The sequence below is a fragment of the Alligator mississippiensis genome, chromosome 4 (genome assembly GCF_030867095.1).
Source record: "Alligator mississippiensis isolate rAllMis1 chromosome 4, rAllMis1, whole genome shotgun sequence".
Taxonomy (NCBI): Eukaryota; Metazoa; Chordata; order Crocodylia; family Alligatoridae; genus Alligator; species Alligator mississippiensis.
In genome coordinates, this window is record NC_081827.1 from 147,813,579 (window position 1) to 147,956,491 (window position 142,913).

At 48.0% G+C, this 142,913-nt stretch overlaps 4 protein-coding genes and 2 long non-coding RNA genes across 7 annotated transcripts; 5 read left to right on the forward strand and 1 right to left on the reverse strand.

The window, feature by feature from the left end:
• Positions 1–659: 659 nt before the first annotated feature.
• Positions 660–8,802, forward strand: AICDA (activation induced cytidine deaminase). 2 transcript variants are annotated; one of them, XM_019482314.1, is made up of 5 exons: positions 660–753; positions 5,287–5,434; positions 6,011–6,281; positions 6,458–6,573; positions 6,877–8,802. In XM_019482314.1, the coding sequence occupies exons 1-5, from the start codon at positions 746–748 to the stop codon at positions 6,928–6,930; spliced, it is 597 nt and encodes a 198-aa protein (XP_019337859.1). In that variant the 5' UTR covers positions 660–745; the 3' UTR covers positions 6,931–8,802. The 2 variants fall into 2 exon arrangements, with proteins under 2 accessions (XP_019337859.1, XP_059582758.1); XM_059726775.1 differs by lacking the exon at positions 660–753 and adding an exon at positions 2,436–2,575.
• A 22,063-nt stretch (positions 8,803–30,865) lies between these two features.
• Positions 30,866–52,899, reverse strand: LOC102571342 (uncharacterized). The gene is given in 6 exon segments (XM_019482316.2): positions 30,866–32,090; positions 32,093–33,093; positions 33,095–36,877; positions 39,374–39,477; positions 46,708–47,090; positions 52,653–52,899. Coding segments are annotated over 3 exon segments (1,860 nt in total). The 5' UTR covers positions 33,655–36,877; positions 39,374–39,477; positions 46,708–47,090; positions 52,653–52,899; the 3' UTR covers positions 30,866–31,791.
• A 9,273-nt stretch (positions 52,900–62,172) lies between these two features.
• LOC102571574 (C->U-editing enzyme APOBEC-1) lies at positions 62,173–71,269 on the forward strand. Its single transcript, XM_019482317.2, has 4 exons — positions 62,173–62,393; positions 66,203–66,600; positions 67,758–67,876; positions 69,346–71,269. The coding sequence occupies exons 1-4, from the start codon at positions 62,365–62,367 to the stop codon at positions 69,376–69,378; spliced, it is 579 nt and encodes a 192-aa protein (XP_019337862.1). The 5' UTR covers positions 62,173–62,364; the 3' UTR covers positions 69,379–71,269.
• Positions 71,270–89,371: 18,102 nt separating this feature from the next.
• On the forward strand, positions 89,372–105,399 carry LOC109281912 (uncharacterized). The gene is made up of 2 exons (XR_009461908.1): positions 89,372–89,716; positions 91,079–105,399. It is a non-coding gene; the product is annotated as an uncharacterized LOC109281912 (long non-coding RNA).
• Positions 105,400–114,108: 8,709 nt separating this feature from the next.
• Positions 114,109–118,075, forward strand: LOC132250249 (uncharacterized). The gene is made up of 2 exons (XR_009461909.1): positions 114,109–114,392; positions 116,174–118,075. It is a non-coding gene; the product is annotated as an uncharacterized LOC132250249 (long non-coding RNA).
• An 18,669-nt stretch (positions 118,076–136,744) lies between these two features.
• On the forward strand, positions 136,745–142,247 carry LOC102571803 (homeobox protein NANOG). Its single transcript, XM_006267591.4, has 4 exons — positions 136,745–137,013; positions 137,910–138,178; positions 138,860–138,949; positions 139,741–142,247. Exons 1-4 carry the CDS (start codon positions 136,863–136,865, stop codon positions 140,161–140,163), a joined length of 933 nt encoding a protein of 310 aa, XP_006267653.1. The 5' UTR covers positions 136,745–136,862; the 3' UTR covers positions 140,164–142,247.
• Positions 142,248–142,913: the final 666 nt, after the last annotated feature.

A 142,913-nucleotide genomic window follows, 5' to 3' on the forward strand; every position in this document is an offset into this window, starting at 1 on the left:
CGCTGTGTGTTGTGACCCAGTGGCTATGTCCCACCCCAGAGGCAACTGCTTCTCAGCATCTGGAAAGCAAAGTCTACTTTTGGTCTGAAAAGCCCTGCATTCTCCTTTTTGGAAGCAGGGGAAACACAGAGGAGAACAATGCAGATCAGGAACTAGTTGGGAACCAGTTCCCTCTCTTCTTTCCATGAAAGCTTTTCAGATGCTAGTAAATGACACTCTATGATGCATCCCCCACCATCCCCACAAGGTGGGTAAATGTCATTGCACAGATGGGGAAACTGAGGCACAGAGAGTTTACATGGTTTTGTTCAAAGTTACACAGTGAGTCTATGGCTGACTGCCTCCTGGTCCTTTCTAACCACTAGACAATGCTTTCTGACTTTTTATAGTATTAATATCAACTTATTATGGTCGATCAGAGGTGGCAGGGGACCAATGATCAGCACACTGTGGGGAAGCAGCCAATCAGGGTTCAGCATCTTTTAGAACTGATGCCCCTTTAAATTTTAACTCTTTCCTCACCCACTCGTGAGGTCTTGAAGACTGCTAACTCCTCCCCTACCCAAACCAGGCTGAACCTGGGGGGAGATGCTGTGTGGGGGTGGCAAATGAGGGAGGGACACCCAGGGCAGCTCTCACTTCTGTGCGCCAAGCCACAGAGCTGTTCAGACGGAACAAGTGAGCAGGGTCACTCCACCATCCTCCCGGGGTCCCCCCGCCACACTGAGAGAGACCCCCGGCAGCCATGGACAGGTAAAAAACAGTGCTCCAACCTCTTGCTCATAGCAAAGCTCAGGACTTCTCCCTCTGCACTAAAATCTGCCTTGTGCAGCTGCCTGCCAGCTCTCCCTCTCTTCATCTGACTCAGGCCCCTGCTCCCCCCATCCTCTCTCTGTCTTGCCCTCATCCCTCCGTCTCTGGGTCTCTGTCATTCTTTCTCTCTCTGACTGTCCCTCATGACATGTTTATCTCTCTCTCTTTCTATCATTTCTCCCTACTCTCTGTCTGCCCTGTTCTGTTACTTTCTCATATTCTCGTACGAAACGCAGACAGACAGAGAGAAAGAAACAGAAGGTGGCAAAGATTCAGGGAAGGATCTTAGGCACCTGCTGTCTATCACTCAAGCATCTCAGCCCCTGTCCCTCCAGTCCCCCTCTCTCTCTCTCCATTTGCTCTGTTTCCTGTTCTTGAGTTCAGTCCATATGCTGGTACCCAGGCACATGCCACCCCAGATTCCCATAGCCCTCTATGTCCTACCCATTTTCAACTAAAAATATTCCTTTCTACCTTGGAGCTCACATAAGCTCTTTCTGGATTCTCTCTCTTGCCTTGATTTCCCAGGGGATTCTGCTAGAGGAAGGGGTTTAAAATATGCATGGAGATGACCCAGGCAACCCTGGCAGAAACTAAGAGGTTAAAGCCAGGGAGCAAGCTCCCACTAGATGTGGGCACCTCCTAGAGTTACTGTCAACTGAGCAGGGTTCAGCAAGGGCAAGGGAGTTCTCCTTGGTCATTAAAGAGCACTCATGCACCAAAGGTTTGAATTAAACTGCCTGCACCTGTGTGGAGGAATGACATGCTAGGGCACCAAAATAAGTAGCTGCTCTATTTGGGGGCAGAATTGTTAAAAGGAGAAATAAGATGAAACAGGGGAGGAAAAAAGAAAGGGGGAAACAAAAAGGAAACAATTTGAAAGAGAAAATTTTTACAGAAAGATTCACACACACAAATCAAGTGAAAAAAGACACTCCTTCCTTCTCAAAACCTGCAGAACTGAAAATTTTCAGGTTCTTTATACAGGGCTTTTTTCATAAATTGTTCGTGTTTTTCATGATTTTTCACATTTGTTTACAATTTCCTTTTTTTTTTCATAAAATGTTCCCATTGCCCATGGTTTTTCACAATATTGTTCACAAAGATTTTCTGTAATCCCCTCAGCTCCTGTGTTCTGCCCCTTGTAGTGCAGCATTGTAATGAGGGGTGGGCAAATGGGGTACCAGCCCTGGGTGCACATTTAGAGGGGTATAAGAACAGCAGCTGCTGCCACAGCCACAACCGGCCCAGCCCCTACCACCCTGGTAGTTATGCCCCTGTTATGACTGACCTCAGCTAAGACCTTAGTACTATGTCTTGAGTGTTATACCTGCCCCTTCATAGGTAACAGCAAAGGTTATACTCCCTGGGCACCTGAGCATCAGTCACACAGGAGGCAGGGTAGAAGGGGCATCCCCTCCCTGCCTCCTTCTCGTATTAAGGGGAATAATTCCACGCACACGCACGTATACACCCCCCTGCGGTAACCCGCAGCTGAAACTGAAAAATCCTGAAATGAGCCATGGGTCATTTAATTAGTACTTTGTAATCTAGAGCTAGAACATCTGTGTGTGCGTGTGTGAGTGCATGTGCGCATTCCAGGGAGAGCTGGAGGAGGAATGTGAGCAACCCGAGTGAAAGCGAAACAAGTAGGAAAGAAAGCAAGAGTGATAAGAAAGGGGAGATGAGGGAAGAGAGAACGGGACAGGCGAACAAGTCGGAATCAAAGAGTAGGGGACAGCAGAGACAGAGAAGGGGTCATGTAAGTGTTGATGGACCTTGTTAATTAAGCAGTGTTGGCCTGGGGCAGTGCCTACCTAGGGAACCCCCAAGAACCTCCCTGCTGGTGCTGGGATTGATGTCATGTGTTCAGTAGCTTACGTCTTTCCTTTGGCCAAGTGCTGGCTGCAATGGCCCAGGGTGGTGCTAGTGGGTGCTGTGCTGCAGGGGGTGGGTGGTTTAGGAGGGGCTTCTTGCTAGGAGGTGCTGCGCTAAAGGGAGTGGGGTGGGTAATATGGTAGAATGTGATATCGCTTATTACACCGAGTATCTAATAAAAGATATCTCGTCTACTCAAAGAAACTTGCCTGCTTATGTCCTTAGAGTGATACAGCTACAACCACAAACCCAGTAATATGATAGAAGGCACTCTCCCAAGTCAGTGCTGACTGCAGCGCCTCAGGCTGGTGCTACAGGGGAGGATGGCATTGGCAGAGTGGCTCAGTTGCTCTCTGAGTAGAAACAGATGTCTCCTGACATCTTATTTGTGTCACCATAAAAATTGTTATGGATGCACAAATGCTGAGCAAATGGATGCTGATACCTTTTGACACACTGCATGGAAGGAAAATTAGTGGCACCACAAAAGCTAGTAATAGACTCTGCTGCTTTATTTGCAGTGGGTGCCTGTTAACTTTGTGGAGGAAGTGCACAAGAAGCCTAAGCTGCTCTCACTCTCCTGCCACCCTGGGCACATGCTCTAGGGGCTTGAGGGAATCTCAGTGTGCCTCTCCATAAGCAGGGAAGCCAGGGTTACCTGCTTAGCCAGACCCACTCCCCCACGATCATGGGACAGCGGGTCCAATTGGGCAGGGAAAAGCCCCTCTTTTCACACTCAGTCACACCTGTCCCCAGTGATCCTGGGGGACAAGTCTTGCTGAACAGGGAAATTGGGGAGATCACATCTCCTCTTATCCTGCACTATCAAGGGTGGGGCAGAGGAGATATGTGTTTGGCCCCATGAAGCGGATCAGCCCATCAGCTGTGCCATGATACATTGTGACAGCACTGATCCACTTAATTTGGAGACGTCTATTTCTAGCCTCTGGGCCCAAACTAATATCCTGGAAGAGGAAGAAACAACTCCCCTTGCAGCTAGCAATAGTTGGGTCTTATCTATATCTAAACTGAATAACATAATGCATTCAGTGCTTTACACATGGCTATGAGTTTAAGGGTATAAAGCAGAAACTGGGATACATGAGTATGTGTGCATGTTCCACCTGTAATGTATGGTATTATCTTGCATGTCAGATTGAGAATTGGATGGGAAGAAAAAAGGTTGTGTGTGAGGGAGAGTTGCATGCATCTGTGAGACAGGGTGTGCCCAGGGAGGGAGGGATTTTTGTGTCAGTATGCACAGGGGAGGCGCTGCTGTGTCAGGCAGGAAGCATGGCAGGGGTGAAGGCAGGTACACTGCATGCAAAAGAAGGGGATGTGCATGTACATGCACTGACGTGCAATGGAGGGGTGAGGACTGTGAGAAGGTGTGATGATGTGCAAACGAGTATATGTTTGTACAGCATGGCTGTTCTCTGTGTGTGTGATGGGCAGGAATGCATGGATGTGCTGGCAGAAAGGGTTTGTCATTTTGATTTCAAATGTAGATGAGATGCTCAGAGATTTGGGTTCAGTGGGCAAAAAAAGTGCATGCGTATGTGTGTGTATGTCTATCTGTGTCTGTGTAATGGTGGGATCTGTAGTTGTTGCAGAGACTCAAACTGGTTTCAGGCAGAGAGCCCCCACTCCAACACAGTGAACAATAGACACCGGAGCTGAACCCCTCTCTCCTAGATTTTGTCCCCACCCACTGCCCTCTTAGTGTCCCAAGCCCAGAAGCAGATAAAACTGCATGGGCCCCTTTTAGAGGAAGGAGGTGACAGGCCAGGATTATTTTTAACCCATTCACTTCTGTTTTGCATTGCTGTGGGAAAGGCACACATTTCACCACAGCAAGCACAGCTGTGTAGAGCTGCTGCTTCTGCTGCTGCTGCTGCACCCCCACATGGGGGCTTTGACTTCCTCCTCTTCCTGCGGTGTCCCCACAATGGGGCCCACCCAGGGCAGGGGAACCCTGCAGGTAGAGGTATCTTCAGGCATTAGGTCCCAAACCAGTCTCCCCACCCCTCAGTGGGTTATCACAGGGGATCTAATGGGAGGGCTTTAGCCTGAGTGCTAATACTCCCATTCTGCCTCCCCTGGATGCCTCATGCCACAATATCTGTTTTTCCACTGGGTGCATCAGGGTGTGGCCAGCATTAGCTGTGTCCAGGTCTAGTTTGGATGGATGGAGTCACACAGTTCGGAAACATCTCTGCAGTCATGGACCCAGATTTCCCAGGCTCTGAGATACATCCCCATTTATTCCCCGCTTTGCAGGTCCCTCCTGTCCTGCCCACGCCCTCTGGACACATGCAGGCTATTTCAGATCCCTGCCCTCCCCCTCTTAGTTTCTGTTTGACTGAATTCTACACTATGAATTATTTCCATTCCCCCTCAAAATGACACCCCTCCCTACCCCTCACTTCTATCTCTGGACCAAGTGCAGGTCAGGACAGCATTGGGGCACAGCAGGGCCTCAGAACAAAGGTGCAGGGAGCAGAAGCACAGTCCTGCCAGGGCACTGGACAGGGGTACAGTGCTCTCCTGCTCCAGGACATGCTGGTATGGTTCCTCTTCCTTCCACCCCCACAGCCTCCTGATGAAGCAGAAGAAATTTCTTTATAACTTCAAGAACCTGCGCTGGGCCAAGGGCCGGCACGAGACCTATATGTGCTATGTGGTGAAGCGCCGGGACAGTGCCACCTCCTGTTCTCTGGACTTTGGATACCTGCGCAACAAGGTGGGCACTAGTCTGTCCAGATTACCCACCCCACTTGTCTGCCATCCACAGTCCTCTCTTGGCCCACTGCCACCCCCTGCCCCAACACACCAGCTCACCTTTGTACCTCTCTGTCTCCGCACACCACCAAGCATGCCTCCCCTGCTGCCCTTCTTGCTGCCCTCCCACCCAGTATCCCTCGGTGCACTCCTCCAAGCTGGGATTGATGAGAGAGTGGTGAAGCCATTTCACTCCCTCCCACCCAGAGGTATGAGCTTGAACCCCATGCTGCCCTCATACCAAAGGTTGTCCTTACTCCACCCAGCATGGGGAGTCAGAAGCAGCTGGAGAGGATGGTGGCAACATCAACCCTGTGTATGCTTGTGGATCTAGAAATGTGCCCATTAACCATGCTAGGCTGAGGATCTGCGAGGCTTAGGAGGACCTGTGACCTGTGTGACTTCTGTGTGACACTGGTCTGTGCCACTGGCAGCTGGCAGCTCCTATCTGTGCTCTTTCATGCCCACTAGGCCCTTTTCCCCTCTGGTTTCTGCCCACCCTGCCACACTGTGCCTCACTCTCTGCTCTCTGCCCCAGTCGGGCTGCCATGTGGAGGTGCTCTTCCTGCGCTATATCTCTGCCTGGGACCTGGATCCAGGGCGTTGCTACCGGGTCACTTGGTTTACCTCATGGAGCCCCTGCTATGACTGCGCCAGGCATGTGGCTGACTTCCTGCGGGCCTACCCCAACCTGACACTGCGCATCTTCGTTGCACGCCTGTACTTCTGCGAGGGACGTAACGCTGAGCCAGAGGGGCTGCGGCGTCTGCACCGTGCCGGGGCCCACATTGCCATCATGACCTTCAAAGGTGGGATGGGCAGGTGGGGAGAAGGGAGCTGAGAAGGGGGGAGAAGCATGGGGTGAGATGGGAGAGGATCTGGAGGGGGAGGATATGTGGGCAAGGGCCTGTAGGGATCCCTGGGGAAGCCAGGTCCTACCCAAGGTGGCCCTGACCCTGGTACTTGTGCTTTCTGCCCTGGGCAGATTACTTCTACTGCTGGAATACCTTTGTGGAGAACCGGGAAAGGACTTTCAAGGCCTGGGAGGGGCTGCACGAGAACTCTGTCCATCTCACCAGGAAGCTAAGACGGATCCTCTTGGTAAGGATCATTCCTCTGCCTGCTGCCCTTCCCCGCCACCAGCTTTCATGCTCTCCCCTCTCCCTCACCATTTCTTCTTTGCTGCTGCACCCTTGTTCTCCATTTTTCCCCTTTGTCTCTCCTATACATGCTCTCCCCACCCCCTCACTTCTTCACTCCTTTTTCACTTCCTTTGCCCTGAACACACACCTCTCTCCTCCTAGACTCATCAGTGCCCTTCCCTCCCCCTTCTCATGCCCATCTGTCCCTGTGAAATCTCTGTCCCCACAAAGCTGACCTGTCTCTCCTCCCCTCTCTGTGCAGCCCCTATACGAAGTAGATGACTTACGAGACGCCTTCAGGACCCTGGGACTCTGAAGTGGGTAGGAGCAGAGATCACAAACAAGCTGAAGACTCTGAAAATCCTGGTCCTACAGTTGCTCTCTCTTTCTGTCCCACTCACTTTTTCTCCTCTTCTCTTCTTCAGCCTTGAGTCCTTGTGTCCTGAGATAAGGCCAACCCTCTAATGGCAGATGGCCCCTATCCATCCCCTGGTCAGCACATCCACCTGCTGATCCCTGGGAAAGATCAGGGTTGGTAGGAAATCCCCACCACAACCTTCCCTTCCTCAATCCTTCCAGGCTGTGGCTTCACTGCAAAGTTACCCAGGGCCTGGCAGCCAGATCTGAGCACCCTGGCTGGGCACACAGGGGGATAAGCAGCCACTGTGCAAAGTGCCCCCCAATTGATGGAGTTCTCACAGCTGCTGTGCCCGCTGCCTGTGGCACTATGCACTCTGCAAGTGTGTCTCATGGCTTTTAGCACTGCACTAAACTGACACACCCTGTGACACCTTCCCTGGGAATTGTGAATGAACTGATTTATCCTTGAGTGCATTTTTACAACCCTCTCAGCAGCCAGATATTGGCCACCATTGTCCCCCTGCCTTACCTGTGGCAGGTTAGGGTGTTATACCTTGTGCTTGTGTCAGGATTGAGTTTTTAATTTTACTAGTCGGTTGGACACTGGATTTGTATAGGGTGGTTTGGTTAGGGATGATTCTGCCTTTGGCAGGTCTTGGATTTGATGATCTCTGAAGGTCCCTTCCAGCCCTACTTCTTTGTGATTCTGTGATCCTTCTGCAACTAGGTGGGGGATTGTGGGCAGACATGGGAGGACTCTCAGCATTTGGGTGGTTTATCTGTGTCCTCACAGAAAAGTGGACAGCAATCTTTTACCAGAGCAAAGTTGTGAGCACCACTGAGCTTGACTCCAAGAGCTCTGTGGGTAGGCAGGCAGGGAGCAGGGGTAAGGAAAGAGCAAGAGCTCAGTGTAACTCCGCAGGGAAGACAGATACTCATCCTGTGTCCCTACAGCACCACCTGCTGGCAGACACCATCACTGCACTATGTGGGATGTGGCCAGGAAGCCGGCTGCCCCGCACTGCTTCCTATTCTACCTCTTGTGCTGAAAGGTTGGGGCTACAGTAGCTGTGAGCTTCCCACTGCTGTCCCAGTCTCCTTGTATGAGGGAAGTCAAGATCTGAGGAGAAAATTCTTGAAATGAAAGAGGAAGAAGCTTTCCAAGTATGAACACTCATTTTGGGTGCCCAACTAGAGAAAACAGACAAAGGTGCTGAGCATGCAACACTCCTCTTGACTCCACCTGGAGCTGCATGTGCTCAGCAGCAAATCTGACCAGGGCCTGGTCTTCTTGACCTGGGTAGTGAAAAACAGTGACACTGCATTAGCACAGCCTTTTTGAAAAGATTGGCCTACAGTGTTCCCATCTCCTCTGCGGTCCCTGAGCTGGGGCAGGGCATTTCCCCACAGTCTGAACCTCTTCACAAGTTGTCCAGTCTGAAAGGTAACACCCTGCACATTGGTCCTTTCACTCCCTTGCTTTCCCAAAGCTGGGGGCCCTGCAGGAAGTGCTACTGCAGGGTCTGAGACTGGATGCAGCTAGAAGCCTGCAGCCCTCCCAGTTGCACCTCCTGATGGGAGAAGCCAGACCCGGAGAGCTCCCCTCCCACCCAGGTTCCAGCACCCAGCAGAGGCTAGGTGTGGATCAGTCTCAACCTATCCATACCCAGCACACCTGAATGTTCCTGATGGTATCACCTCCTGGGTGACATTGGGACAGGAAGAGCTGGGACAGTTCTCTGCAAAGCATTAACTGGACTGCACAGTGCTGTATATTGGCTTGATATGATGGATGTTATTTATAGATCAATAAAGATCCTGTGTCTTAGTCTTAGCTCTTGTGACTGATTTCTGAGGTGGGCCACATGTGGGCTGGTAGAACAGAGGGGAAGCTGGCCAGTGGGAAGCTAATTACAAGGGTATCATAAGGATTCAAGTCCGCTTTTGAACAGGGGTGCACCCTCCACTACACACTGCCATTTAAATCCATTTCAGCTTGAGTATCAGACTAGTGCAGCAATTACACTTGATCTTAGCTCACAGGAGGCCAAGAAGTGATAGGAACCTACCTTAAGAATAGATTAAGCATTGAGGAGAGATCCCACAGCTGTCCCTGGGCTGACGCATAGCCAGGGCCTAACCCAGTAGGCAACACTGGGGTGGGGCATACATGATACACTATCTACCAAATGTTACACGCAGCACTCTCTGGAAGAACTAGAGAATGGGATTCTAGTAACATGCTGCTGTATTCAAACTAACATTCACTAGCAATGCCTGGAGATGAACAAGACTCAGAACTGAAAAATAAAGGCAAAGAACTACCTGGGGACCATCAGGTCCCTGAGGGCTAAGCCACAGCAGGGATAGTTTCTTTGCCACCCTCCAGAGCTTTAAGGCAGCCTTGATGGTTTATCTGGCCAGGTTGATGAGGCTACAGCAATGAAGACTGTGGCCAGGGAGGGTGTGGAATCCCCTTCATGGGAGGTTCCCAGAAGAGGCTGAGCAGGCAACTACCAGGCTAGTTTGGGAACAGCACATCCTGCACCTGCTCAGAGGCCTGGTCTCAAGGATCTAGGAGGTGCCTGACAGTCCTTGAAGCCTATAACCTTCACCTTGCTGTTTGAGTTTAGATAGCATTAATGGGGGCAGCAAAGACTCCTCTGTTAAGGTTATTGATGGGAAAAGCCTGGACTTCAGTAAATTTGCTTTATAAAGTCATCCAAGCAGAAATATATAATGCCCCCCTCCCACCAAGATGGAAGCAGAAGTGAATATTAGGAACTACTTCTTTTCTTTATCTCACTGGATCCCCAATGGCTTTATAGACTGTCCATGAAGGGGGCCATATCACCAGTTGTGTTCCATATGGAAAGGCTGTGAAGTTCACTTTTGTGCCAAAATGGCACATCTCTTTGTAACAGAGCTGTTGGACCTCGAAGTGGCCATGAGCAGCATGACCCATGGGCTGCACCACAGGGCTGTACATGTCATGGGCTGTATCAGTGTGAACCATCCCACTGCATCCCATGTGTAGAAGGACCCTTTCCATCCAGTATGTGTGTACAGTGTTCCAGACTCACCCTCAGCTCTCCAGCCATGGGCTTCCATGCTGCACTATGCTATGCCATAGGGTCACCCTGGGTCATGAGCTCCCCCTACATTGCAAGCTGCACCAGACAATGTCATGCCTCACCATACCATACAGCACTGCTTCTGCCACAGGGGCAAGATGTGGAAGCCAAAGAAAGGAGGAGGAGCTTGGAAACCCTGGCTGTTGCTACAGCTGGGGCAATGGAAGGCATGGTGGGTGGGTGGGAGCCTGGAGGCTGCAGATAAACCCAAATGGTAGATAGCCCTACTTTAGAACAAAACACATGTGTAAGCAGCCAGACAGATCTTCTCCTTTGTGCAATTATCCAGCCTATCAGCACAAGGATGGCTGTAACTCAGGGATGACTGCCACTGCTTGTACCTGTAGCATAGATTCATAGATTCATAGATGTTAGGGTCGGAAGGGACCTCAATAGATCATCGAGTCCGACCCCTGGCATAAGCAGGAAAGAGTGCTGGGTCTAGATGATCCCAGCTAGATACTCATCTAACCTCCTCTTGAAGACCCCCAGGGTAGGGGAGAGCACCACCTCCCTTGGGAGCCCATTCCAGACCTTGGCCACTCGAACTGTGAAGAAGTTCTTCCTTATGTCCAGTCTAAATCTGCTCTCTGCTAGCTTGTGGCCATTGTTTCTTGTGACCCCCGGGGGCGCCTTGGTGAATAAATACTCAACAGTTCCCTTCTGTGCCCCCGTGATGAACTTATAGGCAGCCACAAGGTCTCCTCTCAACCTTCTCTTGCGGAGGCTGAAAAGGTCCAGTTTCTCTAGTCTCTCCTCGTAGGGCTTGGACTGCAGGCCCTTGACCATACGAGTTGCCCTTCGCTGTACCCTCTCCAGGTTTTCCGCATCCTTCTTGAAGTGTGGCGCCCAGAATTGCACGCAGTACTCCAACTGCGGTCTGACCAGCGCCCTATAGAGGGGAAGTATCACCTCCCTGGACCTATTCGTCATGCATCTGCTGATGCACGATAAAGTGCCATTGGCTTTTCTGATGGCTTCATCACACTGCCAGCTCATGTTCATCTTGGAGTCCACTAGGACTCCAAGATCCCTTTCCACCTCTGTGCCACCCAGCAGGTCATTCCCTAGGCTGTAGGTGTGCTGGACATTTTTCCTCCCTAGGTGCAGCACTTTGCATTTCTCCTTGTTGAACTGCATCCTGTTGTTTTCTGCCCACTTGTCCAACCTATCCAGGTCTGCCTGCAGCTGTTCCCTGCCCTCTGGCGTGTCCACATCTCCCCATAGCTTTGTGTCATCTGCAAACTTGGACACAGTACATTTGACTCCCTCGTCCAAGTCACTGATGAAGACATTAAAGAGTATCGGTCCAAGGACCGAACCCTGCGGGACCCCACTGCCCACACCCTTCCAGGTCGAGACCGACCCATCCACCACGACTCTTTGGGTGCGACCCTCTAGCCAATTCACCACCCACCAGACTGTGTAGTCATCCACATCACAGCCTCTTAACTTGTTCACCAGTATGGGGTGGGACACCATATCGAAGGCCTTCCTGAAGTCTAAGTATACGACATCCACCCCTCCTCCTGTGTCCAGGCGTTTCGTAACCTGGTCATAAAAAGAGACTAGATTGGTCAGGCACGATCTGCCTGCCACAAACCCGTGCTGGTTTCCCCTCAGCATAATTTGCCCTGCCGGGCTCTCACAAATGTGAGCCTTGATAATTTTTTCAAAGACTTTACCAAGGATGGAGGTGAGACTGACTGGCCTATAGTTGCCCGGGTCCTCCTTCCTCCCCTTCTTGAAAATGGGGACCACGTTAGGCCTTTTCCAATCCTCTGGGACTTGGCCTGTGCGCCACGAGCGTTCGAATATTCCCGCCAGTGGCTCTGCAATGATGTCGGCCAGTGCCTTCAGCACCCTCGGATGGAGCTCATCCTGGCCTGCCGACTTAAAGGCATCCAGTTCTTCCAAGTGACTCTGCACCATCTCAGGGTCTACATATGGAAGTCTGGCACCTTGCTGCTGCCTCTCTACAACCCCAGTGAGAGACTTGTTGTGCCCCTCACTTAGGAACACTGAGGCAAAGAACTCGTTGAGGAGTTCAGCCTTGTCCCCCCTGTCTGTCACCAATGGTTTCTGCCCATTTAGCAGAGGTCCTATTCCTCCCTGGGCCTTCCTTTTACTCCCAATATATCTAAAAAACAATTTCTTGTTGTCTTTTACTTGGGATGCCATCCTCAGCTCCATGGTAGCTTTGGCCCGCCTAACTGCCTCCCTACAAGCACGAGCAGAGGAGGTATATTCATCTTTAGTGATCTCACCCTGTTTCCGCTTTTTATGTGCTCCCCTTTTGGCCCTTAGGCTGCCCTGGATTTCTCTGGTCAGCCCTTTCCCTTTTTTGCCTCGCTCGGGGATTGTCTTGCTTTGTGCCCGAAGGATCGTTTCCTTAAGGCACAGCCACCCTTCTTGGGCTCCCATCCCTTCAAAACTCCTACTCTGCAGTGCGTCCTTGACTAATCGCCTGAGTGCATTGAGATCAGCTTTCCTAAAGTCTAGCACTTTCACCCTACTAGTTACCTTACCCACTCGACGTCTTATGTTGAATTCTATTATTAGGTGATCACTGTCTCCCAAATGGCTACCGATCTGGAGGTCCCCTATCATGTCATCCCCTGTTGCCAATACCAGATCCAGTATGGCATTCCCCCTAGTGGGACCATGCACCTCCTGTGTCAGGTGGAGGTCCTGTACACAGGTTAGAAACCTGCGTGAGCGATGGGACCTTGCTGTCTGCGTCTCCCAGCAGATGTCCGGGTAGTTTAGGTCCCCCATGACTACCGCCTCTTTAGCTTTTATGGTCTCCGAGAGTTGCCTCAGAAGCCCCGCATCTATTTCTTCCCCTTGGTGTGGGGGTCTGTAGCAGACCCCTACCACCAAATCCCTTTCTCCTTGCCCCCCATGTAGCCTAACCCACAATCCTTCTACTTCCTCAACCTCGGATTCTGTCCTGAGTGCATGCAGTGGTGTGTTTCACCTTTGCAGCACACCAGGCTCATTTTACAATGGAGAAACAAAGGTGAAGCCCTCCAAAAAATAGCCAAATGTGAGGTAACATTTGGGATGACTGTGTGTTAATTAGAAAAGCCTTTATAAGAATGCTGTGGAAGTGGTAGAAGTGCCAGTGTTGCCATGTGTGTGCAGGTATTTAACGGATAGCGAGCCACCTATTGGGACAAGTAAGTATCTAACATGCGCTCCCATACATTTGCATTTCACAGATCGACATTTTGCATATTGGTTTGTAGTCCACCATGGAGAGAACACAATACCAGCAGACTCTTCCCATGCCTGAAAAAGGGTGTTTGTGCCCCAAATCTTATAAAGAACAATTTTTCCAACTATTTAGTTGGTCTAATAAAATATATCACATTTACTCAAAGAGTCTTCTCTGCCTATCTAACAGAACTGATAAATTTGTGTGGTGGTTACTGCTCTTGGCACCAAATGGCTTCCTGGGGTTGGCTCTTAAAACCGCCCACTCCTCACCTTTGCAGCTGCTGTACTCAATCTTTTTCCTGAGTATAGTAGTTTTCTCAGGAGACATTTGTTAGCAAGTCGGTAATGATGACCAAAGAGTTTCTGCAGCTTGAATTCATACCTGTCACTATACCCAGAGCCAATGGGTTGTTTGCCCAGGGAAGAGGCAGGGAGATACAGCAAGAGGGGCAGACCTAGGAAAAGCTGGAGAGGTTGTGAAGCCCTTAGTAATATAGGAAGGAAAGGAGTTAAAATTAGCAGACCTTGGGGGTGAGGGCTAGGGACTTTACCCCACACATTCACCAAGGAGAAATGCTCTTAGCCCAGCCCCCTTACCCTCTCACTTACTCAGGAGAAGCTCACCCTTCAGTGATATTTGCTTCCAGCTGGACCTCATTCCTTCCCCATACCCTTCCTGCACTGCATGCCTGGCCCCAGCTTCCCAAACCTTCCCATATGCCCTCTCTTTCTTTCCCTTTCTGCCCCCTCCCACTGCCATGGGGAGCAAGTAATATACCCAGGCTCCTTGTATAAAATCTCATCATCACTTGCATCACCAGTGGGCTATGATCATAAGATGGTTTGGATAGGGATGATCCTGCCTCGGGCAGGATATTGGACTAGATGACCTCTGGAGGTTGCTTCCAGCCCTACTTCTCTATGATCCTGTAATGACAGATACCCTTCCATTGCTGTTGTGCTTTTCAAAGGTATCCTGTGTCCAGAGACATTTGAACACTGTCTGTTCTGCAGACACTGGCATGTGATGTAGCAAGTCTTCCAACACAGTCTTCCTGCGTAACTATTCCATGTCATGTGTCCCTTCTTTGTTCCCTGACCTTTGTGGGACTATGCATCAGGCCAGGTACAGGTGTTCACAACCTCTTACAAATTTAATCAGCTTTTCTCTAGATTTTCTATACTTTTGAGACAGTGTCTCACCAGAGTCCAGGTAGGAATTTCTGCACAGTCTGGGAAAGAGGGACAGGGTATCATCTGGCCCTGGGGCATGGGTGGATCTGAGATTTTGAAAGGGGTATGCAGATGGTGTAGTACCTCATCACATACGCTGTCAGAATTTTATTGAAGACTGCTGTCAAAACTGCACTTTGAAACTGTCAGTAAAATATGTAATACAAACAGTGCTTCCTTAAATTAGACAATTTATTCAAATGTTATGTTCATAAAGATCACAACAATAAAATCTCAAAATATACAAGGAAAAAAAATTCTAATAAAAAGCCCTGGAGCATAAATCCTGTCTAAGATTCTTTGAAAGCAAAGTGCACCACTCATTATTGCCTTATAATACCCTTCATGCCAAGAAAATCATAAATTATTATGTTCAATTACATTCACCCAATGAAACTGTAGAGACCGAGCCTCCACAACAGAGGAGGAATGCCCTACATATATGTCTATAGGAAACTTCTATTTTTTTTGTTTGCATTTCAAATTCTATACAGGACATTGGAGACAATGATGTTAATCTGGATGTATGACCCCATAACCATGGTTGGGATCTGGCAACATACACTGTTTTACCTTTTCTGCACATCTCACCTGAGGTGTACTGCTAGCATAAATGTATTCCAGTAGTGTGGGGGTGAAGGTGGCAAATAGCCCAGGTGGATACAGCTAACTCTGGAGAGGGACACGGCTGCTGTGTTGTCTAAACAACACTACCCAAAAGTGCCCTGGATAGAGCAGGTGCAGGGCAGGAAGTCTGGATCTGAATCTGTACTTCCCCATAGGAGCAGAAGCCTGGAAGGGGCCTTCTGGGCCAACAGGTGTGTTTGAATTTTCAATGTCCAGGTCCAGCAGAGAATAGAAATGAGCATGAACCTCACAGTTCAGATCTGAACTCCCCCAAAGCTGGAGGAGGTGACCAGATCATAGGTTTGATTCCCAGCCTGTCTTATAAGATGATGGAAGGATTTGCAATCTCAGCTCTGAAGCTCCATGGGCATTGTCAGAGGGTCAAATGCTGCACTCCGCTACACGGTGCAGCTCCCATGGACCCAGTGTCATCCCCCACTTGCCTCTTAACCAGGGCAACACAGCTTTCTCCTTGCAGGATTGTTATGGGCCCATTTTGGATGAGACACGTTCAGTGTTTGTCGTAGCACTCACCCCACTCTCAGCAGCTGAGCTCCTTCTACTGCCCTGCTGGGGACTGAAGTCAGGACAGGCTGAGGGCAGCAAGAAGTCTCCTATGTCATTCCTGAAGCTGTGCTGGGTTTTCTGCAGAGGGCTCCCATCTCATCATTCATGCACCCAGGGTGTCTTTGGGATCTCACAAGATCCCTTGACATAGGCTGCCAGCTGGAGCAATGGAAAAGGAGTGGCCAAGAGTATACTAAGGAAATGAATGAACATTATTCTTTAACAAAGACATTTGTACAGACATACACGTCCATTATCCTGCTTCAAGTCCCTCTGCAGTATTCTGGGTTAAATGCAGTAATGCTTTCTCCCAGGACCTCTTGTACATCTGTACAGTTACTGTGGTTCATTAATCTGAAGACAAGCCTGTCAAGCTGTGCGCTCTCACTGGTCACCTACTGGTGGTGGAGCAGCAGTGCAGCTTCCAAGGGTGACATGTACAGGACTGTGCTGCACCAGTTTGAATCCAGGTCAAATCCAGTAAGAGTCTTTTTGTAGCCTAAGAAACAGCGCAGGCCACAGACAGAAGTGCTTGGGGCAGCAATGCTATTCTACGCCATGCTGTGGGCTCATGTCACAGCCATGGGCAGGCCTAGCTGATGAAAGCTGCAGACCCTACACCATCTGGCACACATCCTCTTCTCAGCTTTCCTACCTCTCTGCTAAGGGCAGCTCTCACTAAACCAGCCTCCACAGACTTGACTCACTTCTCCCCTAGGATAATCACTAAATCCTTGAGGGGAAGTTTCATAGATTTCATAGACATTAGGGCTGGAAGGGACCTCGGAAGATCATCGAGTCCAGCCCCCTGACCAAAGGGCAGGAAGTCAGCTGGGGTCATAGGATCCCAGCAAGATAAGCATCCAGTTTGCTCTTGAAGGTGTTCAATGTAGGCGCTTGAACCACCTCCGGTGGCAGGCTGTTCCAGACCTTGGGGGCTCAGACAGTAAATAAATTCTTCCTTATGTACAGCCTGAAACGGTCTTGTAGTAGTTTATGACCATTCAACCTAGTCATCATCCCTTGGGGCGCTCTGGTGAACAAACATTCCCCCAGATACTGGTGGTCACCCCTGATAAACTTATAGGTGGCCATCAGATCACCCCTGAGCCTGAGCTTTTCCAGGCTAAAGAGCCCCAGGGCTCTCAGCCTGTCATCGTAGGGTCTGCTTCCTTGACCTCTGATCATGCGTGTGGCTCTTCTCTGGACTCTCTCAAGCTTCTCCACATCCTTTTTGAATTGTGGAGCCCAAAACTGGACGCAGTACTCCAGCTGCGGCCTCACTAAGGCCAAGTACAAAGGGAGAATGATGTCCCAGGATTTGCTTGAGAAGCATCTATGGATGCAAGCCAGCATTTTGGTCGCTTTACTAGCCGCAGCATCGCATTGCAGGCTCATGTTCATCTTGTGGTCAATGATGACCCCCAAGTCTCTTTCTTCCATAGTGCTAGCCAACATAGCACTGCCGAGCCTATAAGGATGCTGCGGGTTTTTCTTCCCAAGGTGGAGAACCTTGCATTTATCGGCGTTGAACACCATCAGATTCTCGTCCGCCCACTTGCTGAGCCTGTCCAGGTCAGCCTGGATCACCCGCCTGTCTTCTGGTGTGGATGCTTTGCCCCAAAGTTTGGTGTCATCGGCAAACTTGGCCAGTCCGCTTCTGACTCCAGTGTCCACATCATTAATGAAGATGTTGAACAGTATGGGTCCAAGGACAGAGCCTTGGGGGACCCCGCTGGTCACAGGACACCACGATGAGTGACTTCCATCAATTACTACCCTCTGGGTCCGACCCCGGAGCCAATTTTCCAGCCAGTGGATCGTGGAGGACCCAAGGCGACAATTAGCCAGTTTCTCCAAGAGGCGATCATGGGAAACCAGATCGAAGGCTTTTTTGAAGTCAAGATATATGACATCAATCTCTTTTCCCTTGTCCAGGTGATAGGTCACCTGGTCGTAGAAGGAAATGAGATTGGTCAAGCAAGACCTACCCGCAACAAACCCGCGCTGGCTATCCCTTAAGATGTTGGCGTCGGCCAGTCCATTAAGGATGGCCTCTTTAATAAACTTTTCTAAGATCTTCCCCGGGATAGAAGTCAGGCTAATGAGCCTATAGTTAGCCGGATCCACTTTCCTCCCTTTCTTGAAGATAGGCACCACATTGGCCTTCTTCCAGTCTTCGGGCACTACACCAGAGCGCCAAGAGTTTTCAAAGATCCATGCTAGAGGCTGGGCTATGATGCTCACCAGATCCTTGAGTACCCTGGGGTGAAGATTGTCAGGGCCGGCTGACTTGAAGGTATCCAGCTTCTCAAGATGTTCCTTCATGAAGTCAGCATTAATGGAGGGGAAGTTGAATGCCCTTTACACTTTTGCAGGGGTTTAGTTTGTAGCTGTGTTGGTCTAAGGACATAGGCAGACAAGGTTCCTTGGGTGAATTTGATATATTTTATTGGACCAACCCAAATAGTTGGAGAATAGTTATTAAACAAGCTTTCAGGTTCAAAAACCCTTCGTCAGGCTTTACATTTTTGTGCACATTTAGGAATCTCTTTCCTGGTACATTAGACACAGAGGCTACACTTTCCAGCTTCCCCCAGCACAAGGTTCACCAGTGCATCTCTGCCCTGAGTGACCACCTCTGGCAGTAAAAATGGCACTTCCCCTCATGGTTCATTCAGCCCTCAGCCTCCCTCCAGGAACATGGGGATGAACAGATAGATGTCAGTAGGCCTGGAGATTTTGGGATGCACATGCCTGGACCTCAGCTAGCACCTCATTTCCCAGAGGCCATGGGGTGCCCTTCAATAACAGGAACCAGGAGAGAATGGAAAGAGAAGACCTCCCCACCAAGAGAAATACTCCATACCCCAGTGCAACCCCTGCACACAAGATGGTGGCAAGGCTGGTAGCACTGACCTGGACAGGAAAGGCTTCACAGTGCTTTCCACAGCCCCAACTGAACCAGTCAGGGGCCCAACTGGAACCAGTACCCTACCAACAAAGTCTTCCATGGCCCAGACCTCTCAGAGCCATCCAGCCCCCCTAGCCCATTCAGCCAATACCTAGGATGTCCATCACTTGGATGGTGACTCTGCTCTCCTCCAGGTTTCTGAGACCCTGACAATTAGCCTCTACAGCAGGGGTGGACAAAATACTGCCCACGGGTCAGATCCAGCATGTCAACTGACTGGATCCAGCCCATGGCTGCCCCCACAGCACTCTGCATAGGGCTGAACCCCACCTCCTCTTGCCAAGACAGCCCGCACCATGCCCACTGGCCCAGGCCTCAACCAGTGTGTGCTGCTTCCAGTGGGGCTGTTCCCAGTGCTGCTCTGATCCCCTCACCTCCAGTGGGAGCTGCCCAGCTGAAGCTTCCCTGCCCTGCCCTGCCCACTTGCCCACCTGCAGTGGTGCAGCAGGGGCAGGAGTGGGAGGAGGAGCCTCCGCTGGAGGTGAAGGAAGCAGAGCAGCACCTGGCCAGCTGCAACCACGCTGGAAACAGCCCTGCCAAGGGCTGCATGTGGTGGCCAGGATCTGGGTTGGACGGGCTGTTCTGCTCCCCTTGTCTCCAATAGCTGTGCCTCCTCTGCTCCTGCCCCTGCTGTGCTGCTCCAGGTAGGCGAGTGGGCAAGGGGGAAGCTTCAGCTGGGCTCCTCCCACTTCAAGTGAGAAGAGTAGAGCAGCACCTAGCCAGCTTCAGCCACACTGGGAACAGCCCTGTCAAAAGCTGCGCAGTGGCCAGGGCTGGGCTGGTGGGTGCAGGCGGGAGTGCAGTGTGGGCTGCCCCAGGCGGGATTAGCCCCATGTGGAGTGCCCCGAGCTCTGCTGCATGTGCCCCTTGCCTCTCCCTCCCTCTCCTCACCCTTATCTGGCTCCTAGGACCTAGTACCCAGGCAGCCCCCAACCACACACACACAGACACAACCCCCCCACACCCCATGCTCACACCCATACACCCTCCCCAAACCCCCCACAGGACAGGGCATATAAGAAGCAGATTGCAGCTTGACCCAACCTGGCCCTGGCCCTCAGCTTTCACCACCCCATGACCCCAGCCTCACCTGCCTGTCCTGCTCCCGAACTCTGCTCCCCACCCACCCACAGCCCTACATAGAGAGTTTTGGTGAGTTGCTACATGGGACAGTAGGGGGGAGGTGCTGAACCAGCCCCTGACAGCTCATTAAAACTCCCTATGCGGCCCTTGTGCCCAAATAATTGCCCATCCCTTCCCTACAGTATGGTACTAGAGACATACTACATAAATGGTTAATCTCACATTAGGGTGGATTTCTATGGCACACTGTCTCCAGAGGGGCTTCAGGAAAAGTACCTAGTGATGGAGTAGGTTTCTTGCTCCCCAGAGATGTTCTTCAGGAAACAGACTTCAACATGTTGATCACCAGAGTATTGGTAGCAGTATTTCATGGACCCATGTCCTTAGCCCACTGTATTTCATAGAGCAGGTGTTTCTCCCTTGCAAAGACATTTGAGTCAAAATTATTTTTAAACTCCTCATTATGTTCTCCCTGGACCTGGAGAGAGATTGCAAGGAGTCACTGGCTGCAGCTTCATGTTGAGCAGCTCTCCAGTGCCAGCCAGGAAGTAGAGAGAGGGATGGGGAAACAGCAATGGAGAGATGGATACACAGAAAGACAGAGGGAGCCACAGACAAAGTGGGGGTGGGGGGCAAAGGGAGCAGGAGAGAAGATTGAAAACTACATCTTATGTCGCAGCAATGAAAGTGGAGCATGAGCTGAACTGCCCCAGCATGAGCTGAACTTGCCCCTGTCAGCAAGCCCAGATGGAGTAGGTAGAGCTAGAGCTTTCATTCTCACCTTTGTATTTCTATTGAAAAGAAATCACAGTCACCCAATGCAGAGATGGTGGACCCAAGTGTCCACCAAAAACACCAATATCCCCCAACACATCCACCTAGAACACTGTGATGTGTGAGTGTTCTCAATGGGGAATCCAGCTTAACACTCCTGAGGAAGGGAACTCTTTTCTACTGTCCATGTTGACGTGCACTGTGCCCAGGATTTGGCAATGGGGAGGAACTACCCAGACCACAATATAGCCATTCATTTACTTGGTGATGGGCATGTGGGAATGCCTCATGTTTTCTATGGAGAAGTGAAGTGAAAACAGCACCTAGGACCTGATCCAAAGCTTGTCAAAGTCAATGAGATGCTAGCCCTTCTTTCACATGCATGTCTATAAAGTCCCACTGACATTCCAAGATCCTGCTTTTCTTATGAATTTAAATTTTGCTTTATTTTAAATGCAGAGTCTGCTATTATGGTACTTGGAAATAAGGTTATCCACTGTTGTTCATTTATGAAAGTGACAGTTTCTCAGCCGATATATGCAGGTTTATCTGCTTTGGCACTGAGCATCTCACTAGAGGAAACCAGATAGACAATCCCAAGAACCACTGTGGAAGAGATTTCCTCCTGCACACTGGGAGGAAATTTCCAGCACAACCCTGGGGCTTTGACATTCCTTTCTTGGCACTTTCTCCACCTGCCATTACAACTGACAACTCAATGGCAATGACACCATTGCTTCTCATTGCCTCAGCCATTGCTGACTCAAGGCTGAAAGCTGACACAAGAACATGCAGGGGATTTCAAAGCATGCTCTTTGCAAGGGCTTTGTACCAATGGAGCCATAGTGTTACAGTGACACTAGTTCCATATTGCAATGTAGGCAATGCCATGGTGATACGCACACACATGTACAACACAGAAGCATATGTGCAGAGATGCACCAAACATCTGAACTGTTTGAGGGAAGATGGATTCAATGGGATGCCCTAAAAAAGACATTGCCCTTCATGCAAATCACACAATTATCCCAAATTAACCCTCAGTTTTCATGGATTAGATAATATACTTTGCAAGTGGACTTCAAGATGAGTCAGGACAAAAAGAGAGGGTATGTGGACAAATTTCTATTTTGGATTTAATTTTCTGTTGCAGCAGCCCCCCCCCCCCCCCCCCCCCCCCCCCCCCGCTATCCCACATTGTATCGCTTCACAACAAGACTCACATTTCTATATACCTCTGTGTTCCCTACTGCTCTGGGGTCAGATGAACAGATGTTACATTATTGTTTTAAAATGTTGTTCCCCCTATGCAGTCATACCTTCCTGGACTCAAATGTTCTCCTCAGTGTGACCGCAAATGTTCTTGCCAGGATGGTAGCAACCACAACTTTTGCATCCATCTTCCACTGTGCAGAGGTCATGGGTTTCCTTGTAACTGGGGGAGAACAGAAAATCCATTCCACCCTTAATAGAAACCACTATAATGAAGAAGCATACTGGCATATGCCCAAGTCTATGACAAAGCAGGTTCACGTCTGTGCTGCAGCAGAATTATAAGCAATTGCGATTAGAAACTGGCACTCCTGCAAAGCCCCAGGGGGCTGTGCCTATGCTTAATGGCATAATTCTGATATTTTGTGAACAGTGCCAAAGGCATCCAGGTGACCACAGACCCCAGCCCTAGCCTGGACTCTGATGTAAAGGAGATTTCTCAGAACATCCAAGATCTCCACCCTGTGCAGTAACCCAAGGCAGATCCAGGACATGGGACAGCTCCCAGGTAATCCTTCATGGAATAGTTACTGAGGCAACGAAAGCGGCAGTGCTCTTTTGGCCTCCTGTGTGTGCATAAGGAAGGCATCAGAGCAAGGCTGGTCTTAGAAGATCATTTTAGATTAAATAATAACAAGGTAATTTGTTCTAATTGAAGTGGAGGACTGTGCCAGGCATTTTTGGTTTCCATGGTTGTTTTGATTAATTGAGGATCCTGTTTAGTGAAGCTCACAGGACTAAGAAGCTTAGGGTCCTGAATGTGTAGGAGATCTGCAATTTCTTCAAGTCAAAGGTACTAAATAACTTGGAGTTTGTATATGAACCATAAGGAAAAACTAGTGTGGAAAGGCTGCAAGCCTAGCGGGATGAGTAACCATTTTGCAAAAGGCATTAGGGGAAGCGAGGCAGCCTGGAGAGGGAGAGCACAGGGCACCCACCATTGAGCAGCTGGGGACAGATTCTATTCCATCTTCACTGGACAGTCTATTCCAGCTGGACTTAGGCACCTAAGTGTGATTGTATTGCCCCCTGCTCATGTCGACTAATGCAAAAGGTAGGTAAGTCCTCCTCCTCACTGCTTTTTTGTGACTCAGTCATAAGGGTCAGATGCCAGGTTGTTACAAAAGCAGACATATTCATGGATTTTCAGGGAATCTAGCAGGGTGAATTAGAAACATACTTAGGCACCAAAGTCCACTGAGATGCTGTAACAGGGAGTCTTGGGCTCCTGTTACATTAATGAGAAAAAAGGCAGCAGAGGGCTAGTCACAAGAAGGAAGGCAGCAAAGAAACATTGCTGCCAGGAAGAGAACTGACCATCAGAGGGAAGGGGCACACATTTGGCCAGTTAGGAGAACTCTGCCTGGGGGGAGTTGGCTGTAAGGGAATAGGTAGCTAAGGAAATGGGCCAGTAAGCTGGTGCAGTAGGGAGACTGCTAGAACAGCAGTCATAAGCTGCCATGGCCACCAGCCTTCAGGCCCTTACCAAGAAACCCCTGCTCCGCTGGAGTGTCACCTGACCGGAAGGGGCAGGGCTTAAGCTGCATATAAGTGTAGGGCCTGAGCCAGATCAGGCAGGCTGGCCCAGCAAGCTACAGTGTGAAGCTCCTAGTGGTGGACTGCAGGAAAGGACTCTGCTGATCCCTGGAACCCCTTAATGATTCAAGTAAGGTGTGGTAAGAATAGCCACACATGTTGCCAGCTTGACCAGTTTGTGTGTGTGTGCATGTGCGCATGCGTGCATGTGTGCACATGTGCATGTGAAAGAGCAAGAGAGAAGAGTGAGGGAGAAAGCTGAGGGTGGGCAGACCATAAAAGTGCAAATGCATAGACATTTGGGGTATAAAATCCTTCCCTGATGAGATTCACAGTTGGAAAGGGGATCTTTGGGACTCCCTTCCCCTCCCCCAAATAAATGGGGGGGATCCTGCAAAATGTGTCCTGGTGCTGATACTGCTTTTGGTTCTCTGAAAAAGATCCCAGCAAGGGAGTGCACACAATAAAAATATTACCAAACAAATCCTGCCTCACTTGGTTTGTGAAGGCAGCTTGAGGCATTAGCAAGTTGACTCCTACTTCTTTATTTCATAGAAGAGGTCCAAGGCAAAGCTGGTCAGGGTCCGTTGGTAACAGATGGGAGAAGCTGCCATCCTAGGAGTGCCAGAGCTATTCCAAAGACCAAATTAAATCTCATGTTCTAAAATTGTATTTACACCTTCTTTTTTACAACAGCTTGACCAATCATGTATTTCAGATGGTTGTATAAAACAGGTGGTGCACAGTGTTCATAAATCTGCCCAAGTACAAACATCTCAATTCTAATAAACAGATAACAGTTAAATATCAGTACAGAAATGCATAGTATTGGTCAGATCAACACCAAGGGTTCACCTCAGCCAAGCCACTGCTTGAGCTCGCGGGTTAGGCACCCCATCTTCTTGTAACTACTGACACCTGCCTGATGGTGAGGCCTAGTGCCACCTTCAGCTGCCTTGGACTCCTGATCCTCAATAGTGAAGGACCTGTTCCTCTTTCCCCTTCATGGCTGGGACTTGACACTGGTAGCTGAGATAGGGAGTTAGTTGGGGCCAGAAGGAAGAGAACCAGGCAGGGTGAAGTTGTCCTAGTAAGACAGCTGCTTCCCAGGCAAGGAGGGGTCCAAGGGTTAAGCCATCTTCCAAGGGGGCTAAAGAATATCCATTGTTGTTTATTTGCATTCTTCAGTGAACATTCAATGCAAAGTGAAGTGGACAACCCCAAGGGAAGGGCCAGAGAGGACTCAGGGAAATCATGGCCCAATGACTGGAGATCTTGGCCAGGAAGCTAGAGGGGTAGGTTCAAAATCTTCCTGAGTAAAAGAAGAGGTTTGGTTAGTAAGAGAGTAAGAAGTGCTTCTGGGATTATTATATACTGAGTTCTGTATGAGCATGTAGACAGGCAGAGTTCTTTCGGTAGATGTGTTATCTTTTATTAGACCAACTAAATAGTGGGAAAAAAGTATGAGCATGTATGCACTCTTGTCAGTAGGTGGAGCTATTCCATGCTGTGTTTGTCTCCCAGCCCTGTCTGCTGTTAAAGCTGGAAGAGCATTCAGCTAAGCCGACTTCTGCTTGTACAGTGCTGTCTGAAGCAGTGAAACAGGGTGACTGAGGAAGGCATAGGGTCAGATCTAGCAAAGAAAGTGTTAAAATAAAAACTTGCTTCAGGAAAATGAGGCTTATTTTTCAAACACCAATGTGTGTCTTCTTGGAAACCTACTCTACTTGTTCCTTGCTGGTTTGCTCTCTGTCCACTGTAGGAAGTATTTAGGGTCACATCCTATTCCACAACATTGGGCAACTAGAAGTTTCAAGAGCAGATTAGACAGAAAGTTGACTGGAATGGTTTAGTGAAGGATGATCCTACCCTGAACAGGGGGCTGGAATAGGTGACTTCAAGAGGTCCCTTCCAGCCCTACTTCTTATGATCTGACAGGTGTCCAGAGTGATTCTATTCCACCCTGTTCAAATCCCTGGAAATCCATGAATGCATTTACTGTTGTAAAACAGCATCATCTCAGCGTTAAGATTGAGTTTCAGAAGAACAGTGGTCACAGCCACCTTTCTCATGAAAACTATTTTTAAATGGGAGGATAGGGCAGAGTCTGCCCCTTAGACTCCACCTCCAGAGAAAACCCATGTCCTCCCTCCCCTGGCTGGGGAAGACATTTCACAGCTGAGATAAACTGAGCTAGATCTCTTTGTCATGGACAACCTAAAGATATACTCCGCCCCACAACACAAATGTAGCAGCCATGTGTGCGCATGTTTGTGTATGTGCACATGCATGTGTGCAGAAAGCACTTTGGCAAGCACTAAAAGCAATAAGAATTAATTTAACATTAAACTGGCCACTGACTGTGGTTCTGGAAGCAGTTCTTTTAACTCTTGCTGATCCTGGCTAACCTGATAGCCTACATGTAGAAGCAATAGGAAGACACAAGCACTTCATTGCAAATGTTAGAGTGTAGTGACTGACATACAGGCACACTTCCTGAGGGGGAAAGGAGGTGTGACACATTCCTTGCTCCTGTGAAAGTCTATCAGACCTTCTGCACTGGGCTCTCCCCTCTTATCACGGATTTCAAGAGAGAAGGGGTGTAAAGGGTTTGATATAGTGTCTGTTCTTTCTGCATCCCATGGTCGCAACTCCTCTTTGTCTCTCCAGTTAATTTTCTCCTTTCCTCCATCATACAACAGCCTGAAGCCTGTATCACCACATCTGAAAAGTGAAGAATCATTGTCAGTGGGTGTGTCTACCTGAGACACTTTACTGTGCAGTAGCCTAATCTAATGCACAGTAAAACATCACCATTTAACCATGTGCAGCAGCTACTGAGCAGTAAATTAGATTTCATAGATTTCATAGACATTAGGGCTGGAAGGGACCTCGGAAGATCATTGAGTTCAGCCCTTTGCACATTAGACCAATGTGTGGTTTTATACTACCTGTAAGTACAGAATAAATTAAGTGTGCATTAGCTACTATGCAGCACTGCTTACGTAAACAGCTGACTGGAAGCAAGTTGCTCCCAGTCAGCCCAGGTAGCAAGGGGCGAAGGAACTGTCCTCTCCCTTGCAGCTGTTTCCAAATTCCCTGCCCTGATTGGAATGTAAAGTGTGAGAGTGGAATTAGGTTAGATATTAGGAAGAAATTTTTCCTAATGTAGACATGCTCCCAAGGAAAGCTTATTGCAGAAATACTGTGCAGTAAACTTCTGCACATTAACTGCACATGTACGTGTGCCTTGTATGGAGAAATATGCTTGTGCAGACTGCAGAAGGAAAAGAAGCATTTCAGGTCTGGGATAGCAGTGCTAAAAGCCAAGGCATAGTATGAGTGAGGCACTGTCAAGTCTGTGAGAGGAAATAGCCATTGCAATCTCTAGTAAAAGGCAAGCAATGTACAGTCCAAAAAACAACTCTCTCCCCTTTCTGGGCCATCAGGGAAACATGCTTGGATTGAGACAATCTTCTCTTTTTTGGCCATGGGGGTCAACATTACAGTACAGCTTGGTCAGAAGCTGTCACAAAGCCCTGTAGGATGAGTCCTGATTCTCCACTGCATCACAGAGGCCACCCTCAAGGGCTGCTGAAAGGCAAAGTTACAGGCTGTGGCAGACTGAAAATAGGACAGATACCTTCAGGTTAGTCAGAGGTGAGTTTCACTGCCATCAGACAGGGCTGCAAGGCACAGCATCCTGTAGTGTGACCACACAACTTGGTTCTGCTCAAGGCTGCCTTCTTGTGCTCTGCACAGGGGCATAAAGTCCCAGGCACCCACTGAGTTCACTGCTTTGTGCTACTTCACAGGGCAAACCCAGGTGAGTCAGGAAATGAGATAGGGGAAAACATCTTCCAGGCAATGGGGCTCAGTTCCAAGTTATGCTGCTTCATCTCTTGCATGATGCAGATGGAGCCACAGTGCCCTGTTTGTAGTGCAAGGATGTTGGTGTCTTTGGGAAGTTCTTGGAAGTTTGTAGAAGTGAGGTGCTGCCTCACTTCCTTTCCATTATGGGGCCAGAGTAAGATGGCTCCCCTCCTCCCCCAGCCCCTTCCTCATGTGCTGTAATCAATCCCACAGTTACCATTGCAAGCCCTAGGTTGTCCCTGAGGAGAGGACACCCCAGATTTTCCAGTGCAATATTTCACAGGTAGCCCATAAAAATGGGTTTCTCAGATCCAAGTAGGTGGCACAGAGGCAGAAAGCACTGCTCCCCAGGACCTCTGTCCAAGAATAACTTCCCACCTGGTTGGGGCAGCACCAGCTGACAAACAGGGGGAGGAGTGTCATCCCTAACTACAGAGAAGGAGTGGGTTGGAAGCAACTTGTGTTTCCTTTGGAGGGGGCAATTGTCATCCCAAATCTAAGAGAAGAATTGGCTTTGGGTCACCTGAGTGTCTCCAGGCCAGCCATGAGGTTTCACATGAAGGGCTGGAGAAGATGCTGGTGCAGCATGGGAGGGAGTGTAGTTTGTGTGCTCAGAGCCCCTCAGTGATCAGGGCTGCTGCTGCAAGGGAGGTTTGTAGCATATTGGGATTCCAGGGATGGCTGTGACACCCCCTGGTGGCTCCATGCCTGCACCCTGCTTCACCCCAGGGCATTTTCCCTTCTTACCCACCACGTCTTGATGGAATACTAGTAATAATTATAGGGAGGCTGCCCATGGGCCTTTGCATGGCCCCAGACTAACTGACCTCCCCAGTGGGCCACTCCTGTCCCAGCCCCCCTACTCAGGCCAACTGTGCCCTGCAAAGCACCCAAAGCCTTAGAGATTAATTGTGTGGCTCCAATCCTTCCCTACACCACACCCCAAGCCTCACAGGTGTTATCATCATGTTGTTCCCTCTGTTGGGGCTTCAGCCTCTTTGGCCTCCACCCCTTTAATCTAATTAGGCCTTCTAGCCTGGGCCCGCTGGGTCAGGCCTGGCTTTGAGGCACTATCTCTGATTTGTCTCTTCCGATCACTAGGCCCCTGGCCCCTGTCAGGCTGTGTCCCTCTTGGGCACTGGGCCCCTGCCTGGCTCTGGGCTTTGTGCTATGCCTGCTCTTGGCTCAATAGCCACTTGGGCCTTGAACCTGCCCCTGACAGGGCTCAAGGCAATCGCGTGCCCCTCGGGCACTAATGGGACCTCCGTATACTACCTCTAACAGTACCAACCCAAGCCACTGGTGTAACTGTAACATAATATAAGCCCCTGGCCTATAACATAAACAACAGCGGTGGAAGCAGCCCCCTGCCCCAGCGCAAACCTCCCTTCATCCCTTGCACTGGCATACCTCCCAGCCTGGGCTCCTTGTGAGCTCCCTGAGCCTCAGTGTTCCTGCAGGCAGCAAAGAAGGCAGCCTGTCGTCCCTAGACAGGAGCTCCAAACCATGCAGCTGGCAGGGCTAGACTAGCCTGCTAACCCATGCCTCAGGCTTATATGCTCCCAGCAGGCTGCCTACAGGTGCCTGCTAACTGTCTTATTTGCCTGTTGCACCAACAACCGACAGTTGCTGCCTTCTGCCTACCTGAGCTGGGCTGTTTCTGCCTTAAAAGAACAGAGCCTCAGACTCTCTGTTACGAGGCTTCCATCAAAACACATGGGGACTTGGCAGGGAGAGGGAGACCAATGTGTCTGTAATGGGAGGAGATGGTTCTGACAGCAGCCATGAGCACCCAGTGCACATGCCCACCATTGACTGCAGCACAAGGCTGGCCTGAGGGCCCTGGGGGTGGGAAGAGAAGACAGGCAGGGGCTCTTGTAACAAAGAATGGCCCTGGAGATGGGAATGGCACCCACATTAGTGTTTACTCCTGCTCCCAGAGGAGCAAGAGAGGTCTCCCAAGGAACTTCTCTTTCAGCAGATGACCCCTGCTGCCTTCGGGTCTCTCACAACTTACAACAAAGACCCTCTGCCTCCCTGACATGCCTCCCTGACATACTTAATCTTCCCTCCCTTTCCCCTGGTCCTGTGAAAGGAGGGACCTGTTCTGCAGCCTCCCCTACCCTGGGCATGCACTAAAAGTTCCTGAAGGAGGAATGAATTGAACCCTATGCACCACCATCCCCTTCAGTAAAGTGGACTGAGTTTTACTCCCTATTTTTGATTCCCCCTGGGCATGGCCTCGATGCAGCCACAGCCCATAACAGCAGCACTATAAAGACACTTAATATCAAATCACCGAAATCCTTTCTTCCCATTATGCTCACGACTAGTGATTTGGAGGGCCTTAGAGAACGCTAATCCTTGCCATCTCTGATTTTTGAACAGCCTCAACTGTACTGAAGAGCACTCCCTCTATGAGAAATAGGCCCCTTGATGGCACCTTCAGCTGGGCTCCTGAAGAAACAAGGCACTGTTAAGGTCAAATACTGCAGTGACAAGCAACTAAGTGAGAGTCTGGCTGGAGAGATAGACAAGTAGGCAAATCAGGTTGCACTGAACTCATGTTTCCTACAGCAGATTAGACCTGTCTCATACAGAATATGCTGTTTGTACCAGTTCTCCTAGCTCAGGAAAAGGGTGAGTAGATTGCTCTTTATTACTGGATGGAAAGCAAGCACTGCACATGTATATGTATATTTTCATTTAACTCCCTTGCTTAAAAAATTAAGGAAAGAAGAGGGCAGAAGGAAACCATTCCCAACACACACACTGACCATATGCATAGTCACCAGCAGGCTGGAACTCCACCTTGTCTTGATGGTGTTTTGCTAGAGGAGGAGGCAGGATTTAACTCATCACCTCAGTGATTGATCAAGGGCTCTGCACTGAAACCATCAGAAGATCAGGCCTCACTTGAAGACAGGGCTTCACCTACTCCTGCAAACAGCAGAGCTCTTGTGTGGAGATTTGCTAGCGTAATTCAAATGTGGGGAATCAGCTTGTCACAGGCCCTAGCTACAGACTCTGCCAGCAGGACTGTGATAGATAGACAAAAAGACAGTTACGATGAGGTGATTCAATGTTCCCATTCTAAATCCAGTTGTGTAATGATGGCTGGGTAAGCAGGGCACAGTTCCTAGGTGCTGCCTAAGGCAAAGTGGGACTTGTAATGGAGCTAGAGGAGTACTTCACCTTCCTGTCCACCAACCACCCCACCCCGCACCTTCCCTGCAGTAGCCCTGGCTCTGGCAGCAGGAAGTGCATAGAAATGATGGTGCTGTAGGAGTGTTTTTTGGGCACTTGACAAACATTTCGGTGCCAAAAAAGAGAGGTTATTTCTTCCCCAGCAAGTGAACCTCCAGCCACTGTCCCTGCACTGCTGCTGCTCTGCCCTCCCCATTGCTAGACCAAGAGCTACTTCAGGAAAGGTGCAGGGTACAAGGATAAACAGTACAACCCAGGGCAAAGTACTGGCCAGTTACACCTCTGGCTAAATCAGACATCATCGTTGGGAAGATCTTTAGTACAGAGACCTCACCCTTTGGTTGTATCACAGGTTTTCTGGAATGAAGTTTACAGCATACCTGTACATATACAAGAGAACCAGGCTTTATTGGAAAGCAAAGCACAAGCTGAGTGGCATAAATGTAGAGCGTACCTTCAGGCTGTCAGTGGCAGTAGCCTAAATGCAAAGAAGGGCTAAGGCAGACTGACAACACTGGGGAAGGAAAGTGTCTTAGAATGAACTACTGGGTTCAGAAGATTCTCCGTGCTTGGTCAGTAATTGCTTCCGTTGACTATTTCATTTCTCAATGAGGCTTACTGCCTGTGGGTGGTACGGCACATGAAATCTTTAAGCAATGCCAAGTCTAGCTGCCCATTGTTGGGTAAGCAATGCAGTGAAGTGTGTACCTTGATCGGAGGAAATTTCATGGGGTATGCCGTTAATATGGACAAGGTGTGCCTCTAATACACAGATGGTGGATGAGACATCTGCCTTCTGGACCAGTACAGCGATCTCATATTTGGAGAAAGTGTTGATGGCTGTCAAGGCATAGCGTTAACGATTTATAGCTGGCAGTGGCTCAATATAGTCAACTTGCCATTTCTCAGCTGGTCTGTGCTCTCTGGGGATATGGCATGGCCTCTTGTTCAAGGGCTTTCGAGCCAACTGACATCGCGGACACTGCGCTGCCGCTGTTGCAGTTTCACTCCGGGCTATGGGCAAGTCACATGCAACCACTTAGGCATAGGCTGAGTCCCTTCCTGCATGTTCTGATTGCTGGTGTATCTAGTCGGCAAAAGCGTTGGTCTGACAAGCCAACACTGGCCGGGTCCAAGCATCAGCATGGTTGTTCTATTTATGTTCAGGATTCACAGTGTTGATGGGTTGGTGGGCGTCCACATGACTAACATGAATTTTTATTACCTTAGATTGTATGGCTAGTTGTTTCTACAGGTCCTGGCCTCATAAGTCTTTTCTTCTGATTTTTCAGTTCGAGACCTTCCAGGCGCTGGACTATACTGCCAGACTATTTGCCACTGCCCAGGAATCAGTATAGATTTAAACTGCCGGGCTTTGCCATTTGGTCTCATAATTTACTACTAGCATAAGAGCTCTCAACTCAGCCTATTGGGAGGAGGCCCTCATCCCGGTATTTTTGAGTTGGTGACCAGTTACAGGGTTAATGGCAGCCGCAGTCCACACGCGAGTAGGACTCTCATATTGCGCTGAGCCATCTGTAAACTAGGCAGCCTTCCTTTGGTCAGGTAGCAGATCGTTATAGCGAGGGGCCCATGAGGCAAGTGCGGGGGCAAGGTTGCAATGGGTAACAAATCTGGTCTACCTTCCACTGGTGCCTGCAGGGTACTTATTTCTTCATGAAGTTTGCTTACGCCATGGGGGCTGGACTTTACACGCTCTTGTATGTACTGTTTCCATTTGATAATGGAGGATTCTTGGACTCTCCCTGTTTTGTTGGAGATGGAGTCCTGCATGACCCACTGCATTATGGGAATTTCTGGTCTAATAAGAATCTCATGTCCCTCAGTTATTCGTTCCATATCAACCAATGCTCAATAGCATGCTAGCAACTGCTGTTCAAAAAGGGTATAGTTAGCGGCTGCATCAGGTAATTTCTGAGTTTAAAAGCCTAATAGGTGCTTCTGATGTGTCCCTATGGGAGTCTGCCACAAGCTCCGTGATGCATGATCCTGACATACTGACACTTCTAATGTAATAGGATTAGACGATGAATAAGGGCCCAGGAGCAGGGTAGTTGGTACGGCTGCTTTTACATCATTGAAGGCCTGGTGTTGGTTTTTTCCCCATTCAAAGGCAGCAGCTTTACATATTACTTTATACAAGGGCTGCATCAATATTTTAAGGTGAGGTATGTGGGTGCGCCAGAATTCAAAAAGGCCAATCAGTCTTTGTGCTTCTTTTTTAGTAGTAGGGTCGGGGAGGGAGAGTAGTTTATCCTTTATTTTCTGTGGAATATCTCTAGTAGGTCTTGACCACTGAACTCCCAGAAATTTTACATTTTGGGCTGGACTTTGAATTTTCTGTGGATTTACTTCCCACCTCTTCTCCCGCATATGTTTCATTACACATTCTAGAGCTTCTGCCACAGGATTCAGGGTGTTGCCTATTAGCATTAAATCATCAATATAATGCTTGGCTAACACTCTTTCAGGCAAAGAAATCTCACTTAAGTCACGTCTGACCATGTTGTGACAGTAAGCAGGGGAGTTTAAATACCCTTATGGAAGCACGGTGAAAGTGTATTGCTGTCCCTCTCAAGTAAAGGCAAACGGCTTGATGATCTGCATGCAGAGGGATAGAGAAAAAGGCATTAGCCAAGTCAATCACAGCATACTATTCACCGGAGGCAGCACTAATATCTTCTAGCATAGAAACCATATCTGGTACCGCAGCTGAAATTGGGTCTACTACTTTGTTAAATTCTTGATAATCTACCGTCAATCTCTACGACCCATCAGGTTTGCGAACTGGCCAGACGGGAGAATTGAACGGCGAGTTAATGGGCACTAGCACACCCGCCTCCTGCACGTCTTTGATCATCTTGGTAATGTCTTCCTTCCCACCCAGGATTCGATATTGCTCAAGGTTAACAATCTGGTGGGGAATCGGTAGTTCCAGGGGTTCCCACTTAGCACGACTCACTAATAAGCGTCTGATATTGTTTGGGGTGCCTACCTGGATATTTTTCCATTCCCCCAGAACATCAATCCCTACCATACATTCAGGGATAGGCAATACTACTACCCACATTAATCTGTGTTTGGTGGATCCCACAGTAATATACACAGTCACTAGACACCCGGTCACGGATGCATTCTCATATCTTCTTAAAAGCATCTTTTCCCCCTTCAAGTTAGTCGGGTCTTCCGGTATAATGGTAATTTCAGAGCTAGTATCTAATAGTCTTATAAAAGTTTGAACTCCTCTAGTTGGCTATTCCACCGTCACTCGGGCATATGGCCTCTGGTCCTCCGGCCAGGGCAGGCCCACACTCCGGCAGGAGGGACTTTGGCCATCATGTCATTGTGGCTGGGGAGTATGAAACTGCTTCAAGTCAGGGTATAACGGGGGGGCTAAGGGTTGGACTCCCTCCACAGGGGCTCTCTGTCTACTTAAAAGCTGATACTTCTGCACTAAAACTTTCATGGGTTGCCTATTAATTTTTGCTTTGGACACCCTGTGCCTTATGAGCCAGACCCATAAATCTCCTTGAGTTAACAGCTTTTTATGCCCTCCCTGCTCCTTGTCTGTTTGCTTCTGAACCGCCCACGTTTGTGAACTTCCAGCCTCCACCCGAGGAGTATTCTCTAACAATTTGGCAGCTATGTCCCCGACCGTTTTCTTCTGTCGTTCCGCTAATAGGAGGGACACATGGGTACGCAGATGGGAAGGAGCAGTATTGATTAACAAATTCTTAATCTGAGATGTAAAAGGCATATTCTCTGGACTATTCCCTACCCGCCCCCAATACATCTAATTTTGCATTGCTTCTTCCCGCAAAATCTCTAGTCCCTCTTCCATGGTCTGCCAAGACCATGGCTCTGGGTTATCGTGATCTCCCCTCTCTGGCCACCTGTCTATCCAGCATTCTATACACCAATCTAATAACAGAGCATGGGTATGTGCAGTATGCATTGTAGCATTGTATAAAGTGTCTCGTTAGATTTTCTAACGCCTTCAATTCAGCTATGGTGACACTTACACGTGCACTACCTTCATCGAGTACTTTTAATATCTGTTTTCAGTCCCTCTTTCGGCTCTTCTCAAAATTTCCCTGCCAAGGTACCCAATTCTGCTGTTGTGTACTCTCTGATCTCCTGGGATCTACTGACTCCTGCAGGTCCCTGGGTGGTATGATTATAATATACTAGTCGTGCAAATGCACGTTGGCACTCCTCACCATCCAAACTCTCAGCATGTTCGACCTCATCACTATATATTCCCATCCCACTCTTCCAGATCTATCTACTGACTTGTGATCCTCCTAGCATTTCGTAAAGGTAGCTCTGTCATCACCAGAGCTGCCTCCAGCTTAGACAGCTGGGAGACTAGTGCCGGCAGGGAGGAGGAACAGTTAGGGGAGGCAGAATCAAGTTGTTTAGAACATAACTCATGCAATATTGCTTCATTCAAATTCAGACGCGTCTGCCAACGGACAGCCGGATCGAGCTGTTTCTGCAGACGGGCATTTTGTGTGCTCAGACATTCAAGCACCATAAGGAGCAGCCAAGGGATGGTGCGTCTAGCACCACTCTCCCCCTCAGACTTAAGCTCCTTCTCAACCCGCTGTTGCACCTCGGTGGGAGTTACAGGGCACTCCTCCTTACTCTAATAAACAGATGGACTCAATTTACAGAGTGCCTTTGCTACCCCATACCACAACCCGATATCGGGCCAACCCAGCATCCTTCTTTCCAATCCCTCTCCCTCCCCCTTCCACAGCCTCTTAAATAGGTCCATGCCAAACATCAGGGGAATCCCACTGCTAACACTAATTGTCTTAGAATGAACTACTGGGTTCAGAAGATTCTCCGTGCTTGAACAAAGGACGTACTCACGGTTGTTTTCACCCTTGCAAAGCTTTATTTAAGGATACTTGCAGAGGCAGGCAATAGAACAGAGAAGAGAGGACGGTCACCTCACATCGGCCTTAGGCGGCAGCCGCCACCCTGCATGGTTTCCCTGGCCCCGGAGTGTCTCGATCCCGAAGATGCGATAGCCTGCGCCGGGGCTCCGCGCAAGTCAGAACTCTTGCCAGAGCTGAGGAACCCCATTGTAATTTAAGAATGTACAGCTTACATAGTCTAGAGTAAATAATGTTATCTCGAGCTAGGGATTTAGTTATTTTAAGCTAGGAATTTAGGAATAAGTCGTGATCTAACACACCTGGTGTTTACTACATTCCAGGGTATTACAACATTCAGCTATCTAAGTTCATAGTTCAGTCACGCTCACAGAGCAGGAGTCTACGTGCCGCTTCACCGGTCTACTATAGAATCAGCATGCAGAACTCTTGCTATTAGCAAAGCTCTTACTATTACAGAAAGGCATAATGGTTTTCAAACTTTTTATATTTGTGGACCCCTTTGGAAATTTTGAATGGAAGTATGGATCCCTTTGAAGTGTAAGTGTGGGTATTCATACACTTTTGATTGATCACAGTCATCTTCAGACCCCCAGGGGTCTGCGGACCACAGGCTGAAAATCACTGGCAACTTTTGGACCATGCAAGTAGACTTCTTCCAAAGTCCAAGTGTGGCACTTAACCATGATTAATGGAAATCCCCTTATTAATTTTACATTTAAACAGTAATTGGAGGTATGTTGTTTCTAAGTGCATCTGTTACTTTATAGGGGTGTTGATATGAATGCAAAGGTAGCGCCTAAAAAAAATGCTAGCTTTGTTTTTCAGAAAGCATGGTTTAGTAGTGCTACGTCTGGGTTTTTTTTTACCCAAACCAGCCTGTTGAACCACAGTCCTTCTTATGGACAAAGGTACTTGTGAGATACACTGTTCATAACTTTCATAATTTTGTAGGACAGTTCAGCCAATGACTTCTGCAATAAAGGGCTTACACCATAATGATGAATACCAGCTTACATGACTGGTCTTAGCAAATGGAGGAATTTTTCAAAGAACTGTACTCATTACTTCTTAGGACGAATTCACTCACCCAAAGGTCTACACTCTTATGTTAGGACATTACAGTCATGTTTAAGGACTGTTCTCCCAGGTAACCCAGACCACAGAGATCCACAAACAGAGGAAATGTGGTATGTGTGGAGCAGTGGGCCTGGGACACTGTTGTCCCCAAACTGACAGCATATTTCCCTCCCCTTCCCCCTCATCCCCCCATGTGATGGAGCTTCATTTTCTGGAAACTGGTTTCTGTCAATCAGCTGATGGCCTGGTTCAGGTACTCATGGCCCTTGCCAACTAGTCAGCTCCCCAGGGGTTGGCTGGCTCAAGTAATCTTTTTTGTTCTTGATCTTGGACATGAAGTTGGAAGGTAGGACTCATATGATTGCCTTGGATGATCTTTAAGCAAGGTGCAAAGTCCTGGTGAGGAAAAAGGGAAGTAAAATTAATTCCTTGGCACTTTAGACCCACTCAGGTATTAGATGACCATGGCAGGAAACAGCATAAGGGACAGGGAAGAGCTATCCCACTTGTCTGTGCAGCAAGCAGCAGGGAAGCCCTGACTGCTTGTTTCTCATGAAACAGAGATGGGCCTGGAAGGGTCAGGCCTAGGCCATTCTGATAACTGTACTGGTTCATAATACTGTATTTTCTCGCATAGAACCCATGCCTTTTTCACCAAAATCAGCTTGTGAGAATTGGGGTGTGCATTATATGCAAGAAAATGGGATCCCCATGGGTCCAGAAATTTGGCAGGGGGATGGGAGGGAGAGCAGTGGCAGTATTCATTGCTGCCGTTCTTGAAGCCACAGCAAGAAATGCTGTCACCACTCCCCTCCTCCTGACAGATTTCCAGACCTGTGAAGAACACCCCTTCTATGCCCTACCCCCTGCACACTAAGGTTGGTCCATGGCCAGACCTGACACAGCCCCAAACCCAGTGTGCTGGATCAATTACTTACCTATCCTTCAAGGTAGGATTTTTTTTCCTTTAAACTGCCTATAAAAACCAGGGGATGAATTATATTTAGGGGTGTGGTATATGTGAGAAAATATAACATTCATACTTCTTGTTACTGTTCAGAGCCAGGCCACTTCCAAAGCTGTTCTGTGATATGTTTAATGATCACATTGGTACATCATTACTTCTGGTAAAGAATTTTCCAAGAAAATGGCATCTTGTCACACAAAAGCCAATAAATTGAAACCAAGTGTTTCCTGTGTATCTCACATATATACATGTGCCTGAGTCAGTCCAGGAAGGTGACCTACATCTCTTCCATCCCAGCATGTCAGGTTAATACTGAGCTGCTGCCAGTCCCAGAGGAAGCCTTTTCCCTTCCTATTCACTGGGTCTTTTTGAGAGGAATTTGGACCATTCTTGGGTTCCCTCTGAGGCAGAAAAAAACAAATCCAAAAAATTCTCCCAGGACAGAAACTCCCTTTTTGGGCAGCCCTGCTCACGGTGCACAGGCCAGGAACTTCTGACCTCACAGAGGTGGGTGATCCAGAACTGGGGAGAACTCAGAAATGATCAGAAAACTAGTCAATGGCCCCACAACTCAGTGAGAAGACAAGCCCCATCCCTGTGTTGGTAGGAAAAGGGGTTAACAGTTCAGTGTGGGGCAAGTGAGGCCTCTGCTTGGCATCCATTTCCCCAAGGTAAATAAGGACATAAGAAAATCCAAAGGTCCATCTAGCCCTGCGTCCTGCCTCTGACAATGGTTGGTAGCAGGTGCTTTAGGGGCATGGGTAGAATGATTCATTCCCTGCCAGACCCTCCAAGTCACCAGCCGTCATAGAGTTAGGGATGTCTTTCACCTGAGGTTATGCTGCGGATGGATGTTTAACAGCCCAGATAGAGCTGTCATCCATAATCTGGTCTGATCCCTCCCTGATCCTGGCTGTATATCAGGGGTGGGTAAAATATGGCCCCACAGGCCACATCTGGCTCTCCAATTGATTCTACCTGGTACATGGCACCAGCAGAGTCCAGAGCCAGAGCTGTTACCTGCCCATGAGCCAGAAAAAAATCAATTGGTGAGTCTGTGGGCAGCAGCTCCAGCTCTGGCAGGAGATGCTGGGCAGAGGCAGCTCTGCCCTTCTGCCTGGCACTGCCCAGCAGCCTGGGGGATGGAGTCTGACCTGGTGATGCTGGGCAGGTGGGGTTACTTCTGTCCAGCATCCCCCTGCCATGCCAGCAGAGGCCAGAACCCCACTCACCTGGCACCACATGGCAGTGGGGTGGGTGAGGGAGGGAACTGAACCTTCCTTCTCCCTCCACCAGAGTCTGCACAGTGGGTCAGTGGGGAGGCCAAGAGGTAGGGACATTCCCACTCCCCCACCAGCCTGCCTCCATGGGGCTGCTAATGTCATGGCCCCATCCCCAGAATAGCATGGCTCTCAACCCAGTTCCTGCCTGCCAATGTCAGCAAAGCCAGGCTGTGTTGGGGTTGGAGGGGAGGAGTGCACAGGGAGGAGTGGAGATAAGATGCCACAGCCCCAGGCGGGCTCATTCTTTTGCTCCTGCTCCGGAGCCAGCCTCGGCCGGCTGCAGGGAGTTCATATGTGTGCAAGGGTGCATGTGTGTGTGACTGTGTGTATGTGAGACTGAGTGAGTAAGTGCACACACATGGCCCTCAACAGCTCACCAAAACTCGTTAAGTGACCCTCTGGCCCAAATAATTGCCCACCCCTGTTGTACACCCTTTCAGAAGAATGTGCCTACACAGCACCTGAGAAAAACCTTGCTGTGTTGGTGTCTTAAAGGACCAGGGCAGTTTTTTACATTTACGGCAGCAGGGTTCCCGCTCCCCCTAGGATGGAAAGAACCACTCCCAGCTCCATCCAGCCCATTTATCTGAGACCGCCCATCACTCCCGGGTGCAATTTCCTCCTGCTTAATGGGTGACCAACCTGAAGGATGCAGCTGAGTTCAAGAGAATACAGCATTATCCATGGAGCAAAGTGCGTGGGTAAATAGTCATCATCGTCAGACTCATCCTCATCCTCATGAACACCTGCATATCCACCATAATCATCAGACTCATCCTCACCATCATCCTCCAAAAAGGTATTCCAACAGTATTTATAATCTGGAGAAATAAACCAGTCAGTCATGTGCCGATGGGCCTAGCACACTCGGAGATCAGCAAGGCTTGGGGCAGCAAGGCTTTTCTATGCCATGCAATGGGCTCCTGTTACACAGGCAGGTGGCCATAACCCAGGTAACCCAAGCCCAGCTGACGTAAGCTGAGGACCCTGCTGCATTTGGCACATGTGCTATCTTCAGCTTTCCCATCTCTCCGCCCAGGGAAGCTCTTGCCAAACCAGCCTCCCCAAACTTGACCCACTTTGTTCATTTTAGCAAATCTGGGGTACAGTCTGGGGAACTGCTTTATCAATGATTATTTTGTGTGTGCATTTTATTTGTTTTTGTATTTTTTCTTGTTTTTATTGTAAGCCACCCTCTTTTAGAGAGGATGGAATATAATCAAATAAGAAAAGGGGAAGCTGAATGTCCTTTGCTGCTTTGTGATGACTCGAAGCACCTGGGCTGTGCTGGCAGGGCACTCCCTCCATTTCACCATAGTCAAGCTGACATTGTTGGAAGGGGCTGAGGAAGGAGCCTCATGTCCTCTTGCTCTCCTTTGCCTGGTGCATTAGACATAGTGGCTGCACTGGTCCAACTTCCTGCCAGAGCTGAACAGGTGCCAGCAGGCCTGGAGATTTTGGGGTGCACATACCTGGACCTCAGCCACTACCTCATTTTCCAGAGGCCAGAAACCCCAGGGGAAAAGCCTCACTCCCCAATGCAACTGCTTCTCCCCACTTCCAGATTGCCAACCTGGGTGGGAAAGCCTTCACAGCCAATTGCACAGTCCCATTTGAACCAACTAGAATCAGTGATCTGAATCCTGAATCCTGTTTCACCCAGCAGAAGATGAAAGCATAGCTTGCAACTAACCCTGACTTAATAACTAACTAACCCTGACTCAACTAACCCTGACGGTAATCCTATTTTACTCCAGTTCTTATACAGAGGGTGATGAATGACTTGCATGTCCCCATATGTCAGCTCAGAGGGAAATTGCCCACTAGCTGGGTAGCCTAAATAGATACCAGAAGTCCTCTTCAGTACCTACAGGAAGGAGCATCCCTGAGGCAGAGACATTCCTACATCCCTCCCCACCCCCACACCCACAGCACTGGATGAGCCTTTTATCTCCATTGCTCTCTGAAGGCAGACAGGAATTCTTTTAGGAAAGGGAACTGGCCAGCCTCTGCCCCCACACAGCTGGGCCCAACACTGGCTATCCCTGCAGTGCAAACTTGCACCCACAAGACTATTTTCCTTTGCCTGCTCTGGCCCTAGCCAGGTAAATCACCCCACGCACCTCCACTGGCCCCCACCTAACTGCATAATGGGCAGGCACCCAGGAAAACACCTCTCTACATGCTTTGCAGTTGGCTGCAGTTGGCAATGCAATATGCCTGGGTAGAGTATGACTGCCTGCTGAGAAAGATGCAGCAGCAGGTCAGTATACGGGTGGGAGAAAGAGGCAACAGAAATGGATCACTGAGTCTGTCCAGAAGAAGTGGAGGGACTGGAGGTGGTGGTGGACCAGGGTGTGAATCCAGTAGGGCATCCAGAAGGCATGGGGGAGTTGTCACCAAGAAGCCTTCATTGGGTACATGAGGTCCCACTTACACCTGGTGGTCTCCAGTTGTCACAGAAACCAGAGGCATCCTGAGGGGCAGGGCATCACAGATGAACCTCCAACACTAAAGTCAGTATAACAGGCACCTGGCACAGGTGTTCTGCATACCATGTCTCCCCAGGCACAGAGCAAAGGCCCCAACATGTCATGGCTGGCAAACAGTTGCAGGGTGCATCACAGGAGGATGTGGGATGTGGCCCAAAGGGTCACCTGCACTTATGGACATGGGCCATGGGTTGCACCAAGAGCTACTCATGCACCAAGAACTACTCAAACAGCTCCCACATCAGCCTGGCCCTGACTGTCCTTCTGGACTATTCCTCCACTCATTGGTAATAACTGCTCAATAACTGGCCAAGTCATACAGCTCCTGGGGCACCCCAATGGTCTGGGAATTTGGCAGCAGAAGAGAGGTGGCTGTGCTGGTTGCCACTTCCCTGCTGCCAAATTTCTGGCTGCATGAGGTGTCCTACAGGCCAGATAACATGGCTCTGTACAGCCAGTATGCGGCCAGATACGGGTGTGTGGGATTGGTTTGGGGCACCACTGGATCGAGACAGTGCTTGAGACTCGGCTGGTGTGGAGTTAGATCAGGGAAGCATGGAGTCAGGTCCATGACCTTCTCCCATACACCAACCCTGCACAGGATCTGGTCCATGGACTGACCCCCGCACCACTCATCTAGCCCACAAGGGCAAAAAGTTGAGCACGATTGCTCTGCACAACTGATCTGGTGCACTGGTGCATGTGGTTGTTGTGGGAATTATGAAATACAGGCAGTCCTCGACTTACAACGTTTTGCACTTACAATGTTTATAAATTGACACCCTGTTTCAACTTTATGATGTCAATTTCGACTTTACAACGCTTGATCTGATGCGATGCCATGCCAGTAAACAAGTTCACCGCGTCACCCATCTCCCTGGAGAACATCTGTCCAAATTTCCTTGGATACTTTCTTTAAGAAAGCAGACAAGACTCCAGAAAAACCTGCAGACAAGACTCCTGAAAAGACTCCAGCCAAGAACCCTTCAAAAAGTCCGGCAAAGTCACCTCAAAGAAGTCTTTCCAAATCAATAGGATTGCTATTTACACTACAAATACATTAATGTAGCTATATTACTCATCTTTAATTGATCGAGTACAAAATTCTGGGGTATTTTTGGTGAAAATAAGGTATTGGGCCTTGGTTCAGGAACCATCCCCCATTTATAACATTGTTTCTTATGAGAAAATTGGTTCCGAGTTACAACGTTTCAACTTAAAACAAAATTTTCAGGAACCAATTGTGTCGTAAGTCCGAGGACTGCCTGTATGCTGTAATTATGCAATAGGTCTGGGGATGTTTTATTGTGCTGGGTGCAAGCCAGACAATTCCAGGAATCTATGATTTGAGAGACACAGAGCCAGATAGACAGACAGAAGACGCACACACAGAAATACAGATAGGCAAAATGCAAATGATGGCAGGATGAAGTGTGATAAGCCATAGATGTGCTAATGTAAGAGAAAAGGTGTGGGAACAACAGGAAGGAAATAGGTTCACCAAGATGTCAAGGAATTTGGCTCCAGGAGGTCTACAGAGACCCACTAAGGATGAACGAAGTAAAAAGGTTTTGTGTATTGGGTCTGTGAAAGTCTGGGCTAGTACTGACAAATTTCTAGAATTCAGAAGAAGGTGATGTAATGAATGAGTAATCTAGGGAAAAGAGAAACAGGAAAGATGGCTTCTTGCTAGTCTGAGCTGATCTACTGGACCCAATCAGCATGGCACAGCTACAATCTGCCTCGCTAGTAAGGACTCTGATTGAGTGCTTGTAATTGTAATTACTGTGTGGGTGCAGTCATCAAGCAGTATTGTAAGATTGCTATCTCATGTACAGTCAGTAATTTGTTATAGTATTTTAAAGTGTTTGTTTAAGGTGCCTGTACAGCTACTATTGGCCTTTGGAGCTAATAATGGTATTTTAGCTGAATTACTGACTGGGTCATGTGCATTCCAACAGTCGTATAGCGCAGTGGTGCACAATGTTTTGGCCTCACAGGTTGGATGAGTGGCACAGAGCCAGTCTGGAGGCTGGACTGGGCCCCACACATCAGGATTGGGCCCTGTATTGCCTCTGCCCGCCCCCATGTGCTAGAATCAGGCCCTGGGACCCTATGCTGTTCTCATGTGCTAGGATCAGGCCCCTCACCACCCCTATCCATCTCCCCAGGGTCCTGCAGCACACAGGCCCATGATATTCAGCCTGCAGGGCTCCCCACAGGTCCAGAAATTTGGCAGCAGGTGAATGATGCCACCACTCTCCAGCCACCAAGTTTTCTGACCTGTAGGGATTCCCTGTGCCAAATGTTGCAGACCTGGGAGCTGAATCTAGCTTGTGGGCTGGGGTTTGTAGCCATTTGGATACGCATGGGGGATGAAGAGCTGTGGCTGGGCGAGTAAACAGGATCGTCTCTGCAAAGACAAAAAAGAGGTGGCTCTGAGCCACAGCCCAGGAGCTCCAGTCAAGGACTGGGTCAGGCTGCAGGTCAGCGTAAGAGACATTCCACCCACCAAAGGAGGCCTGCTACAGGGGTTGAGCAGCTGAGGCAAGAGACAGAGAGATGGATCTTCCTCCATAGCAGTCATCTGGGCACAATCTCACTGCAGTGAAACTACAGAGATGTCATGGCTGGATGTGAGGAACCTAACCATGATGTTGGGGAAGATGTGGCAGGTGCTGCCAATCACTATCATATGCATAGTGTATTTGCAGTGAGTGTTCACAAGCACAAGATCTGTGCACTGTTGCCAGCCGTGGCCATTTTCAGAAGGGCTAGGCCAAACTGCAGAAGTGTAGCTAAAGCAAAAGCCACAAAGCCTTTTTTCTGAGCAACTGTAGAGTGAACCTTTGCAGCTGTTTCAACTAGCTTGGTCAGCAAAATAAAGGGAACAATCAACCTGTCCACCTAAACCAATGAGACTGAAGTGCAAAACCCACAAAGCTTGAAAGGAGACATTATAAAAAAGACCTTAAAATAGATAATCCAGATATATATCATAGATTTATCTTAAAATCTTAGCAGTAGTGATTAATATAACCAAATATATCAGATGTAGTTTTGCAACAATAGATACATTTGTGTTGAGTTTCTCAGATAAGTTGTAAAAAAAAAACAGCCTTGTCAGTGAGGATCCTAAACCAAGGTGAAAAGGAAACAGAATAATGGCAAGCAACATTCCATGATGGTGAGGGAAGGAGATAAGAAATCCTCTCTTCCAGAACTGTAAATTTCCCAAGGACATAAATCCCAGCTAACTGACATCTCCCTGGTCCGTGAGAAGGTTGGTTCAGTTTAGTTGCAAATGTTTCAGTGAAACAAAAAAATGTGAAAAAACCCAAACAGAGAACATTTACAATAATAAATCCATCTATAAGTAGAGGGTATAAGCTAGGATGAAAATTGGAGAACCAAGCAAACTGAGGAAGATCTGCTGCCAGTCTGCATGCTACCCTCCTCCCGACTTTTTAATCTCTCCAGCTAGAAGAGGTGTGAATCTATATTGTGTGGTTGTGGGTAGCCAACGGGACACTGTAATACATGTTTATTTTTGTGTTTTGGGGTATAAGCAATAAGAGGTCAATCTGTAGACCTGTCTCTTGCCTCTTTTATCAGAACCTACCTACCCGCTAACTTTTAATCCAGGTAATAGGGTGGGCTTCTTGATGTTAATGTATGTTCCACACACAGCACCCAGGATTTTGTGGTGTGTTGGCTATTTGCAGAGATTCCCACATAGTCTGTCTCCAGGCACTAAAATCTGCAGGGCTGTGGACTGATTGATGCCAGTTGTCTCAGCACTGACCCTCTGATAAGAGCCTAGGGTCAATATGGCTGGGACAGTGCTAACTTTGTTGGGCATCAATAGTGAGGTCAGACACCTCTTGGTTGTCCTGCAGCAGGCTGCAGAGGTGGCACACGGCATCTGCCATGAGTGGAAGCACTGTATACAGAACCCATCATTCAGCCCCTCAGAGGCACCACTAGCGCCTAGCCTGGTCTGGCTTCATGGCCGGGGCAGAACTTGGGCATCCCTGAGGCTGAAGGCCATAGTTGACTCTGGGTGGCGCATCTGCATGGAATGGCTATGTAACAGGAAATTAAATCCCTGTTATGGGAAAAGGGCAGAAAAAACCTGGAAAGCTAGCATGGCCCCCTTAAGACTCAAACCTTTGGGATCACTAGGAGCCAGAGGCCTGAAAGAGAGCCTAAGGAGAGGCAGAGGGAGCCAAGTAGCAAGCTTATCACTGGCAGAGAGGGACTCCTCTACCAGGCAAAGCAGAAGGGGTCCTGTGACCAGAAAGGGAAGGGCTAGTGGGTATAAAAGCCTACCACAGGAGAGAGGGACTCAGACTGCAGAAGCAAGTGGCTCACTTTTGGTGGATTGAGGAAAGGCCCCTGCAGACCAAGTGAATAGACTTGAAGCAGGGAATAAGTCTCAGCTGGTATTTTTTGTTTGACTAGCAAGGCTGAGGGCTGAAATCTTTGGTGTGTCCATTTTCCCTGCACTGGGGATGAGCCTAAGTTAGAATTTCAATTCTGTGGACACCTGGTAGACCAGAATCAGCTAGAAGCAGATAAGGAGTTCACGTAACAGGGTGTTTGGAGACAGTATCCCGTGAGAGGGACTCTCGTTAAAGAACTAGGCCAACAGGTGCAGGCATAACATCTCAAAGCTGGAACTTGAGCTGGATGTTTGGGGTCTAAGGACCTGCCAGTGGGGCCTATAGGGTAGGCTGTAGGTTTGCAAACTGGGGCTCTGGGGTCTAGACCCCAGAGAGGCAGAAGCAAGAAGGGAGTTAATAGACTGGGAAAAGGACCAGAGGGCACAAGGACCCCACACCCAGAGAGACTGAGCCCTCCAAACAAGCTGAACTCTTGGTTACAGCTGTATACATTCTAAGCAGAACATAATAGCCTGGGGCTTGTAAGCACCAGAGCCCCTGCCAGTCCAGGGGGATGGGGTCTTCAGCCTCCTCCACCTAGTGTAGAAGCAGGATACCTCCTAATTCACTTGCACATCAAGGCATAGCAGGAAAATTGGGATGGGGGAAGTTTATAAGAAAACTGAGGGCAACAGGACTGGCTGTAATGAGACAGAGGGCTGCCCACTCCACGTGGGTCCTGTCACAGGCTAATACCGTGGAGTGCAGAAGCATGTCCTTGTTTGGTCTCTGGCCTCCCTCCACCTGGTCCTGCCTTGAGAACCTCACCCTCCTACCTAGCTCCGTGCCCTGCCACTCATTGCTGCAGGTGCAAGTTACCAGGCTGAGGTGTAGCTAGATAATACATTTATCCAGGTAAATGTGATTTCTACCTGGAGAAAAAGTAGGATAGGATCACAGTTATATGGCTGGGCAAGTAAGTAATGTTTAATTGGCACTTATCATCTCCTTGGTGAAACAGGATTCTGCCCCAAGTCCTTTGTGTCCTATTACACTTCCCTCTGAACCATTCTGCCCCTCCAGCCCCACAGTTCATTACCTGGGATGGTCATGATTTGTATGGTAACTCTCTTCATCTTCATCAGATACCGTAAACCCTGACGGGTGTGTTTGTCGTCATGAAGGTAGAGCCGTGCTACATGAATGTTTAATTTCACGTTAGTGTTTTCCTTCATGAAGTCTGCAATTCTGGCAGAGCACTCTGCACAGGGACTCCAGGACAGGTACCAGGTGATGATGCAGGATCCATTCTTGGAACTGAAGTTCTCCAGGAAGTGGATTTCTGCATGACAGTGTTCAGTATTTTCATACCAGTGCTTATAAGGTCTGCCACCCCACGTTAGCTCAGAGAGCAGGTGTGTCTCTGATAGAAGGACACTTGGGTCAAAATTCTCCTCAAACTGGTCCTGGGGAATATACTCCCTGGAATAGGAAAGAGATTGCAAGGAGTCACTGACTGCAGTTTTATAGCAGCTCTCTAGTCCTGGCCAGGAAGGAAGGAGTGGGATGGGGAAGGAGCGGGGAACACAAAGAGAGAAACACAGGCAGAGTGAGAGAGCAGACGGAGCAGTAGACAAGAACAAAAGCTACAGCTGCCCTCACAGGTATGAAAGGAGAGGAAGGCCTAAACCATCCTGATGCCCACTCTAGTAGCAAAGTGATGCAGAATAGGAGGAAGCTGCAGGTTTCCACCCCCCCCCACCCCCAAGTTTAGCACTATCACTTTCTTCATCACAGAGCCCTGACATGCCCACACACCCCTTCTGCCAGGTTCAGGGACTGAGCGCTCAGGTTTGCACACACCTGGTTTGGACACTTGGAAATTTTGAAAAGAAATCTACTGACATTTAATTGATTAAGTTTTTCCTTCTTGGAAGCAGTCAAAGCAGTTATTTCCCAGCTCTGCTAACTGTCAAGGGAACTTATGCAGTTGGCACCATTCCAAGTACAGCCTGGAGGACAAAGCAGGAGGGGAAATGCTGTACCCACAACTGAGTCTATCCAGAAGAAATGTTTAATGTAGTGTATCTGTCGGGTTCCTGTCCTGAAGGGATCCCACAAGGAAGAATTGAGGGATCATGTTTATTAGTAACAACCAATTTTCTAACACTATATGGGTAAAGCAGAACAATACAGGAATAATGCAATTTGAGCAGCACCTTCTGCTGACAGTGCAGAACTAACATACAGGCACTGGATACACAACACCTACCCATCTCAATATTGTCTTACCAAGAAATTGCACAAAACTTGCAAAATACCAGGGATGGAGGAATAAATTGAGTGTTAATATGGGTGTAAAATTGTACATTTCAGAAAAGTGCCTTTACACAGTTTGTGCCATCCTGACTCAAGCCTACTGAAGTAGGGCCCCATACCAAATTTTCTCACATATCACACCCCACCCCAAATAAGACTTGTACCTCATTTTGGGAAGGCAGAAAGGAGAGCATAAAGATTTTTCCAGGGTCCTACCCCAGTGCTGAGCGCCTGGAGCAGGGGCACATACTTAATCTGTGCAATATTATGCAGTATTAAAGTTAGAACGTATTTTGAGCAGTCGCACAGTAATATTTACTATGATTTCTGACTTGCACAGCTTGCCCTCTGCCACTAGAGGGCTGGCAAGCAGATATCCTGGCATGCTTTGCTGGAGCACCTCTTTCTTATATTTCCAATGGTAACCAAAAGCAGCTGAGCACAGAGGAAAGCATTGACTTGGCTGATCACCTGAGGACATGAATTCCAACCCTTCCTTGGCCAGGCACGGGGTCTCCAATTCCCCCTTGACTGACTGTCCCAAGTAGGACTGGATTTCCATTGTTTTCTGGAGATGAGAAGAGGCAGAACTGAGCAAATCCTTGCCCTGGCCAATGTAATTCACAGGTGCTCCATGTTTCAGTAGCTTGAGCTCCTGGTCCTGGGTGGCACTACTTTGAGCATGATGATATTGCAATGGGCATCATGTTTACCCACTTGCAAGAGGCAGAAGACACCATCACACAAGCCACTGATCTGCAGGCTCAGTACTAAATTTCACCTTATTGCTGGGGACCTACTTAATTCACAGATTTTGCAGAAACCACAAAATCTGTGATTGGCCATGAAATCAACAACACCAAAACATTAATCAAATAAATGCTGGCTCCCCAGTGGGAGCTAGCAGTCCTTGCTGCCAGGGGTAGGTGTCGGCTGGCAGGGCAGCATTAAGGGCAGGAGACAAAATGGTGGCTGCCCCCTTTGCTGTCCTCCTCCAGATGGGACCTCTCCACCAATCAGCACTGAAGGGCAGGACTGCACAAAGGGCAGCCAGCAATCAAGATGATGGCCACACCTTCATCCCTACCCCAACAGGGCCTCTGCACCAATCACTGCCAAGGGTGGAACAGCCACGAAATGACTGCAGAATTAGAACTTTATGCCACGATCAACCTGCGAACATTGTAAATCCCACTAGGATTTAGGTGGACCCCTACTCATTGCAGCTGGGCACTACTGGTGAGCATGGACTGGTGGGAGTAACTTGTGCTCAAAATGAGCAGTGGCAGTGGAACTTTAGAACATCCTGTGGTACCTTCTTGGACCTTTATGCTGCACTGGCCCCCCTGCTCCAGCACCAGGACATGAGGCTTCGATGTCCTGTGTCCATTAAGACATGTGGCCATGGTAACCTAGAAACTGGTACACATCGACATTCTCTGTTCCAGTTTGGCAGGGGATAGACAATGGTGATGATGGGTGTGTAGTATAATAACTGAGGATTTAGGGCTTTGGTTCATCAGGCTTGGAGATCTGCATTAGATAATCTCCAGGTCTGAACACCATGGCCTCCTGAGCTGTGTGGAGGCCATCCGTGGGATTCATATACTCATTCTGTGACTCCCTCATCATGCCTCAGCTTACATAAACCTTAAGGAGTTCTGCCACCCGTATCCTCCACGCTATATGCAAGGCAAGGGAAACCTTCCTGGACACCCAGATGTTGGATGGTGCCCAGGTTGAAGTGGCAATCCCAGCTGAGCACTGTGGACAGACCCACTGCCAGGCTGTTATAATCACAGAGATCTCAGCTGACTACTTTCTGGAATAATGTTCTGCCAAGCAGGGGGGAGTGCAGGGAGGGGACCTCAGAGTGATTGTGAACCCTACCTTCACAGTGCTGAATCATTTAATGTTATCTGCTTCGCGGTAAACACTCCCTGACGCCTCCATTTCCATTTTCACTAACTGGCTTTTTTGCCTGCATTGCATGACAGCCTCTGACTTCTTTACTTTTCCTTCCATCCAGAAACAGCACACACACCAACTGCAGGTACTTCCTCAGCCTGACAAAGGGTTTTTCAACCCAAAAGCTTGCATCCCAGGCAGTTAAGTTGAGCTCACCTGGAGCCTCACAACTCCACTGCAGCCAGCAAGCCTCAGGCCTGTCAAAGACATGATGGGGTCTGGGCTTTCCCCAGCCAGGACTGTATGCATGCATGTAGTAGCTAGAGGTTATGGAGCCTCCTACCCGCCTTTCATCAGGTTGATCCTTGGTCCTGGCATTTCCTGGGGCTGCTGCACCATCAGCAGTCCCACCAAGCAGTCCCCGACCCTGGTAGAGTGCAGTTTTAGTGGTCATGTCCAGGACCTTGGGCCTCCTCCTTCCCCATAGCCCCAGCTCATACCTCCAAGTTTGTCCTGGCATGGAAGCTCAGCAGGGACATGTGCTTCCCCTGCTGGCTGGTGATGCAGTGAGTGCCCCCTCCAGCTCTGGGAGTGGGGCATTAAATGACTCTTAAAAAATGAAAAAAGGAAATAGGTGCAGATGGAATGAGAAGGGTGGCATTCACTCTGTCTGCACCTGGAGCTTGGGGAACCCCAGCAGCAGGAGGTTCACCTTGAAGAACCCCAGCTGCTACACCAAACCAGAATCCAAACAGGTGCAGTGGGGTGTCACTACATCCCCAGCAATGCTGAACACCTGCTCGCTCAGCACACTGGTTGGTGGACAGGACAGGGTTCATGGGCAACTGTGGCCAGATCTGGCCACATCTGGCTCTGGCTTACCCAGTAGGCCAAGGGGTCACACCTCTATCTCAGCCTCCTCTGAAGTGCCTTGTGGGGAAGGAGACCTGGCTCTACGGGAAACATGAAGGTTGTGGAGCACGAACTCAGGTGATTCCCCCTCCTTCCCCAGAATTTCCCTTGCTAGGGCACTCAGATCCAGATCCAGCTCTTCCTCTGACACTGGAAGGCTCTGCACAGGAAGTGTAATGGGGGTGGAGGAGACTGTCATGCTGGTGCTGCTGCTTGTTGTCATGGTGGTGGTGTGGAGGCGTTATGGCTGGTGCCCTTGGAGGCGATGCAGTTTCGGGCACAGGCAGTAGCACTGGCACTGCTCCCCTCTCCTTGCTGCTTGTGAAAGCCTCATCCCTACTAGTGGTAGGAAAGAGGCTGTGTCTCAGTTTGGAGGGTGAGGCTTACACCTCTCCCTGTACCCCCTCTTCCACCCCTTCCTGAAGGCTTGCCACCTGCCTTTCTACCATGCTTCCTGGTGTGTTTCATAGTGTCTTGCTTTTATACAAATATATAAATGTATCTGCATTCCTATATACATTCTCTAAGGTGTGTAGTCTATGCCACAAGGTACAAATGTATCTCCCTTCCTATAAAGCAAGGCAGTTCAAACAAAGATGCCTTTTCTGCTGTTTTTCCATCCCTCCCCCAGAGCACTGGGATTGGAAGGGACCTCAGGGAAGGATCACAGTCACTGGCCAGCTACACAGTCAATATGAGAGCAGTTCTTCCCCACTCTTCCCCCTCCCTCTCCTTACTTTCTGTTTCCCTGCAGGAAAGTCCAGCCTGAGCTTCGAAACTCGAAATGTTGAGAAACTTTCCAAATAATTCGATTGCTCTCATTTCACAAGTTGTTGGAGAGTAGGGTTAGATTAGACATCCGTAGGAACTACTTCACAGTTAGGGCGGCTAGGATCTGGAACCAACTTCCAAGGGAAGTGGTGCTGGCTCCTACCCTGGGGGTCTTTAAGAAGCGGCTTGATGCCTACCTGGCTGGAGTCACTTGAGCCCAATTTCTCTCCTGCCCAGGCTGGGGGTCAGACTTGAAGATCTACAAGGTCCCTTCCGACCCTACTTCTATGATTCTATGATTTCATTTTGAGGCTGTTTTGAAGCCCCTCGTTTCATTTCGATTTCGCTGTTTTGAGCTCAAAATGAGTTGAAATGGTGTCAAAACAAAACAGCCAGTGAAATTTCACACAGCCCTACTAGATAGATAGATAGATAGATAGATAGATAGATAGATAGATAGATAGATAGATAGATAGATAGATAGATAGATGTTTCAATTTAATCATAGAAAATTGTGGATGTTGGATTGCTTTTTTTCATCTGAAAATCGGGGGGGGGGGGGTGCAAAATCAAAGAAAACCAGGATCCATGATGATCTGGCCTGCTAAAAAGGAAAGATTGGGGCCTGGCAGATGGCAGAAAGTTGCAGAAGCAGGATATATTCCAGCCTGAAAAGAAAAGAAAAGAAAAGAAAAGAAAAGAAAAGAAAAGAAAAGAAAAACACAATAAAAGAAAAGGAAGGAAAAAAGAAGGGAAAAAAAAGACAATTAAAGAAGCACAAGATAAGAAAAGAAAAGAGAAAAGACAAGATACAATGAAGGAAAGAAGAAACACCAGAAAAGAAAAGGGAAGGGAAGAAGACGCACAAGGCGCACTTGGCGTGGGGGGCCGAGAGCAGCCCGGGCCCGGCGGGCACAAGCGGGCAGAGGACCCCGCCTCAGTTCTCGGTCCGTCCCCAGCAGCGAGCGGTGCTGCCCGAGCCGGGCCCGGAGCGGAGCCCGCAGCCCTGCCCGGCGGCACCATCCGCGCCCGCCCCGGCCCCGGCCCCGGCCCCGGCCCAGACGTGGCCGAGCCCCACCAGCGCTGCCCGCGGGGGCCACCCGCGCCCGGCGGGCCGGCCCGGAGCCCCCTTACCCGCTGCCCGCGTACTGCCAGTGCTCCCCCATGGCCGCGCCGCTGCTCCGCCTTCTACTTTCGTTTCCTCCCGAAGCGAAACTTACAGAGCTCAAAGGCCGCTGCCTGCCGAGGATCCGGCTCTGCTGATGCCCCAGCACCGGCGACGGCCGGACGCAGAGCCCCGCGCGGCGGCAGCGCCGGCTTTGTACCCCGGGTCGCTAGGGCGAGAGGAGGCAGTTCCCGCCCTCTCCGCCATCGCCCTGCGCTCCTGGGGGCACCTCGCACACCCCTCCTTCCCCATCTCCCCGCTCCCCTCCAGGGTTGTACCATCGTGACCGTGTTTGTGCCAGCATTTCAACCTTGGTACCATGTACCAGGAATAGTAAAAGTGTTCAAAATGTAGGCTGGCAAGGCTCTTTGAGTAGATGTGATCTCTTTTATTAGACCCACTAATCAAATAATAGTTGGTCTAATAAAAGAGATCACATCTACTCAAAGAACCTTGCCTGGCTATGTCCTTTGATCAACACGGCTACAATCAACAACCCAGCAAAATGTAGGCTAATTTTTGAGGGATGTATTTGGTAGGTGCATTCGTCCAAGACAAAAAGAAATGCAAAATGCCAGAACTCTTGGTACAGAGATGATGCCTTTTATTAGACCCACTAAGAAATCACCAAAAAACCCAACCAACCTATCTTTCTTGGCAAGCTTTCAGGCGCACACACCCTTCTTCAGGCTGAGGACAAATCCAAGATAGTAAAAATCCTCTTAGGTAGAAAATAAACTTCATTTTATTTTCAGGCAGCTAATAGATACAGCATATGTAAAACCGAAGTCACTCTCTGGGTGTCTTAACTGACTTTTAGAGGGGAGGGTATTTATTTTGGAAAATTTTTCATATTCCAGGTCAAATTAGCCAAATCAGTTCCGAATCCTTTTGAGGGAGCTAAACTCAATTGTCCAAACACCATATGTGGTACACAAGTGGCAAGTATCCTCCACCCCACACTTTTCAGCCTGGGGCTTCAGATACTCCCAAATCCACTGATGGACATCCTGCATGCAAGCCCAAGACTGGAAGGTTGGGGTTTGGATGCCTCTGAGCATAGGTAATGCAAAGAAGGGGCATGGGGAGGCACGTGCCCCCCTGAGACTGGCCGCTGCCAAAGCTGCTGGCAGTAGCTGCGGGTGGTCCCGCTCTCTTCCTGCTGCTTGCCAACCCCCCTGCCGCCAACTCTGTGGCAGCTGCCTGCCGGCGGTCCCCACTCACTGCCGCCAGACCCCTGTCACCGCCACCTGCAGGCAGTCGCCATGCCCCCCCCTCCAATTTCTGATAGACAGCCTCCCAAGAAGGGCCTAATGACATTGTCCAATTCACCGGGAAGACCTTGGTTAAACTTAAGAAATGTGAATAGGTAGGTTGTGCATAAATATGTCCTCCACTTTCTACAGCAGTAGCATTGCAACAGCACTCTCTAACAGGGGCTTGGGAGACATTCCCATTGTTCCAAGTTACCGGGGTCACTGAAGCAACACATAGACACCCAATGACATTGTTCACTACTACAGTGGTTTGGTTAAAGATTCCACCTAACACACAATCGTCCACACTATCCTGATGTAGATGACAAGGGTCCATTAGGAAATTTTCATGATAGCATATCCATTCATGATGGCCCCATTGTTCGCACCCTCTGGGGTCAAGGAGCTCTCCTGCCTGAGTCACCCATTCAGCAGGGGACCTGGGGGCCCAAACCCTCCCTGCCAACACTATAGGGATTGGGACGTAGTCATAGAGGGGCCAGGTTCTGGTCTCTACTCCCACTGATCTTACATGAATATATCCTCTCAAGGGCTTGTTAATCCCAGAGGAGATGACCTTCGCAAAGAGGGGTTTACACTTGGGACACCATTCTGCGTAGGAATTGGATGTGACTGCTGGATCCCCTGACTTGATCCAAAGTGCCTGTCTTTCATATTGGTGTAATATGAAGGTTTGCATAGTTACACAAGATATGGCGGAACCTGTTTCATTGGCTAAGTCTTGCATCCCTTCTAACACTGAATGCATAATGGCATGTAGCTGCTTGAGTGATTGCACTGCCACTATTATAGTTTTAACATGATTCTCCTGATATTCCGCATTAGCCACAATTTGACCCTCTAATGCTTGGTGGGTGAGTTATCCCATCCTAGCAAACTTATTTCTCACTACCTCTATATCCATTTGGTTAAGTGCCACTCTGGCACTTCCCACTGAACCCAGGACGGTTGCTGTGTCTCTACGAAATTTCCTATGAATCCGGGATTTCCTAGCCAGGCCAATAGAATGGGCTCTGCCCATTTGCTGCACCACGGATGTGTCTGGGTGACATTATTTCCCATTGCAAGACTACAAATCTTTCCAAGAACAGTGAGGAGAATACAACAAAGTTTTCTGGGACCCTAGCTCCCAAAACTAGGAATCTTTTCTAGGTAGGTGGGACCCACACAAATCCAGAAAGAGATCTTCCCTCCATTTCGCAACCTTGTATTTGTCCTGAGTTAAGATGAGGAAATTCTGCCTGTCCACACAAGGCTTCCCATACCTCTGCAGGGATGGGATGCCTTCCTGGCTCACAATCTAGTTATCCCACAATATTAGAGAATACAAGCACAAAGTCTATCCATCGCGCATGGCATGATTGTAAGTGCCTTCCGCACCGGGAATTTGGTACTCCTCAATCTCAGTGATGTAATCGTCATCGTTGGCCAAGAGAGTCCAATTGGTACCCGGGGCTACAGTCACCTTGTAGTGGAATGTAACATTCTCCTTTGGATCCGATACATACACTCTGTGGTGGGTGGCACCCCACAGCTGTGCTCCCTTCGATCTAGTTGCGTTGATCCATATGCACCAATGCGCTCCATAAGGACTGCTGGTAGTATCCGCCAGCTGCCAGCTTTGGAGGTCAGTGGAATTCCAGGCGTGTAACAGAAACACTTCAGATACATACCCTTGGTGAGCCATAGTGGGGCAACAAGTGTTGGGCCACATAGCCTTAAGAAGCAGCACACAGGAGGTTGGTTTTCACCAGCCAGGATAGTAATGTGCGCCCCAAGTCCAATTTAGCCCCATCAGCAGCAGCACCCAGGCTGTCATGGTGTTTCCTGGAAAACAGCTGTTTGGTTAGCAGGGACCCAATATTTACTTGTGGGGGGTCCCTACCAACACTGTGTTGCCCTGCCCCCAAGCCAAGACCAAACCCTCTTGCTCTCTTCTCTGACCTGGTCGGGAAGTAAATTTTATTTTCGCTCCTAAAGTGGGTCGGAGGGATCGATTCTTATCCCCTTTTCTAGACCCAGCTCCACCTCCTCCTTCCACCCACCAGAAACATGGGGGTCAGCCCATCATCTGGGCGAAAGGGCTAGTTCCCCGCTCTACTCCTCACATTCACAAGGCCCTTAATACCCAAGGAATTAGCCGGACCCATCCCTTTTCAAAAACCTCTTGCGCTATTTCCAGTTTCCTCTTTAACTCCTGGTTCAAATGCTCAACCTTTCCCTGGCCTTGTGGATGATAAGGAATGCCAACCAATGTTCTACTCTTGAGTTCTCATACCATTGCCCCACTACCATGTTTTTAAAATGGTACCCATTATCAGTCTTTAAATGGCGTGGTTTCCCAAAACAGGCCTCTATTTCCTTCAAGGCTCGAACCGCCGTTTCCCCTGTGGTCTCCGTAGTAGGCCAGATTTCTGGCCAGCCTGTGGCTACATCCACAGCTACTAATATATATCTTTTCCCTTCACTTACCTTTAAGAGACCCACAAAATCCATTTGCCACTCCTCTCCTAGGTCTAGGACTCGAACATCTACCTGCCCCCTCCCAGGGTTTGGGGATTGTCGGTGAGCTCTGCAAGCCGGACATTCCTCCAGGGCCTGTTGCACATCTGCCTCCGTAGCCCTCCTGCCCTCCTGCCAAAGCCTCCTCCACATCCCTTTTCCCCCTTCATGGGCAAATGCATGGGCTGTCTGTGCTGTCTCCAAAGAGTTGATGCGGGAAGGGCGTGTCAGCGAATCCGCCTTGGTGTTTGCAATCACTTCTAGAGAACCATCCCCTTGATGTCCAGCCACATGTTGGATGGCCACCCTAATTTGGCCACTCATCTCCCAAATATGTTGCCAGATTTCTATTCCCCATACAGGTCTGCCTTTCAAGTGCCATTCAGCTTTTTTCCAATAAGGGATCCATTCAGTGGCTCCCCTTAGTACACACCCAACTATCCATATACACTCTTTTTTCTGTCCAACCCTTATCAATCCCATAAGCAATTGCTTCTTCTACAGCCTTCAGTTCTGTTAATTGGGTGCTCCGTTGTATTTCACCCCTCCCATATTCTCCCAAGAAGGGGCAGTACAAAGCCCATACTGCCATTACACCATCCACCACCCCATTGGTAAATAGAGCTTGAGGATCCGCAGGGTGAAAACTTTCTGTGGAGGTTATTGGGCTTATAGTCTCCCCCTTTCCAGGTGTCTCTAAACAAAGGAGTACCGGATTTTTCAACATTCCCCCTGCCTCCCAGTGTGGGTACCCGGCTAGCTGTAGGCTCCACTTTAACTACCGGGTTTGGTGGAGGGACTCCACGGGCGGGCCTTTCCTTAAGGCGGTCAATATCCTGGGTTGTGCTTGAATCTTTAGGGGGGCATCTCCCACCAACCTCACCCCCTTCTCTAGTCCAAAAACCACTGCTAACATTTCCTTTTGAAGTGGCTCATAGTGGGCTTCTGTATTAGATAGCGCCTGACTCCAAGCTCCCAATAACTCCCAATTCTCCCACCTTTGTCAACTCCACTGATATAACACCGCACTAAGGTTGTCCCCCTGGACCCCTGCCTTCACATATTTGGGCGTGCTAGGGTCCGGAGGGAGTAGGGGCGGGCTCTGTAATATAGCCTGCAGCATTTCTTGGTGAACCCCTTCTTCCTCTTCTCCCCATGCCCATGGGTCACCCTTGACCTTTAGCGCCCGATAGAGGGGGTGTGCCAGGCTCGCAAAGTCAGATACCATCAATCCCAATTGGGACTGCAGTTCTTTCCAAGTGTGGGGTGGGGGAAGTTGGGCTAATACTTCTTTAGTCTGTTCTAGGATTCCCAAGCCTCGGGCATCCAATTGCATACCCAAGTATCTTACTGAGCACTGCACCCATTGAAACTTCCTTTTATCTACCCAAAACCATAGCATCCCTAGAGCCTGTAGTACCTGGTGGGAGATATCAGCGCGTTCCACAGGAGTGTTTACCCAAATTAAAATGTCATCCACATAGCTTTGAACACGTGGCAGGGAGTCAAGTGCCTTACACACTTGTTGGTGTGCTAGTATCGGCAAATTGCACCATCCCTGGGGCAGGCGCAGTGGCCAGTACTGTTTTCCTCTGAACATAAAAGTGAACATGTCTCGGTCACTTTCCCACACTGGAATTGCCCAGAAACAGTTTGAGATGTTGATTAGGTAAAGTGGGAAGCGCCTGCCCTTTGAGCCACATCCCACATTTCGGGAAGGGTGGTGACAACCGGGCCCAGTGTTTTTGTCCTTTTATTTACCTCCCGATAAACTATTACCATTCTCCACTTTCCACTAGCCTTTCTCACGGGCCGTAAAGGGGAGTTCCATTGGGAAATGATGGGTTCTATAAGCCCAGCCCGCAGCAGTCCCTGAACCATTTCACTTATGCCCTCTTCGGCCTCAGGCCTCAAAGCGTAGGGATGTACAAAAGGTGGTCATACCGCTTTTTCTAATTCAATTTCTATCTCTTCTTTGGTACATCCCACATCCCACTCTGAACAGACCCATGGTCCAACCCTAGGCAAGGGAGCTTCCTTTTCTACTGCCACACGCTCTTGCGGGGCCCATCTATAATGCAGTAACTCAAAACATTGGTTCCCAATATCCATAACGGGAGTCAGGTAACGGTCACTACCATAGAGACCTCCTGCTCCCCTAATTTTCCCATCCTTTGACCACTCCTCCCCCCACCCCGTTAAGCACCACCAGACATCCATGGGGGGGGGGGGGGGGCTGTTCCCATTGAAATATCATAACCTCTGCCCCTGTATCCATTAGAAACCATCCTTCCACCTCACCTCCTTCAATCCTAATTTGGGCAAAAATGTACCCCCTAGAAGCAAGGAGCGGGGTCTCCCTTGCTTCCCCTCCCTGGGGCTCCCCTAATCTATGTGCAAATTTTTCAGATCAGGGTAGAGCCCCACTATGGTCTCGGGCTCCTCTTCCGGAGGTGCTGAGGGAACAGCTGCCACCGTGCAGCAATCTTTAGTCATCTCCCCTCTTTTGTCATCTTTCCACAACTGATACAACTCACTTGTTGGCTTTCCATCAATCTGCTCTATGGGGATTCCTCTCTCCCTCAGCTCCTTCCAGAGTTGGCAGTGGGGGATCTTTTTCTTCTGATTGGTTAGCAACCCCCATACTACTGCTACTTGTTTCAATTTTGGGTGCTCCCCTGTCAAATTAATCAGGGTCTGCACTCCTTTTATAATTGCTGCATGGGGACAATTCATCCAGACATCATAGCACTGCAGCAGAATACCCTGTAAGGGACCAGATCCTTTATGAATGGTGATCTCCCAGGCAGTCCCAGTGACTACAACCCACAGGGTGTCCACATCCAAGGTCCCTCCCAAGGCTGCCTCGATAAATACTTCTCTACTCAACTGCCATACTGTTCCTGGCCAATCTATCTATTTAGGCTCTCTAGCATGCCAGTCCTTGGTTAATTCCCAAGCCTCCAAGGTCCCTAGTGCAATGCCCACTAATTGGTGAGCATAAAACCCTGAGAGCTTCAGGTCTATCTTCTGACTGGCCTGTGCTGACTTATACCATTCCCCTGGGAAAATTTTTGGTTAACACAGTTATCACCTCTCAGAGAGTGAAATATTTGTCTGATCCCTGAGCCACTACCTTATTGGCCCAGGAGGCCCTGGTCTCTTTTGGATCCTTTACCCAGGCTGCCAGCTCAATGTGGAAATCTGTGGGCTTCCATGGGACCACCTCCCTGTCCTATAGGGTGAACCTATTGTCCTCTTGATTCAGTTGATTCCTAGGCTTCATAACTGCACTTACCTCCACCCCCACGGGAGGGGGCTTCCTCTCCTGGGGGACCGTCTCCTCCTCCATTCCTGAAGCGGGTGGAGTGGGTCGGCCTTCCTCGCCACCGACTAGATTGGCCACTGCCACCTGTCATTCTCCCCCCAACTCTGGAGTCGAGTCCTCTGGAGGCAACAAAGCTTCTGCTACCTGCTATAACAAGGATATGACTCCTTCTAATAACACAGTTTTTCCCAGCTTCCTTCCCAGCTGCCACTGGGCAAAAACTCCTTCAACCGCGGCAAGGAACCTGAGGTCCCTTGCCCCAGAGGACGTCCATGGATGCACCCTCCTACTAAGTTCAGAAAGACTTGTGGTTTTTCCCCGGTGCGTGAGCATGTCTGCAGCTCCCTGGATGCAGCTGGCCAGGCTGCCCCCTAGGAGTGGGGTCTCTAAATGCTCACATTCTCCACCAATTGTGAGGGCTCCCTCCCTTCCAGGCGGGGAAGGTGAGTAACCCACAAGTCACACACCAGGGTCAAAGCAACAAGTATAACTTTTATTATGAGTAACAGCAAGATAGTCTAATCGCAGCAACTCAATACAAAACAGCTAGCGCGTTGGGCTGGAGGAAAGGCACTCCCCACCCTGTCCTAAGTCATTGCCTGACTTGTCTCGGGAACCCCATCCTGCGTCCAGGGCAGCAAGACGGTCTCCTTTATCGGGTCCTCAGCCTTGTCCTTCCCCAAAGTGATTCCACCAGGGGTCTAGTTCTCATGACTTTCATACCTTCACTCGCACTCCCTATCTCTTTGGGTTCTGCAATCAAAGTAGCTTCTAGCCTTGTTACCTTTTATGGATTAAGGCAAAGCTTATTACCTTTCATGCATTAGAGCAAAGCTATTGTTTCATGTTGCAAAGCTGTCATTTTCAAAGTTTCTCTTTCCAGAGCTGTTGGGTCAGGCAAGAGAATTCCTCTTTCTAATCTTACCCAAAAAACAGCAGATGCATTAGGTCATTATCCTGTGGCTCCTGGGTTCTGCAAAGCTGACCCCCACTCTGGGATGCCAGCTTAACCTTTTCCCAGAACCCTTTTCAGGACAGGCCTTACAGGCTGGTTCCCAAATACCCTCCAAGGAGGCATTGTCCTCTCTTTGCCTTCCCAGCTGCCAAGAAGTGACTGCAGCTGCTTTGTGGAGCTCAGGGAAGAGCTGGGAACAGATGCATTTCTACAGGACTTCTTGATGGCCCGAGGTGCACGGCTAAGAGACCTGTACATGTTTTACTGCTCCTGGGGTTCTCAGGCTTCTTAGGCTGGAGGCTGAAACTCAGGTCATCCTTTGGAAAACAGCCAGCACTTGGCTTGCATTAATTTTTTTTTGACCATGGAAAATCCACAGGGCAATTTTTTTGTTGCAAAGAAAGCCCACAAGGTGGCAGGATTATTATTAATTTAACACCATGGATCATGGATTCTTATTTGAAATCCTTGGTTGGGTCTATCTCTTGTGAATTCTGCTTGCATACCTCAGTGCTAATGTTGCCTGGTATCCCCCAACACCAAAAGATTTCTAGGCATTCCAGCTTGCCCTTGCTCCCTGGTTGAGAATCACTGTACTACCCCAGTAGCAAGGGGCAGAGGCATTTTACAAACAATCCCCCCCCCCACCCCCAAATAAGAAAAAAACGTATGTCTTCTTTCTGCATGGAGTGATGTCACAGCAGTGCTGGTCCAAGGGGCCAGGATTTCTTAGGGTGATCTCTTTTAAAAGAGACCACCTTAAGAAACCCTTGCCTGCACATGGAAGGAATAAACACCAAATCTCTACCCAGCACTTTGCGAAAACCAGTATTTATAGGCAAAGGAAGGCTTTAAAATAGTTATAGCATTCATTAGGGTGGAAGCAGAACCAGATATGCAGTTACTCTTTCACAACATCTGGAAGGGATCTCCAACTGTTGGTCTAATAAAAGATATTGCATTTATCCAAAGTCCCTTGTCTGCCTATGTCCTCAGACCAACCTGGTTATAACCAACACCCCAGCTGCAGAAAGGCAAGGCACAAGTGTAGCATTACAGTAGTGGCTCTCCATCCTTCTACACTCGAAACCCCTGGTTGGAGTCAGGTCATCCCTTGTTAGATTCAAAGCACTGCTTGGAAAATGCTAGCTCTTAATTTTGATCTTTGTTTTCACTACAGAAAAACATATGAAAGCAATTCCAATGCTGCAAAGAATTCAGGATAGCCCAGCAGGGCAGAATGGGTATTTGAAATTGAATGGAAATCTCTGGATTTATCTTGATCTAATTGGGGATGGTCAGGGGGTTGGATTAGATGACCTCCTGAGGTCCCTTCCAACCCTTATTTTCTATGTTTATATGATCTAGGGAATCATGTTTGCACACCTAACTGTGCAGCAGCCCACAGCACCTTTGAAAGGATCCAAAGACATCGGTACCCTGGTTGAAAATCACTGTGGTAGAGGAATAGCTCACGGGAGGAATGCTTCTGTCTCAGATGTCTCTATGGGAAGAGGGCTGAATCTACAGTCATTGGCTGGTTTGGTGCTTCCTTCCTTTGCTCAACTTTCAATTTTAAAACATAGCCGAGTAACAGAAGCTGCTAGGAGACAGCAGCCATGGCTGACAGCAGCGAGAAAATGAGAGGGTAAGAAGCCACCTTTGGCAGGCTTGTGGGAGTGTGATCTCCATGCTGTTGTAGATCAATGCATCCCATCTTCCTGCAAACAGATCTGAGCTGAGAGCAGTGGAGACTGTCCTGGCCAGGGCACTTTTGCTTTTTCTTGCAACTCTGTTTTGAAGGGACTAAGATTTGCCACTCTTTCCTCTGTAGGGCTTGCTCTGCCTCTCCTGTGTCATATGGATCTGGGTTTCTCTTCTGAGCTCTCAGCATAAAATGTGTGGGGCTGTTTTATGTACATGCATGCCATTTGGGGCAAGATTTTATATCTTTTCCTTTCCTTGAAATATAATGCTTGATACCACGTTTTCTGCTCTCTTCAGCTCCAAATGCAGCATGGATGATAGAGAAAAGTAATGCATAACATAAAATATGAAGAACAAATATTTTTGTGCAGAATGTTCCTTTTAAAGAAAATGTAGTAAACCCTTGACAAACATTGCAAAGCACTAGTGATGAAGGAGTAAAAGAGAAGCTTTCATATATATCAATGGTTTTCAAACTTTTTCAGACTCCATTTGAGTTGAGGTACCACTCCATATCTTTTGTGAATTGAATGGCACCCCATTTAAAAAATTAATGTATTACAGTGCTTGCTTGCAAAAGGACCTAGCAGTGGGGGCTGGGCAGCAGCCAGGCAGGGACAAGCCCAAGCCTGCCCCAATCTTCTCATAACTGCTTGTGGCACTAGTCAAAAGATCTTGGGGAATACCAGTTGAGAATCACTGATTGAGATATATATATATATATATATATATATATATATGCATTTTTTGAGAATTGTTTTCATGCAGCTGCTGGGTTAGTGTAAATGAAATGAAGTTAATTCAGTTGTAAATGTTGTCTGTCAGATAACTGGATAAAGTCTGAAAAACAGCAACATCAGGAAGCACCCAATATATGTTCATGTCTGTGTGTATTTTTATTATTTGTATGTGTGTGTATAAAATCACAGATTTTTAGAAGGAATATATATTTATGCATTTTATGTTTCTAAAGGAAGCCTATTATACAATTGCACAAAGGCTACAAAATGTTAGGGAGAGAGAAAGGGACTGTAAACTAGAAGTAGACATCACGACTGTAACAAGTGTCCCTGGCATGCAAGATGTATGGCAAGGACACTTTGGAGTGGCAGGGGAAAGCAGTGCTGAGTCAGGCACAGAGTAGACTAGTGGGGGGCCAAACCTTTTGACAGATGTGCTATAAAGTAGCCCCACACTCTCCCCCACTGTTACTCCAATGCCCTTCCCCTGCTCAATGAGCTTCTCTGTTTTCTGCTCCCTGTCCTATCTGCCTTTGTGCTGCTTTTCCCCTTCTCAGTCCACCAGGTGCAGCACACACAGGTTACCTGTGTCACTTGCAGCACACGTGCCTTGTTTTGGCCACCCCTGGAGTAGATAGAGAGAAGAGGGAGCCCCTGCAAGGGCACTGCCCTTGTGACATGGACTCTGCATGCTACTGAGCTCTCTCCAAAGCTACCGGCATTAGAGATATGACTACAAGCAGAGTGCTTTATTACTTATTGTTTGAGACAGACACATACATAGTTCAGGTTGACATGTATATGTATTTCTGATTTTTGTGCTGGATTAAAAAGAACAATAAAAATTAGAAAGAGAGAGAAGGGTAGGAAGGCCGTGGCTTGATACCTCAATGACCACGCTATCATGAGAGGAGAGCTGGGGTTTATTGCTAAGACACCCTGGAGGAGAAGTGAGGGTCTCTCCTAATTATGGAGTTGATCATTAATGGCTTTCCCAAAAATTTTTGCCATGTCCCCCTTTCCTGCTCAATACATTTCTCTTTGCCTTAAAGCCTTGGACTTATTGCTTGTGAGGATGGAAAAGCTGCTCATGAAGGGAACCCAGGTGAAGTAATCCCTTTTCCTAGGTTCCTGGGTGGGCCTCAAGCCTGGGGTCACTCAGTATTTTCCCAAAGGAGCCCTGTGCAGAGGCCTAACTGGCCAGCACTGCACCTGAGACAGTTCCCCTCCCCTCTCTCCTTGCACCATGTCTAGCTCCAGAGGCTCCAGGGCAGGATACAGGAGCAATGCTGCCATTGCTACTGGGGCTGGAGCTGGAAAGTGCAGGGAAAGTGCAGGAAGAAGAAAGGATGGGAGGGTGACATGCCCTCTAATCCACTCTAGCACCCCTCTCTCCTTAGGTAGCACTCAGAGCTCATGCCCCACTTGCCAAGCTGTCCTCATGTAGTGCCATGTGGGGCTGTCTGGCACTATTTCCTGCCTGAAGGGTTGTTAACTTCTTCTCCCTTTTATGCCACACTTTTTCAGTAGGCTTGAGGGAGAGTATGCAAGGGCACATCTCCACTGCACACAATTTTACACACACATTAACACTCTCCTTTATTCTTCCATCCCTGGTGCTTTGCAGCCTCTGTGCAATTTCATAGACAATACTGAGAAGGGAATGTCTGCATCAAACATTTCTCCTGGAAAAGACCTGGTGATCAGTACAGCACTTCCCTCCTGCTCTGTCTTTCAGGACAGCAGCATAACTGCTGGGGAGGGCAAGTGGGGCACCTGGCAGCAAATATGAGCAGTATGTTTGGGCCACAACAGGTGCAGCTCCATCCTGCCTGGGCAGACGAGCCAGGCAGGTGCAGCTTCATATCTAGCTGTATATCTAGGAAGCAAGGGGCAGGTGGAATGGCACCCTTCTCAGGAAGTCTGCTACAGCAGGCACTGCCCTTTGCCAATAGCATAACTGTATGTATTGGAGGAGAGCAAACAGGGCATCTGTGTGGGCTCCCAATGTGAGGCTGCTGCAGCCTGAGCCCATTTTGCTACAGCAGCAGCTATAGCAGTAGCAGCTTCCTTCACAATGCAGAGAGCCAGGGCAGGTAAGACTCCACTCCTCCTCCCTCTCCCCACCTCCTCCACCCTGCTCTGGGCATTAAAGGATCTTGTTACGCCTCTACTCCAGTCTGCACTTGGAATGGCACCAACTGTAGAAGTCCCTTTGCAAATGAGGAGAGCTTGAAAATTGCTGTTTGTTTGTTCGTTGATTCATTCATTCATTCATTTTAGTGGTTTTCAGTCTTTTCAGATGCAAAGCTCCCTTAGGAAATGCCAGCTCTTAATTTTCACTTGTTTTTTTGCCTATGGAAAAATACTAGAGCAATTCTTCCATTGCAAAGAACTCAGCGAGACCACAAGTCAGAATGTTTTTGACATAATGGATTCCTATTTGAAATCACTGAATTTATCTTATGAATCATGTGGAACTGTTCGTATGCCTAATGGTGCTAACACTGTAGGGCACCCCAGGAAAAACTTAATCAACTACATATCAGTGGTTTTCTCCTTTTCAAAAGTGCTCAAAGTATCAAAATGACATGCGTGCAAACCTGAGAGCTCAGTCCCTAAACATGGCAGAAAGGGGTGAAACAAAGTCACAAGGGGTCTGTGGGGACATGCCAGGGCTTGTGATAAAGAAAGCAATAGTGCTAAACCAGCTTGGGGTGAATTAGAAAGCTGCAGCTTCCACCTGCTCCATACCAGCTTGCAACCAGGATGGATGCTGGGTTACAGTTCAGGTTTCACTTCCCTTTCATTTCTATGAGGGCAGCTCTAGCTTTTATTATTTTCTGTAACCACTGATCCCACTGCCCCTCACTCTGTCAGCATCTCCCTCTATCTTTCCATGTATTTTCCTCTCCTTCCCTATCCCTCTCATTATTTCCTGATTGTGACTGAAGAGCTGCTCATGGTGAAGCTGCAGTCAGTGACTCCTGCAATCTCCCTCCACTTCCAGGCAGTATATATCAAGAGACACATTTGAAAAAAATTATAAACCAATTGACGGGACAAAGGAGGCACACCTGCTCTGTGAGATAAAGTGGGGGAAGTATGGCAAACCCTGGCTACATTGGTGCCAAAATCAGCGTATGAATATCCATGCTGAAGACTACTTCATGAACAACATCTTTAAAGCAAAGAAGCATCCTGTTCATTGCTATGTCACTTGGTACCTGTCCTGGAGTCCTTGTGCAGACTGCGCCTCAAAAATTGTGAAGTTCCTAGAGGAACGCCCTTATTTGAAACTAACAATTTACGTGGCACAGCTCTACTACCACACAGAGGAGGAGAACCGCAAGGGTCTCAGGCTCTTGAGGAGCAAAAAAGTCATCATCCGAGTCATGGACATCTCAGGTAATGGCTGATGGGGTTAGTGGGTCTGGAAAGGCCAGAGCTGTCTGGCAGCCGGACCATGGAACACCCCATTGGTTGGGCACTGGTTCTAGTTGGGACATTGACTGGTCCCAGTGGGGCTGTGGAATGGACCATGGAGACTTTCCTGTGCAGGTCAGTGGTGCCAGACTGGCCGCCAAACTTGGTGGGGAGGTGTTGCACTGGGGTGTGGAACTTTTCCCTTTGAGGTCTCCACTTTCTATCCTTCCCTGGTACCTGTCACATAATGGTGCCTCCTGGTCTCTTGTTGACTAAGGTCCAGACATGTGTGCCCCCAAAATCTGCATGCTTGCTGGTACCTTCTCATCCTCATGATGAGGCTAGGGGCTGAATAAACCATGAGGGGAAGTGCCCATTTTTTTCTAGAGGTGGAAACTCAGGGCCAAGATGCACTGGGGTGCCTTATGCTGGGGGAAACTGGACCAGCACGGCTGTTGCGCCTAACATGCCAGGGAACACCAAGAGGGAATCAGACTCCTTCATGGGCCTCTTCCAACAGTGTCAGCTTGACTACAGTCAAAGCCAGATTAATGCATAGGCGAACTAGGCACATGCTTAGGGCCATAAGTGAAAAAGGGACTCAGTTGTGCTTATTTTACATATTATAATTATAGAGTGAAAAAAGTAATATAAACATTTCATCTTCATCTGGGGGCCCACGAGTTTGTTTGCCTAGAACCCACTAAAGGGTTAATCCAGCCTGACTACAGTGGGATAGAGGGGATGCCCTGCCAGCTCAGCCTGGCTGCAAAATCTCCTCTCCCTGAAAATACTGTACTGCTGCTGCTGGTTTTCCCAAAAATGTAGAGGATATTCAACTTCCCCTCAAAAAATGAGCACCTTGTCCCAGTGGCAAAAAGCGAGCTGAGTTTAGGGGTACTGGTTTGGCAAGAGCTGCCCGGGGCAGAGTGATGGGAAAGCTATGGAAAGCACGTGCGCCAGATGCCATGGGCTCTCAGCTTCCATCAACTGGGCCTGGCTATGCTGCCTGTGTGTGTGACAGGAGCCCACTGCACAGCATAAGATAGGTTTAGTCCCCTAAGCCTGGCTGATCTCTGAGTGCGCCAGGACCAATGATGCCTTCCTCAGCACAGGACTGACTGTTTTTATTTCTCCAGATTATAACTACTGCTGGAAAGTCTTTGTCAGTAATCAGAATGGAAATGAAGATTATTGGCCCTTGCAGTTTGATCCATGGGTAAAGGAGAATTATTCCCGCCTGCTTGACATCTTTTGGGTTAGTAGATCTCTGAAGGAGGGTGGGGAAACTGAACCCCAGAGTGACCCAATGTCCCAGAAAAAGAGACTGAATAGAGCTGGAAAAGGCCTCCTTGTACTGAAGTGCTGAGGTTTGCTTAACTGAAAAGCATAGGGGTAAAAGCTGCACTGTCCCTCCAAGGGACAAACATTGCAGGGCTTTCCTCTGCCACTGTATAAGGCCACCTGCAGTGTGTGGCTTACATCAGGCACACTCCAGAGTAGGAAATGTCCAGGTCTTATTCTAAAGATCCATCCTCCTGTAGTTCCCGTGGGAATGCAGCTTCCACTGCTACATAGCACATGCTTCTCCTATTTTCTGTTTGCACTAAAAAAATTGCGGTCAGCCTAAGGCCTCCCCTGCTACCACCTGAGCTAGAAATCCCCATCCCTGTTACTCTTTGGATGGGGTCGATATGCCCTTGTTACTTACTCTAAATTTTAGCTGCTGTGGAGAGTGAGATTAATGATCACTGAGATCATTCTAGTCATACATCAAAACCTTTATTGGGATATGCTTAAACATTAACTTATTTACAACAATAACTATAATGCTTATGTAGCCTTGGAGTCAAGAGAAGCTAGGTCAGCAGGTCAGGTGCTGCTGCTTACTCAGGGACTCACGATGGTCAAAACTGCTTAGTGGAGTCTCAAGTGATTTGATCCCTTGCAGCTATACAACTTTTTTATACTTCTGGCTACAGGTTGTTAGTCATGTATGCTTTTCCAGGTTTGGTTAACCTAACACTGCAGTTAGTCAGTGCCCACAAAATGCTAACCCTGTATAGCAACCCAATACTTGCTCAACTAAGTCATGTGCACTCACACCATCATAGGCAGGCAATGTTCTTTGGGTAGATGTGATATCTTTTACTAGACCAATTAAATAGTTGGAAAAATTGTTCTTCACAAGCTTTTGGGCACAACACCCTTCTTCAGGCATAAAGAGAGTCTATTGGTCCTTGTGTACTCTCCCCCTCACACCATCATGACATTACTCTGGCCAAGCGGGACTTATCAGGCCTATACCCTCCTCTGAAATCTTCCTGATATCTGAACTGTTAGGTTCAGTGGTTCATCAGTAATGCACTGCTAGTGCATGGGGAGCAGAGGCTGGTTAAAAATGAGATGCTTGGCCTGATGGAGCATCTATGATTTGCTTTCCTTCCACAATGAGAAAGAAACTTAAGAATTCTCATGATATCATTTGGTCAGAAAATTGCTGACGAGGCCAAACAGCGAGCCCATGTAATCATGAAGCACGTCCCAGAACTTCTTTGACCACTGTCCTGAGTCTGAGCCCCTCCTAAAGAAATATTATGAATCACTATAGTTCATAGAAAGAGTCCCTGCCCTCTCCACTTGATACCAGAGTGGGTCTAATGCACAAATGTTTTGCCGCTAATCTCTAGGAAAGAAATTAATTTCAGATCCCTTTTTCCCCACCAGGAATCCAAATGCAGGAGTCCAAATCCCTGGTAGAGGGAACCACCCACAACATCTCCTGGAATAGCTGTGAAGACACTGGAACAGCCCCCCCCCCCCCCAAACAACAGAAACCAGGGGCTGATATATTGAAATGAAACTCCAAAACTTGGGGAGTGGAGGGGAGGAAGAGAAGGATGAGAGGATGATGTCTGCATTGGGAAACACTATCCCAGGCTACTGCTCTTTGTTTTCTCTGTTGTTGGATCCCTGATGATTGGGCTACACTCAATCATCAAGTAGAAATGTACCAGACAGCTTAATCCTGTGACTGTGACTGCCCTCATCTGCATTACCAAACTCTGACTGCAGAGCTGTGTTGGAAATGGAGTGTAGTCCATAGCTAACGTAGCTTTGCCAGCAAAACCCATGGGAAAGACACTGCATTGCTTACAGAGATGCTGCTGTCTGGGGGAAGTGGTACAGTGTCACCTTCTGCTAGCAGAGCTGGGTCCATGCCAGGGGTCATGCTGCTGTCCAGCTGCCACCACTCTTAAAAAACTTTGATAATCATCTTGGCAAGGATAACTATCTTCTTGGCTGCTCCCTTTTCATTGCCCCAGCTAGCAGCCTGTGCAAAGCAATCTGGTCAAATCCCAAAGACAACCTGAGTGCAGGAGTGCTGGGATGGGTGCCCTCTGCAGAAAACCCCTGAAATGGTAAGAACCAGATTCCATGGCCAGGATTATCCAGAGCCTGCAGAAGAGATTTGCTTCACTGATACACAGAAATGCTGCATTTTGACTGTGAGCCCTGCCCTGCAGCTGGAACTCAGGGTCTGTCTCCATGGTCCTGCACAGTAGGGCTGTGTGAGACTTTGGACAATGCTTCGGATCCAGAGAAGCTTTGGATGCTTTGGCATCCGAAGCAGCATGTCCGGATCGAAGCACTGGCTTTGTTAGGATCCGAAGCCGGATCGAATAGCTGCCTACTCACACAGGCCTACTGTGCAGCACTGCAGAGATAATTGAGGTGTGTAGTGCAGCCAGAACAGCTGCCTGCAAACCAGGGTGCATTAGTTCATGTGGAGCTAGGCTGCTTCCAGGACTTGCTGCACTGTGCTGTGTAGACACCCTGCCAGTCAGTAGTCATTCCCTGGAGGACATGTGAATTGGATTATTGTCCAGTTCCCTCTCTCAAAGCCATACTGTGTAGGGTGTGCCTTGTCCTTTGTTTATTTTAGTCACTCATTTCCAAGGCCCTGAGTCTGGGTCTGCTTCTTCTCTCATGTACATTGTTACAAATGAATCTGCACTGCAGTCAATGGTATCAGTGGCCTGTCCTGGAAGGGAGCCTGACATCTGTCTGTGGAGTCAGGATGTGCCATTTATCCAGAGTTATCTCACTGACCAGAAACACAACTTCATGGTGCTGTGACTCTGCCCCATGTGTCTTGCAGAGCCAGGAAGGCATTCTTTACAGACTGTCCTTGAGAGAGAGAAAGAACAGGTTTCACTTAAACAAACTTATTTTAAATAAGCCACTGTACTTATGGAGTCTCTGTTACACCTTCCTCTCCAACAGGGAAAGTTTGTATTTTCAGCCACAGAGCTGGAGACAGCTATGCTGTTTGCCTCTTTACCCACCCGCACAGAAAATAGTCCCTGGTCAAACAATACAGCCCTAATCTGTTCCTCTGAGTGCTAGCAAACTCTCCTTTCCTGAGCAGTAAAGCGAGGTGATATGCTAGATCTTGCCTGCAAAATCCCATCTGACAGAGCTGGAATTCAAAGGCTAGTTGGGATGGTTGGGATGTTCAGTTTCCACAATGTTTTTTGTTTTTCTTACATCCCTTTTCGTAATTTTTTTAACCAAGGAGAATAAATGTAAAAGAACATATGACTGTTATGTTTTATACTTATTGATAATAAAAAAAGAAACAAATGGATGGTCTACTGAGGTAGAAATTTGGACCAATGCAATCTGATTTCAATGCAACATCATGGTTGATCTGTTGTTGTAGGTACCAAAAGTTGTATATTTCCTGACTGGGTTTTCTGGCTGTTGATCTGTCTGTCTGTCTATCCATGCTCTTACAGCACACATCACTCCATCATGTAAGATCCCTACTGCAAGAACGCAAGATGGTCTTGTGGCCTATTGCAAGCAACCAGAGAGTTTGAGTGCATCATTTCTTATCAGCCCTTCTGGAGACCTGTTAACGGTGCATTGCTCTCAGAGTGGTGTGCTCAGCCCTTTCTGAAAACTCTTCCTGATGTCTCCAGCTGCCATTCCCTGCTTCCCTTCTCCCCCACCTCCCAAAAACAAAATAAAACAGGCAAAACACCCCCCCCCCCCGAAAACCCACCAGTTGGTTCTGAAAAATTCGCTTTAAACTTTTTTTTAGCCAAACAGGGTCTAATCCTGCCTGGGTCAGGAAGCAGGTATGAGAGGCTGAGAACTGGAGCTATCTCATGTTAGGCTTATATATGTAAGCTGCGGGGGTCAGTGGGAGGAGGGTAGGGGGAATAAAGTGTGTGAAGGAGCAAGTAGAACCTGCAGGTAGAGCTGGCATTTTCTGAAGGGTGCCTCAAGTCTATCCAAGGGTGCCATAAGGCTAAGACGGTTGAGAACCACTGCTTTCGGCAGTCTCCAATTCCCCATGGCATGCACTCAAACTCTCTGGTTGCTTGCAATAGGCCACAAGACCATCTTGCGTTCTTGCAGTAGGGAACTCACATGATGGAGTGATGTGTGCTGTTAGGCATGGCACTGCTTCCCTAATCCTCCTCCCCGCCTGCCCCCTCCAAAGGTGTTCCACCATCTTTCTTCACAGCAAGCTGAATACTGACTACATCGTTGCCCTCTTTCACAACTGCATAGCAGGAATCTCAGAGCTTGCTGTTTGCTTTATAAAATCTCAGTTCCTGGATTATGGGGGAATAGCTCTCTTTTTATTATTTAATTTTTTTTTTTAGTAATTTCCTTTTACTTGTGGATGCACAGGAAAGTTGGAAAGACTAAGATACCCAATTAAAATACCGTAAGACAAAATAAGCCCCTGCTTTTAGTGATTTAAAAAAAAAAACCACTTAATTTTGAAGCCAGGCTCATAATTCTTCATCGTTTCATAGTTGTTAGGGGCTGGTAGGGACCTTTAGAGGAGGATGACTCATAATTTTTCAGTGCTTGGGTTTTGTGAGGCCCGTCCCAAAGAGGTTTCTGGGAGGAGGCCAAGCTGACTCCCCGAAAGGGGGGGGGGGGGGGGGGGTCAGCTTGGCGGAACCCAGAAGCCACGGGATAATGACCTAATGCATCTGCTGCTGTTTGCTAATATGCAGAGACAAAAATAAGGGGAACTGTCCTTGCCCAACCAACGGCCCTGGAAAGCCTCGGCCCACGAAGAACTTAAAGATAACAGCTTTTTATTTAGAAATGACAGCTTTGCAAAATGAGATAATGGCTTGGCTTTGATCCCAGAAAGGCAGTAAGGCTAGAAGCGAACCCCCTTCTGGAAGAGATAGTTAACAAGAAGGACGGTATAAAAGTCAGAAGAACTGGGCCCCAAGCAGAACTGCTTTGGGGAGGACAAGGCTGAGGACCCGATAAAGGAGGTAGTCTCACCACCCTGAACACGGGTTGGGGTTCCCGAGACTTATTAGGTAATAACTTTGAAGGCAGGGTGGGGAGTGCCTTTCCTCCAGCCCGACGTGCTAGTGGCTTGTAAGCTTACAGTATTAACTTGGTGTGTGTTTTTTTCTGCAACAAAAAGTTACACTTGTTGTTTTACCTTGGCGTGAGACCTGTGGGTTACTCACCTTCACCTTGGGAAGGGAGGGAGCCCTAACAGGTTTGACAATACTGTGACCAAGCAGTGAAATAGCAAATGCATAAAGCTTGATGCCTGTGGTAAGAAAATAGGGTTTAGAAACCCTTCTCTGACTTCAGAGACTTCTGACTTCAACATGGGGCAATGATGAAGAGTTTTTCTCACTTTTGTAAGGGAAATAACTGTCATCTGTTCATGGGAAGCTTCTCTCTGAGGCCTCCCTCCCACTGGGGATAAAATTTGATTTTGAAGACTCCTTCCCAGTTAACTGGACCTTGGAACTGTCTCATGAATCTGAGAAAGAGAGAGACAAAAAGAAAGGGCCGATGAAGGAACAACAAATTTCCTTATGGCAATGGTTGCTCATTTGCAAGTTTCTTCCCAAGCCATGACAGCCAAGCCATGGCAACTTTTACCGGGGAAGACCTCATGCATCCATGATACAGAAGAAGCCAGTCTGGTATCACAGGAGCATGTAGGTTCTCAATAATGTGCCCCAGGCACTCTACAGCACCCAAGCAAGCACTTGTAAGGGCTGGGTGCTGGGAGGGTAGCAGAGTTGAGGAACGTGCACAGGACAGTTCCCCACAACTGACTCCCCAGGGCTCTAGCCTGCTGTCTGGGGTTTCCATTCACTCATCCTGCAGGAGCACAGGGCCACAAGATAGACCCCTTGGGAAGCCCACAGGTTAAGTGGAGCAGAACTAAACTGTGTATCCCAGAGACTGCAGAGGAAAGAAAAAGAGAGAGGAAAAAGGCAGGAGGAATCAAATCCAGTAGTCAAGCCCCCTACTTCTCCACTCCACAAGGCCTGCCAAGCAATAGCAAGGCCCAGACCAGGCTTCTGCACTGGCTCCGCAGGGTCACCCTCTGAGATAATTAGTGAAAGCATGGCCCCAAGGCAAGCAGAGCAGCCACCAGGCAAACAATGAGCGTCACTTCCAGGGCTGGAGCCCATGCAGCAGCAGAATGCTGTGCCCTGCAGACCCATACAGCAGCTCCACGGGTCTGTCTGAAGCTCCAGGAGCAGAACCAGGCCCAGGGATCTCAGCAGCAGTCTGGGAGTGTCTCTGCCCATGGTGGGCCCTGAGCTCAGCCCCAGGATGTTCCTCAGGGGCAGGAGGAGTAGCAGTGCCCAGTGGCTCTCAGGGCCATACCTGGGGAATGGGGTGGTGCAAGGGGATGAGGGTAAATTGGGTTCCAGGGGGTCCTGTCCTTCTGGTTGTGGTGTGAAACCTCAGGGTCCCTCCAGCAGTAGCTGTGGGAGCAAAGGGAGCCCTATAGTCACCAGCAGCCCAGCATAGGGTTTCAGACCAACCTCACCCTGCCAGAAGAACTAGAAGTACATCTGCCTCCTGAGCTTGCAACCTTCCTGCCTTTACCAGAAGGTCAGGCGTAGACTTCACTAAGGGGCTCCCACAGCAGCAGTGGCAGCAGCAGCAGCAGCAGCAGCAGCAATATAGGACCTAGCCTCCTTCTCTGTAGGGCTTCCTCCATCCCACAAGTTTCACAATGCCAGGGGTAACTTGTCCCCAGGAGCAGTAGCAGCAGCAGAGTATCTCTCCTTGCAAAGCTCTGTACCCACCCAGTGATTTTTGAGGCAATGGATTCATTGCCTGGGGTCTCTTTGATGACTGGAGAGGAGATGGATCAGAGCAGTTACAGTGTTTTGATCTGGTCCAGGCAGTGTGAGTTCCAGCTTGAGCTAAAGACAGCCCCAGGCAGCAGGGGTGTGTATGTAGGCAATTGCCACCAAACCCTTCACCTGCCTAAGTGGTGCAATCATAGCCCCCTGACTGCAGTTTTTGGCTTTAATGTACAGTTTGGGGTTCTGTTTCCCCACCTGGTGGCTTAAGGTCATCCTGTGTGTGTGACTGCTGGAAGCCTATACCCCCACACATTTTAGCCCTCTAGCTAGGGACCTATAGACCCAGCTTCTGGGGCCCCCTCACTCAACGAGATTTTGTACTTGGCAAGGATCCTTATTCACTGGGCTATTGTTGACAGATGGCATGGCAAAATTGAAACAGTTTTGGACTCTGTAACCAATTTGTACAACAGAAGGGGAAAATGCTGTATGTGATTTGGGTAACCAGAAGATTACACCAGCACTGAACTGCTTGAGCAAGCACTTTGTAAACAACACTATCTACAACCTAGAAAGGATGACAAGAAGTGGGAAAACATCAGTGACTAGAAAATCCTAAAGAGGGGTAGAAACAGAAACCTGGAACAACAGGAACACATTTGGAGATGAGCAAAGGCAGGAGACATGCTGTTGTCAAGGCAACTAAAAAAAAAAGGGGAGACCACCCATAAAAAAGAAAGCAAAAGGAGAGCTGTGGGCCCTTGCTATGTCTGCCATAAAGGACCGTGGACCCCAGAGATCTTTGAACACCTGGCCAACTGAAGGAAGGCACTCCATCCTTGGGAATACATAAAATTTACCAAAAGTTTCTATCATTTCCTTGTTTTAAGCCTAATTGTAACTTTGTTGTACACACAGAATTTTTGCCTATTGCCTTATATATTTTCTTGAGTTGTGCATTGCCTTAAACTCCATTTTGTATTGTTCTGTAGCTTGACATAAGTGTTTGACCTTTGTGTGCTGTATGTGTGAGAGAATGGGTAAGAATGTGTCTGTGGAAAAGGAAAAGATCAGCTGGTGACTGCCTGAAGAATGCAGACAGATAAAAGACCAAGACAAGAAGAATCCACCACAGAACAGCAACAGAACAATGGCAATCAGCCTTCAAGGAAGAACACAGTGACAATAAAGCAAAAGCCCAGAGGACTGGGTGAATTGACATGGCTATAAAAGATGGGGCGAGACATATCGATTTTGGGTCTTGTTCTGTATGCCATCAGTTCGTCTGATGAGATGGACAGGCAGGAGCCCAGCTCCCTACTCATGATCAGCTTGGCTGGCCACCAAGTTGATCTGAGTATTGATAAGACTGGTAATGTATACCAGCACAGAACAGAAATTGGGGTATGAATGGGGTGTGTGGGTGTGTGTGTGTGTGTGTGTGTGTGTGTGTGTATTAAGCGCTTAATCAATAAACATGGCATCTTGCCTTATCCTCCCTTATAAGGTCTTGCCCGTGATTTGAGCAATTGGCAATTTGCGTAACAACTTGCTGTACTCAGAGAACTGACTGTTCTTGCCCAAGCCCACTTTCATGACTTTAGTGCCACAACCTAGATTTAAACATTAAACCTGGGCAACACAATGAGCTATACAAAAGGTGACCATATGTCTGATTTTTGCTGGGACAGTCCTCTCCCAGAAGCACCTTCCATCTCTTCAAAGGAACACTTCTATCTCATTTTAAGCACATACACACATGTGTACATGCACACACATGCTCATGCTCAGCAGTGACCAGGCCGGTGGCAGTGGTGGCAGCTGCTGTTCTTGTGCCCCCTCCAAGTCAGTGCCTGGGCCTGGTGCCCAGGTTGCCTATCCGTTGTTATGCTACCAGTCTTCCTGTAGGAGTGAAAAGGGCATATAAATGACCCACTTAACTGCAAACTTGTTAACAGGATAAAGACACTTACACTAAGGTCTCTAATGTATTCTTTAACACATAAAATGGCTAAATGCCATCCCACTCCAATGGCCCCATGTGCCTTAGGGGCCTGTCTGCCTCCTAGAAGTGGCTGGATTTCAGCAGCTGTGGCAGTCTCTCCTAGTCCCCCACTCCTTGTCAGTTCCCAGGCCTACAGTGCCAGAGGAAGAGTAGCATCAAACTGCTCAGGGAGCAGAGTGCCCCAGACACGTGGGTGCTGGGCAGCAGCCTCTCTGCTCCTCTAGAGTCTAGATGTGCTGCTCCCATCGAGCACCTGGGAGTCTTGCTTTGTTAATAAGCCAGGAAGGGGCAGGATGGAGCTGCCACTGCACAGTCGCTTTTGCATTACATGTTTGTTCCTTAAATATTACTATTGATCTAGCTTGCCATGGCCATGAGGTCACTGTTTACCAAGAGTTCCCAGCTTTTGTTGTTTGAGCGCTGCTATTCCCCAGGTCACCTTCCAGACTGATGTCACCTTAGCCCTCGCACCAGTAATTCGTTAATGTTACCGGAGTACTCCTGACTCCTTCCAGGGCCAGAGGGAACATTACTGAGGTATTTCTTTTTCATATATCCTGTTAGTTTCACTCCCTTGATGCCCTTTTGGGCCAAATCTTCAAAAGGGCCTAGAGATCATCCTGTAGAGGGGTTACCAGCTTCTACTTGTTAATCAGACAGTACCTTCCCAGAGGTCAGCAATGCTTCTTCAGCTGCTAGGTTGCCCAGCTGTTTAAATTACACTTATAGTTTGCACCCCAGAGGAAGCAAGATCCATACCAGTTCCGCAACTTATCTCTTCTTAGATCACACAGGGCCTGTGAAGCACACTAGGAACTAGGCCTGTGTGAATAGGGAAGTATTTGATTCAGGTTCAGAGGACAGTGATTTGATTCATTAATTTGAATCACTGTCCCCATTCAAACCGACCAAATCAGCTTCAAAAGATTTGGTGCTCATTCAGAGAGATTCAGAGATTTGGATTGGCCAGGGAGAGGCAGGCACAGCCAGGCAGCTTCAGGTTCTCCCATGGATCCTTCAGCTGTGCCTGCCTCTCCCTGGGTGAGGGGAGCCATGGGAGAAGCCCCCATGGCTGCCCTGCCCGGCCCTATCCCTTGCCCCGCCCAGCTTCCCAGCACTTAAAAAAAAAAAGCTCCTCACTCACCAGCGATCAGGGTCTCTGGGCACTTGTGGCAGAGTCCCTCTACAGAACACAGGGCAATGAGGGGCAGTGGGGATCGCCCCCCACCCCCCGGCACCTGCCGGGCAGCTGCCTCATGGCATGGGTGCAGCATGACTCAGCAGGCCACTGCACACTGCCTGGGAGCTGGGGCCACTGAAGCTGAGTGCTGCTGGGCTCCCGGTGACTGCTGCAGCCAGTGAGTGTGTGGCTTTTTTTTTTCCAAAGTGACAGGAGGCTGGGGCCGGGCAGGGCAGCTATGGGGACTTCCCCAGTGGCTCCCCCCACCCAGGGATAGGCAGGCATAGCCAGAGGAGCTGTGGGAGAACCTGCAGCTGCCCGGCTATGCCTGCCTCTCCCTAGCTGATCCAAATCTCTGAATCTTTTCCTCAGCATGCCTGTATAACAGAAGGTTCCTGCATTACCACACAGTGCTCCTGACACAGGACACAAACTGGTCAAAACGCATTGACTGGGACCCCTGCTGCTCAGTCAGGTGTCTGTACATTGCTGCCTCCCTTGTCATCAGCCTGACTCCTGTCACTCTTTCACAAGGAGCCGGCTTACCTTTTTTCACACACCCTTGGCATATGGGCAGTGCCACAGGAGATGACCAATGGTCTCTGCTTCTTGTTGGCAGGTCTCCCTGTGGCAATTGCATCGAATCCCTTGTCCCTCCCTGTACCTCCACACCCTCACTGGGAGTACTTGGTGCCCTATCAACCAACTTAAGTCCCCATGGCCCCTGCGGAGGTCCTTGTGGAAGATCCGGTTCCAGATGGCTTGTCAGTCCTCATCAGGGAGCGTCTCCATGGTTGATAGCCTGTCTCTGTCTCTGCCTTCTGAATCTTTTTGTGGTTGGACATAGACACCAGGCTTTCCTTCTGTAACCCATACTCACTCCAGAACTCATTCAGGACCCTATAAAACCAGAGCTGCTCCATGGTCCACGGTCTCCTGAAGGTGACCTGCAAAGAACTTTTACTAGACTTTTACAGACTGTGTTAAAACGTTTCTGAGCAAACTTCAGTCCTACCATCAAAATCAGTGAGTGAGGATGGAGAAGATGCAGCCAACTTTATCTGCAAAGCAACACCTGGCACAGTTTGTTCAAAGACCCCCTGGGAGGAGGATTGGACAGGGAGAACAAAGAGGACAGAGATGCAACTGCACCTGGAGACAGTGAGAAGTACTGCAACAGGATCAGCAGCAGTGGAAGTGACAGCAACAGCGACAAGGACAGTGAATGAACTGAGAATGTAAACCCGAAATTGGGGTTTGGACTAGAGGACTGTGATTGGGGTAGGTGAGAGTGTGCAGGGATGCAGGGGAGTGGGTGCATTTATTGTAACGGGAAGCATGGGTTCATTAATTTTTTTTTAAGATGTGTGATGGAAAGTTTATGATAGAGGATGTATATATATAACTCTCTCTCTATATATAGAAATATAGTTTAATAAAAAAAAGCAGGTGGTGAGCCCACTCCTGTTTCTGTCTACAGAAAATAACATCCTTCTTTAGCTACAGCTATATGGTTTGTTGAGTCCTAAGAGCACTCTGTGAATGGCCACTGGAAGAGAAGCATTAGTTTCTAGACCAGTGCAGTTTTAGCACTGTTACATATGCCTACTCATGATTCACAAGATAGACTAGGAGATTTCAAATAGGCATCCACAGTGTCAAAACCATTCAGACCCACTGTGGTTTTTACTATTGTAAAGAACTGAGAGAATTGGTCCATTATTTTTTTGTCATCAAAACATGAGCGAAAGCTAAGAACTGGCATTTTTTTAGGGGTGACTTGAATCTAAAAAGATTGAGAATGATCAACTAATCTTGACAAGTCTTCCAGAGGTTTTCCTAGTCTGCTATAGCCTGATGCCAAGACACTTGCTCATGTTTTATACCGGAGTTTCCCTCAGTGTCACGCAGGTAGAAATCCCTTGTGTTTGTGAGAGGCATGGAATTTGAGGAATTATGGCCTTACCTAGCTCCTGTGTACAAGGAACCTGTTGGGCTGTTCAACATAGGCCTACATCACCATGGCGGGTAGCCCATTTCCACTAATATACCTCTGGGATTCCTGGAATGGAGAGAATCATTGAAAATTAGGATTGGAAGGAACCTCAGGATGTCACCTAGTCCAACCCCCTGCTCAAAGCAGGACCATCCCCACTGAGAGTAGCAGTTGTAAGCTACTCTCAGTAGCTGGAAATCAGTTAGGGCCTGATGGCTAGCTTCCAGAGCAACTTACAACTGCTACTGTCATAGGGGCACTTGCAAGTGGCTGTGGAGTCACCTGACAGGATGGGGCAGGACTTGGGAGGAATATAAATCTGGGGTCTGAGCCAAAGCAGGGTGTCTGGCCCTGCAGGCAGCAAGGAGAGGAGTTCTTGAGCAGGATGGCTACAGGAGAGGGACTGCCTAGCATTTGATCTTCCCTGGAGACTGCAAGTAAGAGGCTTATAGCTTGTAGGGAGTAGGACCCAGTGTGGAGCTCTTCTAGTTATAGCCAGGGGAATGGGTGACTGGTGACTCCTGAGTCTGGGATGGGGGGGGGGGGGCCCACAGAAGCCGGCAGCAGGGACGGGGCTGGCAAGAACCCACAGAAGCCGGCGGTGGCAGGGATGGGGTTGTCGGGGGAGCACGTTCCTCCCCCCCCATGCTCCCCTACCAGCTGCCTATGGCTAGGGGGCTTATGTATTTGTTTATGTTTCAGACTGGCATACCAGGTGTGGCTATAAGGGATAAGGAGGAGGCCAGAGAGGGGCATTTGAGGGTGCATTGAGTTTTAAGCCACACTCGGGTGCTGAGGGATACACCATGAACACATTGGTGCCTGAGGGGCATCTGCAGCTTTGGAGCCCTGCCAGGGGCCAGGGCTCAATATCAGGCAGGCAGAAAGCAGAGAGGGACACAACCAGGGCCAGGGGCCCCACAGCCTGAGAGGAGCATAACCAGGGCCAGGGATCCCACAGGCCAAGAGGGGCTAGACAGGAGCTGAAGCCTGGAAGCCAGGTCCAGCTCAGTGGACCTAGGCTAAGAGGGGCCTAGCCAAATAAAAGGGGCTGAAGCTGGGAAGGCAGAAGCCCCAACAAAGGAGTGGAGCCCTGAGGAGGCCTCAGGTGACAGCTGGTAATATCTGCAGGGCATGGCTGGCTATAGGGATAGAAGGAGGCTGTGAATAGCCCTTAAGGCAACAGGTGCCCTGGGACAGGAACAGGGACAGGCCATGAGGGTGCACTTAGCACTTGAAGGGAAGGACTGGATCCACTGGGGTCTGGGAGGGACCTGCTGGTTGGAGGACAGATGAGGGCTCGCTTTGGGACCCTAGGGGAGCCTCCCTCTTACAAATCAACTAAGCACATCAAGGTATGGCAGGAAAAATAAGAGGGAGGGTACCCAGGGAGCCTGAATGCAGCAGGAATCATGTTGCCACCCAGAAGCATTGCATCTGCTCCTAGGGGGGAGGGGATTGCTTGAATATGTTACAGCTACACCCATACAGGGTGTAGGGGTCAATTTATGCCATTTACAGTTGCTGTTTCAGGGAATGAAATCAATGCAGTGGTCTCCCCTTGGGTCACGTTTGTAGATTTCCCATTGCTTCCCTGAGGCCTAGAGATTTTCAGAATAGTGGCTAAGACTCCCAACCACAAGAAGGTCTTCAGCACAGGGGTACCAGGCCAAGGCCCAAAGCATCCCTGGGGGTATCTAAACTGCAGTCAGGAGATGTGATTGCATGCATAGATATACCCAAATTTGCTTTGATCTAGATAGCCCAGGTACCAACAGCTATGCAGACATGGGGCATGGTTTTTAGTGTGGACTATACAAGGAGCCTTCAGAGTTTAGTTTAGGTAATTAGTCTGAGGCAGGCACTGATACATCTTTGCTGAGATTGGCATCTCTTCTGACTGGATTAAAGGTAGTTTGTAAGGTATCAGGGTATCAGCACCTCACCACTACACTGTAGTCAAGCCGTGCTCTGGATCTCTTTCCTTCCTCCACGAAGGACCTGCTGATTGGTTTCTCCTTGCCTTCATAATTGCTTCTATCCCCACAGTCTCAGAAAAGCTTCTACCAGACACAATTGCTGTGATCCTTCTGCCTCTCTGTCATTGTTTCCCAGTGCCACCAGCAAAAGTCAAGAACACCCTCTGTACCTGGGGTGTAACACATCAGGCATAGCTGTGCTGATGCAGAAACAGTGATGTTGCCTTTGCCTGGGATAGGTCATCCATAAGAACTTGGAAGGTAGAAATGAATGGAGAATCTGCAGTGGAAGGGATGGCTGCACAGGAACGAGACATTGAACAGACAAAGTGGTCCCTTTGCTCTTATGTGTCCCTGCTCTAAGGGTTACAGACACTTCAGTCTCCAGCCAAAAGATAAAGGCTGATTACTCCATCACAGTAGAAACTATTGTAATGTTGGGCAGAATACACCATGCACTGTGCCTTGCTGTAACCAGGCTCATTTATACTGGCTGCATCTACCTGAGATGCTTACTGTGCAGTAGCTTGTTACTACCGTGCAGTAGCTTATTAATACTGCACAGTAGCATTGCAGGGCACAAACCATGATGCAATGCTACTGCACAGCAGTAAAGAGCTACTACACAGTAGTAATGAGCTACTGTACAGTCAGTATCACCAGGAAGCCATGCAGGGATGCTACTGCGCAGTAACACCAGTTACTGCACAGTCATTTAGTGCTTGGGTATGCAAGTACTAAATGAATGCACGGTAACAACTGCACAGCCAGCATCTCATGTAGACACAGCCACTGTGTACCATATTCGTGGCTTCACAGTTCCTGTTTCTAATATCTGTTAACCCAAGATTTATTTTGCAGCTAACCTTCCCTGAAAGTCATTCCACTGTCCACCACTTGTGGATGTGCTGAGTAGCAGTACAGCTCTGCCACCAGATGCACTCTTGGCTCCAAGTGCTTCTTGTAACTGCTTTCTTTGTGCCAGTTCATGACTCACTTTTTACTTGCAGTCCCAAATGTAGCAGGGTCCCAGGCATTAGCTCAGCTACAGCCATAGTCCTCTCAATGCAGGGCTCCTTCCCTTCCATCAGTCTTCCAGCAATAGCCATCTCTCAGGAGCGATCTTTTCCCACAGATAAGACAATCATGGAAGACTATCACCCTTGACTGCGATGCAAGGGACTGCCGATTGATGAGGAGTAACCCACGACTTTCAAACTGCCTGTTCTTAACCCCAAGCAATCTTTTGATTCCTCCATTGCTCTGACAGATAATGTTCCCTCCCATTTTCTTAAATGTTATAAGACAACTCTGTTTTTTCACTCAAAGCATCATATCAATGTCCCTGGGGCAACTATTCTAACTACAGGGACTGATGTATCTTTCCACTTGGCTCTTAATAATTCAAACCACAGTGAACCAAATCACCCTGTTCTGGCCATTTACAGACACTGCCTCCTCCCATCTTCCTCCAGTTTACTACCCTAACAGTCCTGATATGAGCAAATGGGAAATGTCCTGACTACTCCATTGGTACAGTAGGTAGATCCCATCTTAGGATTCACAGCCCAGATGGCAGCCCTCGCAAAATTGCATCTGACCTGATTGATGGGACTTCTTGATAGAAAGCAGGTTGAGCACAGCTCTCCTGTGTATAGGCCCAGGGTGGGTTTCTATTGATGAGGCATGATAGCATAGATCCAGGATGAGGGTCAACAGGGGTAGTTTCGTGCCAGAAGGAAGAGGAGGGCCAAACAGGGAGCTTCTAAGAAGGAACTGGGGAGAGATTATGGAAGTCAATACAGGCTATTTTCAGTGGTCTAGGTGAGACTTCAGGAGTGTGCCCATCTTGCTGCTCCAACTGACTGCAAAGTGAACATGGCAAGTATTAAGGAAGATATTTCAGCAGAAAGTTTGAAGTCAACTACATCAGGCAAAGCAAACACTAAATTCAGACCACAGCCTAAGGGTTAATAGCCAATAGGTACTAAACAATCAAGTATTTTGTAACTTTAGGTATACTGATATTATACTAATGTATAGACTGATGTAAGTTAATGTACTGTGTACTCTAACTGTATACTTGTGCCAAGATTTTGCAGCTGAACTGTTAGGACCTATGAAGCCAGATATAAAGCGTGGGCATCTTGTTAGTGTGAGCAGGAAATCAGGGAAAGAAGGTAGGGAAGGGATGAAGAGACATTCCAGACTAGTGAGGGGGGAGATAAAAAGTCCTCCCTTTCTAAGTCAGCAATTATCCAAGGACATTCACTTCAGTTAAAAACTACTTTCAAAGATCATGGGTTAAAAATGGCCTGGACCACTACTCCAGGGACTTACAAACACAGAGAAATTGACAGCAACCAATCAGAAAGTGCCTCTTATAGTGAGTAACCTATGAAGAGGCTGGCTGGAGGGAAAGTCGGAGAAAACAGCATATGTCTATGCTGCATCCTTGGTCTGTCCAGGGCGGATGAAGGGGTGCTCATCATCATACCCCACCCCTGATCACACATGCCAAATCCAGAAATGCAGCAGTGAAGCCAGTCCCACATAGCTGCTCTCAAGCACACTGGATATGGAGGGTTCCCTTTCTGAACCCCAGGGGTCTCTTTCTGGCCTATGATTAAACCCATGGTTAACTATTGTTTGGGAAGGGATCAGCCAAGTTCTCAAGATCAAATATTCAATGCAGAACCACTCTTAACAGGCCTAGTGATGCTGCTCCCGCTTCCCCAAGACACCTTTAGTTTTGCTGGGAGCTAGGAGATGATTATCACAAGCACTTGAAAATTCAATCCAGAATCAGTTGCATATTCTTTCCCTACAAACACCCCTCTTCCCCACCTCTTCCCTCCACAACCCACACACAGAGCTGCAACTAATTGCTGGCTGGAAATTTTCTAACAGCAAAAGCAAAACCTCCAGAGAAAATCTTGTGGCTTCTGTTGAAAATGTGGACAAAAACCAGGCAAAAAGACTTGCTAATAGGCAGAGCAAAATGAAACTAAACTTTAACAATCTGAGAAATTGCAGTTGGCAGGAAATACATTTTCCAGCCTGTTGCACTGAACTCTGCCCTGTGCAGGGGTTAGGGAAGGCTTATAACTAGGGCTTGCCAGAAAATAAATACAACATCCTGGAAAGGATCACAGATCTAATATGTGCTTTCATTCTGAAACAGAGTAAAAATAAGCCCCAGCACCTTTCACAATTGTTCCTGAGAGTCGCTGGGGGTTGGAGCACTCTCCTTGAAGGTGGAAGGCCCAAAATCAAGTCCCTGCTTCTAATCGCAGGCTCATCAGAGCGAAGACAGAGGCATCCACTGAATCAATTAAGTTAGTTTTCCTCTTGGTGTAAATTAAGCAGTTTCATGCACATCCTTTCACAGCATGTGATAACGTGAGTTTCAGCCCATGAAAGCTTGTGCTATCTCTCTATCTACACACATATACACTTGGGTTATTATGTAAGGTGCATACCTACCCTTCCTTCTACTTGACTTCAGACTAACACGTCTAACTACATCTCTCTGTGCATGAAAGGATAAAAAGCCAGATCAACTATCAGGAAGTGGGAGCATGTTAGAGTGAGGCCTTGTTGCTTTAGTGCTAGACCAAAGCCAGAAAACTGGGCCACTGCAATTATGACTGCTGTGCCTGGCAAAGTCTGGAAAGGACAAACACAAATGACCTCACTGGGGGCTCTTCTCAACTCCAACCTGTTGAAGTCTGTGTGATGGAGATGCTAATCCTTTGTTCTGAGGTGGGACCCTTCATCTCCTGGATACATGTAATTGAAATATATAAGAGATAAGACAGCACCTCTCCTCCGAACTAGATATCTACTTTTTCAGATAGTTTTTGAGTGTGACACCATCAACTATAATGATACAAGTTTTCAACAAACCTACCAAAAGTGACTCAGGGTAGACGCTCACTGAGGTCAAAAAGTGAAGTGAAGCAAAGTGAAATGTCAAGTCAGCAGCACCTGCAGAGGGCTTAACTCCTAAAATGTAAAATATATCCTGATCCTGAACATGGCTGGGTTGGAATAGGGAGTGATCAGTTCATTTAGGTCCATGAAAGCATTTTCAATTCAGTGCCAGCTCCCGCGTGTGATGAGTTGGTTAGTTCTCAGTCCAGCTCTGAAGCAAATGACTATCTGGGTTGCGCACACACGCATACACACACACACGAGACCTTATTTCATTCTCAGCTTTTAGGCCAGGTCTAAACACACCAGAGACTGTACTGCCTTTCACTCATTCATATTGATATAATAGCATTCACAACATGCTGGTGCTGGGGTTTACAACAGGGTCTATGGGAGCCAAGAGTCTAAATCTGCTCGACCCTTTGAAAACTCCAGGCAAGGTGCATCTCACTGCTTTAGGAGAACACGGGCCCCACCTCAAGGAGGAGCCTGAGGTCACCACTCTGGAGCTCTGGCATGAGACACATCACCAAAGAGCCCATGATAAAAGTTAGCAGTGCCGTAGTAAGTGCTGTTCTATACTGTGTTTCAGGGGTGTGGGTCTAAGGACATAGGCAGACAAGGTTCTTTGGGTAAATCCAATATCTTGTATTAGACCAACTCAAATAGTTGGAAAAAATACTGTATCTAGAGGGTTTCCCTTTCTAGGTGTTACCATCTCAACCCCTTTTACCAGCATTAAATACCCTGTTCAAAGAAAGCAGAGAAGTCAAGGGGCAGATTTATCTTTTTTTGGAAAAATTTTCATGTTGCAGGTCAAATTAGTCAAATCAGTTCTGAATCCTTTCAATTGGGCAATACTCAAACATTCAAGTACCGTATGTGGGTGCCCCTGACTGTCACTTGTCCTTTACCAAAGGCCACAGGAGCAAGCTAGGGAGAAGTCCCCCATTTCCATAAAGTAGGAGTCTAGCTGAGATCTTCCCACTTGAAGTTGGGCAGTGGGAGGCTAATTATAAGACACTTGTAGGGCATCCTGTCCACAGTGCACTGGACAGGGGTGCACCCTTTACTACACAATGCCATTCAAGTCTACTCTTGGCCTGGGGGTTGATCATGGTGTCGCACCACCACCTGGATAATTATAGTGTCTCCCCAGCCAAGGAGCAGATTTTTCTCATGAGTACTCTAAGGCTGCTGGCCTAGTAAGATTATATATGAAGCCTCACTGAGCACCCCTAGTGCTGGCCTGACTCCAGTGAGGGTGAGGTTTGTCAAGGGCCCCTCACTTTCATTCATGGGCAGGCCATGGCAGGAGAAACCTTTTTATTAGTTTTAAGCACTGGTAAACACTCCCCACAATGGGCAGTCCACTGCAGAATACCCATACTGTTAGGGAAGCAGAGAAGTTGCCCTCAAAAGGCTGCGTCCACAGAAGCATGCACATATATTTTGTGGTGCCTCAAAGGCTCTTGAAGCACCACAAAATGAACTCCATGCATGTGATTTGGTTCTGATACTGGGAAATCCTGGTATCAAAAAAAAGCACACCAAAAAAAAAGCAGCGTAGCGTAAGTGGTGGCAGTGTGCACTGCCCAAAATCAGAGTCTGGCTGACCAGAGCCATGCTCTGGCTGCTGGCTAGGCTCCATACACCCAGATCACTGCTTCTGGAGCCCTGGAAGGTCCCCAGGCCCCAGGTAAGACTGCTGGAGCCAGTCCAGGTGCTGGCCTCAGCCTCACCTACCCTACCCAGGGCAACTTGCTGTGCCCCAGAGCACATGTGCAGGGGTGTTCCCCAGAGACAACTAGCAGTGGCACAAATATATGCTGCTGCTATTTGGCTCCAGGAAGACACCCATATGCACTCATCTGGATGCACCCAAAGGGGAGTTGTTGTGTATGTGGCGGGGGGCTTGGCTGAGGGAGGAGACAGACTCAGGGATGAGGTAGGCTGGGAGTGGCTGAGTTTAGAAAGGATCCCAAGGGGGTTTTTTGGCCACACTGAGAAAGCAGCAGCCAACAAGGGAACCTAGGAGCCTGTGGGGGCAAGGGGCTGCCAGGGCCTTGTTGCATGGAAAAGGGGTGGTAAGAATGGCTGTTGAAGAAGACAGACCATTGCTATCCTGGATGGAGTGGATTGTTTGGGCAGCTTTGCTGGGCGTATGCAGAATTTGACAGTACTTCCAGGGACAACATAAATTATGGGGAAGGAAACCAAAGAGAATCTAATTACCTGGCAACTGAACAACACGTTCCTTGTATTATATAGGGCCATGCTGGATCAGATCTGGAGTATGCCTAGACAGTATTCTGTCCTGGCCAAGGGTGAACATCAGATGCTTCTTTACAAAGAATTAGAAACCCCATAATGCCCAGCTGTACAATCATAAGTCCAGAAAGCAGAACCCTCCCTTACTGCTGCCCTGGGACATGAGGGTTAGTGTCACTAAAAATGAAGCTTTTCATCCTATCTAGGGTATCCCAGGGTTCCTCTCATTCTAAAGCTGTGTATTGCTTTTCTGGAGCTAATTAAACTCTCTGTCTTGCTGACCCCTTGGAGTCATGAACCCTACTTTAGGTTAATCAGTTATGTGGAAAAATATGTGTTTCCTTCTTTCAGTTGAATGTACCGGTCACATTGTTCACCCCTATATTATAAGAAAAAGTTCATTGATTTACTGTAGCCATCCCTTTTATTATTTTGTGCACTTCTGTCACCATCCCTTTCTGCAGCCGCCTGTTGTGCCAGCTCTGGGCTTCCCATGCAGCTCTGCTAGGGCTCCTTATTCCTGCCCTTAAAATGTTCTTTGGTCTTCTGTTATTGCAGCTCAGTCCCCATATCTCTACTTGGCTCAAAGGTGCTTGTGCTTGGATGCACTTTCTTGGCTCCCAGTTCATCCACACTTTTGGGTTCTGGAACCAGGACTTAAACTAAGCACCAGCAAGGAAAATGATAACAATAGGGCAAAGAAAGAGAATGATGGGAAGACAAACTGAGACAGAAACTTCTGTCATGTCACCCCTCCTCTTCCCTGTCAGCGGTACCAGCCTCACTGGCCCATTGGTCCACTTCTCACCCAAATGGCCAGGCACCTTTTTCCACCCTGGCCCCAAACATTAAATGTCCTCTATAAAACAGCCAGCTAGGACTGAATCCTCTCCATCTGCCCCTCCATCACGCTGACTGTAGCATCAGTGCCCACTCATGGTGGTAAGCGTGTGAGGCTGATGGATACTGGTCATATATTTTGTCTGTGTATAGTAGGTGGGTTGTGCTGGCTAACATTTCATTAGTTTAGAATTTTAGTGCTTATTCACTGCTTGTTATTCAATATATTCAATATAAGTGTGGTTAACTAGTGTGCTAGAAAGCAAAATCATGCTTTTACATCCTAGCAGAGGAGGAGCTCGGAAACAAGGCAGTTCTCACATTCCAGAGATTTTTCTTTTGGGAGTAGAGAGTGTCTAACAAACCTTGAAAAGAGAACTGGCCCCAACTCCCACGTATTCAAAAGATAAGAGCGCAGCTGCAGAAATTAACCTCTCCTGGTACCTAAGAGTCCCAATTAGGGATGCAAAGGTTCCAGCTATATAATCAGATCGTACCAGATGCCTGATGCGTGAAACACACGTGGACAGTACCCTCATTAAAAGGACAAGGTATGTTGAACTGGACAACCAATGAACAAGCACCAGTTAGGTACACAATGAATGAACTAAAGGTATAACACTGGAGAGGAAAAAAGGGAGGGTGTGTTCATTGCTCAGCAACTTCCTCCTGGTGAGACCACCACAAACTGAAACAAGAAACCTGCAGAAGATGATCATGTGCTGGCCAGCTGTCTGTCCTCCAGTGTGCATCCTTGGGACACAGTGTATGGTGAGAACCTTTGCTTGCTTGCTAATTGTCATATGCTGCTACTGTGTATCAATACAGATCTCCAAGTTATCAATAGAATATGTTGTGATTGGTCATTTTAGGGATGTTACACTCTGCCCACAATTGAGTGTCATAGTTTCATAGTTGGTAGGGTCTGAAGGGACCTCAGCAGATCATCAAGTCCGACCCCCTGCCATGGGCAGAAAAGAGTACTGGGGTCAAATGACCCCGGCAAGGTGTTCATCCAGCCTCCTTTTAAAGACCCCCAGAGTAGGGGCAAGCACCACTTCTCTTGGAAGTTGGTTCCAGATCCTAGCCGCCCTGACAGTGAAGTAGCGCCTCCTGATGTCTAGCCTGAATCTACCCTCTGACAGCTTGTGACCGTTATTTCTTGTCACTCCTGGTAGCAGCAGGGACTCCCCCAATGCCTGCTGGTCCCCCCTGACTAGTTTGTAAACAGCCACTAGATCCCCCTCAGCCTTCTCTTGTGGAGGCTGAACAGGTTCAGGTCCCGTAGCCTCTCCTCGTAGGGCCTGCCCTGCTGACCCCTGATCATGAGAGTGGCCCTCCTGTGGACCCTCTCAATGCTGTCCACATCCCTCCTGAACTGTGGCGCCCAGAACTGGACGCAGTACTCCAACTGTCAGAAGCTGATTCTTAAAATCAGGCCAACAGTTTGAAAAAGTGCAAGTCTACCTGTATATAAGGGAAATGGAAGTCTGTTTCCCAACCCCTTGCTTATCACTTTTTTACTTAAGGCCATAAGGCTTTCAGGGCAGCAGAGATTGTGTGTGTTTACATGTGAAATTAATGTGGCTGAATAAACTCTGGCGCAGTTCACAATGGAGTTTACTGCTCTCAGGCCCAGAGTTTACACATGTGCCTAGGACCACAACACGTTGAGCTGGGGTAACAGAGCCCCAGCTGGCAGAGGACCCTGGGGGTCAGCCTGCCAGCCTAGGGCTACTCTAACCCAGCTCAACATGCTACAGAGGGGCTGGCTGAGGTGCGAGGGTGCTTCAGTGTGGGGCTAGCTGGCAGGCAGCCCCTGCATTGAAGCACCCTTGTGCCCCAGCCAGTGTCTACATGTGCATTGCAGTGGAGTAAATATCTCCGCCATAGGATAGTACTCATGTCTGGCAGTACTATCCTACAGTGGACTTAATTAGTTTACTCCATCCTAATATCACCGCATGTGTAGATGGTGACATTTTACGGTGGAGCTAATTAGTCAACTCCTCAATAAACATCTCATGTAGACATGCCCACTGTGTCCTTATTTATGCCAGTTGAGAGCCTAGCAAAGTGGGCCCCTGACCTTAATCGTAGGCTCTGTGTGCTATTGTGTTGCCATTATTCAAGAAAAAGACCAGCAGGGAGCAGCTGACAGGAAAAGACACCAGGAGCAGGATGAAATGAGAGAGACGAGGATTTGGAAGGAAAGAAAGGAAAATAAAGAGGAAGACAGGCAGGTAAAGAAGGATAATTAGAAAGACATCTTTATTTGGGGCTGGGGGTGGGGGAGTATTAATGGGGTGCTGTTCAAGTGCTGTGTAAATGACTTCCTGTTGACTAGTGCTGGCACCAAAAGAGGTGGTGTGGGGCTGTGGCATGGTTGCTTGCTCTGCTACTGCAGAGACCTGGGTTTTACTGGCAGCTCTGATCTGTGTGTATTCCTGGGGGCATGGCTCCACATCCCTGTTTTCCTACTTACCCTTTGAGTGAAGTCTACCTGTTGACTTCAGTGTCCCAGAATTTCATCCTTTATCTGTCAAACATTGCAAAGTTGAACTATCTTTTGTTTAGTTGTACAACGTCCTAACATCATGGGGCCCTTAACACAACTTCTAACTATAAATAATGGGCTAGCCTACCCTAGACTCACATGGAAATAACCCTGCCAGTTTTAGTTTATGTATTTTATTAGTTTCATTGTGAGTTCTTGTGTGGTTATCCATTCTAAATAGAGAGCATCCTGTTTTGGTTTAACTAGTCAGTAAAAAGCCAACTTAAAAGTCAATCTAAATAGGGCCTTTGTCAGCCCAAATCATAGGAGTTAGTTTTATGTGGCAGGGAACAGGAATGTCTGTTAACTCTGTACAATTTAAGCAGCTCTCATGAATAAGAAACACAATAACGCACACAGAAACCAAATCAGAGCTAGAGTCTGTCAATCAATCACATGTCTACAGCACACATGGATAGTGACACTCAAGTACTGACACAGGTTGACTGCCTCACAGGAGACCTGGTAGGGTCCCCAGATCTTGTTCTGACTGGTCTCCATCTTCACTCTACCTACTCTACATGTCTCTTATAGTCTGGTACATGTCTGATAATCCCAGGCTTTTGTTGGTTGCCTGTAGGGGGTCAGAAAGGTATTTATTTTTTACCCCTTATGAAGGTTGCTGGCTTCTGGAGGGTTTTTTTCCACCATTTTCTGAAACTCTGGAGCACTGGCCAAAGTTTAGGCTGGGGCTTTAACTGGAGTGCACTGATGCTCCTGCCAGTACTTAGAAAACCCAGAGGTGACCAGGTGGAGGGTCCTGCTCTTTTGTTCATGGCCATACTCATCAGCAAATTTGGTGTTGGAAAGTAATTTTCCCTCTAGGCCTGACTTGCACAGATACTGGTGGGGGGAGGGACCACTGCCTCTGGCACTGCGGTGGCTAAGCCCTGACAGTGCCCTTGTCTGCCCTGCTTTTACTTGTAGTGTATCATGGAGCATTCTTGGTGAAGTGATGTTACCACTTCAAGGCTTTTATGCCTCAAAGTGGTAATTTGCCGGTGAGTGTAGGGAATCGGACTTGGTGGCCCAGCAGATTGTGCCCAGTCCTGTTTTCTGATGTTCCTGTGAACTTCCGGGGGCGAGACGCTGTCAACTCCCACTCACTCAAGACTGGCTCAGACTGGTCCTGACTGGGTCTGGCTGGTCTCAGTTGGCCTTGCCATTTAACTCACTCATTCATTTGCCCACATACGCATACTGACTTGCCCACTTGCAAGTCTACTGACGTGAAGAGGAAATAGCACCCATTCGGTTACCATGGTTGCATGCACCCACAGCAGGGTAGCTAACGTTTTGTGGTCAAAACATCCCCAGACACACAAAGCTGATAGTTTCACCTGTTTCTAGCTGTTCTCAGGCCTCTGCAGTTGGCTGCTTAGTTCTCTGGATTATTAGCCCATGAAACTGGCTACCCACGTCAGGACCCCAAGCTGAGACTGCCAGCCAGTATGGTTCCTTGGGTAGTGGCGGGGAGGGGAGACCTTCCTGTGTCACTATTAAACCAACCTGCAGGTGCTCCCACATGCACAGGCTTGCACTGAAATAGCTAGAGGTATGGGTTGAAGCAGGGCCATTATGCAGATTTCAGCCCGCACAATGTCTGCCTGTGATTTAGGCGACAGAGCTGGGAAGCTACTCCAAGGTCAGTTTGCTCCCCATACAGAGATCCTCTCCCTGGAAAGAAGGGACAGGTGGTCCCAGGGAGGAGAGCAGGTGGAATGGAGCCAGAACAGAAGCCTGCAAGCCGGGTGTGAGCAGAAGCTACTTCCTACATTGGTGTCAGCCCTGCATGGATGGAGGGTACCTGAATGGCTCTGCTGTGGTCGCATATGGAAACTCCCGTGCCAAATGCTCACTTGTTCCCAGGTTAACATTGTTTGGTGGCAAGCCCTGCTGGGCTGCAGCTCTTCCTGCCCCAGAGCTGCTGTTTGGGGCCCTGTTGAGGGGAGCTCAGTGTCTCTGGGCTCTTCTAAGTAACAGAGACTTACCAAAAAAGAAAAAAAAAGGGGGGGGGGGGCAGGGGGGAGAACCACAGAGTGAAAGGCTTCCTCATCCATGGAGCAGACATTTCCCCAGTATCTTGCCAAAAAGGCACTTCTGCAGCCATTGCATTTAATGCATAGCATGCTCAGAAGGCTGTGCTATGCCCATGGAAAACAGGATAGCCTAGGTTCATGCATAACTGCTTACAAGCCCTCCCAAATGGGTTAGAAAAATTGCTATAACTAACTGTGTGTGAGGTTGCATACCAGAGGAGGAGGAGGGCCCTCCTATGTTTTGGTCCAATAGAATCTATGCCAGGGCACTTGTCCAGGGAGCAGGAGACCTGAGTTTTAAGCTCCCATCCCCAAAAGGGATTTGAGCCTGAATCTCCTGCTTCTCAGCAAAGCAGTCTAACCAGCAATCCTGTTCAGAGCCCCATCTTCTTGAAGCTGACCCACTGGGCAGCTAGGAGGGCCAGAAGGAGGAGAGCAAGGGATTTTGTTCATAGGTTTGGGTTCAACTCCATCTCTAGAGGAAAAAATAGGAAGTGTGAAAGAAAGCATATTTGAAGGGAAATTCTTCTCTCACATGAACAGAAAGGCTTCTCTCTGCTGGGAGTTTCCCCTGCCTACAGTATTCCACGTGCAGCTACAGGCAGAGATGCAGCCTGCACCAGTGATGCTAACCCCTGCTTGAAACTGGGTAAACTAGGACAGTGCAAATATCTCTGTATAGCGCCTCTGTCTGCAACACCCAGACCAAGAAGCAGAGGAGGAAATGACAGGAAGGCACAAAGGAAAGACTGAGACAAATGGAATAGGTCGAATTTTGGTGGTGTTGGAACTTTTATTTCTGATGAGAAATATTTTTTGATTCAATGTAAGAAGCAATGGATTATTAGAGGTATCTTTTATTGGATCAACTATATAGTTGTGAAAGATGTTAGACAAGATTTTGTGCACAAAGTGCCCTTCCATGAGACCTTATTTCTAGGCATGTTTCCTGGATCATCACAGCTACCACAACCCTCTAACCCTACTGCTCCTCTAACCCTACTGCTATCTTTTGACTCACAAGACATTTTCACATGAAAATGTGTTTTGCAAAAGCAAATGCACAAAAAATCCTCATAAACTCTAGGTACAGACAGTTCCAGTCTCCAAAATCCACACTCCACCTCCAGATTCAAAGAATTTCCCATCCTCAGACATATAGGGAAGCATCGGGGAAATGAGATATTGGCTGAGGGCTTGTTAACACAGGAAATTATTCCAAAATAGCAGTTCCTAATCAGGTTCCTTTGTGGACATCCATTTTCTGGAATAAATGTGCCATCTTCTAAGTGACTTGAATCTGCTTCAGATAAAGCAACTTTAGAATAGAGTGCTCCCATTCCAAAACAAGTGCATGGTAGTTATTTGGGAATACATTATCTACTTTAAAGGGAGATGAAGGGATCAATATACCCTACCATCTGTGTAAGCAAGCTCTGCTCAATGGTTTCAAGAGAGATGCTGTAAGAATACAATGAGTGGGAAATGAAAGAGGGAAGGGAAAGAGAATGAAGAGAAGAGAGAGAATGCAGAAAGAATATCCCTCCCTCTTCTTCATAATTATTCCCAATAGGCTCATCTCCAAGCTTTGGTCCAGTCTGATTTTTAGTCTTTATCTTGAATTGCAAGGTTTCCATGGATGGAACAGAAGAGGGGAAAGGAGATAGGTGTGTGAGAGAGTTAGTGGGTGGGAAAGAAGATAAGCCTTCCAGCTGGGGAGAATGAAGGTTGGTGTAGGAAAACCAGAGAGAGAATCCTTTCTTTTCTTTCACTTGTGACCAGTTTAGGCTGAAGCATGAGAGTCCTGGTCATATCATCCAAGTCAGCAACACTGCACAGGCTGCTCAGATTCTTCAAATTCCATCATCTCTTTGTGAAAACTTCGGATAACTTTGCCTCGTCCATAGCATCCTGTAGGAGCAGATCCCACCATGTGTCTATTATTCCAGCAAAACAAGGGGTGAAAGAACATGGGAAAAAGAAGGGAAATCATTGCCAGGGACAAATTCTTTCAGAGAGCAACACATCCTCTGAGAGAAAACTCTCATTGTCTCCTAAATACATGGAGCTTTTCATGTGGATGAACCTTCTCTGGTTGCCATGGCCCTTGTCTATCCTGACTTTGTCTTCCTCTGCTGAAACAAGAGGTCCTGGGTCATGCTATAGTAATAGGCTCACACCCTGGATGTGTCTGGTGTAGGCAACATTGTTCACTCATTTGCGCCCTGGGCCAAACACTATGACAAATCATGTATTGCAATTCTCACAGGACTAAAAATATCACTTCACAGTGACTCCATCTGAAATAGTGTGGTGGTTCCAGTTCAATCAGTTGCCAGATGAAGGGACTGAAGCATACACGGCTCAGTTGTGTCATCTGTCCAAGAACTCTAATCTTGGTACCAATTTTGAAGCCAAAAGGCGATGTTCAAACATGTGCTGACTACAAGCGTGCAATAAACAAAGCACTGCAGAAACCTCCATAACAAGTTTCAACTGTAAGCCAGCTCCTTGCCACTCTTGCTGGAGGGAAGGCTTTTACTAAAGAGAACTTGGCCCAAGTATATCAGCTCCTGGTGGATGATCATGCTGCCAATGGATAGACAACTATTATCTGCCACGGAGCATTCAGTGCCAAGTACTTACAATATGGAGCGAGCATCATACCAGAGAGGTGCAGACAAGGAGGCCCCAGGCATGGTAGTCCCAAGACTCCTTCCCTTCATTCAGTCAAAGCAAGTCTCTGCTTCTATCTGGACAGGGGAAATCTAAATTGTTTGTGGTTTTAAAACAGTGGTCAGTCTTGGGACCCCTTCTCTTGTCACTGCAGTTTTCAAAACAGGCTGAGCTATTTCTCCCAGCTGAGCTGATGCTGACCTAGGCAGCATGGCTTCCCTGGGGACCTTTTTCAATCTATTGCAGGAAACTTTCCTCACTCTTTGGGTGTGGGATCACATCACAGTTAACAGGGACATGAATGCTTGCACTGAATGCAGTCTCAGGGTCAGCACTGTCTCACCTCAGGCTTTGCAAGGCATTGAGTAACCCAAGACTGTGCAGCCTTCCCAGCTGTGCTGTCTGCTGCCTGTTTGCTTTGCAATGTAGCACCAACTCATGGAGCCGGGAATCATGCCCTCCCTCCTGCCCCCCCTCCTCCCATGCCTGGCAAAGGTGGCTCCCATGCAGGCCCAACTTACCACAGGACTCAGACTTATACCCCAAGACTTATACCCTACAAGAAGTGGGGTGACTCACACAGCTAAGGTGGGGGCTGCTCTTCAAACCTGCTCTAAGGAGATAGCAGTGAACAAATCCCCTAAGGGAGCTGCCAATTCTCTGGCAGCCCTCTCCCATGCCATCCTTTTCCCTGTGAACATTGTGGCTGAGCAGGGAAATGCCTGAGGGTCTTCACTGGGCCTTGGCACTGCTGAACCTGTCTTCTCTGCAGTCAGAAAATTCTCCCTGGAAGGTGCTTCAACATAGCTGGAGGAAGAAAACTGCAGCACCATGAGGGGGGAGTTAATATTGCCAATTAATGACACTGTGATCTTTATCAGCTGCTGTTAACCTCCTTCCTTGTCCCAAAGGCTCATCATTTCCCCCGCATTTAGAGGCCTCATCTCATCGCACTGCATGTTCAGCTGCCGTCCTCCATGAGGACTAGTAAGGCACATGAGCCTGTTTAATTTTGTGAGAAGCCAAGATTCTTCCCACGGCATCATCCTGAAGAAGCCTAGCCTTCCCCTTCCACCCATTTCCTGCACTGGAGATGATCTTCCCTTGCAATCCAGCTGCAAAACGTGCCCACAGTGACACTGCCCTGAGGTCAGGCTCATTGGTGTGACAGAGTGCCCTGCTGTGTTGTACTATTGCCATGTTAATTGTGCTTTCTACCATTTCTGTGATAATGGTGTAGGCCTCAGTTTCCTTGACTGGATTTTACTTTGTTATGGTCTGAAAAAGAACAGGTTAACTTTACCTATGGTTGACTTTCATACGTTATTTACCACTCCTACAGACTTAACAGTCAAACACTTCAGTTAAGTTCAGAAACCCACATCCAAGCGTTTGTTGTTTTTTTTCCCCCTGAGAATGTGGAAACATGCCACTTTAAGAGGAAATACTCAGAGGAAACATTTTGCCTTTCCCATATCAAAACTTGAAAAAAATCCATGATTTCCAATTTTCAGCCTGTCTTTTAATTTTTGCTCAGCTGTAATTGAAACCTAGTTCATTGTGTAGGCAGCGCCTTTGTAAATGGGTAATGTAAATGGGCCCCTGAGTGAATGAATGATGGAGACTCACAACAAGAAATAGACATGGAAATGTGAAAAAAACAGAGAAATAGAATAACATTCTTCAGACAGACATGCTAAGAAAAGGCTGGATGGAGTGACTTATGATGAGGTCTGAAAGAACTAAATGCATTTAATTAACTTAACAATGTATAAGGTGGAGGCTTTTTAAGGGATAAACATTCCAGAGGAGGGGGAATTGTGTAAGTCAGGGGCTGGCCAACCTGTAGTGCACGTGCACAAGCAGCACGGGCAGCCTCTGAGTGTGGCACACAACAGACTGGAGAGGGGACAGGCAGCGCAGTGGCAGATAGGGCATAAAGCAGAGCAGATCGGGCAATGAGCACAAGCCAGGAAACAGAAAGCAGAGCAGTAAATCAGATGCAGAGCACATGGTAAGGAGCAGGAAGCAGAACAGCAGATTGGGCAGGGGAAGGGGAGTGGAGTGGCACTAGGGGAGAGTGTGGAGCTAATTTGTGGTACAGCTGCTGAAAAGGTTGGACAGCTATTCGCAAAAGTGATTTGAAGGGGAAATAATAGAAGGGCATAGATGAAACTCATCAAAGAGGTGAGCACTTCAGGGTGCAAACACACATAACAATCAAACCCAAATATCCCTGAGTGGGAGCTAGTTCACAAATGCGTGAAGTGCTGTGGTGCTGACAACAGGGGGTGGGAATGAGCACACAGCCCAACATACCACACATTGGTGCGGGGAGGGAAAAAAGGAGTCCCAAAAGGTGGGTCACCTGTGACGGGAGCATTTTTACTTTTCAGTTTTCCCTTCTTCCCTAAACTGGAGTTCAGTAAATTTCAACAGCCTGCAGTTGACCCAAGTCTGCTCTGTGCTTGCCTGATGGGAAAGATTTCAGGGGCTGAGGGACATGATGACGAATCATTGCCAAGTACAGAGTGAGGACACAGCTGATTGTTAGAAAGATAGCTCTTATCGAATACGCAGGGCATGGGGACTCATTGATAAAAAGTGCCAACACGAGGATAAAAGCGGGGCAGTAGAGTTCTGGCTGCATACCAGTTGTAGTAGTGGGGGGAGGCTTGGGAGAGTGAGGAGCAAGCCATTGGGAGTTCCAATGAGACCTGTGTCATGCAACACTTGGCGTCCACACATAACCCTGAACCGGTTCAAAATGATGATTTTTCAGGTAAACTTCTAAATCATTCTAGGCAGCTTTCAATGGGTTTAACAGACTTGTATGACTGTCTCCTTCCAGTCTAAATTGCATTTGAATTGCTCTGTTATACTCATCCATGTCGTTGAGCAACATCAAGATACATTTTCTGTGATGAGGCTCTGAGACTGAGCAATGGCTCTCTCAAGAACAGAGCAGGAGCCCCCTTAACAGAGCTGTTTAAAACTAGAGCTAAGACAAATTAGTGGGGAATGCCAATGAGGCCTAGGAAGAGCCACCTGGGCCAGGGCTGGAACTTCAGGGGAACAGCAAGGAAAAGTTTAGGTGCTGCTGTTCCCAAAGCCTCAACTACCTGAGCTACAGGAGAGTTCACTGTGTGTCCACTACAGCAAAAGTTTCTGACACAGCTGAGTGCTCCTGTCCCCATCCACTCAAAAGGCAGAGTGCACACATACTCCTCTCAGGCAAGCCAGAAACAATCCTGCCCTGGCCTTGAGCTGGACAAGTGGGGGCTATTGGTCACACGTTGACTTAGCAGATTTTTCCTCACAGGCTCTCTCCCACCTGCCTGGCTTGCTGACTGTGCACAGACCTAGAGGGTCAAAGCACATACTGCGGCCTGCACAGACACAGGTTGCTGCAGCTGTGATTTGAGGCTGAGCAGGGACCTGTGAGTTTTGAAACAAACTGATCAGAAACCATTGGTCATTATCAATTGCTCTGTGAAGTCCATTCTCCCCTTTGTGCTTCTGTTTTTTACCTGTTACTCCATCCAGCCACATCAGGAGTGAGCAGGTGGGGTCCATCAGCACAAATCCTTCCCTCACACATTACTTTGTTGAGCTTCCACTGTAGGAAGGAAGGCAGAGGAAGGACTGAGGGGAAATGACAACATCTCCCTCAGCCCAGGTCTAGATGTCAAGACAGCACCCTACTTCCTGGCCTGTCTGCTGCAGTATGAAATACAGAACCAGCAATGGGAGCCCCAGGCAGAAGAGTGCAACTGTGACTTCTCTCCACCAACACAGATAGCATCCCTCACCTCACCACCCATGAGGAGTATTTCCAGGCATGGGGGAGTCATGGCCTGGCTTCCAGCACTTCCCATGCATGACACACTTGGGGCCACATGGAGGTAAACTCAAGGTCCTGCTCTAGCACCACAGAGCCGATGCCAGAGTCATGGTGGAAGTGCAGCCACACGCAGTTAGGGGTAGCTGCAATATCTGCTCGGCCAGTGAGAAGGGCTGTGACATCTACCACTCTCGGTCCCAGCTTCTTTCTCCTGATGGGAACTAGTGCAAAATCCTTCTCTGGGTCTTATACTCTGGCGGAAGGAGGACCAGGACAAGCAAGCCAAGGCCTGGGGCATATCTGCTCCTTCCTTGTGCGGGCTAGTCTCCCTGTGACTGGCTTTCCCTCAGGCTCTGATTCCTTCACTCATGCTCAGCCTCCCCCACTGTATCTTTTGGGGATATTTTAGCTCCCTTTGTTGAGAATATTATCAAAAATTAATTTTAGAAGAATGCATGAATGAGTGAATGAATAGGGTATCAAGCACAGCCAGGCTACAGAAAGCAGCCTTGAGAAGAACAAACAAACCATCTACAAGAAGATACGGAGTAAGCAGCCACCTTGTCTCCCCTGTCTCAGGATGTTGTAAATCAAAGTAACTCCTTACCATCCATCTTACCATTTGCTTGTCTAAGCCATGAGGTCTGTGACTCAAGCCAGCTCAACAGCAACAAGGTGATTGGCTAAGTGGGTTGTCAGGGGCACTGCAGCAAAGTCTGCCTAAACTAAGTATAAAAGGACAGTGAAGGCCAGGCCCTCACAATGCTGTATGCCATCCACATCAACTCGGGAAAAACTACTGGCGTCCCACCCATAATCTCGTTGTGTCAAGGTGTCCCTGCAACAAAGTTTACGAGTCACCCTTACGGGGGAGACCACTGTTTGGAGGAAGGAGCCTCCCCGTTGTTTTGAAAATGTTTAAGGAAAAGTCTGGGTCTAACCAAGAAGCAAAAGAGCCATCCAAGTGGACTGTCAGGGAGGAATTATAAATCCAAGAAAAAGGTACCTGTCCCTGGAGTCTGAATGCCTTTCAGGGACATGATGACTTAAAGCAGGGATGTAAGGACTTCAATGTTTTGGTTACTGCCACCAAACCAAAAGTAACTAAGAAGAAACAGATTCAGTAGTTGAAAAACCCTCACCGTCAGATGGGTGTAAAAGTTTTGCAGACAACTTTCGAAGGGAGGACCATCCTCTTGGAGGAAAGATGTGTGCCCCCTCCCTCTCCCCTTCACTCTTTCTGATCTTAACAGCCAGTTTGAAAAGTACTGTTTAGGTGATTGCCCGGCTGTGCAAAAACAGCATGGGGCTGCAGTGTGGATTTTATGGCAGGCTGTGGAAGAGAAGTGCTGTTTCATAAAAGACAGGGAAAAGTGGAAGCAATAAGGCATTTGTTACACAGAGCGAAATGTGGAAAGTGTTTAGAAAGAAAGAGTCAGTGAAGGGATTAACCGTTTGGATGTAAGAAAGGGCAGGAGGAAAGAACAAGAATAAAACTTAAGGAAAAACTGTTCTAAGAAAAAGCTGTAACCTGATCTCGGAGTGCTTGAGGTCATGCTGTGGTTTGTTTAGGTTAAGTACAATAACTTTTATTGCTGGTCCAATAAGAAGTCAGTAGCAGAGAAAATTAACCCGCGTGCTAAAAGCTGTGCAAATGTACATAAGTAGAGCCTAAGGAGTCAGCAGCTTTACAAAGATTGTTAAGGTATTGGTGCAAAACAGAGGGTGTGAGCAGTGTATGATGTTTGTTTTGTGTGTGTTGCAAGGTAAAGAGGAACCCTTGAAAGTGTAGGTATGGGCACCCTTATTGGTAACAGGGAGTGAGAAAGGAAAGTTTTAACAGCTTGTTAAGGAAAGGAGAACAAAAGGTGTTTATGAAAACAGTGTCAGCTATTAAGGCTCTTGCTGTAGTTGATAGGTTAATCAGGACAAGCAAATAAAGATATTTTGTAAGGTGCAGACAAAGAGTTAAAGATACAAGCATTCATCTTGAATGAAGAATCAACCCCTAACCCCATAAAGGCAGTGTAAATATTCACTAGAAGCTAAAATAAGATTATAACTCAGAATAAATAGTTTAAACCAGGGAGTGATTATACAAATGCTTAGGGTATGCGAATCCCTGATTTGGGATTTGGTCTATTCTGAAAACAAAGGGGAAAACCTAAAAATGGACAATAAACTTCAGAGCTTTGAATGCAATAACAATTGTTGTAGCTCCTGGTATAGCAAAACACCCTGAAATTCCAGCAGCTATAGCAGGAAGAGTAAAATGATTTTTAGTATTAAATTTGGCTAATGTAGTTTTTGTTTTTTGGTTATTTCCTTAGCACAAAAGTGCTGGTATAATTTGAAATTGATATTCATGAGAACAATAATATTGTTTTATCCAAACATCTTAAACATTTGGAGTGTCCCAACAATAAAAATGTAGAAAAAATTTAAGTAAAAATTCTGAGGGAGAAATTGTCCCTCTAAAACAAAAACTCATTTTTAAAATAATAATTTGGTTAAATTACAACAAGGGTATTGGTATCCCATGATCTCACATGTAAAGAAAAAAAATTGTAAAGATCCCAATTCCAATTGCCAAAATAGTGCAAGACCATTAAAAACAATAAATAACTGTGGATGATCCTTGTCACACCCCAAGAATTACAATGATGTATGCATTGCCACTGCATGTCAGCGCTGTAAATTTGTAAATATGAGTAATATTTTACTGCAAGTAATTTTCTTTGTCAGGTTTGTGTTTTCTTTTGCAGAACCTATACCGTAAAATTCAATCCAGTAATAAAGGTGACTGATAGACTATGAGGCCTCATTACCATCAACAGTATCTTCTTTACCTAAGCCATGGCTTTTATTGTTATAATAATTGTTCTCTCTGTTTTATGTTGTCTTGTTATGTAGTTTTTGTTTGTTTAGTTTGTTTTAAATTGTCAAAAGTTTAGATGCATATAAATATAAAGATGTGATAAAATTATTAGGAAGACACCATTTGAAAATTAAACTTGTCTGTGGATCCCAGACCTAGTCCCAACTTGGACTGGAAGGATGTCCCAGTCCTTGGAATTTAAGGTGAAACTGAAACTAACTCCAAACGCAAATGCCTTAGAATGTAAGTGGACAGGACCACATTATATTGTCAACAAAATTAGTCCTATGGAGGTCCAAATTGATAAGGGAGAAAAGGGTAAGTGGGTGCATACTTCCCAGTTAAAAATGGTAAATTGAGTATAATAAAATAACATTATTGTTTATGTTATAACAGGTATTATTCTACAGGAACAGGCACTGACACTATAGGAGTATCCAGAATGCAATAGATCCTGTCAGAAGAATCAGAGAGACTCTTAATCATAATTTGCATGGCTTGCTTTTGCTTTTGTTTTTGCTTCATTTTGCGTGGCTTTCTTGCTTTTGTTTGTTGTCATGAATGCCAAAATCTGTGATTTGTTTTAGGATTTTAAGCTTGAGCGAAGACACAAAGATAACCGGATTAAAAGAACTGCTAACAATAGTGTTATTAAAATTAATCATAAAAGTAAGTGGTACCAAATCATTCCAAGTGTACTCAGGCCTAAATCAGGGTTTATTATTTCAAAGTAATTCAGGTTCATTTACAAAGAGCTGTGTTCAGGTTCTCTGGTGTGAAGACACCATTCACACAATTGAGCCAATAAAATTGTCCCATTCTGGATATGTTCACTTAACATCCTCAATTTGAAAAATAAAACAGGGAACATCATAATATTGACGCCCCCTGCAGTTTTACTCTAGGCAAACTCTTGCATCAGTCAGATCAGCCTACCAAAGAAAATTTTGAAATTTTTGCTAAGTTAAGTGTTTCACTATGAAGAGTTCAGGAAAGATTGACAATGATTTGGCTAAAGCTCTTCTAACTATACAAGGCAATGCATCTACAGCCTTCATGCATATTTAAGATCAAACATGGTATTTGGATGTAATTAAGGGGATTATAATGCAGGATATAGATGGGATGTAAATGGGCAAGTTCCAGTTGAATTGTGGAAGCTGCTTTATAGTCCAGAAGAATGGTTTCACCCTTATAATCAACTTCTAAACTTCTATTCAATCCAACTACACTGCAAATTGAGGTGGAAGTGCCAGCCCTATTAACTGCACTTAAACAAAAGGTGTTTCTGATTTATACCCTAGGAAGCAAAGTTAATGAGTCAGTTATGTGAAGAATATATGTTACAACCAAATAATTTTTGTTTTAATCCTGATTTTGTAGTATGTAACTATCTGTTGGATAATAATCTTTATAAGTTACTAACAGTAGATGTAGGATAGAGATGTGTATGTTTAAAAACTTGGTGTTTGTAGTTATATATTAACCAATAGTGTTATCTTAATGTAACTGATTTAGCTGTCAATATTTATTTGTATAATGTTTTATGTGACATTATTTATAAAAAAAGGGATAGTAAACCAAAGCTTTACCATCAATTATGAACTATTTGGAAAAAGTAAATTTACACTCAATACACTTAAATCTCAGCAGAGATTCTCTGCCACATAACACAACATCCAAAATTAGTGCATGCTGTAAATATCATGCAGGGAAAAAGCTATAAAATCCAATGTCATAGGGCAAGCCAACTCCAAACACATAACCAAGGCAAAGAAAACAACATATCACAACTGGAGGGAAAACTCTGTTCAGCTGGTCACTATCAGCCAATGGGATATTCAATTTAATGTTATATCCAATAATAATTTTGTATATTACATTTATATTATTAACCTTATTAATTATTATTTTATATTGCATATAAAAATCACAGCAACTAAAAAGTGGCATCACGTGCTAAATGTGATACCCTAAATATTGGGTTTTAAGGGGGGTGGGAATGTTGAGAATATTATTGAAAATTAATTTTAGATGAATGCATGAATGAATATGGTATCAAGCATACCCAGTCTACTGAGAAAGCAGCCTTGAGAAGAACAAACAAACCATCTACAAGAAGATAAGGAGTAAGCAGCCACCTTGTCTCCCCTGTCTCAGGATGTTGTAAATCAAAGTAACTCCTTATCATCCATCTTACCATCTGCTTGTCTAAGCCATGAGGTCTGTGACTCAAGCCAGCTCAACAGCAACAAGGTGACTGGTTAAGCTGGTTGTCAGGGGCACTGCAGCAAAGTCTGCCTAAACTAAGTATAAAAGGACAGTGAAGGCCAGGCTCTCACAATGCTGTATGCCATCCACATCAACGAGTGGAGTGCAAGTATGAATGGTTTTAGATAAAGCATTGCTTTTCCCCACTTGACCTATGTGTATCACTCAATAAAGATCTTGGTTGCTGAACCTGTGCGTTGGTCTTTTGTCCAACACCCTGAGCCTGCCCAGGAGCAAGAAGCACAGATCCAACTGCAATCAAGGATGAAAGGCTTCAGTTCTTACTCAGCCTGAGCCAGGACAGCACATGACTGAAAGCCTCAGAGAAATGAGAACTCCCTAGGGATATCAGGGACTTGTTTTTCTGTGAAGAAACAAACCACAGGAAACCTGTTACCCTTGGGACCCAACTGCTCTCATGAGGGAAGAGGAGTTAACTGCCAGGAGTCATGCAGAGGACTGAGGGTTACTGGGTGGGAGAGGAAAGGAAATGCCATGTTTTACTCTACCTGTGCAGAAGGGGGCTTTCTCCTCTGCAGTGGTGAAATCATCTGGAAGAGACATGGCAGACAAGCATGAGTAAAGCTGTCAGATGCACCAGGGCTCTTCTCAAGGGACACTGGGAGAGGAATTGCCTCCGGGCCCCTAGGCAGACCTGGCACTGTAGAAGGCAGGCTTGGCCAAGATCAGTGAGATAAAGGAAGGACCCCTGGTAACAGGGGCACTTGGACAGCTTTATGTGGGCTCCTTGGAAAAAAAGTAAAGTTACCACAATGCCACACATGGAGAGATCTCCAGCAGGTCTGTGCCAGGTGCCCTTGGACTCCTCAGCCACCTGGTCTCACGGCCACTGGGGGCTCTGGCTTTGTCACTCTGAGTTACGAGCATCAAGGAGACAATATGCTTCCCTGGAGTCCCACACACAGAATGAGGGGGTCTCAGGGTGGGATCTGAAGCTAGGGCCCACCTAAATCCCTTTGTCTCTAACCCACCAGGTTTGGGCTTGCAGCATTAAGACAGGTGAGGCCAGTCAAGATCACAACTTTAAGAACTCCTTAGTGGTGTGGCCAGTTATCACTTCTGCTTACGGAAAACTGGTCCTGGAGATCAAGTGACTACCTAGGCTCCTGACTTTGCCCCTAAAGCCAGTGTCAGTTCCAGGCTCCTGCTCAGAAGTGCCCTAGTACATTTGTCTTCCCAGCAATTGAGGAAGTAGTTGAAAGGGAGACTCCTCCATCTTCTTCCTTTTAAGCAGTAAGTCATGAAACTGCTCAGACTCCCATGACCCATTGAGTGCCACCCCTTAATGAAACCTGCAGCATTTGGCAATGTCCTTCTACTATAGCTGAAAGAAAAGAAATTGGTCTGTGCTGTTTGATTCAGGTTGCTGAATCAAACAGGAAAAGGCAGGTTGCAGGGATGCTTCTGCCTGCTCCAGCCTTGTGGAATTGGGCAGAATGGCCCAGCTGGGATGGTGCTTGGGAGAGGGGGAAGGTGGGAAGTAAATGCTTTGTGGGGTAGCATGAAAGTAAAGAAAGCAGAAAGTGCATTTAAATAGGAAATCAATTTAGTGCCTCACAGATCCAATAAGCATGATGGAGAAGGTATAGAAGAAATGCTTCTTCTACTCCCAGTTGTTTCTATACCCCTCAAGCACTAGGCATCCCCCTCCATCCTGACATGGGGCTTCTCCCTGCCCTGGCAGGTGCATGCAGCACTTTCCAGCTGCTCCTACCCTGTTTGTGAGCCTGTGCATCAGTGTGCTCCCAGGGCCTGCCCACTGCGGCCAGAGCTGCATGGACAGGGAGTGTCTGTGATGCTAGGGGGTGGGCAGCATGGCAGGGGGGAAGTCACAGAGCAGCTGTAGTAAAGGCAAACAGTTCAAAATAAAAACAGATGTAGCAGAGAATAGCACGTAAGGAGTGGCTGGTAACACCTGAGAGGATGAGCCTGGTACCTTGAGAGGGACCTGCCACCTTGAGCCTCGTCACCTCAGTAGGAATTGGGTACTAGTAGAGGAATCCCCCAATTATGCAGACTGCAATCAGTGATGCAAACCTGGGAAAGAGTGTTGAAAATAGAAGCATGAAAAGAAGCCAATGCAAACCTTTCCCCAGCCAGCAATCTGCCTTGTAACAGCTCAGCCCAAGTCAGAAAATGAAGCCCTAAGCAGAGACAGGAAGAGGGCATGGGAAGAAAACATTTCAGGCAGTTGATCGTCCCCAGCTTCCCTTCATCAGCATTTCACTTTCTCCCAAGGTGGAAAGTGTGCTCTGCAGTGTAACCCTTGTAAAGCTCTTAGAGAACCACAGGTGAAAGGCCTTACTGACTGACAGGGAACATCCATCACTGCATCTACTTTATGCAGGTATCAAATTTAGGCTCACATATCCTTCAGTCATCATTTTAAAGGTGCATTATGGGTGTATGCACATAGACATGCACCCTTAATGTGCCTTTAAAATGGTGATTTTAAGCTAAGCCTGCTTAAAAGAGTCCTGTAAACACGTCCACTGTCTCTGCCTGCTTGTGGGATGACGGGAGGGGGAGGAGCAGGAAGGAAACCAGGGGTGAGGGGAGGGTTGGAGTGACTAGGGTTAGTCAGGCTTGATCTCTTTCAAGTTCCTCAATCCTAATAATTGTTTCATTATTGTTATTACTGCTACTACTACCACTAGGTTGCCCTTCCCTTAGCTTCCTTTTGCTGAGAATCTGAAAGCCCTCAACATGTACTACATCTGATCAGCCCGGAACAGTCCTATTTCACTGGTGGGGAAAATGAAGCACAGAGGTATCTGGGAATAAGACTGACTAAAGGATCAGTGGCAGAGCTAGTCGTAAAACCCAGAAGCCCTGGTTTCTACAGCTGTGCCTCAGTCATAAGATCATGCCTTTAATTCAGCTAAGGGAAGCAGACACTCAGCAGCTGCACAGCTGATTCCCTCCCCCATCCTCCCAACTACAACTCCCAGTCAAAGTTCAGACACTTGTAAAAACTAATTCACAGACACAACATTTTTTACACAGAGCAGGCTGGGGCTGGAAACACATGAATGTTCCCAGTGTTCAAAGTATTGCTAGGTCTGTTTCTAAATCTTGTAGCTCTTGGCTGCTTACTGCACCGTGCAGGGCAGGCAAATGAAAGGGAAAGGTAATTGTCATTTTACAGATGGGGAAACTGAGGCACAGGCAGCTTGTGACTTGCCCCCTACCAGGGCACAAGAACAAGAACTCATTCATAACAGGCCAGAACTCCCAAATTCCTCATGTTCAGTCCTGTGCCCGGAGCACGTCTACCACATGTTCAAATTAAAGCTGGGTGGAGACCAGCTATAGAGTTGATATCCATTTTTACACACTAGCTGTACAGCTGGTTGGCTCTTTTTATAGCCGGATGGACATTTTTATGGTGTGATAATTACTTTGTGCCTGTGGCCAGTCTAAATGTATTGTGAAACTGAAGAGTCAATTGCATAATGTATGCAATGTGGCAGGGGCATTGGAGCTGCACTTGTCACAGTGACGATGATGTAGCTGCACTCTGGTTTTTCAGGTCCCTGGGATCTTCCATGATGACTGCCCTTAATGCCCATGCCACTCTACTGCAATGAGGCCAGCAGGCATGCAGTGCAGTAGCCCTGGCCTGACTGTAGGAGCTCAGGACAGGGACTGAAGACAGCTGAGGCTTGTGGGGGAGTTGGGCAAGGAGCAGGGGCCTGAAACCAGAGCTGGAGCAGGACACAGAATGCAATGAGGTGGTCTCAAGGGGTCAAGTTCAACCCTCAGGCGAACAAGAGAATCAGTTTCCTTTTGGCCCTGGGATTCAGCCCAATGCCACGGCTTCTATAGCAGCAGCCTCCTCCCCCTGCCTCCGTGCCCTGTGCAGGGCTCCCCTCCCATCACCCCCCACCCTGATCCGGGCTCAGCACTAGGGAGCTACAGGCACTGCCTTCCTATCCACCTCGTGAATAATGAATAAGGGAACCTGCATATTCATAGTACAAATGTTACTCCTATTGCATAGAATTAGTAATATCATTATTAGTGCCTCATTGATGGGGGAGGTGAGTCTGAGTCCCATGTCTGGAGTTGGGGATGACCAGAAGAAAAAGACTCCATGGCACTGGAAAGCTTGTCTAAGTCTGTCCCAGCCTTCCAGGGGGTCCAATCGAAGTGGCACTCTGATTTTGGATATGTCTTCTGACAGTGTTTCAGATCTATCCCATGAGAGACAGGCAAAACAGGGAAGGAGAGGGTGGGATTTTGTTGCACTTCAAAGAGATGTTTGCCATCTCTGCCCCTTCCCTTGCGCCACCCCACACACAGGTTTCTTTAAATTTTTCTTTGCTCATGTTGGATACTTCTGTGCTAAGACTGGCAAAACTGAGAAGGGGAAAATCATTCTTGTACCACATCTGAGGTGATACCAAAGACACCTGGATCCTAATTTCTGGGCTTTATTTTCCTTCTTAGTCAAGTGGACCCCACCAGGAAGCCAAACAAGCTGAACATCCACCTTATCCAAACTGTGTGGTCAGAATGTTACATCTTGGGAGATGCTTATCTCCCTCTTAAGCTATGTGCTGTTTACAAGCAGGAGAGCATGTCAGTCCTGCTTTGCTTACCTAACATCAGGGATTTATTTATTTATTTTTTTTTTTTACGTTCTCAGGCTGACCCCACTTTCCTGGAGATTTCATTAGTATGACAGGTTCAAGGCAGGGCAGGGTGACACCTTAGGGAAGCGGGGGATGATCTTTTCTGCAGGCATGCCACAGATTAAACCCTGTCCCCTCTCTGAGTGCCACTCCAATTCCCTTCTCATTCCTGATCCACTTCTTTGCTTTCTGCCCCTTCCTTGTGCTTCCTGTCCAGTCTACTGCTCTGATTTCAACTCCCTACCCTATCACTGCTCTCCAACTCTGGGCAAGGCTGGAACCAGCTGTGCTCCCTCCTCAACACTGACCTTGGCACCAGGTGCCACAGCTCGCAAATTTGCCCATGAAACTATGCAACCCTCATACCTGGAGCCCACATCTTCCCCACTTCATGGCCAGCACCATGTAGCCCAGGAGCACCTGTCCCCGGCATACCAGGGTAAGTCAGGTCTCCGTCTCTGGCAGCAGATGGAGGGAGACACAGGGCACCAGGACTTGGAGAGGGTGCCGTTCCTGCTACTGAGTCGATGGGGTAAGCCAGGTCTCTGCCACTGGCAGCTGTCAACCGGCTCTGGTGTGGTCCTAGGGCTGGGACTGAGAATCAGCTGATTGTCCATTCCAGACCCAGCACCACAGCAGAATCCTGAACTTACATTATCATCATGGAGCAGTACCATGATAATTGAACGTGTGTTACTTAGTACGAGCTGGAGACGCTCCTCCTGCTAAAAGTTTTAACCTTGCTAGGATATGATTGCACCTAGCATGTGTTTTACTGCTCGAACATGTAGATACTTGCATTTTAAATGCACATCCTAAGTGTAACTTGCAACATGGTCCTACAGTACCACCCTGCCCTGCCTCTAAGTCTCTCACAACCATTCTCTAGGCTATAAGGCCCCTTGGTCTTTCTCCCAGCCCTCTCGGTCTGCCAGCCCCTTCTGGTCCCCTCATCCTGGACCCATTCAGTTCTCCACTTTCTCGGATGCTCTCTAGGCCCTCAGACCTGTCCAGTCCTGCACTCTATTCCTGGCCCCTCTTTGGGCTGCTGGACCTCTCTGGTCTCACTATGCTTGCTGGACCCCACTAGATGCCTCAGGCTATTCACTGGGCCTGACTATCCAGCCCCTTGGGCCCCTTTGGTCCTGCACTCCATTCCCAGCCCCTCACTGGACCACTCTGGTCCCGCTATACTTGCTGGGCCTCACTATAATCCACAGACCCCTTGCTGGGCCTCTGGGCCCACATGGTCCTGGTAGGGTACAGTTTCAGGTCTTACCCAGGGCTGGTCCTCAGGTCTACCTTATTTTGCCTGTGCCTCTTGGGGCTCCCCCTAGATGTCCTATACCCTTCCTGGGCTTGGAACCAGCAGCCCCCTGGCCCTGGCTCCATCTCCACGCTGAGTCCCCCCATCTCTGGCCCCAGATCACCCTTGGACCCCTGTCCTTGATCCCTCTTCCTCAGATGGTCTAGCTTCAGCCATGGTCATCCCAGGCTGCACACCCCTTGACCCCTTCCTCTGAGCAGTGGCCACACATGGACCTTCAGCCTCTCCTAGGCCCTGGCTTTGCCTTGAGGCAGTCAAGAACTCCAGGCTCTCCTGTCTCTGGTCACCTCTGCCATAGTCTATTTCACTGCACAGGCCAATTGAGATTCCCAGGGTCAGTCCTCCAGCTGTCAGCCCTCTCATCAGTGCGGGTCCACCCTCTCAGGCCCCTCCATAGATCTCTCCCTTTCTCTGGGAGTACCTGGAGCCCTCTGTAGGTCTTCTTACACAGTCCTTCCTTCTCTGGGCTCATCCAGACCCTTAATAGGCCCCTGTATTCTGCTCCACTCACTGGGTTTACACAGACCCTCCACTAGGTCTCTCAAACACTCAGCCCCTCAGTTGGGGCTCACCTGGCTCCTAAATAGACCCATAGACACTCAGCCCCTCTCCTGGGGCTTGCCTGGCTGCTCACCAAGGCTCCACCTCTCTCTGAGCTCATCTGGCCTCCCAAGAGGTCCAGGCATTCAGCCCCCTTCTCAGGGCTCTGGACCCCACAGTGGGTCCCCAGGAACCTTCTCCATCATCTTAGGTCTTACCCAGACCTCCAGATGTCATTCTCTTTGCTTGCATTCAGGAGCAGCAGCTTTCATGCTAGGTAATGTTCCTTCACCAGCTCCCAAAATGTTATAGCCAGCCCTAGTCTCAGGCTCTGGGCTTATACCCTGTCTACATCCAGCCCTCCTTCAATCAGGAGACTCCCTTAACCAGCCCTAGCCTCACCTGCCAGCCCCCTGGGTCAGCTGACTCTGCAATGAGCCCTGACCTTCCAGCAGGCTGCCTGACCTCCTGAACTGGCAGGTATGTCAAGTGCCCTGCCACAAACTTCAGTGCTACAGGTGCTGTGTCTGAAGGCAGCAGAGACAGAAGAACATCAAGCAGACTATAGAAAGGTCAGTGACCATGTGTGCATCCTGGATGCTGAGGTCAAATCCTATCCTTGTAAAAGTGCCAGGGTTTCATTAAATACGTAGGTGGGAGTGGCCTTGTTGGTACTTTCTGTCTACAAGGAGGCAGCTGCAGCTGCACCAGCCTGTCCCTCCAGCACCTTGCAGTCATACTGCGTGGTGAGTCTACATGTTTATTAATGCACTTTTGCTAATGTGCATTACATTTAGTACCCCCATTGTGAGGTACTAGAAAAAGGTTCATTAACCTATTTGAATGAGCATTAGAGAAAGTGAACAACATTTTCTGTGACATTTTAATGCACATTCAAATAGGCTAATGTGTATTAAAGCACACAAATAGACATGTCCACCGGAGTCAGGACCAAGTCAACTGCAGGAGCACTCCATCCCCCTGCCAAATGCACAGTATGCGTGGTACCACTCTGGGGTCACTACTGGCTCTGAGGAAGGAGCTTCACCAACCAATACCAGCCAGTGTTTCTTATGCCACTACCAATCAGCACAGCATCCCCAGAGACTGTGAAGCATCGGGTCAGTTCTGTAGCATTGTTGATGTGTGCATAGCCCACAGAGTATGACTATACTACTGAGAAAACTAGAGGGAGCTCTGTATAGTGTGTCACACCTAAACCCTTCCAGGAACAGAAGCTGTAGTACTCCCACTGGTTGCCTGGTTATACATTACACTATAAGCTGTCTTGCACACAGGTGCTGGTAATAGACTGGCCCATTTCTACACTGTCCAGTGCTACGTACACAATGGGCATTTACCTTGGTTCCCATTTTCTCTCTTCTAGCCCCCGGCTCCCAGTCCTCTCTCGTGTGCTGCTTGGCTCTAGGGGTAGTACTGGTAGTCTGGAGATCAAGTAAGTGTGCAAAACAGCTTTGGGCGTCAACAGCCTGAAAGTGATGGGAGGTCTGTTCTCAGTTCATTTAGGCAGAGAAGGTTGGATTCTGATCCCCGTGACACTGGCATAAATGTGAAGTGATCCCCTAGAGGAGGCTGGAGTTACTCTAGCTAGGCACCAACATAAACCAAAGTCTAGTGTTGCCTGTTGTATACCTGTATGCTTCTTGGGGTAATCTGAGCCTCTCTACCCAAGCTGTGCTCCCCAGTTACAGGAAGACCGGTGCTGAAAGATCCTTGCAGATTTGCCTGCTTTGCAGACTTTAATCTAGGAAATACAAATATTCTGAGTGTGACACTGAGTGCAATATACAAAGAAGGTGCTAAACCATATTGTGTCCATGCCTTATGTAAAGGCCTCTAAGCTGTGATCACAGCTACCTCATACCTCAATCAGTGCAACAATCACACTGTGTATAAGCCCTTTTCCCCCACCCTCTTTGCAGTCCCTCTCTCACTTACTGAGTGTAGGTTCTGCTATCTTAGTTCTGAGTAACTCCACTGACATCCATGTGGTGAAAGTCAGGGGTAACCAGGGCTGTCCCTGGGGGGGTGGGAGGGGGGGGTGCAAATCAGGGCAATGGCCCCGGACCCTGCACTTTGGGGGGGCCCATGAACAGTGCTATACAGGCCCTGCTGCGGCCACCATGCACCGCCGCTGCTGAGCGTCGCCGTCTGGCTTCGGCCATTCATCACCCTCCCTTACCCCCCCAGACCTGTGCAGGCTGATATGCCCCAGGCCCTGCACACCCCTAGGTACAGCTCTGGGGGTAACAGTAAGCACAGCAAGTTCACAAAGGCCCTTGTGGAGGCATTTACATCTTTGCTCCCAACTCCGCTTCCTGCCTTAATCACAGTCCTTGCTCTGTGCAGTTGTCACCTTCTACCAAGGGGTGGCTCCACATCAGCAAGCAGATGTGTGATTCCTGAGCTATCCAGGCTGCCACATTCCCTGAGATCCTACAGAGGGGAAAGTAAAACAACAAAGCCATTGTCATGATTCTTTACCGGTGACTCCTGCCAGTGCTGCCCCGAGCTGTGGGTGGGCTATGGGGACAGCTGCTACCTCTTTTGCAAGGAGAGAAAGGACTGGAATTCCAGCCAGGAGTCCTGTGCTGCAGAGAGCTCATCTCCTGGTGATCAGTGACACCCAGGAAATGGTAAGCATGACAAGGTTTTTTCATTGCTTTGGAGATGCCTCTGCAGTCTGACCACCCGGGGGTGCTGTTGTGCCACTTTAAGGCCAGTAAAAGCCTTAAACATAAAGATGGTCCCAAACTAGGCTGCGCCTTACAGTTTACATGCAAGAGAAGAGGCTCCCTGGTGGATGGCTTGGGGGACACATGGATGATCACTCAGGAAAGGACCCCCAAAAAAGAAGCTGGGAAGGACATTTCACAGTTGCTATTTTCTGTCTCATCTCCCCCAACAGGACACCAGCAGAGCTGAAGGCAAGGGATCCTGAGCAGGAGGTTGGGTGGGAGGGTACCCATGAGAGTCAGCAACAAAATCCATGTTATGCTGCAGCCTCTGTGCTCAAATATTCCCCAGCTTTAGAGGTGACATTTAATGGTGCCCTGGCAAAGCTAAACTTTCTTCTCCCTTCTCAGCTGCAGCTGCTTGGACATATATGGATCTTTCTGCATTGCTAATGACTTCCTTATAAATGCATGCTTCTACAAATGCCTAATTCCAGTCCCTCCTGGTGCTTGGTTGGAGCAAATCATGGATACAGGCAGCATATGCTCTGTACCAGGCTCTGGTTACTATGGGATGGCTCCAAGCCTGTTGAGCTTTGAAATCCCATTTTTTTGGATAAAATAAGCAAGTGGGAAAAAAAGTGGCTGCAAGATGATAACAGCTATCTAGAATATGTGATTGGCCAAGTTGTTGTGAACAAAGAAGGTATAAATGAAACACTAAGGTGAGATTGAGCTTGCTCTTTAGAATAGTTTCAGCACCCCAAGACACCCTGGGATGGCAGCTTCAGGATGAACCCTGGTCAGTTTGGCCTCCTGGACCTTTTCTGTGAAATAAGAAAGTAGGAGTCAACCCACCCACATTTCCCAGCTGCCTTCAGAAATCAGGAGAACCAACCTGGGGAACACCCTTCTTGTCAACACGTGGCAGAAAGGGATCTTGGAGTCATTGTTGACTCAAGGATGGACATGAACCGCCAAAGTGAGGAAGCAGTCAGTAAGGCTAACTGCACCTTGTCATGCATCTAAAAGATGCATCACAAGCAAGTCCAGGGAGGTGATACTTCCCCTCTATGCAGCACTGGTCAGGCTGCATTTGGAGTACTGCATCCAGTTCTGGGCACCGCACTTCAAGAAGGATGTGGATAGCATTGAGAGGGTCCAGAGGAGGGCCACTCGCATGGTCAAGGGACAGCGAGGCAGGCCCTATGAAGAGAAGCTAAAGGGCCTGAACATATTCAGCCTCCACAAGAGAAGGCTGAGAGGGGATCTGGTGGCCATTTATAAACTCACCAGGGGGGACCAGCAGGAATTGGGGGAGGCTCTGTTCCCCTGGGCATCACCCAGGGTTACTAGGAATAATGGCCACAAATGGTTAGAGAGAAGGTTCAGGCTGGACATCAGGAGACATTACTTCACAGTTAGGGCTGCCAGACTCTGGAATGGGCTCCCAAGGGAGGTGGTGCTCTCTCCTACCTTGGGGGTCTTCAAGAGGAGGCTGGACAGATATTTGGCTGGCGTGTTCTGACCCCAGCACCCGTTCCTGCCCAGGGCAGGGGATTGGACCTGATGATCTGTTTAGGTCCCTTCCGACCCTAAGTACTATGATACTATGAGATGCAGGATTTGTTTGGTAATAGCTTTTATTAGACCAGCTCTAGAGTTAGGGAAATATTAGATGAGCTTGTGGACATAAAATGTCCCTGTTCCCATCACCTCACGGGTCTTACTTTATCCTCTAGGATCCACACATTGGAGTTCTCCCCAGCAACAGGAGCAATGGGGTGCTCAGCCCAGTCTCCACAACTCAGGAGCTCCTGGTGTCTCAGGGCTGGCGGTGGATCCAGGAGCAGTAATAGCAACTGAGCATCTCTCTCTGCAGAACTATGGAGCTCAGGGTACAGCCAGGCCTCAGCTCTTCTCCACAGCAGTAACAGCAGCAGAGCATCCCTCCCTGCAGGACATACAGATACTGCCAATCCTCTCAGTTCCTGGCCTTCACGTTCCTCAGAAGTAGTAGCAGCAACTGCCAGGGCTCCAGCACCCACTGAGCAGGGCTGTCTGGGCACTCAGCAAGGATGTCAGCTGTGAGGAGACAGCTCACAGAGTCTTCCCACTGGCAGCTGTCACAGCCCAGCAATACAGTGTCCTTGCCTGCAGGGACTTGATGAAGAGGTTGAGTTGAGGATGCATCCAGTGCTTGGGTTGAGTAGACCTCCTGGGGCCAGGCTGGGAGTGCAGGAGGACTGCGGGGAGGGAATGAGGTTCTGCTGGAGGCAAATGTCACTGAAGGATGAGCTTCCCTGAGGAGTGTTGTGGGAGCATAAGAGCACTGGATTAGGAGCATCCACTCCTCACCCCCACAGCCTTTTAGCATAATCCCCTGTCCCTCCCTTGCTCCTGGGGACTGCAGAGCAGTTCTGGTGCTCCTTACAGCAGACATTCTCTCTGTTACTCCCCGCCTCCCCAAACAGCCCAAGAGTATCACGTACAGTGAGGAGTTTAGATTCAGACTGCAAAATCCCTTGCTGATTTGCTAACAAATGTCTCCCACAAAAAGTATTGACCCCATTGCTCCAAAGAATAGCTGAGGGAGCTCCCACAATCCACCTGAATAATGAGCTAGAGGGCATCTATTCTTCTGTATTTATATATTGACAAAATATCAGTGTGTTATCTGGAAGGGGGTGCAGGTGCTTCCCTTTGTGTCTGCTCTGGCATAGAGCAATGCCCTATGTCACGGCTTTCTGAAGATTTCCCATAGCCCAAGCCTTGCTCTGACATGCCCACCCCCCAACTTTGTGTCCATCCCCCCCGCCATAAGCCCCTCCATTCTGGGACCTGTTACCAGGTTGCTTTGCAGAAGGTGTCATGCTTCCCTCCTCTTCAAATGCCGAGCACTGCACTTGTGTCCAGAGGAGTAGCAGATGGGATCCAAGCCAACAGTACATCTGTATAGAATGTATAGTACTGTAGTATAGTACTATAGTGCTGTACTTTGCAGGGCCAGACAGTACATCTGTATAGAATATGCATCAGAGTGGTAACAGCTCTCCATTCCCACTGAGGCAGCATCCTGAGACCATGTGCCAAAGACGCAACTGTCCAGGGCCCCATCATACCAGGCACACAATGGCATGATCACAAACAGGAACAATGGCAGAGGAAACACAACCCTCCTCAGCAGGAGACAGCAGTGACTGACCCTTCCCAGGAACCTGCCCAGCAGTTCCTTCAGTGCCCACCTCTGCTTCAGGAGAGCCCAGCAATCCCCAGCATCTTTGGGTGTTCAAAGGAGCACTGGCCACCCTCCTGCAGCAAATTTCCTGCAGGAGGCTTTGGCTTCTTGTTGCAGGAGCCTCTGCTAATCCCATCTGCATTTCTTCCCACCTCCCTGCCTCAGGGCAACAGGCACTGATTCCAAGGTCCCCACTCAGAAACTCAAGGTTTGTCCCTCAGTAGAGTTATGGCCACTAAGTTTAAGGCGTGAACCGAATTTCATCAAGTCTGGGCAGCAGATCTGGAGAGACTCTTACTGTAGTTTCAACCAGATTTAGTTGAGCCTGTTGGTGACTTAAACTGGGGCAAAATAATGCCCTCCTAACCAAAATAGGAGCATCTACATTACACAGGGGTGTGAACCACTTTAATTTGCCTGTTGAATTCCTGTTCCTGTTTCTGGCCACATGAGGCAGGGTGGAAAGTAGAAGATGCCATGCCTTCCATTCTACATGCCAGCACCAGTGCAGATCAGCTGTGCTGTGTGGGAAAGCCTGCTTGCCTTCCAGGGGAGGTGTAACTTTATCACTCTTCTGCCCTGCCCCTCATGGGTGCCTAGGGCTGGTGTTGTAGGGTGGTGCTAGCTAGAAGAGCATGAGGAGATACGGTTTGCTGTACAGGTGGAAAGGCAGTCATCAAGGACTTTAAAATGTCTGTCTGTCTTTTGGAGGACAGACAGACTAAACTGGACACACAGAAGTGACACCAAAGGGCTGTTCTGGTGAGTGACACACTGCCCCAAGGGTTTCAGGAGTCATCCATTGAAACCTTTACTGTCCTTCTCTTATGCACTGTCCAAAGGGAAGTTCACCATGCCAGCATGCCCTCTGAAAGGGAGAACACCAGTGCCCCAGCCTGCATACCCTCCCTCCACCTCCCATACTGAGGAAGAAAACAGCTTCATGGACCTAACTCCAGAACTGCTCTTCAGAGGACACATTCCTGAAGTGTGATCAATCTGCCAGAGCTTCATCCTTCATGACACAGAGAACGCAGTGTACCTATAGCACCATGTCACTGGGAGGGGGCTGTGACTGGGGAGAGGAGCATTTGGCTTCTAGGCACAGCACTACCACAAAGCCTCTGCATGCCCTTGTGCCAGGACCTGTTTCCCCATCTATAAAAGAAAGCTACTAGCCCTCACCCACTACTGCAAATTGCTTTTCGATTTTTGGATGGAAAAACACAGTGCAAGAGGCAATTAGTATTATTGCAACATATTTTCTAAGATTGTTGGTAAGAAGGGAGCTATCCACCATTCCTCAACCTCCCATTAATCAAAAAAGCCATAGGCAGTGTCCTACCAAAGGAGACTAGACCACTGGTCCCTCCTGTTAAATCTCCCACCTCTTCCAGTACCAGGTACAAACAACGGGTCACTTAAGACATGCTCCACTGCAAGCACGCACAGTTCAGGCACTGCTAGCTCTGTTGCTGTGACAGCCCATGGCTTAAGTCAGGTTAATTCTGGAGTACTTGCCCAGCCCCCAACGTGGGTTTTACAGCCGACACTAAGCTCTGCGCTGTCACAGGTTCACTGCTACCAGTACGTGAGCCAAACTATTTAAAGAAAAGTTGGGTGTATCTACCCCAGCAGTGAAACATCAGATTACTCATCCATCTGGTCTCTGCAGTCCTTCCTCTGGCAGATACTTGGATCTGCTGATCAAATTAAGAGAATGCCCCTCCAAGCCCCACACTGCTATGCACTACACAAAATCATGCCATCCCATTTATGGGGCAGGGAAGGGTTTCCTTCTCCTTCTCCTTTTCCTGGCAATCCCTGAAAGTGTTGACTTGCTCTCCAATGAAAGCCAATATTCTAGCCAGGGGTAGGCACCCCCCGACATGCATGCCAGACTGTGGCGCACAAAGGTATTTTGCTCGGCATGTATGCCTCAAGGAAAGGGAAAGATTTGGCCCCTTGCAGGTCCCCCACTGTCTCCCCCTTGCATGCCAACATCTTACAAGTGGAGGTTGTGGGTGTTTTTGGCACTCTGCCCAGAAATGTTGCCAACCCCTATTCTAGGCCCAGCAGAGTCAGGAGTCAGGGTAGGATGTGGGACAGGGGAAGGATTTTTGGTGCTGATAGAGGATTTCCTGCTATCAGTGGATGGAGGCCACACGTCCCTTGGACAAGAAACTCCTAGTCCTCTCCACAGCATTCAACCACGTCAAGCATAAAGTTCCACCAGCCATCCTGTGAATCTAAGGGATTCACTGAAATGGTTCTAGTCCAGTCTGTGTGGGAAATGGCACCTCCACCTTGTGGCCTCTCTGGAGTCCCATGACAATCAGGTTTTTTTTCCAGTCCTATTTGATACCTATGCACTGCCTCCAAGGAAGAACTGATTAGATAACATAGATTCCAGTGCCAGTGGGTGAGTCTACATGAAATGCTAACTGTGGAGTAGTCTAATAACACTGCGCAGTAGTGTGCTGGGCAAAACCCATGCTAATACACTACTGCGCAGTTAGAACCCAAAAAACCCCATGTGTTCACACTACTGCAAAATAGTGCAAGTTACTGCACATTGAATTTTAGTACTTGGTTATCCAAGTACTAAATTTAATGCGCAATAACTACAGCACATTAATGAGTGTGTAGATGCACCCAATGAGAAGCAAATGACACCCAGCTCTGCCCTTCATCACATCCCACTGTGCTCAGATCCCAATCCTCAAGGCATTCAGACATCTTGCTCTAATTGATATCAGTGGCAGGGAGGCACTTATATTGCCTTGAAGTTCTTAGCCCCAGTGTTTAGGTAAAGGATGCATTCGTGGAGGCAGAACAGCTGGTTGTGGCTGAAATCAAATAAGGTGGAAGCTAAGTTGGTGGGTAGAGGAAAGCTGTCTAAGGAACCTGTAGATACTGAAACTTTGGCATTGCCACATTTAATCAGACACAAGCTCTATCAAATCCAGTATCCAGTCTCAGTTGGTGGCTTGGGTCCCTCCCACAGTCAATTCAGTCCACGTCTTAGGGATGTCACTTGGATCACTGATGCAGAGTTCTCACATAGAAGCATCCAGGATTAACACTACCCCCCCGCCCGCTTTGGTTGGCTAGTGAACTCAGCCCCATCCTAGCAAATGTTAACCTGACTTCCATTATACACAGCTTTATCATCTCTCACCTGATCTTTATCAATGCAATATACCGAGGCAGGTATCTCTCAAGCCAGAGGAAACTTCAGATCAGTGGTTCTTAACCAGTTTGGGACTTGAACCACCCCTCGTTGGACTCAGGGCACTCCTCCATAACTTTAGTGAATTACGTGGTACCCAATTTCAAAAACAAATGTATATATTATATAGTTATATAATATTACCTCCTGCCAAGGGGCCAGGCAGTAGGGTTGGGGGATTGTCTAAGCAGGGACAAGCCTGAGACTGTGCTTCACTCTCAGCTCATCTATTTATCTCCTCACATCTCACTTATCTCCTCACATTTTGCATCACTCTTCAAAGGATCTGTTGGCACCCCAGGGTGCCCCAGTACCTTAGTGGACAATGACTACTCCAGCTGGTATAGAAACTGTCCATGAGTCTCCTCCCCAACACTGAATATTGCCAGCTCATCCAGCACATTTACTCTCCAAAGCTTGCTTCCCATAAACCAGGGGTGTCAAGCCAGAACCAGCCTATGGACCCACTCCATCTGGCCTGCCAGGCTACTGGAAATTGGGAGGCATGGTCTTTTGCACAATCTGGGGCCATTTGGCCACATTGGACAAGGCCATTGGCAGTGAGTTTGGCTCACTGCCACCACCCCTGGACTTGCTCCTCTCAACTCCTCACTGCTGCTGTCACTGCCAGACCCCTCACTGCTGCTGGCCCTCTCACTGCCACTGGACCCATTGCCACCACTGCCAGACCCCTTCAGGGATTCATTTGGCATTGTATGTGTACAGAAATTGGATTTTATATGCAAAGGGCACAATTCTGATTCCACAGGCTTTGCTTGCAGCAGCATTATTTCATCAGCTCTTCCACTTGGGCGCTAGTAGGGCTGTGGGAACAATGGCAGAAGCACTAATGAGGACAGGCCTCCAGCAGACCTTGGTCTTTCACGCACTGAGTCCTCGAGATCAGCTCTGCTCCTTGGGGCTCAGTGACTGAAATGGCTGTGGGCAATTTACTGTTGTGCTGTCACTGAGGAGCTGCAGTAGGGAGTGGGCAATGCAACAAAACCTGAAAAAACACACTAACGGGGACGTAAGCATGCTGCAGGAAATCTGGATCCAGGCCACTGCCATCAGCTGATGTACTCTAGTGATGCTGAGGGGAAAATCCTGTCCTCTATTTCTCTGATCCTATCTACCCTGTTGTAGAAGAGTTGGAGTGTTGTTGTAGCTGTGATGATCCCGGAAATGTCTGAGAGGGAGAATTTTTTGTGATATCTTTTATGGGACCAACTGCATAGTTGGGAGAACTGTTGGACAAGCTTTCAGGACATCGAGTGCCCTTCTTTAGGTCTAAGCTCCAACTTGAGGAAGGGCACTTGATACTTGAAAGCTTGTCCAACAGCTCTCCCAATTATACAGTTAGTCCAATAAAAGATACCATAAAAAATCCTTGCTTCTCCTATTTACACTATAAGAACGGCCCTGTTTATACATGTTTCTTCCCACAAAATGTTATAACCTGGTGGGTTATCTTCCCCTGTGGACAGTTTGCAATTGTGATATACAACTATGCTATAGACCAGCTGTGACTGGAGTTGAAACAAGACTCTCTATAGCCTATCTTGTGCTGATACAACTCTTTTGCTTTGGGCTATAGTTTCTTACCAAAACATTTGTAATTGAACAAACTTCTCCCAGAGGTGGTGCAAGCACCTACCCTAGACTCTTTCAAAAAACATGTGGATGTATTTCTTGCTGGGGTCACTTGATCCCAGCTGCCTTCCTGCCTATGGGGGGTAGGGGAGTGGGGCTGGACTCAATGATTTCACGAGGTCCCTTCCAGCCCCTAATGTCTATGAAATCTATTAAATTATACCAGCGCAAGTCCTGTAATTTTAACATCCAGTATAAAAGGTGTGAGTGACACTGATATAAACACTTCTACGCAGTGATATAACTGTGTCTGTACTAGTGGGCTATGCTGCTTCCACTATGCCGTTATGTGCCTTATTCTGTCCACACAAACAAGAAAAAGACATGCCCACTAATGTTGTACTCTCTCTCTCTTTAGAGCTGTCTTCACTGCCCAAAAAGTGCTGTGTTTACACACCCAGACAGTTCTTGCTATAGGCACCGACTTTTATTTTTACCTGGGGGGAGGGGGAGGGAGGCAGTAGCCTAAGATGCTGGACATGTGGAAAGTTTTACACATTTCAGGTGACAGCCTGAGGGGGGCCAGGGCCCTTGGGCCACCACACACTTTGCACCTCTGGTTCTTGCAGTAAAATTCCAAAAGTAGCATAGCCTACATCAGTGTTTCTCAACCTGTGGGTCGCGACCCAGAAGTGGGTTGCAAGAGTATATGAAAGGCCAGGTCATGAACAAACTTTAAAAAAACCTTTAAAAATGGATAATCCTTTAAAGGAGAAAACCATGGGAAACTGTGGCTTTTCCTTTGCAGGCTGCCAGAGTTTCCAGCCTGCAAGGGGTTGCTTGCCTCCCCACCCCCCCACCCACCCCACACACTGGGGGCACTGGGTTGGGAGTGAGGGGTACTGGTTTGGGACTGGCAATCGCTGTTTACAAATGGGTCCTGGTACAAAAAAGGTTGAGAACCACTGGTCTAAGATCATTTTTATCCTGATGTCTCTCACTGAAGGCAAAGCTATACCTCCCCCTTCCTACCTGGGATTGACCTCAGCTAGCAGGCAAAAACTTCAGGCTGCCAGTCTCTCCTCATCTTTCCCTTCCCCCAAGCCACCCATCTAAATATCTGTAAACAAAAGCAGGTAAATCTCCTTCTTCCTTCAGTCCCAGACAGGTCCACCTGCTGAATCCATTCCCCAGCCCCCTGAGTCTTACCTTTCCTCCAGGCCTCCATTCAGATGGAGAACAGGGGTAAGCCAAGGCTCCTCCGCCCCCCCCCCCCCCCCCCCCAAGGCTCTAGCACTTGCTAATCCTTCAGGAATGCCTGTGGAGGAGCCAGGGGTGGGCAAGGCCGGGCAGTGTCGGGGACCTCCTGCAGGCTCAGGGGGAAAAGGGGCATTGTCTCTGGTTTAAACTTCCAGGATGGCACAGGACAGGCAATCTGACTAAAGTATAAGGCAAGTGGAAGGGGTTTGACCACCACATAGGATCAAACATAAATGGGCACAATGTGACTCACAGACCCAATTCCATTTGTGCCCAAAACACCAGGAGTCAAGTCCACCCTACCTGCTCCTCCTTTCTGCTTCTTGGGCCTTTTTCTGATATGCGTTAGCCCTCACAAGTGGAAGAGGATCAGCCTGGGTCAAGGCTGGGGTGAGAGATTCAGGAAAAATTACAGGATTGAGGACAAGTGACTCAGAAGAGGCATGCTTCCTTCTGAGTCAATATGGGGATCCAGGCCCTGATCCTGGGTAAGGAGTGCTGCAGGGAGAGGTAGGGCTGATTCAAGAGAGGGGAATGTGTTCCTCTGAAGCAACTGTGATATGAAATGCCCCTGCGGGGAGTAAGGGATGCGTTAGAGAGACATGCTGGATTTAAAAGGAAATGCAAGAGCTTTACAGCAGAACCTGATGACTCATGGTTTTGAGAAACCTCAAGGTATTTCTCAAGACCATGGGATGGGCTGATATTCCAACAGGACATTAATGCAAACCAGGGGTATCAAACACATCCCACCCCCTTCAGCTGGATATGGACATGGTGGTGATTGTGCAAGCAGTGACAGGGTGAGCAGCAGTGGCAGTAGGACAAATAGAGGTGGCAACGGGGTAATGCAGCCATCACTCATCTCCTGACATGTATCTCCAAAAGAACTTCAAACTCTGGATTTGGATGACAAGCCCAACCCCTACTCACTCCACTGACAAATTTGAAGCTCCTCTGGCTCCAGATGCCATATGTTTGGCACCCCTGATAGAAACAATTGTTTCCCTATCTGCTGCAGTTACCTGCTGTCTAGTATTGCCCTATGTTGGCATACCACTGAAGAGAAGGCCTCCTCTGTGGTAAGTGAATGGTCTTGATCTGAGGTATTGGAAATGCTGCCACAGAGTACTCAGAGCAGAAAGTCCTGGAATCAAGCACCATGTTTTTGTCTGGATAATACAATGGCCTTTGAGGAGGGTGGGCAGTCTCCAGATTGAAGCCCTTCTATTCCTAATTTTTTTGAGGAGGGGATCCAGAGACTGTGAGGAGTTGAGGAAATTCCTTCTTTACATAGACACACACAGCAGTCCAGCTGTGACCCAACTGTAACACTGAGGTTTACTACAAATGTTAGCTGCACAGGTACTTTTCCTGCCTGAAGAACAGTTCAGAAAATGGCCACATCATTATTCCACAGTCAGATTGGCATGGACTGGGTGTCTTGCCTGTCTCTGAAGCAGGGGGTATGATCCTCTTCCTTGGCTCTTTCAAGTGTATTTTTAAAAAACCCATTTCCTGTCCTTGCAGTGACAACACAGAGAGGGTACTTTCATTCCCCTGCTTTACCTGTGCCAAGGTAGGCTGTTCTTGGTGTTTTGGGGCATTGTGCCTGGTAGTTGTATGAGAGGGTTGTTTGCATAGTTTTAAGACTAAGATAGATAAACACTTGTCTAGGACAATTTAGATAGGGGTGATCCTGACTTGAGCAGGGGGTTGAACTATCAGTGATTCTCAACCTTTTTGTACCAGGACCCATTTGTAGAAATCGATGACAAGTCCCAACCCAGTTTAAGTAAGAAACACACAAGCATTTTGGCCCCCAAATACTTATTACACACTACAAGTTAAAGCTCACCAGTCTTATAGTTAAAGACAGAAATCAATATCAAGAGGAAAACATTAGCAGCAGTATCAACATGTGGCCCTACATTACTCCCAAATGACATTCATATTCTTCTACATTTTTTTGTGATTGTTTGCGACCCTTTTGTATATTCTTGTGACCCGCTTTTGTGTTGCGACCCACAGGTTGAGAAATACTGAACTAGATGACCTCCTGAGGGCCTTTCTAGCCCTACTTTTCTATGATTCTATGCACCTGATAAAAACACTGTAGTTTAGTGCCATGTATTTAATCAGGACCCTATGTAAGGGTCCTCAGTGCAGCATGCCTAGGGTATATGAGGCAACTCCCCTTCATGGCAGTAATATAGGTTAAGGATTATGTCCTGAGTGAGAGCTGGAGCACCTGTGGGGTCTTTCTACATGAGGAAGGGAGGACCCATGATTCCCCACAGGTGCTGCAAGTGGTAGGAGCTGTAGCTAAGAAAGAGCGTGATCATTTTCTGGCTATGCACCATCCAACCCTAAGTAGAGGAAGTCTCACGGATCCAGCAGTTGAATTACTGGTCTGCATAAACGCACCCAGTGTTGCTGTCCACAGTGATGCCAGGATGGAGAGAGGAGAAGAGATCAGGGGAAGGGGCAGAATTTCAGGAAATCCTCTGTGTAGACTGACAGCTAGATCACATCATAGCATGATTCTCTGCCTACAGCCAGTATAAGACTCCTTTCTTATATGCTGTCCCAGCCTAGGTCTAAGCAATGCTGATTCTAAGCATTCCTTTGGGGAGACTATTCCATAGCCCAGCTGATTGCACCTCACATGTACAATCAAACCACTTGTGTTGGTGGAGGTAGGGTCAGGGCGTCAGGAAGGGTGGTAAGAAGAGACGCCCCCCCCCCCCCAACCCCGTGATCTTGCAGTCCATTTATTAACCCCCATGCCCACATATTTTTCCCACTTTGTTTTTCAGGCCTGTGCAGGAAAGGTTGGGTTTCATGCCCCTGACTCCTTGCCTGAGTCTGCATCCCCACTGCTAACAAAGGGCCACAATCATCCTGCACTTCTCAGGTGATCAGGAGACTGAGATGTTAATGGGAGGAAGAACTTTGTCCTTTCTCTGACCTGCTCCCTGAGGAGAGAAGAGAGAGGAAAATGGGATTTTAATATGAATGAGTGGCTAATTTGTATTGTTCTTTCTTGACTGCCTTCCAGCCACATGTATGGCTGCACAGCTTCAGACTCAGGCTGCTGTAGCCAGGCCCTGGACCAGGTAGGGAAAGGGGGGCTTGAGGGAGTCAAGAGCTGAAATAGGTGGCGGAGGGCTGAGTTAGCATGGAGTTGTATTAGTAAAGCTAGGGGTGGGGAGCCCCAGACTGAGATAAGGAGGAGGTTGGAGGAGGGGAAAGTGTCTGCAGGGCACCAGTAAGGGGCAGTAGCAGAGCTGTGGGAGAAGCCCAGGGCTGGGATAGCTCCAGGGCAGGGCTAAGGTGTTTTCCTTAGAAATCAATTTCGTAAGTGAGTTTGACTTTTATTGCTTGACAATTTATGGCCTATGAAATGCACAACTTGTCTTTGCAGGTATATTTTATTGTATATGATTTTATGCTCCTTCTGGTATGTGTTTTTTTCCCACAGAAACACAGTGAATCACTGCCTTAAACTCCTTGCATACTTTCCTAGTCACACATTCCTTGTTTAGGCCGAAATCCTATTCCAAAGGCAAGGGCAGCTGGATCGGTTAGAACTGGGTCTAATCCCTGTACATCCAAGTTTCAGCATTTCTTTACCTCATACAGATTTGGCAAGTTGGGAAGTTCTTTCCTACCTTGGCAAGACTCAACATAAAACCCAAGAAATGATTCCTCTCTCTGCTACAGCAAAGGCCCCACACACATGCCAAGTGAAACTGTGAAATTGTTTTGCATCCACAGCTGTAACTACCCAGACTGCAGTCATCCAAAAACAGATTATTGTCCTGGACCAGTGGCATCAAACTGACCCCATGCCCCCAGCTGGATTGGACATGGTGGCAGTGCAGCCAGTAGCTGCATCGGTGGCAGAAGTGGGACCAGTAATGTAGCTAGTGCAGCAAGCAGCTGCAGCCAACTGGCTGCAGGTAAGTGGGACTGTGTTGGCACAGCTCTAAGTTGACCCTCTTGCCACCAATGGACACATCCAACTAGACCACATAGCCCTGGATTCAGTGGCAGGGATGTCCCCTACCCCCTCACCCCCCCCCCCCCCCCCCAATTCCTTAGCCTGACAGGAGCCCCATGGGAATGGCTGCATGGGCCACAGGCTATATGGTTGACATCCATGTCTTAGACATATATTAGGAAAATGAGAGATTGTTTTACATGGACTTCAGTGCTGAGACCTGTTCAGGTCCTTTGTGCTACAGAAGATCTACTGCATGGTGGCATCACGTCATACACTGAACACATGACTCACCCTTTGCTCCTGTCCCTCCTACAACTGAGCCATAGGGCCCTAATATACCATGATTAAAAGTTATGGTTTCATTAAGACCTCTGCCTCCATAAAAGATTGTCTCTTTTGGAAAATATTACGTTCATTGGTGACTGTGAGCGCTTAAGTTTGCTGGCATGATTAACAAAGTAGGTGGTTGCCTACAAAAGCTTATGCATTCCTGAATGAAGTAGTCACTAAGGTGCCACCCTGCCCTGGCTTCTGCTTGAGTTCAGACTAACATAGCTACCTCTCTAGCTCCTCCTGGGTAAATTCTAGACTAACCCAACGTTCATTGTGGTCTATCCTGGTCTACCCTGCTGCACAGTTATGATGAACCTGGCATCCACTCACACAATATCACACTGTTGTGTTCAGATAGGTCAGGCCTTCCAAAAGTAGACTCCTCACTGAACTAAATACAACGTTGGACACTTCAGGTTCTTGGATCTCCCCTGCACAGCTCCTCACCACGGCTGGGGTATCTTTGTAGTGTAGGCAGGCCCCTGGCTTGGGTCCAGTGGTAATGTAGATAAGCCTTTTTCTAATGGGTTATAGATCTAGTAGGAATGATCAGGTGAAGGTCCAGTTCCAGATATGAAATTTTGAAGCTGAGCCCATTACTGGCCATATATGAAGGTCTCCAACACTGACTGTCCTAAGCGTGCCAAGTTAGCAGATATCAACGATATTTTCAGAAAGGGGGGGGGCAGATTGGCTGCAACAGGCTTCAAGGGCTGGGGTGGGAGGGAACTTCTGCATCCCAGGCCCCACCAGAGCCCAGATGTGATCACTGCTAACAGCTTTCCAAGAGCAGGCTATGGCTTTCAGTTCTATTACCCTTGCTGCTGAAGCCAACAAGGTGGGACAAAGCTTGTTGCCTTGTAGGATGTGGCCCATCATCAAAGACTGCTGCAGTTCTGGGTCCCGGAGCTTCAACATGAAGTGATCCCATTGACTTCAGTTAGAAACACCTGTGTGTGGGGTTGTTGGATGAGAATCTGCTCCACACTTGACAGCCTCATCCTGCTACACTGAAGTCAAGGAGACATTTGTCTCTTATGTTAAATGACTTTGGCTTGAGCCTACTTGGGGCTTGCTTCAGACCCAGGGACAGTCCCATTGACATCAGTAGAGCTATCCTGGTTTCCCCTAAATGTTTACACTGAACATTTTTTCAAATTGCATTTTAAACTTCATAGTTTAATTGATATGTAACAAGAAATATTATTTCTTTTTAATCTAATGCATATATATGTCCAACATCATGGCCATCATGACTTGTAGCATGACTTGTAGCTGGTGCGGAACATGGCAGCCCAACTACAGGGGGTTGCCAGGTGTATATAACTTCAGTGTTGCAGGGTCTGTGTTGGCTCCCAGTAGCTTTCTGGGTGAAAATCAAGGTACTAGTTTTAACCTATAAGGCTCTAAATGGTCAGGCCTCTATGTACTGAAGAAGCTGCCGTCTTCCTTATGCCATATCACAGCTGGAAGCAACCAGAATTATCAGCTTATCAAGTCTGCTTGACAAAAACACATGGGAGGTGTTCTGTGCCAGAAGTATAACAGAGCAGCTGGGTGTTTGAGGCAGTGGCAAGGCACAGGGACAGCAGCAAATTTCTGCTGCTGGTAAGCCATGCAGCTGTGTCAGCATAGGCATTTTGCCTGATGGCACTCTAAAGAGACGTATGTGCCTGTGAAAGTAACAATCTAGACCCAAATACATCAGGCTGTTTGGGCATAAAGCCTTTTGGGAATTATTGGTGTTGTTTCTGTTATTGATACAACTATTTCAAGTTTCACGGGCTAACATTTTGACAATACATCTTCAGTGAGGTTGAAACAGCCAGAGTCTTATTCTTTACTAAAGTAGACTATTGCCATACCTGTACATTGGTGATAAATGTGTATCTTTTTATCTTATCCTGCTGTTGTGTTTTCAAACTGTAGCACATCAGGATAACAATGATTGCTCCATTAGTCTGTGGAAAATGTGTGATGATAAAAGATTACTGAAGATAATTAGGTTGCCTGTTTATTATTAAAAACCCTTGAAGTTCAAGGGAATTGTGACTTTAATGAGACTAAGATCAATGTTCCTCAAATAAATTTATTTGGATCAGGAATGCAAAAAATCCCTCATGGGGAATCATCTGGAAGGAGTATGGAGAACAACTCCTCTGCTCCATGTCTTTTGCCTGCCCAGGTGTCCCCTGGATTCCAAGGTCTCTGTTCCTCTGGGTCCTGTTTTAACTTTAGCAATCCAATTTAGAAACACAATCTCAATTAAGAGATCAAGATCATCAAAGTGGACCTGATGAGGACCCTTGGCACCAAGAACACCAGCACAGGGTTTCTTAAAGCTTGTTAACTTTCTGCCTCCCTTAACCCTGGCAACATAGCTAATGTATTTAACACCCTTTCCTGGAAGCCATTCTCCACCAGAGCCCTGTGTTAGTAGATTCAAACCCCTCCCCTCCCAGCTGCCTGCCTTAGCACTTGAATGAGCTGCTGTTCCAGGCTGGCTCAACTCCACAATGGGCTTGCCCCAGCATCTTGGTGGGGGTTGTTTATGTCTGGGGCTTCTTTCTTGTCTTCTTCCATTTCTGGGGGGGATACCTAGTACCAACCTGGGCTCATCCTCTCCTTGAAATGATTTGTTTGGGAGGTAGCTGGGGAGGGCATAAAATATACACTGTGGGAGGGAACATGACATCAGAAGCAACTGTGTCTGATTTGGGGCCAGCTGAAGTCCAGAGCACTGATGTCAGGCCTGCAGCGGTTTTTATTTTTCCTGCAGATTTTCCTTAGGTGTGGGGTTTTTGAATGCATAATGTCAGATTAGTCTTGCAAGGTTTCCATCAAGAAGTCCTGCAGGAAAATGCTCCGTAGTTCCTCCCCCACCACCCCAGTAGATATTAGCATGCACTGTCTGCCAGAGAGGAAACATTTACCCAGTTGATACTTTTCATGTATTTATTTTTTTTCAGGAAATTGAACCCTAATAGCAATTTCATTTTCCCCCTTTCCCTTCGCTTTAGGTGTTGAAAATACTTTATCCATTCAGAAATTCTTAGAACTTTGTGTGTTCTTTAAAGGCATTTGGATATACATTGATAAGGGATCAATGATGCAATTAAAGCAGAGTCAATGATCAGGAAAGTCAATTAATCAAAAGGTTTTGTATTAACAAAACCATCAGCCTGCATTGGCTTTTGTTTGTTGGCAAAGCAACTATGCATTGTTTAATCACTAGTAGTGCTTTGAGATTTAAAAATATTACACAGTACCACACATTTATTTCTTGTTGTTTGCTGTTCCATGTGGGCTCTAATGATACTGCTAGGTGTGACTTTGTATATATCAAAATAACTACATGGCTCTAGGGGCAAGGGTGAAAGGGGTAGGGGTGGAGGGTCCAGGTGGTATTCTCATCAATCCTTCCAGTCATGGTAAAGGCCCAACAAGAGGCAGATACAACCTAGAGATCAACATATGGCTGTGTAGACAGTGTTGCCAGCAGGATTATGGCTACTGTGACCATTAGGTAACATTTCAGGAAGATGGACAGCAGGGAAGGGATGGACTCCACCTGACAAAGCGAGGGAAGAGTGTTTTTTGTATACTGGCTTGCTAACCAAGTGAGGAGGGCTTTAAATTAGATTCATGGGGTGGGAAATGGAAACAAAAGCCCAGAAGTAAATTAAGAGCCTAGAGACCTGGATAAAAACTTAGTAAAGGGAAGCAGTAATGGAAACTTTAGCAATGGTCTTAGGGATAGGATAGGGCAATAAGTTAGATACTTGAAATGTTTATACACTGATGAGAGAAGCATGGGGAATAAACAGAAATAATTGGAGGTCCTAATACAGTCAAAGAATTATGATGCAATTGGGATTACGGAGATGTGGTGGGATAGTTCATGTGACTGGAGTATGGTCATAGATGGGTATAGCTTGGTCAAGAAAGATAGGCAGGGGGAAAAGGAGGTGTTGCCCTATATATAAGGTGATGTACACAAGTTCAGAGGTGCAGTACCAAGTGGAAGATAGGTCTTTTGAAAGCCTCTGGGTAAAGGTCAGAGTGGGGAGCAGCAGGGGGAATGTCATGGTGGGCATCTGCTACAGGGCATCAAACCAAGAGGTGGTGGTGGATGAGGCTCTCTTTAAGAAAGTGACAGAAGCTTTCAAACTGCAGGACTTGGTTCTCACGGGGGACTTTAATTATCAGGATATCTGCTGGGAGGGGAACAGCAGTGCACAAGCAGTCCAGCAAGTTTTTGGCATATGTTAGGGATAACTTTTTATTATTCAAATGGTAGAGAGGCCAAGCTTCAGATGCAGGGTGGAGAGCTCGTCTCGATTTACTGCTCACAAACAGGGTTAGTTGAGACTGTGAAGGTAGAAGGTAACTTGAGTGACAGTGATCATGAAATGATTGTTCAAGACCCTAAGGGGAAGAAGGAAGGAGAGCACTAGAATAAGGAGACTGGACTTCAGAAAAGCAAAATATAGCAAAGTCAGGGGCCTGGTGGGCAGGATGCCTTGGGAGGCAAGTCTGAGGGGAAAAGGAGTCCAGAAGAACTGGCTATACTTTCAGGAAGCCCTTTTAAGGGCTCAGGAGTAAGCTATTCCCATGAGGCAGAAGAATGGGAAGAGCAATAGGAGCTCAGGCTGGCTAGAGAACAATCTCTTCAATAAATTTCAACTCAAAAAGACATCCTATAAAAAGTGGAAATCTGGTCATAGTATTAAGGAAGAGTATAAGAGTACTGTGAACATGCAGGGAGAAAATTAAGAAGGACAAAGCACAATTTGAGATGCAGCTGGTAAGAGACATAGAAGACAATAAAAAGGGATTTTATAGATATGTCAAAAGTAAGAGAGAGACCAGAGATTTCATAGGTCCCTTACAGAATGTGCAAGGAAGTCTAGTTACAGATGATGTAGAGAAGACTGGAGTATTTAATTGCTTTTTTAGTTCTATTTTCACAATAGAGGCAGCTACCAGCTGACAGGTGCAGTTGGCAGCAGAGATGGGGAAGGAGCAAACAGCCTAGAATAGTGGCAGACCAGGTTAAAGATTATTTAGAGAAGTTAGGGTCTTTCAAGTTGGCAGGGCCAGACGGGATGTACCTAAGGGAATTGGCTGAGGTAATTTTGGAGCCATTGGCTACCTTTTTTGAGAATTTGTGGAGGTGGCGCAAGGTCTTGAGTGACTGGAAAAGGGCAAATATAGTGCTCATAAAGGGAAGGAGGAGGATCCAGGGAAATACAGACCGATCAACCCAGGGGTGGGCAAAATGCGGCCCACTAGGCCATTCTATCTGGCCCACGGGGCCCCTAAAAATTTTAGAAAATTAATATTTATCTGCCCGACTGCCTGTGATTTGGCCCTTGATGGCTTGCCAAAACTCAGTAAGTGGCCCTCCACCCGAAATAACTGCCCGCTCCTGAATCAACCTGATCTCTATACCTGGAAAAATCATGGAATAGGTCCTAAAGGAATCCATCATGAAGCACCTAGATGAGAACAAGGTGACTGGGAACAGTCAGCATGGATTCACACACAGCAAGTCATGCCTGACCAAGCTGATTTCCTTCTACAATAATGTGACAGGCTCGGCCATTGGGGGAGAGCAGTGGATGTGGTATAACTTGACTTTAGCAAGGCTTTTGACACATTCTCCCACAATATCCTCATCAACAAGCTATGGAAATATAGACTGTAAGATGGATACATAACTGATTGGATCGTTGTACTCATTGAGTATTCTCAGGTGGGGTTCCTCAGAGATCTGTCCTGGGTCCAATATTGTTCAACATCTTCATTAATGATTTGGATGATAAGAGCAAATGTACGCTTAGCAAATTTGCAGATGGCACCAAGTTAGGTGGAATTGTGGACACTCCAGAGAGCGACGCTAGGATCTGGAATGACCTAGATGTCCTCGAAAAATGGCCACAACCAACCAGATGAGATTCAGCAAGGACAAGTGCAGAGTGCTGCACTTAGGACAGAATAACCACATGCACAAATACAGACTGAAGGATAACTGGCTAGGTACTTCCTAGCCAGTCATCCCTCAGGTCTTTCTCTGCAGTACTACTGCAGAGAAGGACCTGAGTGTTATGGTGGACCATAAGCTGAATATGAATCAACAGTGTGCTCTTGTTGCCAAAAAAGCCAACAGCATACTGGATTGTATTAACAGGAGTGCCACTTGTACATTAAGGCAAGTGACTCTTCTGTTCTATTCAGCACTACTGAGACCTCATCTGGAGTACTGTGTCCAGTCTGGGACCCCTCACTTCAAGAAGGATGAGGGGAGTTTGGAAAGAGTCCAGCATAGGACAACAAACATGATCAGGGGGTTGAGAGGCAAGACTTGTGAGGAAAGGCTGAAAGAACTAGGGTTATTTAGTCTGAAGGAGTGAAGACCAAGGGGGATTTGATAACAGTCTTCAAATACCTGAAGGGTGATTATAGAGAGGATGGAGATGGGCTTTTCACTGTGGCTGTAGGGGACAGGACTAGGAACAGTGGCCTCAAGCTGCAGCAGGGGAAACTTAGGCTGGTGATTAGAAGAAACTTTCTGACTATGAGGGTGGCCAGGCATTGGAACAGGCTACCTAAAGAAGTTGTGGATTCTCCATGCTTGGAAACTTTCAGAAGCAGGTTAAACAGACACTTGCCTGGGATTATTTAGTTAGGAATGATCCTGCCCCAAGCAGGGGGCTGCACTAGGTGGCCTTCTGAGGTCTCTTCCAGCTCTGCTTTCCTTTGATCCAAATATTTACTGTACAGTACAATACATAAAGTATAGTTTTCAGCACTTCATAATGTGTTGTTTGATGATCCAAAAAATGATTATCCAGAATGATAATACTACTTAGTCTGGACAATCAACATTCTCCTGCATTTTTATAAAGCTGATTTTAATTTGGGGGGGGGGGGGAGTAGTAGTAAAAAATAAGTATGTCTCTTAAAAAGAAAGCAAAAATTAGACAAAGGGGTAAAAAGAGAGGAAAACGGATACATGCAGAAAAAAGGGAGAGTTGGGCAGAAAAAGCTGGAAAAGGGAGAAAAATCAACAGAAAATGCACAATGAAACTATATCCATTCAGACAGAAGACAAGCAAGTGCTGCCTTTGTATCATCCTGTCCTGGGGAACTGAAAATAATTTCCTAAAACAGTATCATTTAGAGAATTTGCTTTGTTTTGGCTCTGTCTTCCCTCAATACATATATTTATGTAATCCTGAGAGAAAAAGCCTTCCAATATTTGTGCCAAACATTTGCAATTATTACCCTGAAAAAAATTCTGGTTTTAAATCTGCAGTTTAAGTTTGCATGCATGCTTTCTTCAGGCTGACAGGTAATCCAAAGGTCTGAGCTAATTCTTTGCATTCAGGAGGGCAGTGTCTACACCATTAGAGGACATACACCAAAGGTTTCCCAAACCCACTAGGCCATTTGCTTGTGCCCAGAGCCGGATACGAAAAGATAAACAAGTCAGGCCTGATTCTGCCATTGAGTTGAGCAGGGGTTTGTCAGTGAGTCAAGCCATGCCTATAACCCATTGCTAAAGAAAGACAGATGTTTGCATGGGTTTCCTTAGAGCAATGATTCTCCACCAGGGTGCTATACCACCTTGAGGTGTCTTGAAATCCTTTCAAGGGGGTTGGGGCATGCCACTGTGTTAGCACTGTTAGATTTACAAACATGGTTTACAAGATAAACCCGTTTCAAATACAGATCCATCCCTGTGGCTTTTCTGAGTTGTCTGCAGCAGAAAAACGGCCTGGTTTTCTTTCTGTAGTCAAAAGAAGACAGAAAACGAAGAGCTGGCATCTTCCAAGGGCTGTCTCAAGTCTAAGCAAGACTGAGAACCACTGCTCTAGGGAAACTAACCTCCCTGGCACATTTCCTCTGCATAAAAAAAACCAAAAACCAAAACAAAACAAAAAACATTTCCTCTGCATTCCCTCCTGCGTGAGGGGCACGTTGGCACCAGCCTCAGGACGTGTTTTGGCACAGAGCTGCGACACTGTAGCTTCACCCTATTGTCTGCATCACTTTCCACCCACACCCATGGCTCCCTCAGGGGCTGCTCATTTGGGTGGCAGGCGGGGAGCCCCCCACGTGCCCTCCAGGTACTTCCCTCCCACAGAGAAGGGCTCTCCGGAGCCTGCCGCCCCACACAGCTGCTGCTCCTAAGCAGGGGTGCCAGCTGTTTGATCTGTTCCTGGAGATTTCCTCACACACCACAGTGACATTAATTACGGCGCGTAGACATCACGCCAGGCAGGCAAAGGCACCTTGCTATCTATCACCTTTTAAAAACTCATCGGGCTACTGTATGCATCAGATTCAACATCGCCTCTGCGGGCTCGGATCAAGTGTATTACTTGAATGAACGCCCGGTCATTTCTGTCCCGGGTGCCTCTCCGCAGGCTCCTGGAGACGGATATCAAATTCCTGGAGACACCAGGGGGGTTGGCAACCCTACGCCTAAGCCACCCCAGCCAGGCGCCCACCCGCTCTTCTGGGCAGCCTCCAAGGCTGAGCTGTGCCCCCTGCGCGCCCTGCGAAGCAGCTGTGGGCGCCTCTGCAGCCGCACACCTGGGGCTGGGGGGTGATTTGCACCTTCCCCGGTGCAATCTACCCCCTCCCCTGTCCCGCCCGGGGCCCCTCCCCTGCAATCAAGCGCTCTTAGCATGACAATGGCCTTGACCACCACAGCCCGGGGCATAAAGCGCGGCCCGGCCCGCGCCCGGGAGAGCCATGAGCACGCACCTGGCCGTGCCGGCGGCCCCGCGCTACGGGGGCTACTACTGGGACTGCCCGCCCGAGCCGGCCGCCCAGCCCAGCGAGCAGGACGCCGCGGCCCCGGCCCCGGCCCCGTTCCCGGGGGACAAGACCCCCCAGCACCCAGGTAGGCGCCAGGACGGGGGGGACCCTTCTGCGCCCCGCTTCGCTTTGGCTTGGCGGGCGTGGGCGAGCCGTGGCGGGTCCCGCACTGCCCGGGCAGAGCCCTGCGGAGCCGCCTCCTGCTGCTGCTTGCACCCGCCTACCCCCTCCTTGCAGCAGAGATGCCCCCTGGGGCTCTTGCGGGAGGGGAAGAGCTGCCCCTTGTTCGCGGGGCCCGGGCATCCAGCGGGTGTTGGGCCCCGGGAGCCCCGTCCTGGCCCCTGCGGGGGGGCTGAGCCTGAGGGTCACTTCTTCCCTTCCTACAGCCCCTGGGCTCGGCTGCAGGAGAGGGGTGACTGCATAGGAGGGCTTTTCTTGGGCTTGGTCTGAAACTCCTGCCTGCCTAGAGGCTGGTGAGTCTTTGGGAGGTCTTGCAGGCCTGTTCCAGTCCCAAGTATCTGCTCCTTGGAAGTCCTTGCCGGCCTGCTGGGGAGACCTCTCCCCAGTTCAGAGGCTAAGCTTTAGGAGGTGTTGGATTTTCATTCAATCGGCTGAAGGAGAGCTCGGCAAAGGATGCTATGAGGAGCCCTTGTAAACCTTGGCTGGAGGAGGGAACGGCAGCTTGGCTCTCTCGGATGGAGACATGTACCATCCAAAAAAGTGATGTTCTTGTATTTGTTGCAGTCGGGTATGGCCCTTATGTTCAAGTCTGATCAAGATCTACCCCAGGCAGCCTTCCCTAGAACAGCTGTTGCCTGTGACTTGGCTCCTTTAACACTGCTTCCCTTAACTTTGCTCAGTTTGACATGGCCTAACTTAATACAAAGGTGTAGACCTCTGAGGCCAGGTAGGGTGTGATGGAGGGGTTACACTGTCTTTGCAGCACACTGTCCTCATGCCTGTTTTGCTTTCCTTCCCTAGATCTCTCTCCAGCTTCCTCCAGCTCGGGGATGTTCATTCAATACGCCCCGGACTCTGCCACCAGCCCCAATGCAGAGCCCCTCTCCCCACACCTTAACCCCCAGAGGAGTGGGGCAGGAGGTGAGGGAGGAGTGAAGAAAGCCAAGACACGGACAGCCTTCTCCCCAGAGCAGCTGCAGATCCTCCATCAGCGCTTCCAAAGCCAGAAATACCTCAGCCCCTACCAGATCCGGGAGCTGGGCTCAGCCCTGGGGCTCACCTACAAGCAGGTGAACACCAAGGGTCTTATCCCTAGCATCTGCCTTGAAGGGGCTGAGCTGCACCTGTGATTTGAAGTGGTCTGCCTGAATGAGCTGAAGGGGCTAAGCTGCATGGTCAGTCTGGGAACAGGGAGGCCTCTGGGGCAAACCCTGAGGTCCAGTGAGCCTCTTGCTCTCCTGTTGTAATTTGCACACAAATGCAGAGGGAGAAAGATATATGCTCTGTGGCTTGCACTTGCTTTTGCACCAGCCACCTACTTTGCATGGTTGTTCAGGAGTAACTCGGGGGGGGGGGGGGGGAGCAAGGAACAGTGGCAGGAAGCTTTTTCTAGTGTGCCCTGTTCCTTGAGTTGGAGCCAGCCTCAGCATAGAGGAAAGGGAGAGTAGCCTGTAAAACTGTAAGAAGCACTCTCCACTCTGTCTTGTTGAACTGGATGTTGTAATACTGGGGTCTGTGATACAGGAAGAAATGTGGGTGGCTTGTTTGGTTTGTTTGTTTGTTTGTTTGTTTTTTTTCCACTGAGGGATGTTCTTCCCTTTACCTTTTTAGTCTGAACCAATCTGTCAAATGGCTGAAGTGGGGGGCAAAGGGGAGAATCTGCATATCAGTGGTGGGTGAAAGTGCCATGTGTGTGCTTGAAGCCTAAAGATGGATGTCCTACCTTGTCTCCTGTCCTCCATTCTCTCCAGGTGAAGACATGGTTTCAAAACCAGCGGATGAAGTATAAGCGATACCAGAAGGAAAGTCAATGGATTGAGAAAGGCACATGCCTCCCTCAGGTATGAAGCCTGGTGGGATTCCACTATCTTCACTACGGGTAGTTATCAGGGGGGCCTTAATATCAGTTGGATAGTTGTCTTTCTTTTGGCTAATGTGGGATACTTATGAGCTTCCCTGCCAGTAGTTACTCCATACATTTTTTTGCAGTATTAAATTTACTTTATCCCCTATGGCACCATATAAGTCTGTAGTGTGGACTACAAAATTAGAAAAAAAAAATAACCTTTCCATTTCTTAGCAACTTGAGCTGGTCTGTTTTCCAGACTGTAATGGGCTGGCATATGGGTCCAATCCAGCTCATGGTACAGCAGGTCTGTGAGGGGATTTGGAAACTTGTACCTCTAGACTAATAGTGTCATGGAAGTATGCAGAGCAGTGGCTCTCAACCAGGGTGTTTTCTGTAAGATCCTATCAAGGGTGCTACATAGTATTAAGTGCAAACTACATGTGATTCTTGCAAGACAAACCCAGAGATTCTAAATTGGAATCCAGAGTGTCAGAGATCCCACCTGTTGTGGCCTTTCTGAGTTGTTTGCAATGTAATTGCTCTAGTGTCCATAGTCAAAAAAAAAAAAAAAAAAAAAAGGGGGGGGGGTGGAAAGCTATGAAGTGACAATACTTGAGGGATGTCTTGAGTCTTAAGTTTTGAAACCCCTTGGCCTATGGGTTAGGATCCTGTTACACTTGGTCTGCAAAAAAAAAAATCCTGTCCCTCTCCAGAGACCTTGTATTGCATGTGTAGTGGGTGCCCCAGGGTCCTGTTTTCATCCATGACTTCTCTCTTTCTCAGAATGGGTTCTATCAGGCTGGATACCTGGATGTTGGCTCCGGTTACTACCAAGGCTGCTCTGTCAGTGCCAACAGGAACATCCAGACTGTGGCCAATGTGCATCAGACCTATAATAGCAGCCCGGCCTACAGCAGCAGCCAGAGCCTGTACACTTTCATGGCCATTGAGGATGAGGGGACGTTCTTTGGGAAAGCTGCAAGTCCCTGCAACACCCAGCAAGCTGTGGGCTTCCTCAGCCCGCAGAAAGTGAACTTCTATCATGGCTTCCCCACAAATGTGGATTATGCCAGTGTGGAGCTGGAAGAAAGCTACAGTTTCCAGAATACCCCTGGCACTCCAGTGTCATTCCCGGGCTCTGGTGTGCGGCAGCCATACCAGCCAGTCTGGCACCCTCAGGGCACCCAAAGCAATTACAATTCCTAGGCCCTTTCTGGTTCCTTTTCTGCTCCCACTCGTGTCTGCTTTCTCCTTTTAAGTCTCTCAGGGTCCTGATCCTGCCAGGTGCCTAGTGCCCCTAGCTACAGCAGAGGCTCTGCACTTTGCAGGATTTGGCCTTCTCTTCCTTCTTATCTGTAAGAGTTGCCTGTCTAGTTTATGTTCTGGAGTATATGCACACATGTGATGAAAGGCAGCTTCCAAGCTGTTGGCCCTGGCTGGCTCCAGGAATGGATTGTTGCTTTTGCTAATGTCAAGCCATCCTTGTGGACAAGTGTGTGTGTGCTGGAAATTGGAGTAGGTGGGTGGAACAGGCCAGTTATGCCATTAAGTCCTCTTCTGACCTCTTGTCCTGGTACAGGAGGATCTACTATAGATCCTTTCCAGTGCTCTAGTGAGTCCTTGGTCTATGGATCCCTGCAATAAAGCTTCCCTGGAGAAGACTCTCCCAGCCAGTAGCAGAGCATTTGCTGTGGGGGAAAAGCTTTTGCTAAGCTTCTAACCTCAAACTTCCCTCTCTTGTCCGTTTGGTTTTTTTCTTCCTTTCAGTCCTGGTATTTCCTCTACCAACTCCTGTGCCAGTTGCATGATGTGCCTTATCAGAGGACGTGTGTATGCCTTTTCTGAGGGCTAGATATGATAGTCCCACTGCATTCCCAGCTAAAATGACTCTAATCCCTTTTGCTCATTTTAGGACCTCGATGTCTCATTCTGACAAGGGTTTACAAAATTCAGAGCAAGCCCAATCCTCAGCTGCTGCAAGTCAGGTTATGTACTGTAAATCTATTTTCAGCTAAGCATCTGTCCCATGGGTTGAATAGTAATCTAAATTGCATTTATCCTGTATATAAGGACAGAGTGGGGAAGGACAAGGAAATTGTGGCCTGCCAGATCAGTATTGTCATCCAGACACTTGTAGTGTTTGCAAAATGGCTCTGTCTTGTGCCTGTCAGTTCTTAAGGTTGTGCCTTTTGGAGACTTCCTGTCTAGCCAGATGGTTCTTCAGTTCTCTAATTGTTCTTCCTTATTCTGCCAACCCAATACTTCTGATTGCCTTAATACCCTGCCAGGGATCTAATACCAGCATACGCATCATGGTGAGAGCAGCAGATGTCCTCAAGTACCTGTCTAGTTCTCTTCTAGATAACTCATTATCTAGGCATGAAGGATCTCTAGCACTTCACAAATCATAATGCAACACCACTGGAATGCAGCCACCTCTGGGGTGGAGCATGGCAACCAGGTAAAAACACTTTAGTTGTTTCAAGCCTGATGTTTGGGTCACTAATAAACTAGAAATGAGGGGGAAATCCCATTGGGCCTCACTAGCCCACTGCCTCCGTAGGCAGTGCAGCATGGCTTCTTACAGTTGCTTCTCTGGTCTTGAGTAACTTGATAAATGGGGGCTTTTATCAGTTCCCTAGGGGGAGACCTTTTTTCCCCCCACATCCTAATTGGGTTTTTGTCTTGCATCAAGGGCAGACACTTGAGTTTCTTCTGGTGTCAGTGTTGCTTCTGTAGGGGAGAAGTGGGTGGGCTTCTTTTAAAAAACATTTTAGTTGTTGGAGTGTTTGTTTTTTTTTTTTGTTTATTTGTTTTTTTTATAAATGTTAATGGTTTTTTAACTATAAAAACTCTAAAACTAGCCAGGCTTAGGCAACTCTAATGCCAAACCCAGCCTGTTGCTTGTGAAATGGACTGAGTGGTCTCACTTCACTGTTCCAAGCCTGCTGCAAATACATGGCTTCAATTGAAGAAAATCAAATCCTACATGTTACCAATTTTTCTAGTGTTAATAGTGATTTATTATTGGTGGCCAATAGAAAAGTCTCTTACCTTTTTGTTAATGTGTTGTTTTAATCACTGTGACATGCGGTGTTTGCCTGAGGATTTTCTGTTGCATTTAAATTTTAAATGCAAGCAGCTTGAAATAGCTGGGTATGGGTGGGGGGGGAACAAACTTGCAGTGACCTCTAATACTGTTATGGTGTGTGCATGTGTGTGTATTTTTCACATAATGTTTTTTATAAACCTGTGCTTTTACATTTGAAAATAAAATAAACTGAGTTGTGTTAATGTCTCCCCCTCTTTCCCCCCTTAATGTGATAACTTCACTCCTTTCATCTAGAAGCATGAGAAGCACTCTACACTAACCCCTTTACAGAGGGAGATGAAGAACAAACTCAATCCTGTCAGCTGGCAGTAGTTACAAACCATGAGTCAGGCCCTAAAACTCATAGGATATCAGCATTTTAAAAACAGTGGGTGCTTTTCTTCATCTCCAGGGGAGGATGGCTTCCTGTTTCCAGGGCTCTCTCCACAGCCATAGAGGCTAGAACTTCTTCCTTACTGGAAGCAGAGATCTTGCTCCAATCCAAAGATTACAGGAATTTAACTTTAAGGAAGCACTAGAATTGACAGTTCTGCAGAAGTTCATTCTGAGTGAGAGCTGATGCACTACAGCTGTTTCAGGGTGTGTTGTATTCTCCAGATGCCTGCATTATGAGGGGTCCCTGCTTTTGAGGCCATGAACAGGTGTTACATGTTGTGCCAGAATTTTTTTTTTTTTTTTTTTACTTCAGTACAAAGGGTGAACAGAGGTGTTCAAGCACTTCATGGTGAAAGAAACCTAGGGCTCCTGCAACAAACTGCTAGCTTTTTTTTTTTTTTCAGAGAGCAAATTATCTCATTTGGGAATTTTTTTTTTTCTAGTGCAATGTGTAATGCCTGTATGCTTA

Coding starts and splice junctions, on each gene's coding strand:
- LOC102571803 (XM_006267591.4), top strand. CDS start 136,863: ATGAGCACGCACCTGGCCGTGCCGGCGGCCCCGCGCTACGGGGGCTAC. Junction 137,014..137,909: donor CAAGACCCCCCAGCACCCAG/GTAGGCGCCAGG, acceptor TTCCTTCCCTAG/ATCTCTCTCCAGCTTCCTCC. Junction 138,179..138,859: donor TGGGGCTCACCTACAAGCAG/GTGAACACCAAG, acceptor CATTCTCTCCAG/GTGAAGACATGGTTTCAAAA.
- LOC102571574 (XM_019482317.2), top strand. CDS start 62,365: ATGGCTGACAGCAGCGAGAAAATGAGAGG. Junction 66,601..67,757: donor CCGAGTCATGGACATCTCAG/GTAATGGCTGAT, acceptor TTATTTCTCCAG/ATTATAACTACTGCTGGAAA. Junction 67,877..69,345: donor GCCTGCTTGACATCTTTTGG/GTTAGTAGATCT, acceptor TTTCCCCACCAG/GAATCCAAATGCAGGAGTCC.
- AICDA (XM_019482314.1), top strand. Junction 6,282..6,457: donor TGCCATCATGACCTTCAAAG/GTGGGATGGGCA, acceptor TGCCCTGGGCAG/ATTACTTCTACTGCTGGAAT. Junction 6,574..6,876: donor AGCTAAGACGGATCCTCTTG/GTAAGGATCATT, acceptor CTCTCTGTGCAG/CCCCTATACGAAGTAGATGA.